This window comes from Wyeomyia smithii, chromosome 3, assembly GCF_029784165.1.
Source record: "Wyeomyia smithii strain HCP4-BCI-WySm-NY-G18 chromosome 3, ASM2978416v1, whole genome shotgun sequence".
Classification (NCBI taxonomy): domain Eukaryota; kingdom Metazoa; phylum Arthropoda; class Insecta; order Diptera; family Culicidae; genus Wyeomyia; species Wyeomyia smithii.
The window spans coordinates 179,650,079-179,794,257 of NC_073696.1; the positions used below are offsets into that span (position 1 = coordinate 179,650,079).

A 144,179-nucleotide genomic window follows, 5' to 3' on the forward strand; every position below is an offset into this window, starting at 1 on the left:
ATTGGAATGCACTTCTGACCCTCCTCTGTGTTGTAAACCAGTACTCGATTCTGGAAGTAGTTTTCCTTGTACAGCGACACCAGTACATGGTTGCTCCTGAGCGCGAGCGCTATGGAGTCCCAACTGGCGCTATTGAACGCATTCTTCACGTCAAGCGTGACGATTGCGCAATAGCGTATTCCCCTTCTCTTGCGCTGGAGTGCTATCTCCGCCGTCTTGGTGACGGAGGCGATGGCATCCAGCGTGAACCTGCCCTTCCGGAAGCCGAACTGGTTGCTTGCCAGACCGTTTACACCCTCTGTGTACCTCACCAGTCTGTTGAGGATAATCCTCTCAAGTACCTTGCCCGCCGTGTCTGGCAGGCAGATAGGCCTATATGCCGATGGGTCACCTGGTGGTTACCCAGCCTTCGGCAGTAGGACCAATTTCTGCCGCCTCCACCTATCCGGAAAGAGGTAGTCATCCAGGCACCTCTGCATGACTACTCTAAACAGCCTGGGGCCCGTTCTATCGCCAGCCTGATTGCCAGGATAGGGATACCATCCGGTCCCGGTGCCTTGCTCACCTTTAGAGAGTCGGCGATCACTGTGAGTTCCTCATTCGTAACCCTTGCCTCCTCCTGAACTTCGACACGGCTGTCGTCGCTCACGGATTAGATGCTCGGTAGGTTGGCCGACCATCCCTGGTCTGTGTCTGAGATACTGGAACGTCGGACGTGAGACTCAACCGCCGGAGGCCAAGGACTTGGCTCGTGGCGCGGAAAGAGTCCTTCAATGATTCGCTCCAGCATCGCTGGTGATCGCTCTGCAGGCACCAGCGCGCCTTTGGTCTTGGTCATTACGATCCTGTAGGCGTCACCCCACGGGTTCGTATTGGCACTCGCGCATAGCCTATCGAAACAGGCCCTCTTGCTGGCCTTAATCGCACTCTTCAGCGTCTATCTGGCAGAACTGAAAGCTGAGCGGCGCTCTGTCCTCTGTTCATCTGTTCGCGCACGCTGCATCCTCCGTCTCGCACGGAGGCACGCACTGCGAAGGTCCGCTATCTCGTCAGTCCACCAGTAGACCGGTGACTTCCCATTCCTAGGTTGGCGAGTCCTAGGCATGGTGGCGTCGCACGCCCGAGATAGCATAGCAACTAGTTGGTCAGGCGTCGGGCGAAGCCAACTACCCCCCTCGCGCTCTTGTTTCATTGCCTCTTCGAATACCTCGGCATCGAAATGCGATGTCTTCCACTCGCGGGCGAACGGAGTGTTGGCGCTACTCGTCGCTTGCCGCCTCTCGTTGTTGTCTACACTATAGCAGACCGGCTGGTGGTCGCTATTGGATACAATGGCGATGTCCGACAACGACTCAGTGGCTGCTTGGTATAGCAGCTGCTGAGCCGCGTAGCAGTGGTTCAGGTTAAGTTGCCCAACCCTTACTCCCGTGGTTTCGTAGCCGGCTTGCCGGCTGGGCACCTGGGCCTCTCATAAAGTGTTTGCCGTCCCGTTTCCCGGAATACACCATACACTTGGGAGGCTTCCCACAGTCCTTCGCTTTATGGCCTGCACCACCGCAACGTCTGTATAGTTGGCTCCTGTCGGGCCCCCCGCAAGTCCAGGACTTATGTCCTCCCTCAAAACACCGAAAGCAAACGTCCAGTGGCTGGAGTATACCCAGGGGGCATACTGACCAGCCGACCTTTAGCTTACCTTCCTTCAGTGCCAGGTTCGCGTCCACCGACGCTAACCGGAAGGTGACCACCTGGGTTCCCGCTGGACCCTTCCGGAGGCGGATTGACTCAGTGGCCACCTCCACCCCGCACTTCTCCTTGAGGGCTTGCGCAATGTCGCATCCCTCGGTGATTTCAGGTTTTTAAGCTGGAGAATCACCTCCGAAGTGAGTGCCGAACTTGTTTTTCGCATCCTTTCGGAGCTCAAGGATCATCTCGCCGGTTCGAGATCGGCGGATGCTCCGCACATCCGCCCCCAACTTCTTGAGCTGGGTTTCGCCCCTAAGCTGGGAAGCCCCTAAAGGACTGCAAATGTAAAAGCAGCGCAGCGGAATCTGTTATTATGTTCGTCAGGTGCAACTAATGTTATGATTGGTTCGACAAAGAGCGTTAGATGATGTCAAAACATTATGAGATATAAACAAAAACGAAGACACCCATCTTTTCCAGATCCATTTTTTCCGGGACAAAAAGCCCCGCCTTGTTGAGCTGGAGTGTGTTCTACAAAAAATTGAGCGCATCCTGCGTAGACCTTCTGCTGCGAGCTAAAATATGTCAAGATTGAAGTAAAAGGATGAAGGAATCTCGGCGAATGAACGTGAAGTGATCGATAGGTGGAAGTAGCACTACAATGAACACCTGAATGGTGCAGAGACAGAAGATTAGGACGTTAAGAGAAACGACTTAGTCAGCACAGCGGATGAGGGAGACATACCGCCTTCCGCGATAAGTAAAGTTAAGTATGCCTTCAAGCAGCTAAAGAACAAATCAGCCGGAAAAGATGGCATTGCAGCGAAATTTATTAAGCTGGGCCCTAACTATGGTTGACTTCCTGTCTGCACCAACTGATAGTCAGGATCTAACATACAGCATAGCTACAAAAGGAGGATGGGCTCCACAAAACCTTGTTTTCCGGTAAACTAGTCATCTACAGACACGAAACATGGAAAATGCTTTAGGAGGACTTGCAAGTACTAGAAAATTGTAATATTGGTAGGATAGAAAGAGCAGTAAGCTTAAAAAAAGGGTGAAAGATTACACACAACCACGGATCTAAATGTTAGGCATGACACTTACTTTATTAGTAATATTGCCAATAATATGAAGTGTAGACGATGACAAGGAGCTCCCATTTAGGACCCATTTCTAAGAATCAACGTTGCTTAAGTACAAGACTCAAAAAAAAACATAACGTTTTTGGCCTACAGATTTGACCAAAATTTGGCCTGATTTTCAGATGGTCGACTTTCTTTGAATTGAAGGAGCATCTTATAGCCCAATGCGTTCCGCAATAGAGACAAGGAGCCTAGATAACTATATCATTGAATGGATAATGATGATGCTTAAGGAGCGAGATATTTCTGACCTTGAAAACACGCAGCTAACTAAGTTAATCAGTTCGAGAAACAGCTGTCCTTTCACCCAATTTTAAAATGTCTGTAGTAGAACCAAACTGGAATGACACGGAAACAACAAGGTAAACAAAAAAAATTAAATCAGCAGTAAATATCCTTACCTCACTGAACTCTTTTGGTGATACGGATTGGCTGTCCGGTCACTGCCCGAGTAGGTATCATCCAAATAAAATTTAAGAACTCAATCTTCAGCCGATGTATTACGTGTTTTGGCCATAGCATCATTACATTAGGGGCCATCCACATACCACGTGGACAGGTCGGGGGGAGGGGGGTTGTGAAATGTCCACGATCCATACAATTTTTTTAGAATTTATATGGGCAGTTGTCCACGGAGGGGGAGGGGGGGATCAAAATCGTTGAAAATCTGTCCACGTGGTATGAGGATGGCCCCTTACGGCAATAAACACAAACGTTCCTGAACCACCATTCGACCCCATTTGTACCCAATACACACAGCCCAACGAATCTACCTTAACGTGGTCCAATCAAAGATTTCTTTGGAATCTTAAGTTCTTTGGTGTCCACAAATAACTGGAGAGCCCCGGACGGTAAACAGTAGATTGGTAAAATCAAGAGATACATTCGAACGGTCGACGTGGCGTCATACAATGCTTTAGTTGCGGTATCATGAAAAAGTTTCGTCGGAAGGCCGGTGACCTTTCTCAAATGCTCATTATTTTTTTTTTCGTTGATAATGAATGTTTCTTCATGAGAAATAAATCTTTAGGTACATTTACGTTTTTAATGGTGCCAACCATTAAAAAATTTTAAAACTTTAGTTGTCTCCCGTTTTTGGTTTACAATGTTTCGCATACCTTAATTGTGATTAAGAGTATCAGTAGAGACGAATTTGACTGACCCGAGTGAATTAGGTGAAAATTATCTGCCAATCCGTCATTATACTCGAGGCTGGTGATATCACGACGCCACGCTAGTATGTAAGTTATAAATTGTAATCGTAATTACTAGTGTAACATCGAGACAAGGGTCATTGTTCGTGATCCGGTAGAGTCCGGGAAAAGTCCGGTCCGAAGTCAGATCGAATTAGAACTTTCAAAGTTCGATTTTTTTTTCGGAGCGGACCGAAACGGAGACATCCGGACTGGATACCATGGAACGGGGTGTAGTTGATCAATTTTTATAACAATTTCCAATTAACTAGCTTCATGTACATTTTTCCCGAAATAGTATAATTTTAAAACAAGTACTGGTATATGGCTCCAGTAAACCTCTATGGCTATTGGTGAAATTTCTATCGTCTACTTTATGAAATAAATTCGATAATTCTAAAAGGTACTATGAGGTAAATTGGGGTGAAATTGATCACCATTGATATTCAGACATTCTTTTGGCAATGTGCTTTTTTTCGATATGCTAAAGATAAATGATGATTTCTGTACTGAAAAATATCATTCACAGCTAGTTTGAAAACGAAAATAACGATGTTTCAGATTAAAATTTGTTTATTTTGGTTCACGAGCTGCTTGTTGCTAAATTTGCTCTTATTTGATCGTCGTTAGACCGATTACGATTCGGTTTGTTGCAAAAGCTCAAAAACTACCTCTGAAATTTAAATCTTTGTAATTTCCTGCGAATTCATCAGTATTTCTTCAATTGTATGGAATGATCATTGTTGAAAATTACAGTTATTGAGCTTTTATCGAACTTTACTCACTTCTCCAAATTTAACGTAATTAACCCTCAACTAAGATTACTTTAAGTAAATACAATACTTTTTTTTGTAATTTGGTCAAATTTGATTGAGTTTTGACTGAGTTAGAAGAATTTTTCGAAAATATGAAAAATTGCACCGGGCATGCGAGGGTTAACTTTGACAGGTATGTGAATCATGCAAAAGTTGCGTTTAAGGACACGTTAACATTGCGTAGTGTTGTAAGAGCAATATCTCTTGATTGGTATTTTTTATCACGAATTTTCAGGTGATCAATTTCACCCCACTGATCAATTTCACCCCATTCCACGGTAATGCTTTCGAGTTTCGGAAAAATTTGATAAAAAATTCAACGCGATTTAAAAGATTAACACTAAATCACTATTTTATTTGCATTAATGTAAAAGCGCCTGTAGCTTTTTGGATTTTTTCTTATTAGTTCAGTCAGATATTGATGGTTTTCTGATCATGGAGTAATGAGTAAAAAGTTAATATTTTCCCTTTAATAAAACAGCCACGCCGGCTTGTTTGATTAGTATGATGTTACAATAAAAAAAAAAACATTTAAATTCATTGTCTCAAAAATTCCGCAAAAAACTGATTTTTCTGCTACGAAATTTCCCCAAAAATATTTTTATTTTATTATTTTCACTTGGTGTGTTTTTTTTTTTTTTTTTTTTTTGGGTGGACAAAATTATTGTCTCAAATATTGTCGAAGAAAACATATCGATCAAATAAACCGTTCTGGCTCTACAATATTTTTACTGTTATTGAACACTCGACTCAGTAAATATGATTTATATGTCAGCACAAAGTTCTGCTTAACAATCATTTTTTTTGTTGTTTCACTTGTATGATGCAGTAGCGTAGCCATGAATTATATCTGTGGAAAGAAGGTGTAACGTTTTGAGGAGCGAAAAAATTTGAACAGGAAGGGAACAAAATGAAATAAAATATGGCGCAATGGATAGTAATGGTAAAACTTCAAAATAAAGATTGAATACAAAGCATAGCAAAGCAAAATAACTTGTTTAATGATAGGCCAGTTTTTAGAGCCATTCACGGTCCCAAGCATGAATTACTTTTTGAATTATTGGTACATAATTTTCAAACAGTTATTTTATTAGTAAAACCCCAGTCTCTATTCTATTCCAGGAAGACCATTTGAGAGCATATCAGCAAAAACCTATTTTATGAACCGAGTTTCCGAGAATGAAAAAAAAAACTTTGAATGTAGATAAGTTGCGGAATTTTTTAGTCTGACTTGAACCGTATAGAATCCGTTGGAAATTTTAATACAAAAAAAAACCTAAATTAATCCACCTAGCGGTCAGACCCAGCCTTTCTCATTCAATTTTTTATTTGTAAAAACAGATTTACATGAACGCTTCAATCCAATAAATGTATATTCACTCTTTAGGTTCTAAAATATTGATGTTGTAATCTATACATATAAAAATTCAGTCCGTTCTGTCTGTCTGTCTGATCCATATAGGCTCGTAAACTACCGAACCGATCGACGTGAAAATTTGTATGTAGGGGTTTTTGGTGCCGATAAAGGTTGCTATGATAGTTTGAGACCCCTTCCTTTTCTGGAAGGGAGGGGTCCCACACAAATGAAACATAAATTTCTGCACAACTCAAGAACAAACCAAGCAAATGAAACTGAATTTGGCATGTGAATGTTTTAAGGGGTAACTAATATGTCCATAATAGTTAGATGAAACACAAATTTGTGCACATCTCGAGAACTAATCAACCAAATGGAACAAAATTTGGCAGGTAAATGTTTTTAGTGGTAACAAATATCTACATAATGGTTTAACACCCGAATCCCTCTTCTATAAGGGAGGGATCCCATGAAAATGAAACACAAATTTTGCACAGCTCAAGAATTAATCAAGAAAATACAACCAAATTTGGTTATGTGAATGTTTTTAGAGGTAACAAATTTGTCCATAATGGTTCGACGCCCCTCCCTCTTCTGGAAGCACATGTTTCTTCACAAATTTCTGCACATCTCGCGAACTAATCAACTAAATGGAACCATATTGGCAGGTGAATGTTTTTAGTGGTAACAAATATGTTCCATAATCGACCTCAGACAACATTTTGGATTGTGAGATGGCAACTTCCGGTTTCTGGAAAACAGCCAAAAATGGCCGGTTTCCACCCAATATAATAATATCCGGATCTAGAATAATACATAGGAGCTAAAATCGACCACAGATAGCATTTTAAATTCTTAGATGGCGACTTCCGGTTTCTGAAAACAGCTGAAAATGACCGAATACCACCCAATATGAGTTTTTCTTTATCCAGTATGCCGTTCAAAATCCAGGAATTGTCTCCAAATGCCATTATGAAATCCAAAATGGCGACTTCCGGTGTCGGAAAACAGCGCAAACGACCAAATACCACCCAATATGGGTATTTCCGGAACCGTAATGATGCACTGGAGCCACAAATCGACTTCAGACAACATTTTGAATTGTAAGATGGCAACTTCCGGTTTCTGGAAAACAGCCTGAAATGGACGATTCCCATTGAATATGAGTATTTCTGGAACCAGAAAAATGCACAGAAGCTAAAAATTGATCACAGACACAGTCTTGAATTTCAAGATGGTGACTTCCGGTGTCTGGCAAACAGCCGGAAATGACCAAATACCATTCAATATGAATGTTTTCGAAACTATAATTACGCCCAGATGACAGAAATTGATTTCACGGGCAATTTTATAGTCCAAAATGACGACTTTCGGCTTCTGAAAAACCGTCCAAAGTGACCAAATATCACCCAATATGAGTTTCTCTTTAACCAGTATCCTAAATACCATTTTGAAATACAAGATGACGACTACCGGTTTGTGGAAAACAGCCTAAAATACTATCCAATATGAATATCTCTGGAACCAGAATGATGCAAGGAGCTAACAATTGTCCTTAGGCACCATTTTGAATTGCTAAATGGCAACTTCTAGGCAACAGTGGGAAATGACCGAATAATACTCAATATGGATATTTCCGTAAACGTGATAATGCATAGAAACCAAACATTGACCCTGGACACCATTTTAAATTTAAAGACGACCACTTTAATTTTAGGAAAACAACCTAAATAACTAAATACCTCCCAATATGGGTATTTCCGGTGTCAGATTGATGCCAGAAAATCTGCTGAAAATGACCAAATACCACTCAATATATATATATATTTAGAGTTAAAGCGATGTACACAAGCCAACAGTTAAGAATGTTGTCACTTCGATTAAAACCAATCATTTCAAACGAGTTGTTATTTGAGTTTGATCATATCCTATGGCCGATTGGTTAAGCATTTGCAGACTTTAAACACATCGCAAGAAATCAATGAATTTGAAACGTTCAAATAGTACGATACCACACTTAAATTATGTTAAGGCCACATATACCGATCAAAGCAGGTATAGTTTTAAATAGCCTTTGAATTTCTTTTCTTTCCATGACTTTTGAGCCACATATCAAATTGTTATGAAGTTTGTTATTTGTGAGTTTGAGAGATGACTCGTTCGTATGACACTAGTAATGTTCAAATAAGTCATGTACTCTTTGAGATAATAGACTTTCGTTGTATTGTTAACAATTTAATACATAACAGTTGCTTAAGTTCGATTATAATCAAATGAAATGGGAACGTACGGCAGCCAAACTTTGAAACCACGTGTTCAATCATAATTCATCAGTTAACCCTTAACTAGCCCGCTCATCTGATAATAATATTGATCAAATCGGTTGTGTAGTTTCTGAGATAATGAAGTTTCGTGATTTTCACAAGTCGGTACATTACAGATGAAGTTACAGTTCGATTACAGTAAAATTCAATAGGGTCTTCTGAGGCAGCTAGACCATTCATTTGACACTAATTTTGTGGAAATCGGGTTGGCTATCTCTGAGAAAAGTGAGTGAGTCCAAGTAGTCATCGGAATATGTTTCTTTGCATAGCTGGATTTCACATTTTTAAACATAACAGGCAAACTAATAGTCCGATTGCAAAACAAATCAATGGGGTCTTATGGGGCAACTGGACCTTCCATTTGACACTAATGTTATGAAAATCGGTTCAGCCATCTCTGAGAAACATGAGTGAGATTAAACAGTCTCCAGAACACGTTTCTTTTCATAACTTTTGAACAACATGTTCAATCTTTATAAAATTCAAAACTTGAGGGTTTTCCAGGTAGCCCGTTCTTTTGAGACCAATTTTGTTCAAATCGGTTGTGTAATTTTTGAGATAATGATGTTTTATGAATTTTACTATTTGATACATAACCTCTAAACTAAAAATCCGATTACAATGAAATTGAATAGAGTCTTATGGGACAACAAGACCTTTCATTTGCAATTAATTTCATGAAAATCGGTCCAGCCATCTCTGAGAAAAGTGAGTGAGAATAAAAATCTGCACATACACACACACACATACACACACACACACACACACACACACACACACACACACACACACACACACACACACACACATACAGAAAATGCTCAGCTCGTCGAGCTGAGTCGAGTGATATATGCCATTCGGCCCTTTGGAGCACTTTTATACTTTCGGTTTTGCAAGTGATTGCTATACCTTTCTAGGAGAAAGGCAAAAAATAAAATTTGATGTGCCACACATTTGAGAAAAAAAAACAATTTTAAGCCCTGTTTTTTAAATCCCCCTCGTGCACCTTCTGAACAGCATTTTGCACAGTTGACACAGATTTTTCCCAACACACTAAGCTTTTATTCGAAGGGTGAATCCACAGCTTTCCAGACATAATGTTGCATTCCAGACATAATTACACCAAGTTAAAAGTATCAACTTTTATTTTAACATGGTTGTATTAATATTGATTTCAGATATTACAATTTCAAGAAAAATGGAGGCGTTTTGATTGCGGTCTCTAATCGCTTCAGCAGCTACTTCGACCCTACTCCAGTTTGTGATACACTAGAACAGTTGTGGGTATTAATTACAATGCCGGCTCATAAAATCAGTATCGGTGTCATCTATTTGCCCCCTGATCGCAGTGCCGATGGTGTTGCTGTCGCAAACCACGTCCAATCCATGGGATCTGTTTTGTCGTCTTTGAACTGTGGAGATATTTCGTTGCTGTTTGGCGATTACAACCAACCTGGATTGATTTGGGGCCGCGAAAATAATAATAAAGCAGTCGTTACTTTCTCCAGTCGCAGATCTCAGCTGCCAGTTCCGCCTTGTTAGATGGATTCAGCCTACATCATCTGTCTCAAATGAATTACGTCGATAACAGTAATAACCGTCTTCTTGATTTGGTTCTTACTAATTCCGATATCTTGTGTGAGCTTTCCGAGGCAGATGAGCCGTTAGTACCTCTCGACTCCAATCACCCAGCGCTAGGTATAACGGTACATCAAATGGCACTTGTTCAATTCGAAAAAATGTAAAGCTGAATTTACACACCCGCTAAGATTATTGTTTAACTTGTCGCTTAGACGATGTGTTTTCCCCACCAGTTGGAAGTTGTCAGTGATGTTCCCCGTGCACAAAAAAGGTGACAAACGCGATGTACAAAACTACAGAGGTAGGTATAACTTCTCTTTGCGCTTGTTCGAAAGTGTTTGAGATAATCATTTATGATACTCTTTTCGTTAGCTGCAAACTGTACATCTCGATAGATCAATACGGTTTCTATCCAAAACGCTCTACTGCTACCAATCTTGTTCAATTTACCGCTAGATGCCCACAAAATATGTCCGAAGGTGCACAAATCGATGCGGTTTATACGGACTTGAAAGCAGCATTTGGTCACGTTGACCACAAAATCCTGCTTGCTAAGATGGAAAAATTAGGAGCAGCTTCAACTATCGTACAATGGTTAAGGTCCTATTTAGCAGATAGAACGTTATGTGTTAGGATTGGATCACAGCAATCTACATGATTTTCGAATTTATCGGGTGTCCCGCAAGGCAGTAATTTGGGACCACTGCTTTTTTCGTTGTATATAAATAACGCATGGTTAGTACTACCAGAAAATTGCCGCATGTTTTTCGCGGATGATGTTAAACTGTTAAAGATTATACGTGAAGAGCTCCAGCGACTAGTCGAAATTTTTCACGACTGGTGTTCTAACACCTTACTAACAGTTAGTATCCAGAAATGTTGTGTGATCTCATTCAATAGAAAAATGACCCGATACTGTACAGCTATAGCATGTATGTTCAAACTTTGACTAGAGTTTATCAGGCTCGAGATTTGGGTGTTACACTGGATGCAGCGCAATCGTTTAAGCCGAACTAAAATGAAATTATATTGAAGGCAAATCGGCACTTGGATCAGTTCTTGTAACTAATTGTGTAGTGTGGTGTCCTGCTAACTTCTAGGTATGGAAACACTGCAGCAAAGACGGTTCGAAGCACAGGCTGTATTTATTTTGAACATTTTAACTGGTGGAACTGATGTCCCGAGAATTTTGCAGCAGCTAAATGTGTATGCTCCGGAAAGGCCACTAAGACAAAGGAACTTTCTCTCTCTGCCACATCGCAATGCATTATATGGGCAACACGACCCCATACGCTCTATGTCAGCCAGCTTCAACGACGAAGCATCACTATTTGACTTCGATATGCCGATAACAAAGTTCAGGCGACTCCTCCGTCGACGACAATCCTAAGTGCTTTGTTTGTTAGTATTTGTATTGGCCTTAAGATATTATATCATTAAGACCACCAATGTGTCAGGTGATTTTAACAATAAAAATAACAAAATAAAATAAAATAACAAAATAAAAATAACAAGAAAGGTGTTTCATATATCATCAAACATGAACGGAAATGACGAGGGTCGAAATACGTCGAATGCAATTTGTATTTTTTCCCTTCATAGCCACTGACGGATATCCCTCCCTCGTAGCATGCCATTTTGTGGCTTCGTAATTCAACAGCGCGCGGTGCGAAACTTATCACGTTGCTTCACGGATAATCTCTGGCTCGCACTGGGGCTTTTACATTCACTTTAGGCATTACTCGCTTCTCTTTGTTTTGGTATCGATACAGGCATTGTTTTTACTGTCTGTCGATGTAGTATGAAACTAAACTTTACTCGATAATATTTAGTAGAATTACGGAATGTCACAACACTAATATTGATGAAATATCCGTTCGGGAGGCAACAACACTTGTTGCTTTTGCTAAACATGTATAGCAACATCCATTAACTACGTTACGCTAATTTTGATCAATTTTAATTCCCCCTCATCTCACTGGCCCATTTGTTGACGAATTCCCTAGAAGAAGCACGGCACGTCACGGCAACCCCAACCCATCGAAAAAAATCAGCCATTTTTATCCAGGATTATTTGAGACGTGTCCTAATGCTTCAAAATTACTAGAGAAAGAAAAGAACATCCAGCTCATCGATGATAATATCGACGGATTCGGCAGATGATCTCCGATTACTATAATCGGATATGACTCTTGTATGTCAAGTGGTGCTTCTTCCGTATCCACGTCATTTTCATCCATCCACTTCATTTGAAGAATCAGAAGTTCTTGATGATGTTTTGCAGCAATCTGTTTAAGAGGAACTTTTTTTGCTGTTTCTGTTTATGTCTTGAGTTTCAGTTTGATTAACAACAAAAGGTTGTGAATAAAATGAAGGTAAAATAAATAGTTTTCCAAATCATTTTTTTTAACTATTCTTCATGTTATCTACTCTCCGCAAAGTTACGAATTTCTACCCCCACTCCCCTCACACATGTACCTAATGGAAGTGCTCTGTTTATAGAAAGCGAAAATAGTTGTAGTCTCATGCAGATTTCGTGTTCCGTAAATTTTCCGACCCGGATGTCACTTGGTCACGCGTTTAGTTTGTTTAGGCGTGCAGATGTAACCCTAGTAAAAAGTTTTAACATATGTAATGTAAAAACGTAGAATTGAATCTGAAGGAATGGTGTGAAGAGCCAGAGAAAACCCATACTTAAATCAATTGACAAAGGATGGCTTAATTCTACTAACATTCTACTACATTCTCATTCACAGATGATAACGGAACTTGATTTCCACGTAGATGTTATAACTCATTTTACCCAAAACTAGCTACAAATGAAATCTATCACTGCCCAACCCATAGGTTGTGGATTACTAAAGGGGTATGTTTTCGTTTGAAAGTTGAAGGCGAGAAACGTGATCTGGAAACTGTTGAAAAACGTAGGTTTTATGACACGGGAATTTTTTAGGTGGCAATACCATTGAATTAAATATCATAAGAAATGTACTAAAATTCCCTATGCAATAAAAATTGTGGAACTTGAATAACCAAAATTGAAAACTATGTGTATTTCAACAAAAGATAAAGTTGGATTTTTTTTTCAGGTTTTAGATTACGAGTCAAGAAAGCGCGAAATGGTTGTTGTTCTCTAGTGCTGCGACTTCTAAATTTTAAAATCGGTTTATGACTGGTTGCTTCTTGAAGAATCCAAAATTCATTCATTTGAACTATTAGCCTTGTAAGTCGTGAACTTCAACGCACACCCCTGAATTTATAGCAACTGAATATCACAACAAACCTTCCACTGTCACAAATGACACTATTTTCTACTTGTCAGTCAACTGTTTTCCAATTTCAACCAGTGGCGAATGAGTATGCGCATTGTCACCTTCCCGGTGGTTTGCTGTTCCGGCCACCAGGGAACGTTGCCGGCGTGCCATGCCCATCATCTGGTACCGTGCAGCAGCAGGAATGGCAGGGCCGCTGTCAGTCTGCAGTGGAGAGCGAATCGTTACTGATCGGAACGTGACGTGTGCGCGACAGGCAATTTTCCGCGACCTGCCCTACTGGCTACAAAGAGTTTTTAGATGTCGTGGAAAGTGGGTGGCAAAAAACTGCATGCCCTATGGCGACGTACGTTAGGCATACTTTGCGGTGAACAGTGCGACAGTGATACGTGTAGGTGTAAAAAGCTCCCCGCCCTGCTGAGGCCTTCTGGTACTATGCTGTGAACGGAAGCATAAGGTTCGGAATCAGAATAAAAGCAAAAAAAAAACAGGTCGACAAGTGGGATGAGGGGATTTGGCTGTGCTTAAGCGCTGTTTGCTGTAGTGAATTATGTCAAATTATTGTCGTTATACCAGCAGCAGGTTTCGGTTCAAGTGTATACAAAGCGCCAGGAAGGAAGGCGCAGAATTGCAATGGATCTAATAAGGATTACCACGCGAGGATACGGATAGCAAACGATAGCAATAACCAATGTGAAACGGCAGTGATTTTGTGCTGCTAGGCGACTGAGGTTCTACAGTTTGCGAATATTGATTTATGGATGTCCCCGTGGCAAGAGGACCAAGGATATATACCCAGGATAAAAGTGCGAAGAATGCGAGTATTGTGTGTTCGCTATTAGTGTGCCATGTGAAACAATGCCAAGGGGAAAAAATCTTTGCGAGCACAAGGCAGAAAAGGTTTAAGTGTTATTGGGCATGTTAGAGTGAAGTTTGGAGTGCCAGAATGCGACATACAATGTATCGGAAGGCCAATGCCGTGGATGATGGATTAATAGCTTGATGAGAAGCTATTAAAAGAAAATCCATCGCTTGTTGTGAGAAGTGTATCACTTCCATTTATTCTACTTTTCGTAGAACGTGCCGAGCCCGTAACAAAGAAAATACCACTCTTCGTGTGTTTCCTTCACAAAATCATCAATAGCTGTGGTAGCGAAAGAAGAAATTGAAATTCATGTGAAATTAAAGCGATAGGCCTTAGAGTGTTATGGTTAAAATCGAAAGCCTGGAAGAAAATAGAAACAAGTACATATATTAACCAAATGAGTGGGAAAAAAGCTGTCAAGAACCCAGTATCGTGCTCAGCATAACCATGTTGATTCCACTAGTGATAATCATTCCTCTATTCGCCCCAAGTGTCTCTGGTGGTGGCAATAGCGATGAGAATGATTCCGTGAAGAAGACGACTACTCGTGTTGTGCATACGAAATATGGTTCAGTATCCGGAACCATCGAGCATCTGGAAGGGCGGCATTTGGATCCGGTGGAAGCATTCCGTGGCATACCGTACGCTTCGCCACCAATCGGCACGTTACGCTTCATGCCCCCGGTCACCGGCGCTCTCTGGTCCGGGGTCAAGAAAGCAGATAGGTAGGAAATTGCTTTTTCTCCAAATATGTCAAACCCAGTAATAGATGGCTTCAGTATGAGCTTATCGTCGTCCCATTCTCCCCCAGGTTTAGCCCGGTATGCCCGCAACGTCTTCCAGACATCGCCAACGAAACGGCAGCTCTGGAACGGATGCCGCGGGGTAGATTAGAATATTTAAAACGTCTCCTACCATACCTTAGAAATCAATCGGAAGATTGCCTATACTTGAACATCTATGTTCCAACCCAAGGTAAGAATACCCGGAAGCACAATTGAATTATCATTTCAAGTTGCCTCTTGATAAAAACGCTACTTTCAATGTTATAGTTAGTTCATTCCGGCGGCAAACTCTGCGGATCTGGACCTAAATCTAATAAGGATCTGCTAAGTGTCACTCGAGAAACATAACCAGTAAAAATTTACGACATGACTATAGATTCGAAATAGGTCCAACGCAAACGTGAGATTATGTTTCGATTGTGTGTGGGAGCACTCACTTTTTCTACATCGACTATATTGAAATGTAATAAAATAGAACCTTTTTCTCCCACCCCAAATCGGTTTTGTTCATCGAAAAAAGCTTAGTGTTGGCGAGGGTGGAATCCCATTTTCTCCGGTGGGTTTCTTTCATTTCGTTCTCTACCTAGATTTATAAATTTTACATGTTCACTGGAAATCAATATACTTGGTTGTGATTTTGCACGCCTTCTTAACCCCTTCACTGAAACTACAAATAGGGAATGAATTAAAAAGGGCGAAAGCTTATTTGACAAAGGTTAGATTTTGTATTTGGAACACAACTTGTCAGAAAGGTAAAGCAGTCTAGGTAAGTCAGAAATCTACCTTTCAAATTAAAGCAATTTCAATTTAATGGGCACAAAATTGAAAGTTTGTTTTCTTTCCCATTACAAGTTTCGTGAGGCAATTCTTGTTGGAAGAAAATGTTAACTTGAGTACATTGTTCATTCATCTCCCAGCTGGTCTCGAGGTACGATGCTGGCCTAACAAGCCAGTCGTAGGTTCGAGTCTCGGCTCGGGAGAGACTGTTAGTGTCAGTAGGATCGTAGTGCTAGCCCCGCAATTGTCCTGTACACTTAACAGTTGGCTGCGAAGTCTGTGTATGATAAATAGAAGGTCGAGTTCCGATACGGAATGTAGTACCAAGGCTTTGCTTCACAATGTTCATAATTTGAATAGTTTTTTGTCCAAGCCGACCGCAATTTTGAAAAGAAAAACGAACGAACGTCATTTATTTCAGTCAACGTATGTGTACGATAACAGCACTAATAAGTGTTTCGTAAACAGCGTAACATAGATGGAGATATATACAATGAAACAATAAATGTCGTTTTTCACCTTGTTTATGTGAAACCAGAACAGTAATCCGTTTAATATTAAGACGGGTCTATACGCGTTCGTGTCCACCGCCCACAAATATAATAACGCAGTGCGTGTCCCCTGGTTATTCATGCAGACCAACATCGTTAATAACGTTCCGAGTTTGTCTGTTTCGGGTTGTGTACATAACAATGGACAAGGTTTGCGCCTACAAGTATAGCAACGATAACGGTGAAATATAATATAATTATAATAGCTCTTTGGCACATGTTTTCATGACGCGTAGATTCTACGAAGGACTACTTTCCATAATAATAAACTTATGTAAATGTGGTAAAATTTGTATTCGTCATAAGCTTATCAATCCGTGTTCCATCTAGGTATTATATTATTTCACCACTATTCGTGTTTGGTACAATCCAAAGGGTTAAGATATTTTGAGGTGAATAAATATACGATCTCTTTCCACGAATAGGAATAGGGAATCATTCTTTCTCTACACTTTACACTAAAATTACAAAACTTTGAAAATAACATTTTCACTTGTCATGATGTTTGTTGATGTAGCTGTGTCATTGCATTGTTTTTTCTTTACATTTTTTTATTTCCTATTATAAACTAATCTCGCAGTCTTGAGCAAAAAGTTATCGTACAACATCTTGTTTTACTTTTTTCTTCAAGCATCTCTGTCTCCGATCTACATGACATGGTACACAAATTTTAGACTTTCTTCCCCTAATTTAACAATAAACAACACCCCCTTCAACCCTCGTTTGAAATTACGTAACGATAAATGTTTTGAATTTTAAAAGTTTATTTTCAAGCGTTTTCGTTCTGAAATATTTTTGAGGTGAGGTAAAACCATAATTGAAGATCTGTTAAACTTTTTTGTTACAACGCTTATTTTTAAATTCATAAATTAATTGCCTCGCTTTCCCAAGTCTCTGTGAAAGCGCGATTTTTTTTTTTTTTTCAATAGAAAATAATTTTATTACAACTTTAAAAATAAACATTTATTTTCTAATTTACGGTTCGAATTTGGCCGGACACTAAAAACCGAATAGGAACGAAAAGTTTACAACGTATTACAAACATTAATAGAATTTGATCTGGGATCAGTTTTCCGAACAGTCTAAAAGTACAAGTGATACTGCTTAGATTTCTACCAACATAAATCAAGCCAAGTTTCTTCCCCTCCATTTCAACTTGACGCACGGTAACTCATACGAGGGTAGTCGCACAAGTACTTTGCCAGGCTAAAATATGGCTTTGGTTGTTGGAAAACAGTTTTGCCGGAAGTACCCATCTTGAAAAGCATAAGTTTTAAGACGCTCCGGAGTAGTAAGTATTTTACAGCCATTAGTAGTAAACGCTGACAGTGTATTTGTAAACATGGTAAAATTATTTTATTTGAATGATTTTACTTCTACTAATAATAAGGCTAGTAGCTGATTCTACTTCGTGCTAGCCGGACCATTCATCCCAAACTGTAAAATTTATATTTTATTGACTATATTATCTTAGTTAAATGCTACTTCTCAAGTATAACATCTCTAGATTATGTTTTCGGATCGGATTTTCATCGCAGCTAAATTATTATTTATATTAAAAAAAAACCTAAAAACCATGCTCAAAAGATTTAATTAAATGATATGTGCTACCAAAACTAAATATTATGATCAAAGATTGAAATGATCGCTATTTTAAAAACAGAGTAAAAAACCTCGTCAAGTCGCCACTTTCATCACACGCTTTATTTTCTACAAATGAATCAATAACGATTACCAGATTTCACATACACTTTGCAAGCAGCATGAATAATGGTGTGTATATTATAATATCATAGATAATTAGCTGACGTGATTTAATACTCAGATCCTTACTTTTGTGTAGCAAAAAAACTGTTCGCAAGCGAACACAACGGCGGAATGCACAATAAAGCTTACTTTTCATCATAACATTTTTAATCCCGACGCTTACCTTAAATACAAGGGTGTCAAAACGCCCTAACGATGGTCCCGAACAGTATATCCAGATTCAGCCGGTAAATCTGTGAATCAGAATGAAAATCAACGATTACGCTGAGTTGTGACAAAAGTGGGATTAAATAGGACCCTATCATAACGAAACAAGTGAACAGCGCTCATATAATAATATGCACTTTTTGATTTAATTGATTGGTAATTTTATTACGGATAATTTATGTTCATGCTTGTTTAATTGGCCTACTGCAACGCTCTGATTTCGGAGAATTCTGGAAAGTACATTTGAAGCCTATCTGTTCTCAAGAGACGCATTGATGTAACATTATTATTTTTTTGATCAATAATTACCTGGAGCACAATGATAATTAAGTTTGACTGAGAATGAGTTTGCTCGAATTACGGATACAAATACAGTACTGGACAAAAAAAAGTACGCACCTGTGATATGTTCAAACTTTCTGATTTAGGTAGAATCTAAGGCAGATGGATAATCAAAGTGTTCTAACAAAAGACAGTACTGGAGGTGTACTTTCGAAAAATGTTAGATAAAGCGACATGAGAACGACATATAAACATAAAAAGAGCTTATATTTGGAAATTGTCATTTTTCTTGTGGACAAAATAAAGTACGCATTATAGTGATTCAACGTTCAAACTGATATTTCTTTATTTTAGTATTTAGTTTGGCCACCTTTAGCTTAAATCACGGATTGCAGGCGTCGAGGCATACTTTCAACGAGGTTTTTAATATGTTGGGAGTCGATATTTGTCCAAGCTTTTTCTAAAGCTTCAAACAGTTTGTCGCGGTTGGTGACATCTCCCTTGTCGACATTTTGATCCAAAATCGACCACAAATTTTCTATCGGATTTAAGTCCGGGCTTTGTGATGATTCCAATGATTCCAATAGCTTGATACGTGCAGCACGGAAATACGCAGTGGTTTTGTGGGTGGTATGCTTAGGATCATTGTCTTGTTGAAAAGTGAACTTCTTCTCTAAGCCAACCTTTCGCGCCGACTCTGTAAGATTTCTCTTTAAAATGCCGATGTAGTAGTCTGCCGTCATTAGGCCATCAATTTTCTCAATATTACCAACACCCGACCAAGCAAAGCACCCCCACACCATGATACTGCCACCTCCGTGCTTGACCGTTGTCTGAATATTTTTAAGGGCAAGTTTCTCACCTGGTTTCGCCAAAACTCGTGCTCGTTGTTTGTGGCCAAAGAGCTCAAATTTACTTTCATCGCTCCAGATAACTTGTTTCCAGAACTCTATCGGCTTGTCAATGTATTTTTGAGCGAATTTGAGGCGTTTGATCCTGCAGAAATAAACCTCAGCCAAAAATGTATGCTGAATACGAAGTAAACAAACCTGTTAACCTTTCGAATCAAAGGTCGTCGTTGGGCAAATCCACTCTTATAACCCATTTCCTGTAGTCTTCTGCGCACAGTTCGTTCAGAGATATTTAAATCAGCATTTTCACGAATCACTCGGCTGGTAGCGCAAGGATTTTTTGCCACTTCTCGAGAAATTCGGCGATCATCGCTAGTTGTAGTTTTCCGCTTCCTTCCTCTACCGGCCCGATCGGCTACGCTTCCCAGTTCTCCATGCTTTTTGCATATTTTTCGTGCTCCTGCTTCACTTAAATCGTATTTTCGAGCAATTTCTCTATAAGAAAGACCTTCCTGACGGTTGTTAACTATAAGTTTACGAATATCTACGGAAATTTGCTTTTTCCCCATCTTATCCGATTGTACCGCGCACTAATAATGATAAACAAATAATCAAACACATTGTTTCAACGTTTCTCTGCAGCAATAGGAATCTTATTGGACTTGCGAGGAGTAGGACACAATAAAAAATAAATTATCTGAGCTGAGAAAAAGTAAACTTATGATGATATAAAGAATGCGTACTTTATTTTGACCAAGCGAAAAAAGAGCTTAATCACAATTATGCTGAAGTGTGAATTTAATATGCAATTTTTTGACAAAATTATTATACCAAACGTTAGTATATTAGAAATACTACAACTTATCCGAATTCATCGAGTTCATATACCTTATATTAAAAAAGATACAGGGAGTTCAACATTAGGATAGTGGTTGCGTACTTCTTTTTGTCCAGTACTGTATATTATGTGACACATTCGACGGTGACGCTACATCGTTTTGTCTATTTTTTGGTCTAAGTTTTACTCCAACTTAAAAATTTTCCAAGAACCCTTTCAGTATTAATAACGATTAGGAAAGTATAGAAATTTATTCTTAAGAACGCACATAGGAGTACGTAGAACAAAAACCTGTCCAATATTATTTTAATGAGTGTTCAGATAGCAAATGTGTCTTGACGTGGTTTTTTCTCCGTTAAGCTTTATATTTAGACATAAAAACTTATTATTAACAAAATTTCATCAAGATCTAATCGCCTAGCAGTAATATATCAACTTCTCTCTGCTATTACTCTGTAATTCTAAAAAGTACAAATATAGTAAGAGCTTGTTCTGGTGAATACTTTTTTGTCAATAATATCTATTATCTGCTACTTTTAAAGCGTCTTTTAAATCACTCACTTTCAAAGGATCGTCTGATATGGTCTTAATAATGTTGGAAACCGCAGTGCTCCCAGTAGATCATTGAGTCATGGGAGCTGCGTAACTCAACTCATCCAATGGTACAATTTCTCGTATCCGTTTTGCGTCTCTTGCTTCGATCACTGCCATCAATCCTTTGCTTGGACGACATAAATGCGAAGCTTCCGACCAACTTTACAATATTATGGTTGAGCTATACAAATTATGTCATATTTCGAAGTTGTCAATTTTATATAAACTAACCTTTGAAGCGACTCTGTTGACATTTTAAGATCGTGTGCTTCTTGGAGGACATTTGGGGGTTTTTTGTGAGACTTTTACCACTCGATCATTGTTTTGATCTTATGTGGGGACATTTGAAGGTTTCTTTAAGTTTTTCCTCCAGAATCAGGAACTTTTTAATTATCGAATGTTCATAGCATTGGGCAATCAACCCGAATAGGGTATTTCTTGGCAAGTTAACACAAAATCTGAAGAAACTAATCAAAATTTCACAATCGATGTATGACAAAGGCATGATAAATGCACTCATTCAATAAAAACAAAAATTCAGCAAATCTGAATGTTCCATCTTCGCATTGGTCGCAATTACGAATGGGTGAGCATGGGGCAGATTTTCTTTCTGGTACTTATCGAGAAACACATAACCTTTCCAATGGTGGGTGAGTTTTTGCTGGGACTTGCTGGGAACCCAAAGAAAAATCTTTTTTTGTAAAAAAATTGTCGATCAAAAGAAACTAAAAAACACGTGTATGGCAATGCCTTGTTTTTAACAAGTTTTTTCAACCTACACAACACATTCCCGACACAAATTTACTTAACATACTCTAGTTGTTACCGCCCATATTAAATTTACGCTCAAGAATCACTTTAAAGTTATAACAACATGAGTGGAAATTTATAATTTTCGTACAACAATTTGTGACTCATTCATGGGCTCTAATTAATAACAAGGTTATAATAGTTACTGTAGTTTGTAAACAACTCAGATAATTTCAAGATGGCCTGCATACAAAGTAATAAGTATCAGAGAATCCAAAAAGGATCAACAGCACGAGGAACACTCGAATTATTTTTTTCGTATTTTGGCGAGGTTTTTGACTGAAATACTCCTATGTGGAACGATAAGAAAATAAGAAAATTGTTTGCTTCTCTTATATTATATCTCATATTATAATTTAAATATGATATAATATAATTTATAAAGTATGGTCAATCGACACTCGCGCATCAAATAGATGCACACTGTCATTCGTTTAGCGAAGTTATTTTGGCCTATTTTTGTTTGCTTCGTTCTATCTATTGTCGAATTCGTTTTTGTTACACCGTTTCCGGAAAACAATTTTGAGCTTACACCGTTCCCGGACTACACTTTTTAGCTTAAAAAAACACTAAAACGACACTATATTCAGCTGTCATTTTTCCGTACGGCGTAAGACAGCATTCGTTTTTGTTGTTGGTGTTTTAAAACTACACCCTGTCTCTTTCGAGTGTAGTCCGGGATAGAAAAAGAGGCAGAAAAGGTGTAGTCCGGAAAGTGAAATGAAACAGTTACAGGGTAAAAAGTGTAATCCGAGCTACACCGCAAAAATGTATTTGACATATGTTGAGAAATACTATTACAGGATCAATGATATAAGGAAACATTCATAAATGACGTAGCATCCGAGGGCGTGGGGGTTTGCAGTGTTGTGACGAAATGTGACGATGGGGAGGGTGGGGGTGGTTCTTTTCGATGCCAAACTGCGCCCCCCTGGGACCAAAAAACCATACCGATTGACAAAAGCCTGTAGCATGAAACCAAGCGAACATCCAATAGCATGGTAATCCAGAAACTATTCTCAAAGCTGAAGGCAACACGTTACAGGTATCATCAGACGCTATATACAGACGGATCAAGGAAAGACGGTAAAAGTGTTGTTGGAGAGAATGTAACTATAAGACGGCGAATTGATGACACGAGTAGCATTTACAAAGCAGAAAGCGAAGCTGTCAAAGAAGCTACGGTATGGGCTACTAACCAGGATGGAGCTGGGCACTACCTAATATGCACAGACTCACTCAGCGTGATTTCAGAATTAAAAAAAAGGAAAATTACAAGTAAGTGAAAAGACGAGATGGCGATGCTTCAATCGCTGCAAAAATGTATTTGACATACACTAAGGTCGCTTTTTACGCGGGGGATGCGTTCCAAATTTGTATGGGCCCGCGTAAAAAATGACTTTTTTGAGTTGCAAATATAACAAAGAGAACCGTCCTAAAACGTTCAAATCTCGTTTGAATATGATAGTGACCAATCTAGAGACCAAAATGCAATATTTTAACTTTTGAGTATTTACACCAAAAATTGTGAATTTTTTTGAAAACTGATATATGATCACTCGTGGCCTAAAACGGCGACCTTACTGTACGTTGAGAAATATTATTACAGGATCAATGATATAAGGAAACATTCATAAATGACGTAGCATCCGAGGGCGTGGGAGTTTGCAGTGTTGTGACGAAATGTGACGATGGGGAGGGTGGGGGTGAAAATTTTATATTAGAAAAGTAAATGTAATTGTTCTAATTGTTCTTTTTTATTACTATTATAATCTGTTAAGGGTCATTTTTTTTTTCTTGTATGGATTTCCTAACTGCGACCAGAATCGTTGATCTATTGTGAGATATGCCCGGGTGTCGTTTTTAATACTTTGTTGTCCTCTCTCGTTCATTATTGATACAATGTATGTTCTTGAGAATAAAATTTGTAAAAAAAAGTTGAAAAGGTTGTTTATAAGACACGACCGCAGAGGTAACGTAGAATACGACAGCCTGTCTTATGTCAATGTCTTTCTTGGAATAGGTTTAGGAATACACTCAATTGGGGTTAAATAATTTAATAGTCTCTTTGCTCCAGATGACGTTTACCTCTGTAGCCGGCACCGCGGCTTCACTTGCTGCCGTATCCAAAACAAGAATGAAATTGAATTGTTTTGTAGCTGTCTTTTGTATCAAGTTGCATTAAGTTATCTTAATTTAGGCAGTGGCTACGTAGAGGCTATAGACAAGGGCAAATAGTTCATTCTCCATCTATGATATAACAGTTCATATAACAATTTTCTGCTTTTTACGATAGCGTAAATAATTTTACAACTGATTGCTGCAATTAGTAAAACTTGCGCAAAAAATTATGTGATTCGGGTTCACTAGCTCAGAAATTCTTCAGATAAACTTTGAGGTTAATTATGTTTGTCAATGCCATTTATTGACAAGTGAATATTTTTTCAACATGGCAAATTTTTTATTTAGTTTTGGATGATTTAGACATGCACATACACGCTATAAACAAACACATACGCTATACAGCTAGCCACGTACGCCATATAGCAAGCCACGCACTCTAGCCACACGCTCTATAGAAAGCCACACACGCTAAATAGCAAGCCACGCGCGCTAAATAGCAAGCCACACAAGCTATAGACATGCACAGACACGCTAGACATGCACACGCTATATAACAAACCACGCATGCTATATAGCAAGCCACACGCGCTATAAACATGCACACACGCGCTACAGACATGCATACACGTCATAAACCTACACACACGCTATATAGCAAGCCACACACCTTATATAATAGGGATACACGCTACAAACATTCACACACGTTATGTGCACACACCCTACATACGTTGGATGATGGTGACTTCTCAAACCACCTGGCGGTGCGAGTCTCTTTCAGTTTCGGGTTGTATTCACCCAACGATATCTGAATCGGATTACCGCTGGTGGGGTCCAACCACTACCACCGCCGCTGTTGCCCGTTGCTAATCCACTTCGCCTACTGCCATCAGTGTTGATGTTCGCTGCTGTTGCCTGCTGCTAGTAAACTGATTTGCTTGAGGAGAAACAGTCTCTTATATAGCCCGAGGAGTGTATTCCCGGCTAACTAGGTACTCCATTCTGTCGTCCTTTTTAGGGAAAGGCAGCAAGCGACCGATAAAAAGTCGACATTTGCGTTTCGACAATGTTCAACAATTTTCAATATTACAATAGTTTGAACAATCAGATTACAATTTTCTGCATTTTGACGGGTGCTCAAATGATTTTCCAATCGATTGCTGCAAAAATGACAGAAATCGGTTGGAAACTGACTGGGTGTAAAACGTTTGAAATTGGACAATTTTTGTGACGCGCTCGATGTTTTCGGTTTTGAAATTGGATCCCTGTATTGAAATCGGGTCCCTGTAATTGTTGCCGTATCTCCCAGATGGTCTCGAGGACCCAGACTGGCCTAGCAAGCCGGCTCGGGAGAGATCCTTATTTTCTTTTTAATTTTGTCCATACGGAAGTACCTAATCCATACCAAAATACCTCCGTATGTCCAAATTAAAAAAATAAATAAGGGTATCTGTTTCTGAGCTGACACTTCCTTTTCAGAATTCAAGCATTGGAAAAACGACAAAGAATGTTGCTAATTTTGTTAAAAAAAAACTTGGCATTTGCATACACTAGTGACATAACAATTATTTTCGGAAAAAATCAATTTTTTTCATTATGTTTTTCAAATAATGCACGGAGCCGTAAATATGAATCGTACTTTTCAATGAAAATCAAAAATCGTTTCGATTTTGTACATCTTTTAAGAAAAAAACATGAAAAAACGCCGAAAAACAAAAGTCTTTAAGAGACTGCAAGAACCTAGTGAAACCACCTGGGGAAGTTAGTACTAATCTCCGTCTTCCAAGTGAAGACTGTTGTTTTTGCAGCTTTTTGCAGCTTTTCGAGAAATTTTATTTTGAAAAAGTGCATTTTTTTATCTAATATGTCCTAAACCCTATGAAAAAGTCGAAACTTTTCCCAAGGTTTTTCGGCCGAATGATGTATCATTTAAATATGAAAAAATGTCTAGAACATAGCAGGCCTCTAAAACCACTTCAGAAAAAGTTATTTGGTATTTTTCGATTTTTAGAAACTTTAAGGATGTCTGTGTATAAAACTACCTGTATGTGGTCGATTTTTAAGAGATAGAACCAAAGTGTCTTCAGCAAAGTTTTTCTACATAAGATTGTCTACAACTTTGCTGGAGACTTCGTTTTGATTTGATAAGTAAATAAAAAAATAAAATTTTTATCTCACTTTTAGGTGAATTAATCGAAAATTCATTTACATCAAAAGATGTCCCTTAACATCTACAAAAACTTTGTCGAATACACTGTAGCATTTAAATGGCATTTTTATACTCAAAAGGCTGACGATCACGTTTTTCGCGTTTTAAACCACTGTGTGCTTGGCCATCATGTACGACAATATATAAATGTTCAGGGGATTAGCCCATTCCCAGCGGGTGACGCCGTATGGCATCACCTGACATCTAAACTTTGATTGTAGCTTACCAATTGTACTTGCAATTCTGAACAACGAAACTACAATATGGATTTGGAATGTTTAATATTATTAAATTGAACACAAAAAAGGGCGAGACGAAGTTTGCCGGGTCAGTTTCGATCTACAATATGCAATAGAGTTTGTGTCAATTTTGCATGCAGTTACTGAGTAATACCACTTTGAAGGTGAAGGTATTGAAAGTAAAATCTGATTTATTTACGCCAGAAATGGGTTAGGGTCCGGAGAGCTGGAAGGTCACAAAGTATTATTGAGAAAATCAGTCTGATTCTCCCGACACCGCGCATGCACGATATACGCCGTGTGAACTGGTGCACCCTTCTATTGAAGGATGCAATGATCCTTCACGAAGAGGTCCCGAAGTTCCAGAGCCACAAACTTCTTCAGAACAGTGGCTTAAAATAAACACCTATGGGAACCTGGACACCATCACCGACGCGGCGCTCTGGAACCGCAGAATTTTTTATGTAGGACGGAGGAATGCTTGTCAACGTTAGCGCCCAAAGCTGTGCGACTGTTACAAGACAAAGAGTTTCTCATCAGAAAACACGAACTCCTGACGTGCTGACAACAAATGTTAGCAAGTCGGCACCAAGCGCGTCGGTTAGTTTGCAGAGAGAATATAATAAAATCAACCAAAACTATTTTTTGGCTTGAAACGATTGGGTTGTCCGTAAACTAAAGAACCAAATTCATTTAGGCGTTTTCTTCGTAGTCTCAATTTCAGTTATACAGACGCCGTGTAGACATTGACCAGGTTTTCCACCCCCCACCCTAATCATTTTATTCAATGTCCTTTCCATCGCTGGAAACCCGCACATTTCCGTAAGGGAACCCTCATTACATTTTATGCAATGAAGGAGCCGACCCTTTTGGTCACTTTCATCCATTCTTTCTCCAACTCCAATTCTTAAACTTGCACACCTTGGACGATTTTGGAACTTTGGATCATTATGGCCCAAAATTTTTCCACCGGACAATTATCTGGTGTACTTGGGGGGTTGGTGGTTTTTGGTACAAAAACAATTTTATTGTTTCTGTACCAATCCATCGTTTATCGCGCGTAATTGCATGATTCCAGGTCAGACCAAAATAATGTCTCGCCTTCGTTGGACCACAGGAAGAACAACAGACGCTTCTGTATAGACTGTTCCGAAAATTATAAATACATTTTCTTTCTTGAATAAAACAATAAATACAGGATTTTTCGGGTCATTTTATTCTGAAATATAGATAACAAGTGTTTTCTTTCCAGTTTCAATTCAAGTTGGGATTATTTTTCGTAGGATACGCGAGTTCTCTAACTTTGCTCTTTACACTACTCATAAGCTTTTGCACAGTGTGTTCTCCGACCATTTTTACCACTTTAAGCCAATCTTTTTTAAATTTTTCAACATTGTCCGCTGGTTTGACATATTTCCTCAGCTTTGCCTTGGTCAAAGCCCAAAAAGTTTCAATAGGGCGAATTTCAGGGCAGTTTGGAGGATTCATCTCCTTTGGGACACATGTGACATTATTTGTTTTATACCACCCTAGTGCATCCTTAGAGTAATGGCAGGAAGCAAGATCGGGCCAAAAGATTGGAGGATTGTTATGCTGCTTAACCATGGGTAACAACCTTTTCTGCAAACACTCTTTCACGTAAATTTTACCATTCATTTTGTCATTCGTAATGAATGGACGAGATATTTTCCAACATTCACTAATAGCCTGCCAAACCATTACCTTCTTGCCGAATTTTTCGGTGTAAATGGCTTTCACTGGTCCAGGGACATCCTTTCCTTTCGGTGATGTATAAAATTGCGGTCCTGGCAGAGTCTTATAGTCCACCCTATTTTTTTGGTCAGAAGTTTGTCATAAGGCTTCCGAGCTCTCGGTTTCACAGATTCAGCTTGTTTTGGATTTCGTTTTGGCTGATTCTGCTTCCGACGGGTCTGCAGACCCATTCTTCCCTTGGCACGCATAACGTTACTCGCCGAGGTTCCAAGCTTTCTCGCCGCATCTCGTACTGATACTGAAGGCTGCCGCTTGTAGTATTCCTTAACCTTTTTATCCATTGTGGGATCAACAGGCCCGGGTTTTCTACCACGTCTTGGGGCATCAATAAATGTGCACTCTTCACAATACTTCCGCAATGCGGTTTGAACTGCTCCGACACTTATACCTTCTTCTCTGGCTAATTTTCTTATAGAAAGACCACTCACGGTGCCCCATTTGTGCACAATTCGCTTTCTTTGCTCGGGAGAAAGGTCACGCAGTTTTAAAAATTCGCACTAAATGTTAGAAAAAATGACAGCATCTGTTTCTTTTGGATGTAAACAACAGGACGCAGCCAACGTTTGGTTGAATACTGCACGTTATTTGAAATGACGGTTGATCGTAAGTGTATTCATAATTATCGGAACGGTCTATAGACACTCGGTGCTGTAAATGATGATGGTATCCGTTGTGATGCACGGTTTACTCAGTTTACCGTATTGATAAATGGCCTGTCAGAGCAAGTATTTTTTGGCGAATTCGTCCACTTTTCTCTTTTATGTCTTACGGAACATCAAACCTTGATTTTGCAATGTAGTACTTCAGCCCCGGTATCTGCTTTGCGTCTGCCTTGATATAGGTTTCGTCATCCATAACCACACACATCGGTTTCGTTAAACACCCTCGATACAATTTCCTTACGCGGGATTTGGCCGACGGTGTTTGGTTGATCACGCCAGTTCTGTGCCTCCCGGACCTTGAATACACGAAACTCAGCTCGATTCAGGATTTGTTTAACAAACCAGGCGAAACACTTTGCCTTCAGAGTCTCGTTGTGAATCGAAAGGTACGGATTTCGCTTGAAATAATCCAACACTTTCCGGGCCTTCACAGGGTCAGCTGTCTACGATTTTCTTCCACTTTCTGCCTGCCGCTTGGTGGTGTGGAAATCCTTAAACGATGTTACCACCCGAGACACAGTTGTATGAGTGATTCCCAGTAGTCCTCCGATCCATCTCTTGGTCGCAGTCGGATTTTTTGACTTGCAAAATTCTCTGGCGATTTTCTTCTTGTTTCCTTGACATCTCAATAACCACTGAACCGATTTTTATAAAATTTTGCACCTGTAAATAATACACTTCAAACTAGTTATACCCAGCTTTTCATTAATTATTACGCACGGAAAAAAAGTTACCGATGGACACAAATGGTACATTTTTTTCGAGTACAGGCCCTATGTGACGTATGTGTTTCAAATAATCACAAGTGTATCTCATACGACATTATGTGAAAAACACACAAAATTTATTTTCGTTCGATTTTTTTAAGCTGGTTAAACACTTTGGCAATTTTTCCAACACTTGAATTGGAAATGAGTTCAATAATGTATCCCAAATTCCAATATATTCAATAATTCGTGAAAATAATTTGAACTTAAAATACTGTTGTCAATTTTTTTCATACTCATGAATATCAAGATGTTAAAATACCGCTGAATGACAAAAATATTTTTGTTGCAATGTGATGTTTCTAAAACTACATTAGAATTCGTGAATATCAATACGCATTTTTTACTCAGGAGTTACATACATCGGGAGAAAACCTCGTAGAAAATGAGGTTATTGGAAAATCCACGTTAAAAACTACAGCCATTCAATAATCCACGTTCATTGAAGAACCACTCGAACATATCTGCGTAAAAAACGCGCAGAATAAGACCTGAATTCAATATTCAATATATCTTTCAAACCAACTTTTATTTCATTTCGAAGAATGTCACATAGCAGATGTTGTTGGAGAGTACGGTAATACCCTTGCAACAAGGCGCTACCATCCACAGCCATATTCACCATATTTGATCCCAAACGAAAAATTGATTCCGAACCACATTTGATCCCGAATAAAATCGATCGAATAGATCGTCTTCCACTTCATCATCGTCGAGCAGTCGTCTCCAACTTTGCAACAGGAATACACTTCCGAAGTAACAAACGTGGTTTTATCAAAGTTTTATAGCGCAGGTTTGGCTGTATTAGGCGCTATAAAACTTCAATAAAATCAATATTGTTACTAGGGTTGTGTTTTTATAAATTAAGAAACTACACGTTTTTCGTCAAACAAATCCTGTTTTCATTTAGCTCTAGATCAACATATTTGAAAATTTACACCAAAACCATCCAGGCCTTGAATAAAGCATAAGGAAACTGCTCCATCATTCATCTCAGCCCAATAATTCATCTCATACAACATGAAAAAACGCATATTTTCTAACTAAACCAATCTGCTAATCCATGGAATGGATTCTTCTAAGTTCACTTTAGATTTCGCATAGAGTATAATCCTCAAAAACTCACTTAAAAGCTTTGAATTTGATATTTGAGTCGGGCATCATCTGCACTTGAAAACTGATTTAATTCAATCACCTGCCTCAGAAAACAAAATCCCCGCATACGGCTACAACGGGACTCGTTCAGCAAACCAAAGTCGACAGCACTGCAGTGGTTACCTAGGTTACCAATTTTGCACGTAAACAACTACAGCGGATATCTAGGTAACCTACTACGACGGCCTGTGCCTATACGTTCATTCATGATAATGTGATTCATTCATGAATAACAGAGTGATGAGTATGGGGGCGTCGCGAGATGAATAATTGAGCAGTGATTCAAGTTTTGAGATGAATATGGAAGCGTTGTGAAAATGGTTTGTTTTACAAAATTCAGAATAAATCTAGCTAAGTTTATTAAATGTACAATGCTGAGCGATTCCATAAAAGCACGTAAGCATACTTTGTTCATTTGTTCAATGATTTCGTGAAAATTTGGTGTTTATTCCGTGCATTTTTCGTGAATAGGGGCTTAATGAGATGAATGATGGAGCAGTTCCCCTACAATGATCATCTGGAATAATTTAAAAAAAATGTATCAAAAAATGTTACATTTTTATAGTTCCTTAAACACTAGAAATTCTACTGTTACGTTTCATGTTTTTACGAGAATTTTATTTGAGAGTTTTTTACGCGGATTTCTGTATTAACGCTGTTTGTTCACGCGGATTTTTTTCTCAACGCAGTTTTTTATGCGATACCGTGCTAATTCAAAGATTTTTTCGCAGATTTTTGAATTAACGTGAGTTGGAAACCCAAAACGTCCAAGTGTTTATTAAGTATAAGGCTTAGTCAAAAAAAAAACTTTACTTTACGCGGATTTTCTAGTTAACCCTGAAAATATAATCATATTTTGATATGCGTAAAAGGATAATCATGCATCAAATTTACTCTCGGCTTTCAAATTACTAAAAATGCTCATTTTTTTCATAAATTATCGATTAATGATCATTACGGTGTTAACACATCGATAAAAAACAAAAACTACAATTTAGGTGTTATTATTTCTTCGTTGATTAAGATAAAACGAGAAAAAACTGACGCACTATTAGAAGAAACGCAGACTATCTTTCTAGGGTTAACGCGGATTTTGAATTAACGCGGTTTTATTTACGCGGATTTTCTTATTAACGCGGTTTTTACGAGCTATGCATCCCTCGCGTAAAAAACCTGACCGGACTATATAATTTAGAAAAAATATTCAAATTACTAGCTCAATATCAATTGCAGGTTGTGATGTATTTTTTTTTTGGAATTTTGTTATAGCTTTATTTGAACATACTCGCATTGAAAAGTATACGTTTTCACGTGCATAAAAACAAAATACGGAGGCATATTTATAATAACTAACAAAATATAGTCGTTGCCACAACAAAACACATCTCTTATTTGTATTGTTTGTGGTATACACGATAACACAAGAGCCGTTTTATCAATTAAGCCCTATTTAGAGTTCCAAGCGAAGTGAAAATCTTATACAAAATGTTCATTTTTTCACGCTCGTGAAAATGCAACCTGCAAGAATTTCACTTCGCTTGGAACTGTAAACAAATTAGATCCAGCGAAATTGAAGGTTGTGGATCTCATCTTTTTCACTTGGGTTTACTTTTTTCACGCATGCAAACGCCAGTGAAAAAAGCAACAGCAAGCGGAAACTTGCGTGCGTTTATATTCTGCCAGTTGCAGCCAATTTTCACTTCGCTCGGAGTGTAAACTCGTGAGTTTCACTTCACTTAAACTGTAAACGGCAGGCTGGTGAAATACCTGCGTGTTCCACAAAGGGGTTTCACGATAGATTACGCAAGCGAAAATTTACGCTTTTTTACTTGTCAAACTTTTCACTTCGCTTGGAACTGTAAACTACGCTTTACACTAAAATTACGACCATTAGGTAGTTCTTAGACGTAGAATTCTACAATGGTTTCCTTGAAAAAAAAATAATAATAAAATTTAAGCCTAATCAATAAAATGGTTCTTTAGTTCACCATAAAGACATTTTTCAAAAAATAAGTTTTTGCGATAATCCAATCTAAAATTCGTTTTTTAAAGAGTAGCACATAACAAATTTTCATAATTTCGGTTCCAGTCTATGCTCTTTAAAAAATTGTTTGAAACATATTTGAAACATATAGCGATTCTTACCCTCAAGATTTACCATAAAAAAAATCTTGAAAAATCACTGATATACCGCCAAAACCATTGTCCGCTTCTATTTCTTCCAAACATTAAGTTTTTCAAACAATTTAGCTAATTCGATTAGTAACACTAAATTATGTTCTCGCGTGTATCTACTTTGCGGTTCGAAATCGAATTACTCCACCCAACTCTCTTTGATTTTTCCGTTTCCAATTTCCTTGTTCTCTCCCTACACTCCGGATGTTATCCGGTTTTGCTTGCCAAAATTTTCCTTCTCTAGTACATAGTTCGACGTTGTTTCAGGGTTGAATTTAGTTAACGAATGTTACCGGTTTACATTTTTTTATTTTTGGTAAATTTTCGCGGCCCAACTGTCACGTAGTTTCATTGTTTTAATATAAGTAAGAGATTATTTCTACGGTCAACGAATATTGCAAATAATTTAGAAACACCATACAGGATCCAATCACAATTAGATAGACTGTTTATAAAGTTGAGTACTTCAAACTTTAAACAGAAAATTTTTCATTCTGATGAATAAATTTAAAAAGATTGGTGGCAGCCTTGAGCTTATGTAATACTTCGTTCTAACCAGGATCGATTGGAATTGTACGTTGAATTTATTATTTGTTGCTTGGGATTAGCTATTCACTGTACATCCATAATGATCCCGGCATGCTGATGAGTACGGAAGCCTGCTCGCCCAGAATGTTAGTAGCTCGCCCAGGATGTTAGTTCGATACTTGTTGCTATTAGAGGCCGGATATACTCGAAATAGTGAAGCCTTGCAAAATTGCGATACTCGCAAAATATTAAAAGTTTGCGAAGCCAATTTCATTAGTTTTACTATGATGCATAACAAACCTGGTCTTGGGGGAACAATTCGTGTACCCTAAAATAATGTAAATCTTTCTGCGCATCCCCAATTCTACTTACTATTAAACACAATTTCTAAGTCCCGCCCGCGTTCATAGTCGTTTTTCTTCCAGCAACAACAGTGCTCTCTGGACCGATATGAAACTAAAAATGTCAATCCCTTCAAAATGGAACAAAAACAATCATGCATTGACAAGAATAACGAAGGCATCCGAAAATAAACGAACATTTCTAAAGAAAATCTTTTTTTTTAAAAAAAAAGCTCCCGAAATCTTCGCTATGACCATAAAATCAAATGCAATTCTCATTTTGTTGTTAAAGGCCAAATTAGTTCCACTTCTAAGTAGTTGAAACTCAAATATAGTTATTAAAGCACTGCTTGTAGGAAAAATCTTTCCCCAAAAAGTTAAATCAACCATAAGATAACAATAACAATAATATGTGCGAATCGTAACGTTTATTTCACTTTTAATTCAAAAGAAATTTCGAGAAATTGCCACTGCGTTCGAACATAAAATAAACATATCAATAAATGTTATTGTCGACATAAACAACCAAAGCAACTTTATAAGAATCGCACTGATTTGTTAGATCGAATAACAAAAAAAAAATATATAAATATAAATAGAAGCCTCTATTCCTTCCGTAATCACGAACGCGAATAGACATATTCTTCACTTTAGCCATTCTCTGTTACTCTGTTACTTGCGATACCTGCATCCACATTTAGGGCTACAGACAACTTTTCTGACGTCCGCCATGTTTGCCGTGATTCGCGTCTCTTTAATATTATACATATTCACACATACACAAACGGCGAAGCAGTTGCTCTCATAGAAATGATAGAGCGACAGCCGCAGAAGCAGCACATTTTTCTTTCAAAAAAAATACAGTCTTCAAAAAAAAATTACACTTTCCACGAACAACCTCATATATAAAACAATACACAACCATTACTCAGTAAATCATACAACATTCTTTGATTTTCGGGTACACAGAACATTTTTTTTGAGAGAGATAAAGTATGAAATCACTTCTAAACATCGCGCAAGTGCTGTCAGATTATCATTTATCATTTCACCTTTGATGCTATACTTCAAATTCAGGTTTAGGAGATTGAAGGCCTATTAAGGAGTATCTCGAATCGTAAATTATTATTTCAGGTGTTCTACCGTTTTTTCGATAGTTGTTCCACGCTTACAGCAAACTCCAAAAAAACTGGAACAACTCTGCATAGAATAACAATAAAGTGCCTTGCACTCTTCCACACAAAAGTAGAGCATGAAATATTAATCCGATTTATTCTATACGTAAATAAAATAAACAACATGATACATTTTGTGATTTACTGGTTTTTACAAATAAGTTCCTAATTAATAATTATTCTGCGAACGCTTTGAGTACTTACTCAAACGTGCAAAAATAAAAAATATGTATCTAACAAAGCTAGCATTCAAATTTTCTATCCAACATGCTTCCTAGTAATTTCCCCGGCTTCCACCGTCAATGTTTCTATTCGTCACGAACCAGAAAGCACGAAATTCGTATTAAATCCTAGTGGGGGTTAAAGTATACACATTCAACACACACCAAACCCACCGCACTTTGATCATGTTTGACGTTCCCTCTTGCTTGTCGTCTGCTGAAATTCTAATTCCTTTTAGCATTCTATCAAACAACTCAAAGAAACTCTATTGATTTGACAGCATCAGATTTCCGTTCAGTTGAAAAAAAAATTAATTTTGTGTCACATTTTAAATTATTTTTAATCTGACTCAGGTATTTCAAGAAAAACGAATATTTTTTTTCTAAATATAGTTTCTTTAAATTATCCAAAATAATATCTGCTGTCAAGAAACAATCCAAACAACTCACCTCGAATGACATCTTATTTGGCAAGCAATTCATCATCACATCCGTACGTGGCACATGTTCACATATAGACACCAGAAACTCATAACTTAACACAACCCGTCGTAAAATGTGGTAACCCGGATGCCATTCAATTTGGATACCACCGTACGAGTGAAGAAATCTCATTTGCTTGAAAGCTTTTCTGTGCCCTTCTGATTTTAAAAACATTTTCCACTTGGTGTCGAAAACTGAAAACACCAACGCATCTTTCCGGGCAACGCTGGTCAAAGCGGATGGAACAAGGGAGGGAAAAACTGGCACAAATCCGTTCGAAATAAACTAAAGAGAAGCTATTTACAAAACTGGAACTTTTTTATCGACAGAGGTGTAGATAAACCGAACGTTTTCTATAGCAGTTTAGTGCGTAGTCGGTTGTTATTAATAATTCTATTTTTTTTTTTTGAGTGCACAAAGCAACTGCAATGTGATATCACTTTGGGAGCGATAAAAAAGTAAAACATTTTTTTATTGCTCCCTGATATATCTCCATCGGGGTCCACAACAGCAGCGACGCTTATTTCATACATAGTAAATATGTACAACGAAGCCGTATGTGTGTGGTTTTATCCTTTTATGCCCGCTGTTGCAGCAGCACTTTGTAGTTGAAATTTGTTGTTCAAAATAGAACTGAAGTGACGATATTAAGTAATGCGGAGGATATATGGCGTTGAAAAACAAGTTTACGATAAAATAAGCGCTAAGCGTCTGAGCTTTACACCCAACCGCAGAAGGTTCCATCCTCGCTGGAAATAGCCATTAAAGTTTATCACCCATTCTAAAATGAAGCCAAGGCTGATCAACTCAGAGTTTTTTGCAGTTTGGACTAATTAGGCGTTCTCAATTCTAAAATAAAAACGATTCGTTTTCCCACCAAAAAATTTACATTATAATTCGTCCAATCAATAAATTATGTACACCAAAATACAATAAATATGGATACCCACACCCCAAAGTTACCAAGCATATCATGCTATCACTCTAATATACTTACCTGCTAGGTAAATTACGTTAGGCAAGGCCTACATTTTCGGCGAGACGGTTCGCTTTTTTCTCAAAGCCATTCCCTCAGATTTACCCGCGCAGACATTAAGAAGTTATTTTATCTGAAATAGCTCATTTGGTGAGGTTTTACTGGCGTTGAAATTTGTCTTGCCAACATTTTCATTCCTTTTTCAACTGCCTGTAGAAATATATTGCTTCCTTTGCTGCCACTTCTGGTGAAATGGCAATAGCAATAGGATATCTTAGCGGTATTTTTTGCAACAAACCCATATAAGTCAGCATGTTTTAACAGTGTTCGCTGTTTATGTGTTTCATGTTTAAAATTAGACCGTTGGCGAAGAAATTGTGCTTTGACTAAGGATGAAATAAACAGAGGTTTGTTTGTTTTTTTACGCTCATGTACCATGCTATACGAATATGAGCAGGGTTGAGGCGAAAAGCTACAAGATCAAAGGACTTTTCCCCGCCCAAGGCATTATTTAATTGTATGTTTCTGTGCTTGATCGGTGTGCTCTAATTTGGGTTGATAGATTATCTTGGCAAACGGCAAAGCATGGAAAAAAGTAAAACCACTGAACAAAAAATCGACATACCACTGAGATTAAAGTCTATATTGTTAATAATCTGGGAAATGCTAACCCAGCAATACCACCGCTGCTGCTGACTCGGCATGCGGAAAATGTTTTGATGGAGCAAACGATACAAACAATGCAATGAAAAAATGTTACCAGGCTTTATGTGAAGCTTCCGGCAAGGTAATACTAGCTAATTATTTTTCCGCCACAAAAATAAATGATTCAGGTTGCTACTAATGAACGGTTCCGATTCTGGATAGCGTTTGATCAATGTAGCTGTTTTTCGAAGGGTTTAATGAAAATTGAATTACGTATATAATCCTGAATGTACACTTTTTTGTGTCACATACAATTATATACCTTGCTGACCACTGTTTGAATTTGGCTTACCATTGGTGTCGTATCACTATCTATATTTAATAAGGTGTAATGAATTTTCAATGATTGACACCAAATAGTCTCACAATGAATTATAATGATTTTAAATAAGTTGATTCTATTCGAAATCTCGGCAGTCTAATGCAGTTGTTATGCTTCAAATTGTCATCCTCTTGTAGTATAAAATCGAAGTACGTCTATTTATTATTTTTGACGTTTTGAACGTTTCAATGTATTAGATAAGCACCCAAGTTTTCGTTATATTTTGAATTACTGTATTAAATAAATAAATTTTTCAAAACAAAAACATTTTATTTTAAATTCATTTCATTCCACTTGAAAATATGTAACTTTTTAAACCTTCACTGGCCAAGTTCCACAGGGTTCTGATCGGGTGCCGTCGTTTTATCACTAACACTGAGTGGTAGTACACGTCGTGCAATCAGGGTTACAATATTTCACTGTAAGTGATCAACTCACAGCTGAAACTGAAAACTACGAATATCGAGCTGAAAATGAAAATTACTTTCATTCAGTTGACAGTGATTATGTTGACAGGCAGCGTTACTGTGATTTCGAGAACGCAGTGTTACTTCAGCGATGTAACACATACATCAACTGACAGTAATAATAATTGTTAAGGTGTCATTGCGCCGTGTGTGTATTTGGGCCTTTAAGGGTGCAGTCCCACCTTCAGGCGAAGCTCAAATACTGGTACGATAAAATTGTTCCTCTGTTGAGGCTATCAACTAATCAAGCAGTTTCGCGATGTCTTCATATGAGCAGGTCAGCCAAACCATGTTCTATCGAACGTAACACGTAACAATCAGACGATGCAATATCTGATGAATATGGCGGGTAAAGTAAGTCTATGTAATTTTCAACGACTTTGGTAGTATGATGCCAAGTGTTGTCATGCAGTAAATTCACTTTTTCGTACCTCTGCTCATATTGTGGCCATTATTTGGGAAACGCTCGGCTTTTTCGCTTCAATTTAAAACGATACCGACCCCAGTGGTGGTTACGATCGGTTTCAACAGCTCATAATAGATATTACAAACATGACAGGGCAATCCCTGCGAGTTTCTTTTCTTTGGGTTGCCAATAAATCCATTTTTTATTACCCGTTATGATGCGATAAATAAAACCCTGCCATTTTAGGGTTGTAGCGGTTGTTCGCAGGCAAAAACTGACACTCAACGTCTCTTGGTTTCAAATCATAAGGAATCCGATTCGTTTGCTTTTAATCATTCCCAAAGCATATCGTTTGCATTGAACAAATGGACTTTTTCCGGATGGTGATAAAGAAATAACTAGGACAGATAATTGAGTTTGATAAATTCCTCATGAGTGGTAAGAATATTAGTTTACTTGCAAAAAAATTCTACGCCCTTGCAAGTGGCTTCCCGCAGTTAATCGGGACGTTCGCCATGGCGGACGAAAACATGCGTGAAGACATGTTTTAGAGTTCTCTCTTCGTTTTATTTATCAATTCCTCCTCAGACAAAATTGTTGGAGTGGATCTTTCGCTGCAGGTTTCCCCAGAAGTTCTCGATGAGGCGCAGCTGTGGGTCGTTGGGAGGGTTCACCGACGTGGGTACCACATCGATATTCAGCCAACCCATCTCATCCAACGATCGGTCTGAGTAGTAGGTTCACGCCAGATCCGGCCAAAACACCACGTCTTCCCCTTAAAATGTTTAATATATTTCTTGATGAACGACGCAACTTTCGAAAGGCACTTCGTACTCTATAGTATTTCCTCTTTCACGACCAGTCCGGAGCGAAAGAAGAGTCGCTTTGACATCTCATTTTCGCTGATTGTCAGCCACAGCAACACCTTCTTGGGGAACTTGGTATGTGATGAACTTTCTCGGTAAAATACGAAACGCCCTGCCAGTCGTTGCCATCCAGGATGAGAGAGGTCTTGTCGACCATTATCACCGCCACGTGGCTATCTTATTCAGCCGCTACCGCTGCGTCATTACCTGCAGCTCCGAGACCAGTGAACGGGACTGCCACTTCCTGACACGTATGTACATGTTTGCCAGGTACTTTTTCCCTATTTGGCCAGTTGTACCGACCTCCCGACCAAGAGCACGCTGCGATCCTTTGGAGCTTCTTTTTGCTCAGGGTCATCGGCTGCCCGGAACCGGGCTTTCTTTCGATGCTCTGATTGTCGCTCAATAGTGACAAAATGTTAAAGGACGTATCCGGCGCCCAAAAAGTGCCACCCGATGTCCGTTTCCAACGTGGCGGGATACCTTTCCTTGAACGCGCACATTTCGAAGTAGATCCACTATTTTCGCTATAACGGTTTGCGTTCGACTGACAGAACTGTAAATTTTTTTCTGCTGACTCATAGGTTACTATAAAGTGTACCTGCGAAGGTAAACCCATGAAGAATCGGCAATTTTTGTCCATTTGTTTTAGTGCAAACGTTACAAATATCTGATAACAAAACAAGCTGTTCCTGTGTTTGGCATGGATTCTCATCGAACAATTCCTCTGAAAAAGCGTTTTCAAAACTTGTTGGCCGTCCTTCAAGCGGACAGTGGTCAACATCAAAATTACCGTCTTCAGAGATGATCCAATCACAACACGTTGTGTCACTCAGGACAATATACCTGTGAACTTTTTTAACTTTCGATGCGCTTCAACTGCCGTTTTCTTAAAATGAAATGAGAAAAGTAACACACCTGCAAATAACGTTCATTGGGCACAAAATCTGATATTTTCACACAGCTAAAAGTGTATGACGTAACACTAAAGTCACTAACGTATCGAAGAAATTTGTTTACCATGTGTCTCAGCTCGGTTCATCACGTTTTAGGGACGTTAAAATCGGTCAGTATCTAATGCTACCGCTATTCGTTGACAGATAGCGAGAGCTTTGTTGCGCATCTAATATTCCAAGCTGAACAATTGTAAATGTTTAGAGAGAATAATAATTAAATATGGCAAGCTTCGAAAATATTTTTCGTGGAAGTTTTCTTTGGCGTAGTCAAAATGAAGGGTAAAGCGTTTACCACAAAACGAGATGACCAAACATTCGGATACGTTTAACGACAACCGGTTGAGTTGACTATTGCAGGAAAAATGTGTCGGTTGGTTGTTTTATCGTGTAGCACACCTTCAGGTCATCAGTTAAAATAAAGTTTACATTGTTCATGTACAGCAGAAACATAAATGGCCCAAAATGACTTCCCTGGAACGCCGGACCTAACGAGAAAGGATGAGGATAGTTACGTACGATTCGAGCCAGACAATCAAATTATCTTACATGTTCCTTTTGTCAAATTTGGCTACTACAATCTGATGATTCATTTATCCAAAGGCTACGGATAAATAAGGGTTAAGTTTAGTATGAAGGTAAAACTGTGTTGAAGACACAAATGACCGACTTCGAGCCATCACTTCGAATTTTCAAAGGTACAAGACTCGATAATTGTTAATGCATCACGTGTGAAAACGCTATTTTAGAAGACGAGCCGAGCAACATCGCCTTCAGAGTCAAAACGACGATACCATCCTTATCTGGTAATTCTAAATTAAATTAGCATTCATGTACTTGGCCAGAATCCCCCTCCAACTTTTTCATATTGACAACTAATGAGTGACTGGAGACGTTTGCACAAAATAACAACTTATCACGCCAACTTGAGTAACATATATTGTATGTTATTAAATTTCGGCGATTTCCTGTGTTATTAATATTCTGCGTTATTAATATTTGGAACGATCCACAGTTTGAAAATTCATAGTGCAACGTGTTGCTACATTTATTCTTCTGTTGCGAAAAGTCGCACGTCAAACCTGCACTCCTACTCAGATGGTAGATAAAGTTCGCGTACACATCCAACAAATTGTCCCAGTGCTGTATTGACGGCGGAACCCAATAAGCAAATTTCACAGCACAGGTTAATTATAAACTTTTCCGTACAACCATCGGCAAAGCTCCTACAAACGTACACACAAGTTATTAATGAATAATATTTTTGCTTCGAGCGAAAACAAAACACATCACGTTAACTAAAAAAGTTGTGTTTCCAACAATACTGTTTAAGCAGCCAAAAGCGCTTGAGTCGGTCTAACTATAGAGATTAATATGCAGTATATGTCATACACATGAAGCCTTTCTTCATCGTGACAAATAAAACATTTCACGGAGCACAAACAAACCATCCTTTTCGAATATTTCGTGCATATGAGCCGATAAAAGCTTGTTGCTGAATTAGATTATAAAATTATACAAGATGTGGTAAACATCAAATCTTTAGTGTAGACAACCAAGCAAAGTGTCTTGTATGAGCGTTTACTATATCTGATGATATTATCTACGTACGAAAAATAGCGCATCACTCAGCAACGCTCAGCCCAAATGAACTCTTCTGATTACTATTAATCGATCCGTTTCCATAACGTTACGGTTGATAAATTCGCTTAACGTTCCAACGAAAATTTCCACCCACTCGTGTAATGAAAATTCGCACGCAGGAATGCCAATCTTTTTTATACCGTATATGTCTGTGTACAAGTATGTATGTAGTAGGTGGGCTTCTCAAAGCTGCTCAAATCGATGCCATCGGCATCCGGTGCTTTGTGTTGCCCCGAAAAAAAAATCGGCTGCAGACGCGTATAATACAGACGCGTGACTATAACATAAAGAGGAGGCAAACACCGATCCGAATGCCGATACATAACTTTGGGCGTGAACCGTTGAGTCGTACCGGATAGCCATAAACTGGTAAAGCTATTGAGTGACGGTTGTGGAAAACTTTTCCCGAACAGTCGTTAGCACTAGCAAGCCTCTAGCAATTATTGATGCGCTAGTCTTAGCGTTCTTCAAAGCATGTATTCATCCTACACAGTTCTCATAAATTTCAATGTCTTTCCAGTTCACTTGCTATTCACAAGGCATAAGAAGAAATCCTCCGTGCTACAGGCGAAAGTAATACTTTTCACTTCTGATAAAACAATCACTGTCAAAAGCGAAAAGTTCGCTCATAGCAAAAAGTTGCAATAAATTGATTTTCAGATAAATCACTATAAATTCGCGTGGATATATATTTAGTGGAACAAAACAACATACGTCGCGTGCCATTAAATAACAATTTTTAAAATGTGTATACCACACGAAGCAATGCGAGACAAACAGCACTAATGTTGATCTAGCCCTATATTTCACAGTTTATTTGATAACCATAACAGATTCTCTCGATGTTTTGTTTATGTCAGTGAGCGTTTTATTGATTTCTTTTGAAATAGATTTAGTGTTCATGAGAATTAGTGAAGCGCACCGCTAATTTTAAATTATATTTTGTAGCAATCGAAGAGTTATGTTGCCGCTCAATGCAAAAGCTAACAATGAAAGACGCCGAAAAATACAATTATAAAATGATCTTATCTTTGTTAAATCTTATAAATAATAACACTATGGAAGGGAAGAAACTTATTCACTCTTAGTAGTTAACCTAAATTAGAAGCTTTTACCGTACGCACACGTTCGAGTATCGCTACCTAGGCTACGAAAAAGGTCGTTAAAGCAACGAAATGATGATTGCATTTTAATATTAAAGGACTCACGAAAGTGATTTACGACTGAGTCGGCTTTTTCCCAGGAAATGCTGCAACCATTAATTAACGTACAAACAAAATGACAAGCAAAGGCACCGATTTTATTACTATTTTGTTACGGCTGCCTGGAACGATAAGCTAGTTACCACCGAAAGTATATAAAATGCCCTCATACTGCTGAAAACAAGGGAAAAATTCTATGTAATTTTACCATTCGTGGAGAAATTGCTAGCAAAAATTGTATATAAATTGAATACCTTTTATATAGGGAGAAGTTCAAAATTCTTTGTAACAAAATTTTCAAACTTTTGCCGCTTTTACGCTTCAAATACAATTATTTTACTTAGTCAACTGAAACAGTTACAATATTAGTTACCACATTTTCATTTAAAATAAACAACATTGTTTATGAATACAGCAAAATAGTCCTAAATATTGTCACGATTTAGTCTAATGCCAAATTAGAATTATATCGGCCGATCCCAGTAGAGCAGTATAATTGAGAATGCCTTTAAGAAGCTCGTTGCCGCAAGATAATAGAATTCGCTTCGACAAGTGGGTGGTCGTTGGTTTTAATTTTAGTTCGTATTCTGTTCCACACGCAAAAGTTGAACTCTTGTACAATCATTGTGTCTTCCCGATTCGCACAAATGTTGCACAGAAATCGCACAATAAATGTATGAAACGCATAACGCAACAGTTGTACTGCGAATACATTGACATAGAATGAAATCAGAATATGTATCATATACCGACACTTCATTTCTCACGTCGAATGTATTAGTGACTACTACTCATAAAGCAGTGCAAGCAGCAAACAACAACCTGTGAACTCACTTATTTTAAATAGCTATAATACTCGATCGTTTAATCTCGATGGATTTGGTCATTAAAAATGCATGATTTACAAAAAAAAGAAACAAAACTCTGTTCACAACATTTTGTAATCAACGCTAGTTTCACCACAAAACTAGCAAAACCCTCCATTCCACAAAGCCACAAAAGCGTTGCCGATTTTTTATGGCAACACTTGTAAATTGTGAATAATTATTATTTGACATCCTGTGCACGCGCTTTTTTGTTTCAAGCGACGGAGAAATTTCTCTCTCGCTCGTGTGATTGACATGTACGTGCGACGAGACTAGATACATCACATACAATTTGCAGATTGCTCTTTCGCTTCTCGTTCGGTTCGGATTGCGACGCGCAAGGCGATGTCACGTCGCTTCACGAAATGAGCGAGACACCAGTGCAGTGCATACTTGATACCAGTGTTGTTAGTCTCACTCATGCTGTCGGTGCGTGCTTGCTGCTACTCAGGGTAATGCATGAAGAAGAAAGAGTATCTTGAAAGCGTGTGTGCAGGAGACTGGAGAAATATAGCATATGTCTCGTTATCAAGAAGAAAGAAGGAGGAAGGTTTTGCTTTTCGCTCGCTTTGCAATGCTGCTTGATACCAGTTGAAATTGTTTAAGTGTAGTAGTTTGGGGCTGCCAAATACATTGAAAAAACGCTAGAGCATTAATTGCGTTATGCCCAACAACCAATCATTGTACTGGTTTCAAATCAAATCAACAATTGCGCTAAAAACGAACAATTTTGTACTGGTTTTACACCATTCAACTTTTGCGTGCAGCAACTAAGGCCGTTGCAGGAAGTCTTTGTTGGAGAAAACCAATGCGGTTTTCGAATGGGACGATCTACAACGGACCAGATGTTTACCTTGAGACAGATCCTCGACAAGTTTCGAGAATACAACGTGCAGACACTTCATCTGTTTATTGACTTCAAAGCGGCGTACGATACAGCACAACGCAACGATCTCTGGCAAATAATGGTTTCCCAACAAAACTAATTAAACTGTTGTTGCGACGGTCGACGGTTTCACATCATGCGTCAGCACAGCGGGTGAATTTTCGGATGCGTTTGTGACGTTAGATGATTTGAAGAAAGTTGACGGGCTCTCGAACTTGCTGTTCAACAAAGTTTTAAAAGGTGTAATACGAAGGGCAGGTGTGCAGAGGAGCGGCATCATCATCACGAAGACCCACATGCTTCTTGGCTGATATAATTGGTGTTAGCCGTAGAGCAGTTGAGGAGGCCTTTACGGCTCTCAAGAGGGAAGCTGCGAAATTAGACTAACCATAAACACTGCCAAAACGAAGTACATGGTGACTGGCAGAGAGCGTGGTAGTTCTGCGAGTGTTGGTGCTGCGGTGGTCGACGAATTTGTTTATCTTGGTACTCTCGTGACATGTGACAACGAGGTAAAAAGAGGATTGTTGCAGTGAATAGGGCTAATTATGGATTGCGTAACCAGCTTAGGTCCCATAACCTACTGATCCGTATGAAATTTGCACTCTACAGGAGTCTGATCCTTCCGGTGTTGCTCTATGGACATGAATCGTAGACGTGGAAGGATCGACGAGCGCTTGGGGCCTTCGAGCGTAGAATCCTGCGATCAATACTCGGAGGACAATTAGAGAATGGGGTGGAGCAGGCGCATGAATCATGAGCTGTACGAAGTATCCAAACCAGAGCCTGACAAAGTCATTTTCAATCGACAATTATCAGGTTATAGGGACGCTTCGACCCGTCGCTTTGAATTGAAAAGCTTTTGTATCATTTTCGAGCACTTTGTGAGTCACATGAACCCAGTCGAAAGCTCTTGCTTTGATTTTGACAACTGAAGGGCTTGAAATTGATACAAATGCTTTTCAATTGAAAGCGGAGATTATCACCATCACTCTCACATGACGATTCTCAATTGAAAATGACAATGAGCGCTGACGGAGACTACTTCACGCATATATAGGAAATAGGGAGGAAATATCGATCGAAACTTGCGTGACGTATTTATTGGATGCCATTGCCGTTCAAACTACAGCTTGCGGTATAAGAAAGGAAGAGTCTCTGTCTCCGTCACTCTCTCCGTCAATTGAAATAGTCATCAGTTTCATTTGAAATGATCCGATAACCAACAGACGGGAAAGAGAGAAAGAAGTGATTTAATGACAGTAGCTGAAAGGAATCTAGTGAAAATGAAGCTGTTCGAATCGAAATGACAGCGCGAGATATTCACTTTCATTGTTTTGTTTCGAAAATGTAGAGCCCTGATCCAAACACGCTGATATTGTCAAGCTGATGAAACACGGCAGGTTACAGTGAGCTGGCCACGTAGCGCGGATAGCGGATGAGCAACCGGTAGAGATAATTTTTAGCAGAGGTAGAGGCTGACGACTTAGAGGCAGACCTCTCTCGCGCTGGTTGTGTGCTGTCGACGAAGATGCCAGAGCATCGGGTATAAAGAGAGACTGAAGAGGAGCAGCCCAAGACCTAGTTCTTTGGAGACGTATTCTGCATTCGGCTGGGATCTCAATGACCTGTCTCCAGAAAAGTAAAATAGAATGCAAGTTCTTCGATATCAACGGACGTAAGCATGGGTTTATTCTTATGTTTTCAACTGACACTTCTTTATGTTGAACCCCTATTGACAAAAGTAAGTCCCACTTACAATAAAACTGACCAGAGGGACATTTAATTAATTTCTCTCCAGGTAATTAGTATTGGCAGTGAGAACAAGGCTTAAAATAGTAGGCGTTAAAAGGAAAGGAGAAATCCACCCACAAATACTGATATATAATATCCATGTTAGTCATATATATTAAGGGTAAATAATGATACTGCTAATAATAAAGTTGGATCATTCCATACGAAGTGTACATGCCACTTGGACGAGACCATCACAGATTTTGCACAAAATTGGGAGATTGATTTTGTCACCCCCCGTTCTGTAATATGAGCCAATCGCGAGATGTAACATTTTGACGAAAAATAAATTGCGAATTTAAAAACTATTCTCTGTTATCAATCTTTTTAGATGTGAAGGGTTTACTAAACGCGCACTATAAAAAAACTAGCAGAAGATTTTTCATTTTCAGTAATTTTCACGTTTTTTTTTCACGTATCATGGACGTGCGGTGATGACAAGACTTTCTGGAATTTCGAATAAATTGAATTTAAGATCTACACTGTTTTTTAATGCAAGAAGTGATTTAAAAACGGTCATCATCAAGGTTTTTCAAAGTAAGTTTTTTAAGTATTAGATCTAGATATAAAAATTATCTATCCAGTGCCGAAACCAAAATGCGTCGCCATATCAATTGGTCTTGGGCTGCAATCCTCCAGTCGACTCTAACACCTCACCGACATATTCAGGCATCTTTGTCGACAGCACACATCCAACGAATGACAAACATCATTTTCCAGTTTCAGTTAAGGCATAGTTCCAGTTAAGGATTGACCGGAAAAATTTTGAGCTCAAAAACCTCATCGCAGCACTAAAATCTGACGGACTATCACTCTCTCTACCAGCCAGCATGTACTTCATTTTGGCAGAGTTTATGACAAGCCCAATTCTCGTAGCTTCCCTCTTGAGAGGTAGAAAGGCCTCTTCCACCGCTCTGCGGTTAATACCAATGATGTCGACATCGTCCGCAAAACCTAGAAGCATATGAGATTCGTTGCTTCAAACCATCTAACATCACGAAAGCGTCCGATATCTCACCGGCTACCCTGACGCTTGATGTGGAACCATCAGGGATGGCACGAAGCAGTCCAATTAGATTTGTTAGAAAACCAGGCTCGCGAGAGCCGTACGCTGTCCTGGAGTTTATGAGCACATGGCGAGTCTGCAAATTGAATTCTTGGAATCTATCGAGGATTTGTCGCAGGGTAAGCATTTGGTCTATGATGGAGCGTCCCCCTCGAAAACTACATTGGTACTCGCCAAACAAAGGTTTCCTGCAACAACCCCAAACCATGGGACAAGATGCGGGAGAGTTTTGTACACGGTATCGAAGAGAATTATGCCTCCGTAAGTGACTGTAGTCCAGGCGGTGGCCTTTTTTGTAGATCGGGCATTTAAGACCTTCCAATCCGTCCGAAGACAATTCTTTATCAGTTCACACTTTCAGCCTGATCCGATGAATAACACGCTACAGCTGTTCGCTCCCGACTCTGAAAAGCTCGGTAGGAATACCGTCCTTTCCAGTTGTTAAGCTCTTTAGCTGATTTCTTCATCTCGTTCATGATTGGTGGATCAACAGGTTGTCCATTATTCTTAATGGTAATCCTACTCCTTTCGACGCCTCTGTCTTCCTCGCCGCTCAGCAGTACACTGAAATGTTGTTTTCAACACCTGGTCACCTCTGATTTATCAGTATTCAGGATCCACTTTCTATCGTTGCACATGATTCCGGTAATATTTTGTAGAAGCTCCTCGCATTGTGCCTAGAGAAGCAGCTTTCCACCTCCGCAAGAACACGTTACCAATGCTGACGTTTCTTCCGGCGAAGGAGTCTCTTTTCAGCGGCTCCAGCTGCTCGATATCTTCTTACGCTCTGATGCATCACAGCCGTAGGTAACAAGTCAGCTCTGACGCGGTTCTTCTCATCCGTCACTCGCTGGCACTCAGCGTCAAACCACTCGTTGGGTGTCGTGGTCACAGCTGTATCCAACACTCCTCGCGCTATGGTGTTGATTGTACTGTGGATATGTCTCCTTCAGGTTCCCTCCAATGTGCGATCGATCCGCTTAGCAACTTTCTGCGAGTTCTCTGCAGCCACTCCTACAGTTGATAACCATTGGATGTTAAACCGTATCTTCCTCGTTGACCTAGTTTTTTAGAACATTATAAAACGGAGAATTTTTGTTACTACGCGATAGTGATCCAAGTCAACATTTGGTACTCTGAACGACCTTACGTCTGTAACGTCTGAAAAGTGCGGATCAGAAAATGGTCGATCTTAAAGCAGGTCATCCCATCCGGGTGCACCCAGGTGTGCTTACGAATATTCCGACGTGCAGAAAGAGTGCTACAGATAGTCAAGCCCCTGGCTGCAGCAAAATAAATAACTTGCGACAAGAACCGCCAGTTTTGATAATTTTAGTTTCATTTGGTGGATAGTATACTGTTACTTATTAAATATTTTAAATATCTCGAAAAACCAGATTTTCAATTGGTTGATAACGCCGTAACTGTCGACCCACAAGTTTAATCTTTATGGATTTCATCTGTTGAGGGTTTTAGATGCAGCCCGTGATTTGGACACTTATTTTGTTCAAATCAATTACGTAATCTATGAAATAATCTATGAAAATGCTCAGTTCGACGAACTGAGCCCAGTGATTTATGCTATTCGTCCCATTGGATAACATTTAGACCTTCGTCACCTTACTAACACGCAGAGAATCCTGAGTAAGAATCCCCAGGATACCTTTAACTCGGTGACGGAATCGTTGAAGGAATCGCAAACACGATCCGGAGGATTCCCACTCAGGATTCTTATTCAAGAATCCTACCCAGTCCGCACAAATGACATGTTGGTGACCTTTAAGAGAAGAATTATATTCGTATTAGGAATATGTTCTGTAAATGGTCAGGAATGCTAAAAAAGCGTCGAAAAGGCAGGGCTTAGAGCATTATACAAACTTTTAGTAATTGTCACAAAGTGGTTTGTTAGAAATTGTCTACGTGTACATATTTTTAACTTGGTGATATTTATAGGAGAAACCAGAAACGTTTCTGTTTTTGTTTTAAATTGTCACCGCGAGACATAGTTTTATCGACACATAATGAATATTTTTCGTGACGAAGTTCTAAATCAAAATATACTATTCGTGACCAACTCCCGAACATTGATGTTTTAGTTTTTTTTTATTTCGCCGATGAAATTTTAGAAATGCTTAAATGTGTACATATGAGTAATAACATAGAACAAGTTGAAATTGCGAGAAATGAAATGCCAAGCGCTATTTTCAAATGCAATCCCATTTTCATGGTGAAAGTATAGCGTCTACCCCTTACAATTTTCATGCGCCTTCAAAAAAATTAAGTTTTAGATAGTATATGTAAATTTCCTAATATTTTGAAAACACGAAAAATTGAATTTGTTGATCATTTAAGGCAAATGTCTGTTTATAAGTAACTCCTGTTGTAATCTTGTTACAAAATAATGAAAATTTTCAAGGAAAACGTCTAAATCATATTATGGTTTAATTTTATAATCGACTGCTTTCGCCGCTTTTAGCAAGCATTTCCCCCATTTTAGTGAGCCAACAAACTTTAGGTGTTCGTCACCAATTATTCTTGGTGACTCTCGTAAACAAGATGCATTTCTCCGGTTTTAGATCATTTCTTGATTTTTCAATAAAGATCAATTGACTCAATGACTTTTCTGAGACAATATAAATCGAACGTTAGTTTCAGAGAATATTTAACATGATTAAATTGAACTAATTTTTCTTTTGTTATATGTTTAAAAAAGTTTAAAAAATTCCGCGGAACTATTGAAAAGATCACATATTCTGTTATAACAACATTTAACATATATTTTCGTACAAAAGTCACGGTGACTAAATAGTAACATTTGTTGTTCAAAGCCCGATGTTTACTTTTTCTGATATTTATTTAAACCAAAAATAAAAATTATTACAAAAATCACTGTGACAATGTTAATAACTTATAAGTTTTTTCAAAAGGTCACAAATTCTATTAAACAAAACTATTGACAAATATTTTCTTACAAAAGTCACAGTGACTAACTGGGGAAACTATTTCTATGAAAAGTCACTATGCATTTATAACAAAAATTTAAATGTGCCTCTTAATTTCTTGGTGACTATTCTAAGACAAAAGGCCATTTGTACTTTTAATTACCACCGTGACTACTTAATGATAAAATTCTTTCGTTCCACAAGTAAAATGATTTCGTCTGTGACCCTTCTGGGAAAAATAAATAAATTGTAGTTCAATTATCACAGAGACAAAATGAAATTCTCTAATCATAGCCTTAGTGTCTTTTATAAGAAAATAAACACAAGTTTTTCTATGAAATATAATGGTTACTCGATTACGAAAACTATTTCCATATCATTTTTTAAAAGGTTCGGGAGACGATTGTAAGAAAAAAGTCCTATTTTAATTGTGACTCTCGTGCGGATTGGGATAGAGCCATACACAGGGCACTCCTGAGGATTCTTTTTTCAGGAATCCTTTTCAAGGACGCTCACGAATCCAATATGAGGAATCCAAGAGAATTTATGCGAATCGTATGTGTTCGTCCGGGGATTGCTATACCTTTCTAGGAGAAAGGCAAAAACATGTTAACTATTAATCATGGAAAATTTCACGTCATAAAAACAATATTCAAAAAAGTTTTTGGTAGCAAATTTGTTTACCTGAAAATTATGATTTGAAATAAATATGAGATGACCGTTTTTTACATCACTCTTTGTTTTTGAAATCAATTTTCTTTTTCAGAGTGAAATCTTAAATTTATTTTTATCATAATTTTTCAATGAAAACTCAGATAATTTCCTTAACAACTTTTCCTAATCGCTTACCATTTTCCAGATATATCAATTTATTACAAAACATCAGCCCTTTTAAAATGTTGGTCTAGATAAATATTTGAAAAATTGAATATAAAAGTTTGAAAAATTAAATATGCAAAGTTGCAGAATTTATTTGGATTTTGATAAGGTGCTACCAACATCTGGTCGAGTTGAAGTCGGGGCGCGAATTCGCAAATGTCCATAAATCTTCGACTAAAAACTAGAAAAATACTGCAGTTGCATATGAAGCCACAAAGTGTAGTTATATATGAAATCACAAAAGCATAGTCCAAAAATGATTGAGAAACAACCAAACTTATCAGAATAAAATGAGTGTATCAGGAAATTGTGCAACAAGTTTTGTTTGCATACTAGGAAAAATATTAAAAAAACCATATGAAGATATTATGAAAAAGATTTAATTATATAAATGAAGTAAAGATTGAAAAATATTATAAAAAAAATATTTCCATATCATTACAATTCAATGAAATTTGAATGTAAATTCGATACCAATTTTCAAATGCCTTTTTTAGTTAAACAGAACGTTTACGTAGAGCATTCGTGTACAAAATCTTTATAGGAATGGATAAATTAGTTTTCGTCATTTCCGTTCAAAAGATAATAATTCCAATAAAAAGTCACGGACCATGGATCGATATCGTTCGCCGTTGACGGTAACATTTCGTCCAAGGTATTCTATAAAGAAAAACATCCCAATATTTCCATAATCCCACGAGCCCATAAACCTCACTCAAATTGTTGCGAGTCGATGGTTTACTATCTAACAACGAGAATTTGGTGCGAAATTTGATTATAATGCCTCTAATTTTGGTTTCACTAGGTCGATTAAGGCGATAAAATACTCGTAGCAGGCAAAACACATTTCACACAGAGCAAGATCTTTGCCATTAAATTTGCTACGATTTGCAATCATTTCTCACTTGTGAGTCTACACATGATTAAATAACATAGTTTACCGAACAATTTCGACTTTTTTTTAATTTCCAACATCTCTGTAATTCTACCCTTAATCCAAATTATTCGACCTCAGGTGATAACTGAAATTAATTTAATACATAACTAAAACAAATTGATTTTCTCGTTATCGTTTCTTTCGTTTCAGAAGAAAATGAAAGAAAACTTAGTCAACTTCCAAAAAATGTGTAATGGAACAGAAAACTTTGGTTGTCGTGTGCCAATTTTTTTCGAACAGTAGATGTTTTTGAGTTAATATTTAATATATTATCCAGGCTTTATTTTTACGCTCGTTATTATATGCGATTCCCTCCAAGTTGCTCTGGAAGTACGATACTAATAGAACCAGCTGACATATATCTAAATGCCGGCTCGAAAAGAACTCAGTGTCAGCGTCATAGCGCTAGCTCCGCAATTGTCCGTAAATCAACAGTTGGCCGCAAAGTTTGTGTTCAACAAACATTGGGTGGTCTAGTTTCGATAACGGAATTTAGCTGCTAGGTTTTGCTTTGCTATTATATGAAATTACAATTGAAAAAAAAAACAAATCAATCAGAGAATTTATTCTTCCGAAGTAATATTGTTAAATAAGGATAAATGTAGTCAGACCTACATGAAAATAACTTTTCCGACAAGCTATTCGTTTCAGTCAGTTCTTAAATTTTGCAGCGATTTACAATTTAACAACTAACTAATTCCAAACAAAGAAAAATATGAATGTGAAAAGCTACTCCCCGATTGACAACAGTATAATTAACCGCACAGTCAGCCACGTTAAAGCGATCCAATAAAACTTCTCCGAGCAACTGTCCAAAACAATTGTCACAAAGTTGTTTGTTACATTGTCACATTTCCAATCCCACAAGCATCAGCCTTTCACTTGTCCTACTTCTGCTGTTTGAAAACTTTTGTTATCCTTTTTACGAACTCAAATGGCAATTCCTCTGTTAATGCAATAAACATACAGTACAACGAGAAACGCGATTATTCTCTCTTCCTGGACGGGATGTCTACATGGTCTTGCAGAAAAATAACTGGTCGAAAGGGGACAAGGGGTTCCTTGCGAAACTTTAAATTAAATTGTTATTGATCAAATGTTTTTCAACTTTTCAAATTGCTACTTGCTTATTACGTAGGTTGGCGCAATGCAGCAAACAAAAATGCACGCTTATAACTCGGAAAACGTGCCCGAACCGAAACCAAATGCTGGCCACATTTTTTGAATACATTCAAAGAATCGATTTAGAACTTCTTGAATACATTTCAGTTAAACGACCGGTGGTTAGTTGACTAGATTGACTATGTATGTGTTTCTCGATCTGATTGTATAAAGCATGGGCCATGATTTTAGCTTACTGGTAGCATCCTTCTGTGCGTTTTCCGGTGGTGTTTCGCTTCGGTTCGTTGAGATTGGTTCACGTGCAAAGGATTTTATGGTGTTGCTATCTGTGTGAAGAATCAACTTCCTCTTAGTATGCCAGTCGAATTTTCTTCAAGGGGATTTTATATGCCAAACCTGCCTATACTGACAAAGAATAGTTTACTGACTTGGCTTACCACCTCAAATGCAATATTTGTCTTTCTTCGCTATCCGGTAATATTAAACTGGCAGATGCTGCCAAGGTTATCTTCCGGACCATTTTTTTTCCTTGAAGCCTGTTGACCAAAGAGTCAACATGACACTTTTTTATCACGTTGCCATAACAGTGTGCTACATTATCGGTATAGTTTATGTCTAGCCATGCTTTGGATGCTTTTTCTCGGATACGCAACGACAAAGAAAATAAAAGAGAAGCAAACCATAGAAAAGCTCGAGTACTGGATGCCAGCATAGTTGTGCCAGTTTGCGTTAATCTGAATTTACCATAATTTATTACGCTGGTATTTAATATCTCTGTCATTACGAATATTAAAACTCTGCACTTCTCCTGACAATATGTACAATCAGAGCACTTCACCTGAATTCGCTCCTACAGCGTATATTGAATTGCCATCGAACAACTTAAAAAAATGTAGAGACCAGCTTTTCTTTTTGCAATGGCATTTTGTGCAATGCTCAAATCAAAGACTTTGACATTTTTGCAAATTTTCATTTTTATGTCCAAAGTGTCATGTTATTTTCTAATCACACTTTTTGCATATACCGTCCCAAAAGAAGTGCCGAATTCGTGGTTATAGAATATAATTTGTGAGATGGCTGGTCTGCCTCTGAATTCGTCGTATTCACTTCCGCAGCACTATTTGTGTCCTTAAGTTCAGCTGATTCGGACGTTGCAAACGAATAATATATCAAAAATTGATTTGCAGCTGAAAAAAAAATGGTGTTTATTTCACTAACGCTAGCACCTGAGCAACATTGCGGTGTTCGCTAGAATTATATTCCGTAGAATCGTGTCGTTTATAGTTTTGATTGGGAAAAAGCAAATGAGAAAGTAGCGTTATTTATGGGTAACACTGAAACAAGAAAGTGAATTATATGCACCTATTGAACTATATTTATTTCTTTTCCTCTTTTCCCGCAGCTGGTTCACGAGAAAACTCTGGGCCACAGAAATATCCAGTTATGGTGTTCGTACATGGTGAATCGTATGAGTGGAACAGCGGCAATCCATACGATGGATCCGTGCTTGCCAGTTTCGGACAAATTTTAGTAGTTACAATCAATTACCGACTAGGAATATTAGGTTCGCAAACAGCTGACGCATTACAAATGGATCCCGATATTAACTGTTCCTATTTATTTGAAACAACAGGATTTTTAAATGCCAATATCGACCGGTTTTCGAAAGCGCCGGCCAATTATGGACTGATGGATATCATTGCAGCTCTCCATTGGATCCAGGAAAACATCGAAGCCTTCGGTGGTGACCCGAGAAGTGTCACGTTGGCAGGACACGGGACTGGAGCTGCGTGTGTTCACTTTCTCATCGCTTCTGCAGCTGTGCCAGAAGGTAGGTGAATAAATTTGTATCAATAAATATTTTATTGGATTATTTATGCTGTCCTGAGGAAGCGAAAATTGTACATGGAAGCAGGATGGTGTGAAAAACTGTAATCAATTCATTCAGTTTCCTCGCTCGACAAAATTGACCACCAAACACGTTTTGGTTTCTATAGACCCTTTGTTCGCTTTCAAAATTCCTTGCTGTTGAGGAACATATAAATCAAGCCGAATCGTGATTCGGGCGTATTCACAAACATAAAGAAACAGTCCACACAATAGCCATTTTAAAATCAGTTTTATGTATCCTGTTACCAGTATAAACATTTTTTTAAGAGGATTGATTCCCTGGCTATTGAACTCAATTGTATCAAACAACTCTTTTCTCGATGCAATTTGGAAGAATTGATTCCGGTTACGTAAAACTACCATGCGCTTGCATAGCATGCGAATAAATGGAGTCGCGTGGTTATTGATATTGATAAAAAGGGTTTAGCATATTTTCATTATAATACTTGACAGGTTTGAGTGGCTTATTTTGGATCGAGTATATTGTGGCGTTTATTAGAACTGTGTGGTTTTTGAGACTTATAATTTTATTGTATCTGATTACAATATTTGATATGAAATTTTGAAAATAATTTTCTTGCTTTCTTCCTTCACTTACCTTACGGCTTTCTCACGTGATGGCATTTTGCTAAATATAAACCACCGATGGTGCAATATTGTCTAACAAAACCACCTTGGAAACCGTTTTTTTTTTCAAAGCAGCTTGCCAGCTCCGTTGATAGCTTTTCGTCCTAGGAATGAATTAATTGATGCTAACCCACAACTAACAGCACAATAAAAGAATGTCAAGACGCTTGCCTTTCCATACAGCAACGCTTTTTACCACTTTGGACCAAGTTTAAGCATAAATCTCTCTGACAGATAATGCCGCAAAAACAGTTAGTAGCTTAATTCAAATGAAATTACGTTCCCATGCGTCACCGGAGCGAGCACGCATAGTAAAAGCAGCACTTAAATTATTTTATCAAATTAGGAAACTTTACGGTGTTATTTATTCGCAACTAAAAGTCGACGCAAACAAAAAAGTTAGTAGCTGCTTGCGAAAAGGAGAAATCGAAGCGAACGGAGAAAACTTCAACTTTGGCTAATAATCGAGCAAAGAACTCATTATCCTGCAGAATATTTTCGAAAAAGTTATGCAACTGAAAGTTACTCCCTGTGGGTCTCTACGATGAGTTTTTTCTTCCATCTTCATATCCAAACTCGTGCATCTTATGCACAGCTATCTTCCAACGTGCTGCTAGGCGAAGCATCTTCCCTCCCACTCTTGCATATTTAGATTCGCTGGTATGGCTCCATGCTATGTGAAAAGCTTGCATAGCGAACGTTAAAAACTTTAATGGCACCGCCGAGCGCCACCAGTACATTTGCATTAATCATACCAGTGTCCCGGGAGCTTTCCAACAGAAATCCGCACGACGAACGATGTACAAGGTTGCTTCGAACAGTTCGATGTCAAGTTGTGTTGCGATACCCGCGAGATTTGTAGCAAAACATATCAAGCACAGGCCCTACTATCCGTGGAGTGGAATACATTAGGCAAACAAAATTTAGAACCATTGAATCGATTCAATGTGTAACCTATTTGTATACCAAACACAAAAAAGAGAGACTCCCAGGGAATGATTTGAATAATCGTATTCGTTACTATCAGATTAAATAAAGGAAAGAAAAAACAATACAAGTGTTAAAAGGTTGATTTAAACCTGTCGCTCACTTCCTTGAAATAAACTTGTATGTCGAACTAATTTACATTCATTATATTTCATATACATTCAGAATATAAGTGCTACTTGAAGCATTCTATATTTTGTATACTTTAAATTAATTCAATGGATCGTCAGTGAATTCAAAACAGTGCTTCGAAAATCTTATAACATTTTCGGAACGAGAATAGAATATAACAAGAAGAATCCATTATATTGAGCTATTCTTTCATTCATATTTTTCTGGTACTATCCACGCATAGTAAGATTATTTTGATGCCAATTGACACGTGCACAGTTGATGTTTTCGATGGAAACGAAAAAATATTTCTACAAGGCTTTATAATTTTCATGGAAGCCAATCCTCAATATAATCCATGTTATATTAAGATACACCATGATTGAACATACTTTCTGAAACTTCAACGCTCACGGAATTAATCAACAATAGATGGAAATGAAAAGATTTTTGAAAAAAAACTACCTAGTTATGTGGAATCTAAAACATACACCGTTTCATGCTCAAATATGGTTCTATTCGCAGCCTCGTCGCCTTGCTTCGTAGTCGCATATCATCAGCGGAGCAAGATTAACAAATACGTTGTTTACTTCGAAAGCATCTCCATAAATTAATACTGTTGTGTTAACAACACGGGCAACCTTACTCACTGTCAGTCACTATGTTTTTAGTTTCGGCATAGATTAAGTTGATAAGCCCGATTCTCGAACTGTCATCTCGAGAGATCCTAAAGGACTAGGTACTACTGTTTTACGGTTGGCGGCAATGTGCGACTATGAATTAAGAGTATCGCCTCACAGGGGCAGCGTAAAATTCACTTTGAAATTATTGGAAATCACACATAAAGTAGATTTTTGGTGCTAAATTCATTTTGATTGTTAAAATAGAAATAAATTGATAGATGGGCCTGTTATACTTATGGGAATCCTACATTTTGTTTCCAGAACTAAACACAAAATTTTCCAAACGATTACATAATGTATAAAAAATTGTTTATTGAGTTGTCGATGAATATTATGCCTTGCGAATTCCAACAAATTCTGGCCAAAACTTTACTGGTTGATGGTTGCGTTTGTTAGCGCTTCGGATGACTCGCATCTGGCAAAATCACTCTACCGAGTGCCGACTATCAATTGGACTCAAGAGTGTAGTGGTGGATCCATGTTTCATCCCCCTATGGTCATGCTTGACATCGCTAACTCATTATGTCCTTGTGTGTCGCCTCTAACTAGCAATGGGTGAGATCAATCCGTTTTTTTCCAGAATCGATTCTTTCAAGTCAATGAATCAATCTTTCCTGTACGATCTTCTGCTGAATCGATACTTCTGCAATGTTTAAAATAAGCGATGTCGCTCCAGTTTTCGGCGGAATCGATATTTGTTGGTTTAACAACCGTTTTTCGAATGAATCTTCCAGATTCTAATTAAACGATTCAGATGAATCGATTTTTTTCAGAAAATTACCCATTGCTACCTGTCACACTTCAACTATGCGAAAGAGCAGACACTTCGAATAAACAAAACTATGTACTTGTTTCGTGTTGACCGCATATGCCTGCAAGAGTAGTAGTATGAGCGTGCGCTATGCAGAGTTTGTTATTTTCTGTTTTACGCATGTAATTTTTGACACGCACGTTCACGTGGCAAGGGAAATCGATTAATGACGTAGCTTTTTTTAGGTTTTTTGACACCCCTCTCCCATCGTAGCTTTTCGTCACAAAAATCAGACACTCCTCTAGATTATTACGTAGCTTTATTCCACCCCACCTCCCCCTTGGTAATTTTTTGCAAACTTTATTATCAAGATCATACCTTGTATCATAAATGAACAAGAAAATTCAAGCCACAGAAATAAGAATGACCCTAAACAGACAGAACAGTGATAAAAAAAAATTAGAAAAAAATATAATTTATCTAATTTAATATTTGCTGCGTGGCTCGGCTTTACCCCCTACCCACCCTCTCGTCACATTTCGTCACAGACCGCCACACCTCAATCCTCGAATACTACGTCATTTTTGGATGTTCCCTAAGTAAAGAGAGTACTCTATATTACACAAAAGCAATCCGGCGTCCATTAACTTGGAAGAATTAATGCACTGTTTATTCTAGTAAAAAAATTGACAGGGAAACCACATACATACATCAATCGGCTCTTATTCTTCTATGAATTTGTGTTTTTAGGAATTTACTCTCTCGATATTATGCTGGTTACGATTATTTAGCGTATATCGAAGAAAAAAGTGTGAAGATTCAATTCTGCCATAGCCATAGTATATAACACACGCACACACACACAATTTTTTTTTTTTTTTTGTAAAATGATTTTATTTGTCAGGTCGTTTATGTACATTAAAATTTTCATTTAGCTTGGGTTCACTAGATTCAGATGAAACTCTAATTCTGTAGTAATAATTCTACCATTACATTGATTAATAAAACAGATGTATTCATTGAAGAGCTTTAGTATTTTCAGTCTTCGTTGTTCATTTATGCCTGTTAATGCAGGTTTGACTAGGTCCAGAAAACTTAGATGTCTCCATCCACCTAGAATGGCTGTTATTCTTTGCTGTAGGATTGTCCAAGCCGGTCCTACGCGATCGCATTCACAGAATTTATGAATTACAGTTTCTGCACTTCGGTTGCCACAGTGTGTGCAGTTCTCGTCGTTCGCCCGTTGAATGACAAATAACAGTTTCCGATGTTCGATTTTTTCGTTCACCAGTAGGTAAAGTTGTGTTCGCTGTTCTGATATAAGTCGTCTCGTTGCTATGTTCCTCCAGGCGCGCGGCCAGCCACTTCCTGGATGTTTTTGTTCTACCCTCGGTAAATCTGTTTGGTTGATGAAGTGCTGATGAATTTGGTCAGTGGAGGGACTCTGTTGGATTTGGCGGGGAATATGCCTAAGGTTTGTCAGTATTTGTTTAAGATCAGGGAGATCCATTGAAATGGTTGGGTGAGGATTTACGTGGAAGAGGAGGGATCTGTAGAAGGGAAGTGATTCAATTTCTTGCAGATGTCGGTTGATAGCGAGTGATTTGCATTTCAATGCCGGTAGTTGCAGTTTTAACCCGCCATTCTCTATGCTAGCTGCATCATTGGGACGCGGGCGACCATCCCTTTCCATAGGAATTTGCCCATTGCTGCTGTTAATTTTGCAGTATGTACGCACAACGGTGGTAAGATGGAAGCCAGGTACCATATCTTTGAAGTTCCGAAAGTGTTCAGCATGGTGACTCGCTGATGCAGTGTCAGTGTGCGTAAAGAATGCAACCACATAAGTTGTGAAAACCTCCCTACCAGCGCATCCCAATTTAATGTAGTCATCAAACGTATCGAGTTTGTGAATTGCACACCTAGTATTTTGACAACATTGGTTGTCTGCAGCCACTGGGTGTTTATAGCGTTGCCTTCGCTGGACCCAACATCTACAGCAACAGTTTTGCGCAAATTAAATTTTGCGCCGGCAGCTATCTCGAAGCGGGTGAACAGGTCGTTGATTTCTTCGAGTTGCCTTGTCGATGAGATGATCACGCTAATGTCGTCTGCATATGCCACTAGTAGATCGTTGCCGCATACACGTTCGAGCCTACACACAAGTGGGTGAAGGTACAGTACGAAGAGGTGCATGGACAGTGGATTCCCCTGTCGCACAGAACGTTGAATCTCGAAGGGACGGGAGAGATGTCCGTTGATTAACAGCCGAGATGTGGATCGGCTGGCGATGCGTGAGAGCAGAGTAATAAAATCATCGTTGAAGCCGAGCGCCCGCATGGTTCCGAAGAGGAATGAATGCCTAACCCGATCGAATGCATGATCGAGATCGAAGCTAATCAGTTTGCCTGCCCGCCGGTGGTGACGAAGATTTGCGATCCGGTCTTTCAGAGCGAGAGTTGCTTGAAAGATGTTGCGCTCTGAATTCGAGCACTTCTGTCCGTCGCTCAGAACGCGATGCTCCTGCATCACCCTCTCTAATCTGGTTTTGAGGATGCGTGAGAAGAGCTTGTAGTCGCTATTTAGCAGAGATATCGGGCGATACGATCGGGCTGTATCATCCCCGCCTCGCTTTTTCACCAGCACGATAATGCCTTCCACAAACGACGGAGGGAGATTACCGTTTATTGCCTCGTTCATAATAAGGTTCATCTCTCGGTGGATGACGTCAAACATGCGGTGGTAGAATTCTCTCGGAATACCGTCGTATCCGGGCGATTTTCGGGGTGCGCTCGATAATATTGCTGACCAGATCTCTGCGGTCGTAATGTCATTCGTGCAGGCTTCGTTCAGCGGGTCGTTGGGTGGGATTACTCTCGTGCAGTTGAAGCTGTTATCAAACTCTTCTCCTGCCTCTTCCGAGTATAGTGACGAGAAATAGTGAACCATGTGCGTCTCGATCTCCCCTGGCTCTGTTATCGTTTCATCCTGCTCTGTTTGCAACTGTGCTATGAAGGTTTTTTTCCTTCGTCTTTCTCCCAACTGAAACGTTGACATGGGTTCACCTGCCACGTGCGTCTCATTGATTCGCATGAAAGTGTTAGAGAATCTCCGTTGGAAAAAAATTCGGGAAAAGCGGTGAAGCGGTGAACGAGTTAAGAGAAGGAGCGGTGGACTTGGCACCCATTGTTTTAATGTTTGTTGTTCTCATACTAGCTGAGTTTTTAGACTGGTGCCCGGCCGTTTGCCTGTTGGTTTGTCCAGTTTGTTTCGCTACATTCGCGTAGCTTTTCTGGTACAACAGTTTTTTGTTCTGGACGCATGATATTCCAGTGTGTTCTTGCTCTTTGCAGTGGCGGCAGGATTGCAGCTGCCCCTTGTAGACAACAAGCGCTTGCTCTCCGTCGATGGTTACCCATGAATCAATGTTCCGCTTCACCAACATACGTAAGGACTGTTCATTTTATCAAACGGACACTTTGTTTTGGTGATATCTTTATTATTTTTCAAGCAATTTCTAGACGGTTTTTTGCAAAATGAAGGTTTAGTTTTCAACAAAAAGTACAAAATGTAAAACCTAACTAAGTTCATCTAACTATAAAACTGGTGAACTTTTCCTCGAACTCCACTCACAAGCCTCTTCACAGTTTCTGGCTTAACTTTTCGGCTTGCAGATGACCACATTTTCTTGAACTCATCAATTGACTGTGTTTCTCTACCATCCTTTCGAAGATACCGCTTGATAATTACCCAATAGCGTTCAACCGGACGTAGCTCTGGACAATTTGGTGGATTATTCGCCTTTTCGACGAATTTAATCGTATATTTCTTCAGCATTTCAAGAGTGGCAGCAGCGTAGTGGGCGGATGCAAGGTCTGGCCAGAACATTGGTGGGGTCTTGTGTTGACGATACACAGCAACAAGACGTTTTTGAATGCACTCCTTCCGGTAATTCTCAGCGCTTATGGTTCCTATTGTGAAATATGGCAAACTTTTTTTCCACAAGAACAAAAAGCTTGCCATACAAGCACTTTCTTACCAAACTTGTCCATTCTAATCGATCGTTTTACATCTGGTACTTCCCTACCTACAATAGAATTGAAAAATTGTGGCCCCGGAAGTGTTGTTGCGTCCAGTTTTCAGTAAGTCTCGTCATCCGTTAAAATGCAACAGTTTCATTGCTTTTTCAGTATCCTATCCAACCTCTGACATCGTTCCTTTGCCCGTTCATGCTGTTCCTCGGTCCGTTTCGGTGTCTTCTGTTTTTTGTAGGTTCTGATGTTATTCCTTCGTTTGATATTTTGAACCGTTCCTATACTAACTCTGAGTTTTTAAGCAATTTTTCGCACAGAGTCACATTCATTGGACAGTAAAAGCTTCACACACTTCTGCTCGATTTGTGGAATAGCCGCACCTTTTCTGGTTTTGGATCTTGGCAAATCTTCAAGATAATCGTATTCTCCAAACTTTCTGATGATCTGGTACACAGTAGACTTAGACCTTTTCACAAGTTTTGCAATATTTCTACAGGATAGTCCCTCGGAACAGTACTTTTGAACAATCCAAAAACGAGTATCTTGATCGATTCGTGCCATTTTCCGAAACTTAACCGTTCCGACACCAAAACCAAAACACCGGCACAATGTCAACAAACTCAACTACACGATAAAGGAAGATTCATCAAATTTGGAGTTAATGTTTAGTTTTTATCGTCTATTCAAAATGTCCGTTTTATAAAATGAACATTCCTTACAGACCATATGCCGAGCGGTATACCTTCGGATTCATTACTCTCGCTGGGCGAGCGCCAGGTCACTGACCTTTATAAACGCACATGATCCACCTCTGTGGCACTGTAATCTTTTAATTTCTTCTCTCTTCAAGCCGAGAACCGTGCGACAAAAACCGTAAAGCTTTTCAACTGACGGCTTGATGGAAAATTGCGAATAATCGATTTTGAAGGTATTTTCGCGCCTCATCGCGGAAAACTGCTACACGCGACGCGGCACGGTATAGATCAAGAATTAGAATTTTCAAAGGCTTATGCTTCACTTGTGATAGGCGCAATCAAAAAACACGTCTGCACGTCTCAAAAGTTGAGCGGGTTATGAATACTCACACACACACATTACTCACACGCACACAATACTCACACACACACGCTACTCACACACACACACGCTACTCACACACACACACACGCTACTTACACACACACACACACACACACACACACACACACACATACACACACACGCTACTTACACACACACACACACACACGCTACTTACACACACACACGCAACTTACACACACACACACGCTACTTACACACACACACACACGCTACTTACACACACATACACACGCTACTTACACACACATACACACGCTACTTACACACACATACACACGCTACTTACACACACACACACTTACACACGCTACTCACACACACACTTACACACGCCACTCACACACACACTTACACACGCTACTCACACACACATACACACGCTACTCACACACACACACACACATACACACGCTACTCACACACACACACATACACAAGCTACTCATACACACATACACACGCTTAGTATACGACACACTATACCTACACAATTTACTATCGGCAGCATCCAAACGGCTTCCAGGTCTTCCAACGGCTTCCAATGGTCCCCAGTGCCGATCACGTCCAGTTTCGGGCTGTATTCCAACAACGATATCTGAATTAGATTACCACTGGTGGGGTCCAACTCAGATCGAAGGGAAGCCGAACTGTTCGCTTTGACGGTCGACCAGGGAATGAGCTTCTCTCAACACGGAATGTCCTTTTATAGCGTCACTCAGTGTGGGGAACTTGGGTGATTGGGGGAAGAACCAATCACGTGGAAGCATTTCCGCTTTCTTTCTTCGTCGCTTACGTTGAATGATGAATGCGATGCCAATTGGCTGGCATTGCTAGCCAATGACTGAATGCGTGAAATCATTTCGTCTATGTTTTTTAAGTCTGCGTTAGGGAAATTTACCAATCGTATAAAAAATGTATGTGGATTAGGGTGGGGAATCGTTATATGGAAAAAACGAAACTTGATAGCAGAAAGCCAAAACCAAGTTTTTTTTTATCTATTTGGAGCCTCAAACAATTCTAAATTTATCGGGAGTCGATTGGTTTAGTCTCCGCTTGAGCATTGCATTTCAAATTTATATGGAGATTTGTATGGAAAAACCAACGATTTGCATTTTCCAATCTAAAGAGCTCAAAGCGGCTCATACCATAGGTTGCATGACTTCAAATGGTAGGTTTTTTGATGCCCAACAACTTGACTGAAGACATCAAAGAGCTAGGGTGTCCCAAAAAATACTGGAGCTGTTCAAAGTTGAGTATGTCGAAATTTATGTTGCAAATCTTTTATTCTGCCAACACTGTCACCGTACCGGCGTCAGTAAGATTTCCATCAGAAGTAACCTCTGAACCACGTTGTAGATTCTACCTACGCCTAGAATATTGACCTGAATTTGTTTGTTTGATCCAGCTGAGTGTATAAACTCATTAGAACAGGTTATTTCTGATGGGAATCCTACTGGCGCCGGTACATTGGTAATGTTGGCAGAAAACAAGATTTTCTGCATTTAAATCAACATACTCAACTTTAAACAGCTATAGCTCTTCTTAGGGACATCCTAGCTCTTTAGTGCCTTTTGCAAAGTTGTTAGGCATCTAAAATACTATACTTTTACATAATGTAGTGCATTATTAGATCATTATTGAGCTCTCTAGAAACGTAAATACAAAAAAAATAGGTTTTCCCATATAAATTTTCATACAAATTTGAATAGCAATGCGCCTAGCGGAGACAAAGCCAATCGACTTCCGGTAAGTTTAGGATTGTTTGGGGCCCCAAAAGGAACCAAAAAAACTTGGTTCTGGAAAATCGATCATTTTTCCCCACCCTAATGTGGATATTCACATATAGTTGAAGTTGACTCTTTATCAGAGATGCCTAAATTTTTAATATTGCTCCATAATTGCTTGGACGGTAAACTAACATTAAGTCTTTCCTTATCGAAGTTCATTTTAGCTTTTGATGTTGTAGAATTAACTTTGTTCCTCAATCGCCTGTACATAGTGAGATTTTCTGGTGTTTTCCTTTGTTTCCAGTTTCTATAAGCAAGGTCTCTCTCAATGATAACCTTTTCGATATCCTGGTTAAACCACGGATTTTTCTTACGCCTTCTGAACTGTAAAGGAAAGTGTTGTTCATGAAGCATAACGAAGTTTTCATTAAGAATTCCAGTCAACATATCTGGACTGTCAATGCAATAATACTCAGCCCAATTTATATTATTGAAAGCTTCAATTAGTGAGGCTCTCTCAAAGTTCTAATAATCACGGTACCAATATCCCAGCTCTTTTTCCTGGTAAAAGAAGTTCAACGAAGCAAAGATTAGGTCATGGTTCGATATTCCTGGCATAGATATTTGACTAAACCTCAAAATAGACTCAGGAGAGTCAGTGAGAAAGAGGTCCAGCAGTGAACATCCTGTGCTGTAGAAGTAGGTGGGTTCAGAATTTACGATATTATAAGACATGCTTGTAATTACATCGTTAAATGCAAAATACTTTCGAGATTGGTTTGTAGGATCAGTGTTAAAATCACCGATGAAAAAGGTGGAATTATAACGTAGAGAATACTCTTCAAAATGGGTACGTAGTAGGTCAGAGCAGTCGACACTTGGCGGATTATAGTAAACGGCTAATAGTAAACGATCACTTCCAATGATTACTTCGACAATCAAATATTCTGTTTTGGAAATAGCGTTTACTTCCAAATTTGCGTCCGTATATAACGATTTGCCGTGAACACGACAGGATATTTCATTTCTGAAATATATACATATTCCACCACCATGCCTATTGCGATCATTTCTAATTAACTTGAATCCATCTATCTTTATCATTGAGTTAGTGATGGTATTGTTCAACCATGTTTCAGAGAAGCATGCAATGTCTATTTTGCTGTTTTCAATAGTCTGTTTAAGCTCTTCAAATTTACCAAAACTACGCGCGCATAAGCTTTGTACGTTCATATGACAGACATTTAGCTTACCATTTATCAGTACCGAATTTATCACAGCCCTTGGAATTGAAACTTCCGCAGAAACATTGCTACTTGAACAATCACCGTTATCCATAATCAGTAAGAAAGAGTACCGGCCCCAAGAAAAACCTGCGCATTGAACAAACAATAGGCGAATAAATAATAACTAAAGAGAACGTAACCTTAGATCTATATATATACCACATGTTGAATTGCACTAGAACTATTTAGGTGAACTTTCGCAGCCAAAACTGCATAACAAGCTTATCAGTTTAAATGTTAAACAACTACATTGATTTACAACATCAATATTTCAGAACCCAAAGAGTTAATAAACCTCTTTTGGATTTGAGCATTCATGTAAATCTATTTTTTACAAATAATAAGTTTGAATGAGAAAGGCTGAGTCTGACCGTTAGGTGGATTAATTTAGGTTTCTAGCTACACATAACAATGTTGAAAATTTATCACTAAGAGCATGATACGAATCCAACGTGCTTTTTTGTACCATAATCGAACATTGTTATGCTGGCCCTGTTGAAATTGAATATGCATAACTCACCGGCGATCCCTGTTATGAGAAGGTTGTAAAAATAAGACAATAACACAAAGTAACCAATTTATCCAGTACGTGTTTAAATCAAGTAAATTTTGAATAGGCCCTTTTGAAGCAGCAGTCGCGAGTCAACATGAACAGCGGATTTCATAAAATGACCATATTATCAAAAAGGAACAATTGTGAAAAGATTCAGCAAAATCGGAAATGCTATGCCGAAAAAAAATTTTTTACCTTTTTCCATGGAATGCCTCTACATTGGGCTAAATGAGTACTGATTACCTATGGGTCATTTCAAACAACTGATAAAAAAAATTGGCTTCGACCATCACAGATTTTACTAAAACTTGAGGGAATTATTCATCTAGGGTCACTTTGGAAAAACTTTCGTATCATCCCGCTTTGTGGGGATGATATTTTCCTCGAAAATTTTCAAATAAGAAGACCTATCACCCTGAGGTAATGTGAGTCAATCTCGAGATATAACATTTTAAGGAAAACAGTTTGTAATTTCCTAATTTTCATCAATCATTTTTATTTCAAAATATCAATTAAAGTAACCCAAAGAATTGATTTTTGGCAATTTTCTGGTTATTAAAGGAATCCGAAAAAATCTTTCCCTTTTTTGTACCAGTGTTGCCAGTTTTTTATTTTTTCTCGCGTTCAATCCAGACTTTCAATCAATTAGCATATCGAAAATATTGAAAAACTGTTGTTTGCATTGGCTGCTCTAGGGGGGTCACGCGTCTTTCCAAACATGGCTGGCCGAAATATTTCTTATAGTAAAAAGAACAAAAAGCTACGCCACAGTGGTTTAATTTAAAACGTTTTCAGAAAAATCTCTTTGGATGAGCTTACCGAGCAAACTAATAGTACACTGTGATTTTTTTACCTTTGAAATTTAATTAACTATTAAACGTATGCCGAGGAGAACAGAAGCGCTGTGCGTGTGCAAGAAAACATCGTTCTGTGTAGGATAAAAAAAGCAGAATAAGAGATGACTAACGATTTGTCATGTCGTGAGCGAAGAAATGCTGAAAAACGTTACTGCTGTGGCTACGGAGTGAAGCGAGGGAAAAAGTAATAAAAAGCCATTTCAACATAGCTGATTCGATTATTTGAATTCAATCCATGCATATTTCAATTCCTTTTAGTATCTATTCCATCCTTAAAAACAACTTCAAGCTCAACAACAGGTTTCACATTAAATCATATTTATTTCTTTTTGATATTTGTTCATTAGATTATAGCGAAAAAAAAATCAAAATAGGAGCGAAAGTGGAAAAGTAGAAAAACGTTAAATTTTAAGAAATTAATTGAGGGAAAAATATTTGACGAAAAGAAAAAAGATTTTATTTGGATTCCATAATAACAAAAAAAAATTCAAAAAAAACAAATTTTTTGGGTTTTTTTTGCGATAAAACGTTAATAGACGTTTTCAAATTTATATAATTATTCAAAAAAAATGGAAAATTTTAAATTGTTATCGAAAAAATCTTATATCTCGAGGTGTTTCTTACGTGGAGTTTTCCACGGAGTACGATGAAAATATCAAATTTAAAACAAATTTGGTTGCATTTGCCGAAAAATGCTTATTTAGTTTTAAAGTGCAAAAGCAATGTATCTGGCAACACTTCCAGTCGAAAAGGATATTTTTTCTGAATCCCTTGGTTTGAATTAATTAACCTCTAAAAAGTGATAGAATTAAATAGTGAAAGTGTATAAAAAGTGTAATGTGTAGTCCTTGGTTTGATCCATTCCAAAATTACCTATCATTATTTTGCATAGGGAACATCCATAAATGACGTAGATTTTTTTTAGGTTTTTTTGACTCCCCCCTCCCCCATCGTAGCATTTCGTCACAAAGTCAAGACCCCCTCTAGATAATTACGTAGCTTCATAGCAGCACCCACCCCCCTCCCTTTCATGATATTTTTTTGCCTGCTTTTATTATCAAAAACACATGAATGAACAAGAAAAAACTAGAAAATAATAAAAATATCCCTTAACAGACAAGCAATGATAAAATAGAACAATTAGAAAAAAAACACGTTTTTTCTTAGTTTCATATTTGCTACGTAGCTTGGTTTGACCCCCTACCCTCCCCCTCGTCACATTTCGTCACAAAACTGCAAACCCCCTCCTCCCCCCTAAAATGCTACGTCATTTATGAATGTTCCCATACATAAATTATCCCACAAAGCATGGGTATTCCTATCGACACCAACATTGGGATTTTTCAAGAGTGCTCATAGATGCTCAACTCTCCTAACTTTGAGCCAAATCCGTGAAGGTCTTGTCCAAATGGTATTGAGACTTCTCATGGAATGACTCATATGCTCTTTTTATTCGTTTTCGAATCTTAAAATAAGCAATTATTTATGTACTAGAAATCGTTAAAAACACTAATTGCAGCTCTTCATATAACAAACGTACTCCAATAAATAAGCAGCATCCATACTTACCTTTTTTAATGACAAGACAATAATATTTAATAAGCAATAAAAATTTCTTATAAAATGTATACTATGAAAGCTTTTCTACATATTTCGTTAAGTATTATAGTACACATTTGTAGTTTTCTAAGCTAGACAATTTGATAAAATATTTCAAAAAGGTCGCAAGGTATAGGATACATTCTACAGGAAATGTTCTCTGTTCTTGAAATATTTAGGTCTAAATATCTAAATACAGAAGTTCAAAAATTTCTCAGAATTCGATCTATCGTCATTACTGAATATGTTCTAGTAAGCTGTATATCCTATTTGCTGTATATCCAATGAGAAGAGAAAGTTATTAGTTAGTTTAATAAAGTCTTAATGTATGATTTAAAATTAGAACGATCAATTTAAACTCTCTGATTCTTCGTTGACCGTTTACAGAAATTTATTCCCTGGAAATTGCTACGAGAAGTGCAATTAAAAATTACAAACACCCAAACATGACATGTCCTTTTTAAAACTAATATTTACTGCATTTTATGTAACGAATTGGTTCTTTCCTGTTGTAATAGGGTACTGCTAATTTGGGTTATCCCACAGCAGTGATAAGCAATGAGTAACACCATCGTTGAACTATCAGCCACCCTACTGTCAGGCTGTACAAAAATCGCTTCTCTTGTGCCAAACTGAGGAGTGAAGTGATAATGCAAAACTTTTTCTATTAAAATTTTATGTGCTCAGAAGCGAGAGCGAAAAGTCACATCTTCGTTAGTGTGTATAATGGAATTTTATGCACTAAATTCAATTAAAAATTTCACCGCCACTCTGGATATTTGTCGAGTGCCCTTCGCAGCTCTTCCCACAACCACTCACAGTCGAAGCACAATATACATATCGTCAGCCAGGGCTCAGTCTGAAAGCATACTATCATCGAGAATTAATTTTTCAGGTCTCCTATTTCACCGAGCGATCTTGATGTCGGGCTCTGGCCTAGCCCCGTGGTCCCTCGTGAGAGAGCCAGCCAAGTTTGCTGCGTATGTTTCGCATCACGTGAACTGCTCACCTGACCTACCTCATCAGATGCTGCTCAAGTGTTTGCGGGACAAACCACTCAGCGACGTTCTGTCGACGGCGGTACGAGCACCGGATTTCGGTAATGCCTTCGGGCCAAGTGTCGACGGAGTTGTAATCGGTGAGTTCTGACACTATGACACACGTCTCTCCCAGTTTTAATTATCGGTCAGCGTAATCATTTTTTATTTGCGTGTTTCCCGACAAGCGAAATTATTATAATTAACACACCTCTCGTTCCACAGATACAGGCGAAATACAGCAGTTGGATGGATCGCATTACAGCGACTATGGCGCCCCGTCTGCTCCCAAACCGTCGGTGCATTTTCACAACACGCTCAACACGATTAATGCAATCCTCTTACGGAAGCTGGCAGCCAACAAAATATCGAAGTAATTAAGTCTTTTATCTCTAACCAATCAAGCTTAAGCCCACTTATAACACTTTTCTTCTATTATGCCGACAACAGATACGACTTACTGGTGGGTGTGACTCGGGCCGAAGCCTATTTCGTCTTCAACTCAGAGGACGTTCAGTACGGCATCGAAGCCGACCGGAGGTCAAAGATTCTGAAGAATTATGTCAAGTGTACCTACAGCTACCATCTGAACGAAATCTTAGCTACAATTGTTAACGAATACACAGACTGGGAGCGACCAATTCAACATCCCATCAACATCAGGTATGTTTACTAATAATCATAATGGCGTTCTGAACCACATATGTTAGAACATGAGAAAGCTAAGCTGATAAGTATGTTCAATGCTATACAATCTGATACATTGTGATAATTTCTCGAGTTAAAACTTAAATTTTGTTTGAAACCAAAGGGTAAAGAAATATAAGGAGAAAGTCTTGAAGATTAGGCTTTAGAGTTTTTTTTTAATTTCAGCTTTTCTAATAAAAATTTAGTTTAATCATCTCCTGCGTGGTCATTTAAAATTATACAGCTCACAGTGAGCAACATCCTGAATCCATCCGTTTTCAAAATATTTCAAATGAGAGTTTTAAATTGCTATTTGCCCAAGGTATTCATTTTTCTCCAGCAACAACCATGAGTTCATCGAATTGTGTCATCAATTCAATCTGTGACAGTGAAAAGATTGGATGAATAATTCATAAGTTGTATCTACCTTTCGTCGCCTGACTGGCAGGTATAAAATAACGAATGGGGATCAGTGTATCAGCGATTCGTGTGTAAAACGCTGGCACTTCTTAGAAATTGTTCTAGAATAATCGAAAACGATATACGACAAGCCTAGGCCTTGTTGAAGGCATGGACCAAACTTTCACTAATATAATCGGCAAAGCTCATTCAGGAAAAAAATTATAGAAACAAATAATTGAACATTAGTGATCCAGAACATGGCCTGGATTCATTGAAGTATGGGGTGAAAGATGGACGTAGAATATGGCCTGGATTGATTGGAGCATGTTACGAATGATTTTGATGAGATTATTTTATAATAAAAACCTAAATTAATCCACCTAGCGGTCAGACCCAGCCTTTCTCATTCAATTTTTTATTTGTAAAAATAGATTTACATGAACGCTTCAATCCAATAAATGTATATTCACTCTTTAGGTTCTAAAATATTGATGTTATAAAAATGCAGTCAAGTCTGTCTGTCTGTCTGATCCATATAGACCCGAAAACTACCGAACCGATCGACGTGAAAATTTGTATGTAGGGGTTTTTGGTGCCGATAAAGGTTCCAATGATAGTTTGAGACCCCTCCCTCTTCTGTAAGGGAGGGGTCCCATACAAATGAAACATAAATTTCTGCACAACTCAAGAACAAACCACGCAAATGAAACCGAATTTGGCATATGGATGTTTTAAGGGGTAACTAATATGTCTATAATAGTTGGATGAAACACAAACTTGTGCACATCTCGAGAACTAATCAACCAAATGGAACAATATTTGGCAGGTAAATGTTTTTAGTGGTAACAAATATCTACATAATGGTTTGAAACCCGACTCCCTCTTCTATAAGGGAGGGATCCCATGAAAATGAAACACAAATTTCGCACAGCTCAAGAACCAGTCAAGAAAATACAACCAAATTTGGTATGTGAATGTTTTTAGAGGTAACAAATATGTCCATAATGGTTTGACGCCCCTCCTCTCTAACTCTTCTGGAAGTACATGTTTCTTCACAAATTTTTGCACATCTCGTGAACTAATCAACTAAATGGAACCATATTGGTGAATGTTTTTAGTGGTAACAAATATGTTCCATAATCGACCTCAGACAACATTTTGGATTGTAAGATGGCAACTTCTGGTTTCTGAAAACCAGCCGAAAATGGCCGATTTCCACCCAATATAATAATATCCGGATCTAGAATAATACACAGGAGCTAAAATCGACTTCAGACAACATTTTGAATTGTAAGATGGCAACTTCCGGTTTCTGGAAAACAGCCTGAAATGGACGATTCCCATTAAATATTAGTATTTCTGGAACCAGAAAGATGCACAGAAGCTAAAAATTGATCACAGACACAATCTTGAATTTTAAGATGGTGACTTCCGTTGTCTGGCAAATAGCCGAAAATGACCAAATACCATTCAATATGAATGTTTTCGGAACCAGAATTACGCCCAGATGACAGAAATTGATTTCACAGGCAATTTTAAAGTCCAAAATGACGACTTTCGGTTTCTGAAAAACAGTCCAAAGTGACCAAATATCACCCAATATGAGTTTCTCTTTAACCAGTATCCTAAATACCATTTTGAAATCCAAGATGGCGACTTCCGGTTTGTGAAAAACAGCCTAAAATAAACAAATACTATCCAATATGAGTATCTCTGGAACCAGAATGATGCAAGGAGCTAACAATTGACCTCAGGTACATTTTGAATTGCTAAATGGCAACTTATAGGCAACAGTCGGAAATGACCGAATAATACTCAATATGGATATTTCCGTAAACGTGATGCTGCATAGAAACCAAACATTGACCCTGGACTCTATTTTAAATTTGAAGACGACCACTTTTAGTTTCTGGAAAACAACCGAAAATACCTCCCAAAATGGGTATTTTCGGTGTCAGATTGATGCCAGAAAGTCTGCTGATAATGACAGAATACCACCCAATATGAATATATTCAGAATTAAGGTGATGTACAGAAGCCAAAAGACGAGGATGTTGTCATTCCGATAAAACCAATCATTTCAAACGATTTGTTATTTGACTTTGATTATATCCTATGGCCGATTCGTCGTGCATTTGCAGACTTCAAACAAACCGCAAGGAATCAATGAACTTGGAACGTTCAAATAGTACGACACCACATTTAAATTACGTTGAGGCCACATATATCGATCAAAGCAGGTATAGTTTTAAATAGTCTTTGAATTTCTCTTCTTTCCATAACTTCTGAGCCACATATCAAATTGTTATGAAGTTTGTTATTTGTAAGTTTGAGAGATGACTCGTTCGTATGACACTAGTTATGTTCAAATAAGTCATGTAATCTTTGAGATAATAGACTTTCGTTGTTTTATTAACAATTTAATACATAACGGTTGCTTAAGTTCGATTATAATCAAATGAAATGGGAACGTGTAGGGCAGCCAAACTTTGAAACCACGTGTTCAATCATAATTCATCAGTTACCCCTTCACTAGCCCGCTCATCTGATAATAATAATCAAATCGGTTGTGTAGTTTCTGAGATAATGAAGTTTCGTGATTTTCACAAGTCGGCACATTACAAATGAAGTTACAGTTCGATTACAGTAAATAGGGTCTTCTGAGGCAGCTAGACCATTCATTTGACACTAATTTTGTGGAAATCGTGTCGGCCATATCTGAGAAAAGTGAGTGAGTCCAAGTAGTCTTCGTAATATGTTCCTTTGCATAGCTGGAGTTCACATATTTAAACATAACAAGCAAAGTAATAGTCCGACTGCAAAACAAATCGATAGGGTCTTATGGGGCAATTAGACCTTCCATTTGACACTGATTTTATGAAAATCGGTACAGCCATCTCTGAGAAACATGAGTGAGATTAAACAGTCGTCAGAACACGTTTCTTTTCATAACTTTTGAACCACAAGTTCAATCTTTATTAAATTTAAAACTTAAGGGTTTTCTAGGTATCCCGTTCTTTTGAGACCAATTTTGTTCAAATCGGTTGTGTAGTTTCTGAGATATTGATGTTTCATGATTTTCACATTTTTAAACATAACCTCTAAACTAAAAATCCGATTACAATGAAATTCAATAGGGTCTTATGGGGCAACAGGACCTTTCATTTGCAATTAATTTCATGAAAATCGGTCCAGCCATCTCTGAGAAAAGTGAGTGAGAATAAAAATCTGCACATTGGACAGACACCATTTATTTTTGGAAAAAGATGAATTTTTAAATTGTTTTTGAAGACCGGAGCATCCAAATGAACACTATGATACATAAAAGTTTTTTCATAAATTCGCAATTTGAATTTTATTTTGTTAAAAAGTAAACTTTATAGGTATTGACAGAAAAAAAGAGCTTTTCTTGAGTTTTCTACGGTATTCCGATAAAGGATGGGGAAACCAAGATTTTTTATTTTTGATCCAACGTCAACGACGGGAAAGGTTAATATAAGTATCATTGTGTAAAATGTAACTAATTTTTAATTTGATAACAATGAGTTTTCCGTAAACCAGCTTTTGTGAAAAATAGTTGGTACAACAAAGTTTGATTAAATGGTACAAAAGTTCATGAGTTCATCCTGAAATGGAAAAGTTATTACCGGTCAAAACTTTTTCACCTTTCTTGACGTGTAATTTCTTGAGTTTTCTCCGAAATACCACTGAAAACCCCTGCTAATAAATAAATTTTAATGACAGTAGTTTTTTGATTATGAATGCTCTAGCATGGTATAACGGATTATTGGAAGCGTAAAAGCCAATATTTCGTTCAATTACGTATTATTATCATTGGTTTATGCAACTTCCTCGCACCAGGCAACCAATAATATATTTAATCTATTCCCATAAATGGCCAGTAAAAAACCGAGCCACCAGCAATTCAAGTATTCAAATAAAATCAATTAGTGACTATAAAAGATCTCGAATTTCACAGCAATGTACGCTTTCTATCACCAACAGGGACGAAACACTGGAAGCACTGAGTGACGCCCGCGTGGTGGCTCCGGCAGTACAAACGGCCGATCTGCATTCCGCTGACCATCGAAACTCGTTCCTGTATGTTTTCGATTACCAAACAAAATATGGTGATTTTCCGCAGGTAGGTGTAATTGTTCGGTTTCACAGTTGTGCTAAAGCTTCGATGACAGAATGCAAATCGGAATTTGTTATCACTAACATGCAAATAAAACGTACCAAAAAAAAGCTTTCCGAATAGAATTCACTGCAAACGTACAATGATTGTAGCTTATACGGTGCCTATCAGTCTTGATTACGGGGCCTGAAATTTTTAGTTTGCCTCGCAGGCTGAAATCAAATCAATGCTTGTCCAGAATGTGAATAGTGCATACGTGCATTCTATGCTCAGTTAGGTAATGGCCATAGAACTGCTAGCTGACTGGTTTCATTTTGAACTCATCATAAATGATAAAATGGTAACATGTCATAGCACGGTGATACTTAGAAAAGGGACTTACCCGCATTTCTCGTTGCAATCGGATTGATTTTTTCCCACTCGAATAAATCAAATGGCACATCCGATTTTTCTATTGAGAAACAGCCACAGCAGAAAACAGTGCGCAGTCGCATGTATCTGTGCTCAGGCATATCATACCTTCACTTACCGGCTGGGCTGCTGTACAGTGAGTCTGGGGTTGTCAATACCTCCGCTTGCGTCCTACGATGTATGTTTTTATTCTCAAATCATAGAGTATTAAAAGTTAAATAATAAACCTGTACTCTCAGTTGGTCGTGATTGCTGTGCTTTGCTTTACGTTGGTTACGTTTTTTACGATGATTACATTTATGTTGTTAGTATAACCATGCACCTATTTTTTGCGGTGTTATATTTTCGTTTCTTGCGCTAGTTTTTGAAGAAAAATATCTCTTCGTCAAATCTAGTTTCAATAAGAGAAACCAGCACATGTAAATTTTGGGAATGAAAAACTCGATTTGAACTCTCATGTAAAAAATGAACAACTTTTGTTATGTTTATGCCCAAATATATATAATCTATGCCAATGTTTTGTAGATTCTATTACAATAAACAGATATTCAAATGTCTGCAAAGTAGAAATATTTGTAGATATTTTAATTTTTCAAACTATTTGGTAAACTATAAATATCTTTACTCTTTATGTGCCATCTTTGATAATATCTTCAATGGAATGCAATTGTACTGCTTCTATTCTTCTGGTAATACTGCAATTTCATGTTGTGTGAAATATTGAACGCGGTCATTCAAAAAATGCGCTGAGATTCGAAAAAAAAATCTACAGGCTCAGCAAAAGAAAAACAATATTTGCAAATCGATGAAAATCTGCACGCATGAATCTTAATTTTTCAAACAAATCTGTGCATCTGGCATCCCTGACTTTTACCGTCTTCAGTTGTTCTACCGCCTCCAGCTTTGTTTTTCTTCCTGAGTTTTCGTTTCGTGATACAATTTTATGGTTATCGCTACACTCACGCAGTGATTCAATCCAAAGATTCTCGTTGTACCGCTCAATCGGACTGGAAAACGATAATGAATCACCGATCGTAACCGATGAGTTAATCAAAACAGTGTATAAAACAAGCAGCGATAAACTCGTATACAGTTAATAGGCTATGAAATTTACGGTGTACTTTTTCTCGCTTTATTTTCTCGTGCAACGATACGAGAAAAATCACGCCAAATATCCTATCGTCGAATATGATCATTTTCGATTTGAAAGAAACTTTGCTCACGTATTCAGTTCAGTGAACTAATAGCGAATTTCTTTATGCCCACTGCCCATCTAGTTTTGACCTGGAGTCAACCTAACTACTGTCAAAACCCATCTTTATACGCTTGATTTTGACCCAGTTTTGACCTGGCAGCACCTCCGAGACGCACTGCAAAATTTATCAGTTTTTGCCTAACAACTAGTGCTGGGACTATCCGGATTAAAATATCCGAATGTCCGACCCCGGATATCCGACCCCAGATATCCGACAAATATCCAAAATCAGGATCAATCCAATATCGGGATATTATCCGACAGGATATCCGGACTTTCGGATAGTCGGATATCCGGATTATGTATCCAAACATAGTTAAATGGGAATTATGTAAATAATTACTTTCGAGGGGATGGGGGATTGTGAAAGAAGCCATTTTTTGTGTTACGTTTCAGTTGAACAGGCTTCAAAAGACAGAAAAAAAAATTGCGGATATCCGGATAGTAAATATCTGGATATCCGAATATCCGACTATTCGATTATCCGTATCCGAATATCCGGTCATCCGAATAGTATTTGTTCACCCATCCGTGATCCGAGCTTCTGATAACCGGATCACGAATACATCCGGTCAAAAATCCCAGCACTACTAACAACTATCTGGCATCTCTAACTTACCTGCGTCATAAATCGCAATGTCGTTTTGTTATTATTCGATTGATTTGCACTGACTTAGTGGAATGAAGAAATTCGATATAAGTATTTTCTGCCGTTGGAAACATTTTTTAGACTCAAGAGTAATTTTTTCTAAGGACGTGTGCATTCTGGTACTGCTTTCGTTAAAATAATTGTTGTTCAGAAATATTTGATTGTACAGAAAAACTGTGTAAGAATAAGTTGTGGAGACCGAATGCTGCCGTGTAAAAAATGTTCGATGTAAAAAAATTGTTTTATACTACAAGCAATTCTAAATTCATACCTTATTTCTATTTACAAAAAAAGAGTTGAACTTTTCCTTTTTTAAAAAAAACTTGAAACTATAAAAAACTTCCAGAAAAAAGTTTATTTGGAGGTTGAGTTTCACATGATTTTTTTTTAATGCCTATAATTTGAGCAATAATGTTATATCAAAAAGCTTTTAGTGATGGACTTTGTAAATGCATCCGTTTTCAAGTTATTGTGAATTTAAGTTAAAAAAATATTTGTGCTGTGTCAAATAAATGACATGTGAAAAAAAGTTAAAAAATTATAAAAAAAAACACTAAACTTTATATTAAATAAAAAAAAACAATCTCTTGAAATATATTTCTATTAAAACTTTACATTTTTCTAGAACATTCAATAAAAAGTCCTGAATGGATAAATGAAGGAAAATTTTTTACTTGAAAGTCAAATTCTCCACCATTTTTCATATCTGAACTTTTTTTAAAGTTATCAAAGAAAATAAAAAGCCCTGATTATAGCCTACACGCCATGACTTATAAATAATAACGGCCATCGGTGCGTGAACTTTGCATGGTAGTCTGAAGTACCTTCTTAATCCGCAAAGATATCCACAAAACTTGGAAATCACCCAGTCAACAGGCTGCCTACAGGCTGTTCTTGCTTGAAACTGATCAAACAACAACTGGCGATCATAACAAAGCAAGTAACTCAACAAGTCTCTTCCGATTTAATACATAGGTTCTACATCGAGCAAACAGAGATACCCAAGATAGAGAGAGAAAATCCAAACACAGACTGGAGACGAGTTTGGATGAACCTTCATGGGGCACGAGGGTTATCGTCACACCAAAAAACCCTGCTTTTCCTATTCGTGAACCAAAAAGTAGAACACCGTCGGCTTATGTATGTTTTGCGTCGTTCGGACGGTGAAGATTGTACGCATTGCGCTTTACGAAACGCTCAAACACAAATTTTCTGAGTGCCCTAGAGTGAGACCGGCATGGACACTACTGCTTCGTATGATTGCACGGCAACTTCCTGGATGGCGCAGACTTGAATTCGACGACGCAGTCACACCAACGTTAAACGGAATACCACGAAGAATAAAAACGAAACTATTACAGTTGATAGCAAATTACGTGAAATTCATCAATGAAAGTAGCGATAATAATGTAGATATTATTGCTTTGGAGTTTTCACTAGAAAATAACATATAAGTACTATTATTTATAAGTGTACATAACATAACAAAATTTACAAAAAAAAAAAAAAACAGACAGAGAATTGAATTGATCACGTTCAGCGATATTCTCGGATGTCTGCGTCTGTGCGAATATAGTTTCGGGGCACTACCTCGTAGCTCGCATTCGCTCAAAACTCTCGACGGTATATAATACCACTCACAAAATTCTAAACAGCTCTCTCTCTAGCGGAGTCTTCCCTCGCGCATGGAAGCATGCCTCAATAACACCAATTAACAAATGCGGCAATTCGAATAACGTTGAAAACTACCTGGGTTTATCGGTTTTGAACAGTCTATCAAAGGTCTTTGAGAAAATTGTTCACCGCTTGTTATACTCAGCTGTCCGTCACGTTATAACTGACTATCAATACGGTTTCGTGAAAAAACGATCAACAGTTTCCAACCTCATGTGCTATGCGACTAAGGTTTTGAAACGTATAGAGAAACGCCAACAAGTAGATGCAATATACATAGACTTTTCCAAAGCTTTCGACAAGGTTCCCCATATGCTAGCTGTTGAGAAAATGAAACGATTAGGTCTACCCGAATGGATAACCAATTGGCTGTTTTCATATCTGACAGGTCGAACGGCTTCCGTCAATGTTCTAGAAAGCCTATCCTATTGCTTTCCCATATCTTCTGGAGTACCTCAAGGAAGTATATTAGGACCCCTAATCTTCGTACTCTTTGTGAATGATATTTGTGACTGCATTGCCTAGTAAACGGTATGGAAGTTAACGAGATCAAAAGCAACATTATTACATTCAGCCGGCTTCGCAACCCACACTTTTCTACGTACAGAATTAACGAAAGCAACTTGAAGCGATGCGATTCTATAAAGGATCTGGGAGTCTCAATCGCCAGCAAGTTTCGATTCAACGAGCATGTTAACACTATCACATCCAAAGCATACGCCATACTTGGTTTTCTTAAACGAAATGCCTCTGACTTCGAAGATATCTACGCCTTAAAAACACTGTACTGTTCTTTGATTTGCAGCCTCTTGGAGTATGCTGCACCAGTGTGGGCACCATACCACACAGGACATAAACATAATAGAAAGCATTCAACGTTCTTTCGTTCGATTTGCTTTGCGTCGTCTTCCATGGCAAGATCCTTTACACCTCCCAGCTTATGGGAACCGGTGTCAGCTGATACAACTAAACACACTAGTCAAACGGAGAGTGTTGTCCCAAAGATTGTTTGTTTACGACCTCCTAACTGACGTTATAGACTGCAGTTATCTGCTAGAACAGTTAAATATCCATGTGCCGCGTCGTTATCTTTGAAATCGGACATTCCTTTGGACTTCAGCCCACCGAACTTCTTATGGTCAGAAAAATCCGTTGTATTACAGCATCAGGCTTTTTAATGAAGTTAGCCACGAGTTTGATTTTAATATAAGTAAAACTAGGTTTAAGAGAGCTATAATTTAATCAGTTATAGATAATATTTGTCTGTCCTGTATCACTATACTGAAGACTAAACAATAAACATACCCACCGAAGTCGAACGCCGCGACCAATTATTGAGCAACTGCGGGACGCCAGGGTTGCACAGGAATACGCACAGCTGGAGGCAGCGCTACCCACGGAAGAGTAGCTTGGCGCAGCTTAAAGATGGCTGGAGGAGCATTCGATCGGTCATAGGTAGTTCTGCTGTAGCGCTGCTAGGTACAAGGGATTCGGATAATTCTTTTGTGTGCTTGAAGGGCCTGTTGCAGAAGTGCCACTGCGACAGGAATGATTGTCGTTTGTAGCTGGCATCGATTGCTTTACACAAAAATACAAGATGCTCGAACTCGTTGATGGAGTTGAGCTAGTAGGTTGTAAGCCTGTGCCCCAATTCGGAACAACATGGTTGATGAAATCAGTGATCGTTTTGGGATTAGTGCTCCATACTTGGATCAGCGTTGCAAAAGCGGCAATTGTCGATTGGGACTTTGCCGATTTTCTTTAAATGATAGAGAGCGGGACACTGTCCGGTGAGGAGTCCCGTGATGATAAGTAGTTCACTTCGAGTTAAACTAAGTAGCCTTTTGGTAACCGCAAGGTTGGGGTAGATAAACTTTTTATCTTGTCTACAACCCTGCGCACGTCGCCTATGAGATGCTATTTCTAGCTTTTCTCATGTACTTAGTTCGCCTATAATGGTGGATATGGAGGTACTTAGAAACGGTTTCGGTCCAATGAATTGCTGAGCAGATCCTTGTCTTGCTAGGCTGTCGGCATGTTCATTTCCCTCGATTCCGCAATGTTTGGGTACCCTAAGTAGCATAACTTTGTTGCGGCGGGAAAATTCCCTGAGTGTTGCAATGCACTCCTAGACTAGTCTGGAAACACACAGACTTTAATGCCGTCAGTGCGGCCTGGCTGTCTAAAATGATTCCAATTTTCGTATGTCTATAGTTGAGCTGCAGATATATCGTAACACAGACATATATTGCGTACACCTCTACTTGAATGACGGTTGGCCACTTTCCCTAAACCAGGTATTAGACGAAGCGAATATTTGCTATTTTTGGTACGATTTTTATTTGCACAAAATAAAATCCGTACCAAAAATAGCAAATATTTGCTTCGTGTAATATCCGCTTAAGTGATACTGGACTTTATACCTGGTCCATTCCTGATCCAGTCTGGGACCCGATTTTAGAGCCAACGGTGTAGAATCGGATGATGCCCGATGGAAGACTCGGCCCTCCATTGTTCCACACCGAATGATCTGTGTCAATCACCCTATATGAATCGTTCGTTTGAGTTTTGCTTCCATCCAGTCTGAGTGAGACTGTTGTTACTAAAGGTTAGCTTGAACTCCTTCAGGATGCTTAAGAGACCCGTTAAGTTACCTCCGAGCATCGTTGTGTTTCTTAATAGCCTCAGTGCACCAAGCTCTGCTTCCTTCTTAACATGCAGATGTAGGGGCAGTAAGCAGAGCATGGTGGTAGTCGGTGCAGAGCTCTAATAACTGAAAGACAGGCCAGTGGGCGAACTTTGTTAAGTTTTGCCTGAGCTGTCGTTTCATTTGCCTGAGCTGTCGTTTCATTTACCTTGGGCCACCATACTAAGGCTGCGTAGGTTATACGCAGCCGAGCAATAGTGATGTAAGACCAGAGTGCTAATTTAACCCACAGGTCCTGCCGAACAGTGTACTGCAACCTTAGACCGCTGAAGTTGCTTGACCGCTGAAGTTGCCTTAGACCGCAACCTTCTTGTGGACAAGTATTACGTGATCGAAAGGCGGAAACAGCACTTCGATGAGCTTTTTAACGACGTCGCAATAGAGTGTGAGAAGGGTATGGCAATTGATCTTATTGCACGAGTAGGAGACAACAGAATTTCAGCCCCTGATCTCTTGAAAGTGGAAAAATTAAGCTGCTGGAGTGGACTTACCAGCGAGTTGTTAAAATACAGTGGAGAAACACTGGCTTATTTTTGTTAAGAGGAAGTCACGCAAATGTATTGTAGATTTCAGCGTAAAGGAAGGGTAGCTGGTGGGGAGCCTGAGAAGAAACCCATGCTTAAAAGTCCTTTTTGACATCTGTAAACTTGCGGCTACGCAGCTCCAGTCTTACGAGGATGCTCCCATTTATGCAGTATTCACCGCCGACTAAGTTGACCATCTACATGGCACTGATCAGACCGGTAGTCCTCTACGGCTATGAAACCTTAATTATGCTTGTGGAGGACCAAAACGCTTTTGCAGTATTCGTGCGAAAGGCGTTGCGTAGCAAATGAACGTGGAAAAGGCGATGTTCAGCAGAGTGATTGCCCGGTAATTGCAGCACTCCAGCTTGTCGCCCGTTTTGTTGATGGGACACACTATACCTTCCATCCACTCCTTCGGTACTCGTTTTTCCTCCCAAATCTTGACAATAATCCAGTGCACGGCTCTAGCCACCTTATTTCAGCAGCTCGCCTGGAAATTGGTCCACTCCAGCAGCCTTATTGTTTTTCAGCCGGCTATTTCCCCCCTTCACCTCCCGAAGATCCGGGGCTAGAATCCTGTTGTCTTCTGCTCATTCACCAAGATCAGTTGTCATACGATCCGCGTGCTCTACTGCATCGCTGTTCAATGCTCATCGAAGTGCTGCTTCTATTTTTCGATTACCACACACTCGTGCGTAAAGAGGTTGCCGTCCAAGCTCTTGCACTTATCAATTTGTGGCACGTAGCCTTTACGGGAGCTATTCAGCTTCTCATAGAACTTCCGAATATCGTTAGCTTGGTACAGCTCTTCCATCGCAACGCAATCTCGGTCTTCTTGCTGGCACTTCTACCTTCGGAGGACTGAGTTTTGGCTATTCCGTGCCTGTCGGTATCGTTCCACGTTCACTCTCGTACCGGTTTGCAGCGTTCTATTCCTCGACTAACTGTTTGCATTCTTTGTCAAACTAGTCATTTCTATGATTCCGAGCTCCACAGCAGTGCTACCTATGGCAGATCGGATGCTCCTCCAGCCATCTTCAAGAGTAGCTGCCCCAAGCTGCTTTCCGCATATTCCTGTGTAACCCCGGCGTCCCGTAGTTGCTCGATATTTGGTCGCGGCGTTCGACTATGGCGGGTATTATACACCGTCGAGAGTTTTGGGCGCATGCACCCAGCTACTAGGTAGTATTCAGAATCTATATTTGCACTGCGGTAGGTGCGAACATTGATGATGTCGGTCAAGAACCTCCCGTCAATTAGATTATCTGTCTGTTAGTCGGAGGGACCACGGGAGGCTGCAAAGTTCGAAATTGAAATTATTGGACTTAGAAATTTTTGACACAAGGAAGTTTTCCGGCTCAAAGTCACAGGAAGTCGATTTTTTCCGAAAAAATATATTTTTGAGTTAACGGCAGACATTTCGAAATTATTTGATATCGACAATTTGATAAACTCCTGTGCTTTTCTTAATTTTTTTCTATTTTACCGGTATGTCAGTGATTTGATTTTGACCTTTCGCTGCTACACCTCGAACAATGTCGCATTTGAAAACTCTTATCATACATCCATCTCAATTAAAATTCAAAATTGAAACATTTTATTGCCTTCTGTGTAGCTTTGAAATCTTTCAAATCTATCGAAATCGAATTGTCAATCCGACATTGGCATTGATTTTTCTTTTTTAGCATAGAATTATTACTTTAAAAAATCCATAAGCCATCTCTCAGACATTATGATCGTGATGCAAGAGCATAAATAAGTAAGCCTCTTGGCATGTGGCCATCCTGAGACAGTCGCGAAAATTTTCAGTCAAAAGGAATGTTCTTGAGAACACCCGATCGAGTGATGTGTGAGATGAAAATAGTCGACTTATTTCCATATATTTCGAGATATGAAATCGGTCGATTTATTTCCATAGACCAATATGTATTGCAACCTATATTACGATAAGTAAATAAAAGCAAAGCTGCTTTTATTGTAGATACAGACTTCACAAGCAACTGATAGTGTTCGAGAAAGTTGTAGGGCAAGCGCTATTATCCTACTACCGCTAACTGTCGCTGCTAAATCAAATTTCAATGATGCAACGATCGATTTGTTATCCCGGGAAGAATTCAGTTCATGCGAATTTTCAACCATCAACACATCCAAATAAATATAAAATTCAGCAAAAAAGCAAAAGCAAAATAAAATCTAAGATAATTATGATATGAAGATAACTGAAAAGATTTCTCACTACTGATATAATCACTTCAATCATCATAATCATGTTAAAATCAGAATTTGATTTCTAGACCAATAGCAAAACCTTGGAATACTTAATTATAAATCACTAACAAAGCCCAGGCTTCAATACCTTTTGAAAGGCACACCAGACACCATGTTGTTGACTGTGAATCATAAAACTGAGGTTCGTCATGATCAAAAGTCCACCTCTCTAACACACCAACTTTTCGTAACACACCAACTTTTCGTATACCGAAGTAAGTGTTTGAAGAATGTTTAGCTTTTCCAAAGTTTTCTTTAGAGCAGACAACAACGATTTAACTTGAAAATCTTCCTGTTTGTTTTGTTAAAACTCTCCTCTATCGCAATCAAAACACAGTAGTGCTAGTATGTACTCACATGTGTCTTAAACTCAAATTTCCACTAATACAAACATCGGAAACTGTCTGCATCAACTGCATCCAAAAATCGTAAAACAAACCCAAGACGAAAAAATATTTCAGCTTAGCAATCATTTCCAAGCATGAATAGGAATAGGTACTCATGACTGTTACGAATTACATTCAAAAACGTCTAGAATGTTGTAGCTTGTACTTGAATATCATCATCGTACGATGGTCACTTGAAAGTCTGCCAAAGTCTGCGAAGTTTCGCACATCATATGGTTACTTCCTCGATATGGCATTTCTGCTGACAATCTGAATTATTTTCATGAAATCGGTTCCCTTTTCTCCGAACCACCATTGCCATTTCAGTATTATCCTTACGTCGAGTTGTCTGCACAAATAATTCTCCGTTCCGTTATAAGCGGCCGGTTACCAACTCTAGACATCACCGCTGAATAAGAATGCTGACTATTTTCCTTTTTTACTTCTTGCGCTAGTAGACAGTAAATGTCGATATGACGAATTGAAAATTTGTTGGAAGACATTTGGAGGTTTCGGCAATGAATATCATTGAGGAAAAAATAAATATTCTAGTCCTAAATTTTTCACTTATTTATCCAAACTATAGAAGAGGGAATTGAATTTTTGTCCGATATTCAACCCAGCTCTCCCACTGTGCCTTGATGCGATGAATGTTGATGCTGTCGCTTGGATGCCTGCTCGCAATATCGAACTGATGTGATGCTCGCCAACCTAGGTTATATCTGCCGATGGGTTGAGAGTAGAGCATTTCGTATGCAAGGTGAAGGGCCACTACACAGGTGATGTACACAAGGACACAAGAGCACTTACGGTGAAACTCTGCAATATTTGATGATTTATGGTTCGGGGTGGAGAGCAAACCCATTTTAGATATATGCAATGAGTAATCTCTGCTTTATTCTTTCTACATTTTTGAAAATTACACCTCACTTCTTACTCCTGCGTCGACTCTGATATCCTCCACCGACGCGTATTTTTATCCGCTTTTGTCGAATCAACGTTGACACATGAGGAGCAGGTATGCATTCATTTTTTACAAATGAAGATTGATGATTTAGCCCTTGAGGCATGTCATCGGAGCTGGCACAGCTATGACAAAGTGTTTTGTAATAGTTGTGACAGGTTATGCTTAGTGAGAATGTCTACAGCTAGGAATTGATACTTTTTTTTTTGTTTTGATTATTTCAAACATCGACAGTCATGTTTGATGTTCATGAAAGGTGAAAAAAATTTTATGGTTCGCATAACAAAACATTAATGTCTTCAAAAGAAGCATTACACTCCGTGGATAATTTGAATAACGGCGCGATTGTTTAAAACAGTGTTTCGCAACCGGGGGTCCGCGGCCAATAAAGGGGCCGCGAGGTTCATCTAGGGGGACCGCGAAGCTCTTGGTAAACTTGATGAGTAACTAAAATTTGTTTCCAGATATCTCTGTGAAAGCAGATTTTTAATTCTTCTGCGTCCAAGACAAGAAACAAATTAGACTTGTAGGACGATATGAGACTAAAAACGCAGCCTTATATTGCAAACCCTGTATTTAAAATTCTTTTAGAGGGCCGCGAAGCTCTCTGTGCTCCGCAAAGGCGGCCACGGAGCTCTTTGTGTTTAGCAAAAGGGGCCGCAGAGCCAAAATGTTGGGAACAACTTGCACTGGTTTCAAACAACATCGATATTTCGTATATACAGTAGTTGTGCAATTGAACCGTCAATGGGAAATTATTCTTCTCAAACAAGGAAACATGTCATGTTTTTTGACTATATTGTTTGGTAATTCTCTTGCATGGTTAAATTAACTGATTTAAATGGTTTTAAGCAGACGGAAAACTTATACTAGGTAGCGAAGATTAATATACAAAGCCCAAACACCAGAAATTTAGAACTCCGGCTCGGGAGAGAGGCTGTAAGTTTCAATCCGTTAGAAGCACTAACCCTGCAATTGTCCTGTATACTAACAGTAAACTCCAAAGTCTGTGTCCATAAACAAAAATGTAAAGTTTAAACAGTGCAATGTTAATGCCTGAACTTCGCTCCGCTTCATGAGTATTTCCAAAATCAAAATGATGAACAGAAGGGAAAAATCAACTCCAGATTTCATTTTAAAATCCAAGATTGCAACTTCCGGTTTCTGGGAAAAAGCCAAAAATAGCCGTAAACTTGATGGAAATTAAGTCGTTTACCCATCAATTACCGCTAACGTACAAGCGGTGCTGATGGACGTCCACCACTTTGAAACGTCAGCGAGTAGGAGTATTTGGTGGTATGCGTTGAAGTGCCTAACGTATGTCGACATGGAACCACTACTAGAGCAAATCTTGACGGTACAGCAAATCTTGAAGAGCTATTGGCCCGGACGACTCTATTGATATTGGTTTGGTTTTTACCTAAGTATGATGACAGTTCTACAAGGTATGCTACATTTTTGTCTATCCACGCACACAAACAAATCTCGTTATGAAAAATTTCGCGTTTTATATGGAATTCAGAACATTTTTGGAAATTTCTCGTTTTATGTTGTTTTATATCTGATTTTTTTGGTTGGAGAGTGAATCTCCAGTTGAAACACACTAGAAATTGATATTAATTTAGATTTAGTGTGAAAAATTGCGACAATATGTCGAAATTAAATATATAAAAATGCTATATTTCTAATATTTGGAGCATAATCTTAGTCATTGTCATAGGTCATGACTTTTGTTACTGTATGAAACATAAGCGACTCTATTTAAAAGCGCTATTAGAGTACAAGAAAATAACGAAAAGTGCAAAAAGGTTACCGGCAAATTGATGAAAAACATCATAATTTACCTAAACCGCAGCATGTTTATGTATTCCCCACAAATAAAACATGTTTCAACATCATTTCTATAACTTTTCAGGTAAGTATGTTTCATAAGTTTAGTTTAAAATGCAAAATCATTTCAAATTTCATACAAAATTGGAAAAAGTTCAAAACGATCACTAATACTAATGCATCGACGTGAATAGCATACCTTGTAGAACTGTCATCATACTTGGGGTTTTTACTTGCGAAAGTGTAGGAGGGAAATATTTTTGCTTTTGTTTTCACACATAAATAGACAATTGCATATGAGAACTCGCGTAGGTGCGAACAGCCTTAAAAATCTCTTTTACTTGTGTCAGGGCCAATTAGAAAGGAGAAGTTTGCTTAGAACCTAGCGATTGTTCTCGAATGCAATAAAGCATCACTTGCTTTTGTTACAAACTAAACCCTCTAGTGCCCGAATTATTGATCAGACGGACGGCAGTAAAATCATTATTGATCTTTATTAACATTTTGAAGTATTTATTAAAGCTTTTCAAAGGTTTTACTGAAGCGCGTCTAAAGTCGGCAATGGGCACTAGAGGGTTAACTTTGCGCTTGGGGCTTTGCACACAACCCTTCTGATTTTTCATGCTAGTCTAACAACCCAAGGAACCCAATTTCTGAGTTTTAACGTGAAACGGGACGGAATCCAAACATGAGAGGACCAATGGCTTCTTCCTGAAATGCCTCATAGAATATCATTAATTTTTCAACTAACCTGCAATCATTTATTGTAAAACTGCTAAACCAGCATCAGTGCACCTAATTCAATCAGTTTGCGCATTTGGTTTCACCGTGAAACTTTTAAAACGGTTCAATCTTGCTGTTTTGCACATCACTATTTTTTCTCTCTCGGCGTTGTTTATATTTTGGCGCCGGTAGCGACTAGAACTTTTCCCACAAATACCGGCACGTAAGAGTCGCGTAACCACTCAAACTAAGTATACTTTTCTCTTCACACTATTGAACATCGTAACAAATTTACGAAAAATCGGTCGAAATGGACTAAAACTTGCCTCTAATGTGTAGCGCATCGCAACGTTCCAGTTTTTGTTTTTTCTAGTTTCAAGTCAACTGCGTGTGTTAAATTTTGCGCCAGTGTTGTTAATGGCTGGAAAGTACGCTTTTATATTTTAGTTTCTAGGAAATATTTGTGAAAACTGTAATTTATGTAATAAAAATTTTAATTTTCTAAATAAAAAAAAAATAAAAAAAAACACTGCCAGCAGCAGGCTGCGCTTACATATCGAAATGTTCAAATTGCTATGATTCTGTTGAATTTTATTGTATCAAAAAAATAAAAAAATTGGTAACCATTTACTGTTAACAATGATAACATAATGCTTGGATTCCGTCCCATTTCCCAAATACTGTACTGGGTGTTCAATGAGTTTGAATACAACTCTTCATCGTTGTGTAAGTGCACACCATGTGCATTTTGTGTAGTGGGATTGATGTCAGCTCTAGCCTCGTATATAGACTAACCGACGCGTATGGTGTCGACTGCCGCGCATGATGAAGGTGTGCCGCGACGTCGTAGTAAAGCTGTTAGTTAGGAGGTGAGCGACCCGGTGACACATTTCGGTGTTTGGAATTACGCGAGGTGAAGCGAATTTTTACCTATACTACCATCCGTCGGTACCGGGAGACGAGTTCATTCAAGGACCGAGCGATATCCGAGCGACTGCATCCGGCGAGAACGCAAGTAGCCATCTAGGTGGTGAGGTAGCAGGATCTTCGGAAAATGAACCGCTGTTGACATGGATATGTCGATCGGGACTGCCCACACCATTATGACGAAAATAATCGGTCAGAGTCGGATACTGAACCATCATCTTAAAGCGATCTTTGGAGCTCTTGGAGGTTGTGATCGACGGCAAGCTCACGTTTGGGAGTCACGTCACGCCTGTACAAGAGCCTCAACGGTATGATGTCCAATAGCTCAGTGGTGCATGGCAGTAAACGAAAACTTCTTGCCAGCGTGGTTTCGTCCATGCTAAGGTATAGTGGGCCAGAGCGGTCCAGAGTTCTAGGTACTGACAATTACTGTGGTAAACTGGAAAGTACTTACAGGCTCATGTGCGAGTGTGTATCGTACAGGGTCATAAGATTCGTGTCTTGCACCGCATGATGCCTATCAGCATCGGCATTCAGGAGGACAGAGAATGCTTCGACCAACCTGACACAAGGGGCATACGAGGAACCAGAAGGTCATACTCGATGTCCCGATGGTAACGGGAACCAAGTCCACAAGGGTAATTGGACGCACCGACTTATTCGGGCGGGAACTACTCCGAACAACCTAATACGGAGGATGTGCGACGATCTGGACATTGCGGTTTGTGCAGCCGCCTCTCAGACTGTTCTGGAGCCGCCTCTCAGACTGTTCTGGAGCTACAACGTGTGTAGCGGGTCAACCACCAACACGCCAGTGCTAATTAAGTGCAATTTTTCAGATAGTTAATGTTTTCTGATTAGAAACTCTTCGTCTTGTAACAACCGCACATTATACAAAAGAATCGGCTGCAGACGCCGATGTTGGCCAACATTTTTCTATCCCATATAAACATCTGGCGGTTCCAGAGTGCCGCGCCAGTCATGTTTAGGATCCATATCCAGGCGTTGGAAGCTCCTATTTGTATTTATTGAGAAAAACGTAGAAATCAACGCTACGTACTGTAGAACCGAGGTTCTGGAGAAGGTTGTGGCTCCGGCATTTCGGGATCTCTATGGGGATCTCTCTAGGATTGTACGTCTTTTATTAAGACGTACGGCGCACCAGCCAACACGGCGAATATCGTCCAAACGTGGTGTCGGGAAAATATGACTGATTCTTTCGATAAGAATTTGTAGCCTCCCAGCTCCCCGGACCATAATCCTCTGGACTTTTATGTATGGTTGCTTAATCCTTTGGACTTTTATGTATGCTGGCCAAGCAGGGCGAAGTGAGTATTGGACAATTTAAGACGCTGATTTCCGAGATCTGGGACGAGATGCCGATGCGTGCCACGTGTGATTCTTTCGGAAACGTCTCAAGCTCGTCATACAGAACAAAGGGGATGAGGAGCTGCTACCAAAAAAGTGTAACAGTTGACGGTCTTTTTGTAGGAAGTACGGTTATTCAAAAGATGTGCAGTATACTTTAAGTTACGTCATAATCCATCTATTGAAACCATCGGTCTAATTGGGTGTTTTGTTTGACATTATGTCATCGACTCCCAATAGTTTCGTTTGCCCATAAAACGGCTGATGGAATTATTCGGCTTTGGACGTCTCCATCAGCGGTAACGGTTTTGATTGAAATTTACGCCCAAATCGGAAGATCTGAATTCAACATGACGATACCATACAACATCTCTCGTTTTGGCCCTGTAAGTTGGCGACCAATATCATGCGATTTGATGTCACTAGACAATTTTTTTTTTTTGGGGCACCGTAGAATCATTGGTGTATAGGGACAAGCCCAACACTATTGAGCCCTTACAAGACAACATAACATGAAAGAAAGGGGCCTAGCGTAATTTGTAACAACAAACCTCGCCGGTGTCGATGGTTGTGGGGAGGCGTAATCAACCAATATCCAACCCAACTCATTTAGATCCTACACGCAAAAGTTCAAGCTTTAATCATCTAATGTGTTCTCCAATTCGCACAGAATTTGCTCGGACTTCGCACAACAAATGCGTGAAACGCATAACGCAAAAGTTGTACAAGGAATACATTGACAGAGATCAAAATTAGAATATGTATCTTATGCACAAAAATAGTATTGTTTCGGTAAACTTCGGTTTCGGGCGAACGATCAGTTTCGAGGCGCTCAAAAAATCGCTATACGTTCTTGATGTTATTGAAATAATAAGCTAGAATATAACATAACTTTGTAAGGAAAAGTCGTGGAGATGTATTACTCACTTTTACGGCGACAGACCGATTATCGATCCAATGCCGAATCCAGAATACGTCGCAATGTCACTCGGTCCTGGGCTGCTATCCTCCAATCTCCCCTAACACCTATTTCGCGTGCATCCTCGTCGACAGCAAACATCAACGGGTGCGAGGCCTACCTCGAAGTCGATGGCCTCTATCGGGATTTCTTCCAACCTCCGGTGGAAGCTGACTGGGAAGGGGAATAAAAAGGTAGTTTTTTTCATTTTTAGTTTCGTAAACTTTTCATAATTTTTGACAATTTCTTATTATGCGATTATTATTATAAACGATTGTTCTGAAGACACTATCAAGCTAAGGTGACGGTGAAACGTGCTATGGACTTAAGTTCCACATTTTGCCTTACTGGACCACTGTGCATTGGGTTTGTACTGTACATGAAGCCCATTATGCGACAGAATAATTGGGATAGTTTTGAATCAACAAGATTAATCGCAAATTTATCTGTGGATATAAATATGGTTTAAGACAGCGGCTCTCAACCTTTTTTTGTCCACGTACACCTTGGCGATATTTTCCAAATCAATTGTAATTGTATCAATTGAAGTTTTCTCGCAGAGTGCAAGGGAGTAGTGGTGGATCATGCCGTGGTAGTCTTGTTCAGGTTTCAAACTAAGCTATGGTTTGTTTGATTGCTACAGTTAAGAGCAAGCTTGAACAACAAATGAAGTATTATAAAGAAAAAATGCTTTGTCCGCCATAACTGATTTTTCTTTCGCGTACCCCCTAAAGGCCATTGCCCTGGAGTACGCCTACCCCAGCTATCGATTGTTGATTACCACTGGGTTACTTGAAAAATAGCAACCTTCCGTGATTACTGAGATACCACGATTGCAATCAAAACCAATCGACAACTTGGTCTAATATTCAAAATCCAGAAGAAGTTCAATGATTTCATCCAGGAAACGGCTTGTTCAGACAACACGGATCAAAAGTTCTTCACTCTCGGCTTGCACAGTTTATTTTCAAGTGGAGTTGAAGCATGTTTAAAACAAGTTCAATCTTCATACATGGATAGGTGTTCATTTTGCGGTGAAACTATAAAATAGGCAACCTTGAGGTAAAATGCTCATATCAAAAAGAACCTGGAACTAAATCGACTTTTGTCTATAAAAACACCATTTGACAGATATTGTTTATTGGTCGCGTAACGTCAGACAAAAAGACTTGCAAAAATAGTAAGAAATAGGCCTCGAAATATATTTTTTTCCTTTTCGTACGATTTATAAAATAGATTAGGCTTCCACACGTTAAAGTGAAACGGTGTTGAAGCCATATATGATCAATTTCGAACCACCAGTCCGAATTTTCAAAGGTACAAGACTCGGTAATAGTTAATGCTTCACCTGTGAAAACGCTGTTTCATGTTTTCTTTGGTGAAGCTTACATAAAATAGCGTTTTCACAGGATACGCATTAACTAATTCCGAGTCTTGTGATTTTTAAAATTCGAAGTGGTGACTCGAAGTCAGCCATTTATGGCTTCAACACCGTTTCACCCTAAAAATGTAAGATAGAAGCGGTTGGTACCTTAATTGTGCATTGCAATGGCGCATTTTACCCCGACTGGACATTTTATCCCCAGTTCCCTTATTTGCTTATTTAGAGAAATTTCATCGCTTGAACAGTGCCACAAGGACATAATGGCTAGAACGTCACATAAACTTCTCTCTGGTGGCTACGATTGCTCTATCATCCTGTTTATGTTTTGGCCGCATTGCACTTCTCGTCATTCACAATGAGACAAAAGTTATTTACGGCTGAACGCGCATCGCACGAGCTCAGGTCTACCAAAACCTGTTCGATAGAGATGGTTTAGGTATACAGGTACCTAATCATAATTTAAGTTTTAAGTGCTATTGCTTACTGTTAATTCGGGCTAATGTGGGTATAATGAGAATATGATGGATTTTTATGCTGGCATGAATTTCATCGTGTTTGTCATTCGACGAGGCTTATGTACATCATTTGGAACAACTAGTGACATAATTTTATTGAATAAATGGTAATAATGAATACGGATGATAATGTTAAATCGAAAGTTTTTGCCGCAGTGCTGAGCATTTTCAGAATGAAACATCAATATTTGAAAGCTTGCAGTTAGTGTTACATTAAAGAACAATCGGTAATATTTAACTAACACATAAAGATGCGAAAAATTTATTTGTTTTTATACGTTTTTGAATTAGTTCAAATAGATATTACCAGAGTTTGTATTAAATGGTTTTATAATAAAAAAAACTGCGATTATAAACCCTACTTTCTCTTAAAATTCAATGGAGAGTGCTCACCGGAAAAAGTGTTGGTAATGATGTGGTTCAGTAAAAAATACTTTCTACATAATCATTACTAAGTCTATAGAGTTCCGGATCGTTCTGTTCACCAACTTGCCTTTAAAACGCTATCAACGTTTTGAACTAGGAATCTGTATTTTCAATACAAAATCATTGGATGAAAACAGTTCTCTATATAGGGTACACATTTGAGTTTTCCTGTATGGGGGATTTCATTTGGGACAACACAAAATGGAAAATTTCTATGCATACGATTCCGTCGTTCCACCGACCTTCCACTCAAAAATTGAATACAATTATTTGTTCAGTAAACTGTGAACTTCCATGTTGTTGGAAAGAAATTGAAAGAATACATTTCATTGACTTAACATGTTTCTTGAACCCAACAGTATCAGAACTATGTAGTTGAAGTCCTGCCTTTACACGAGCTAACCGTGGTGCAAATAATTTGTCATCTCTTGTAGAAAATTGCCATTTCCTGTTGAATAAATATCAACTATGGTGCCATCAGCTGGAATGCAAAAGAAAAGAGTCAAATAGAACACACTATACTGAAGCTCAATTTGCGGGGCGCTTGTTTTCCATCACAGTTGTCATGTAAACAATCGTCGCAGCAACTGCTCTCTTCTAACGAAATCATGCCCAGTTTTTCGCAACACCTGAGTACGGCAAGGTAAAACATTTCCGCCCGCCACCTGTTGTGAAATGTGATTTATCCTTTGCTTCCTAGCTCCGAGAACAAGATTGTCGTCCCTCACCTAACGATAGTAAAAAGACAATTCTCTGTTAGCTGGTTCAAAGCTTACGGAGCCAGGCTGCCGTGAGTTCAGCTTTACGGAAACGATTCCGGTGGGAAATCGACGAAGAGAGAATGCTTCCAATTGGCCACACCGACCTAACTGGCCAGGGTCTTCTGCATGTGGTTTGCACCAGATTTCCCACACCAAGCAGATCTGCATGATTGCATCTTGAGCTTCTGAACCCCTTTGGAATAGAAATGCACATTAGTCGGTTACGTAGGAAAATGAAAAATGTGAAACACTCTCTATGGTGCCGTTTGCTTGTCTGCCAACTGGTTGATTTTAGACGTTTTTCCTTGATGAACATTATTCAAAAGAAACCTTTCATGCAAAGCGGATTGCAAAAGAAAGTAATGATGTCGGAGATTTGATAGTAGTTCATGGGAGACTATCATGGGGACAATAGAAGAAAAGCAGAGCCATTTATACTAATTAAAATTGTATGTAGTGCGTAATATGTAATGTTTCAATGCAACCAAACTATGCAATCTCATTGATAATGTCCTTAAGGTTTACTGACGCTCAAAATCAGACTCAAACCTTTCAAGTCATCATTTTAGATGCATTGATTCAACTGGCATAGAGTAGAATTCTTCAAAAAGCATAATTTTTTTTAGAGATACCTTCAACGTTCTACGAAACCTTATGCTAGATTACCCGAGGTAGCTTTCATGGAATTCCAGTTGTAGATAAAAGAGCAATTTTTTGGATGAAATTATGTAATTTAGAGAGAATTAAGTCATTTTTGTATTCGGTTTGCCAAAAATAGTCTAAAATCAGACCTAGAATCATCTACCTATATTTCAATCAATAGCAAACTTTTTAAAAATTTGGTCTAACCATTCGAGCTCAAATTAATCACAGAAATATAAATAATCGGTGTTTTGAATTGATAATTGAAATGATCGGCAGGATAGTACAATAAAAGTTGAGAACCACTAAAATCCATTAATTTTATTTTATTTATGTCAATTTTATGGAACGTAAAATTCACAACAGGTAACAGGCGCATTTGTCCCACACTAAAACAGATTATGGTTTCGACAAGAGCATACAACCGAATCGTTTCGTATGTTTGTCAAACAAGTACTGAGGTCAATTCGGCCGCAGCAATGCATTGGTATTAGCACACTTATCGGATTTAATTCGCCTCCAAAACTATACCAAAATCGTAAAGGATGCACTCAGCCTGTTATTTCGATTTTATTTTTCCTATCTGACAACACAATACGACTACGTGATGGTGAGCTTTTCACTGCAACACACACTGCACCATTATAAATTGTGGCATATATACTTGTCGAAGCCAGCCGTTTCCTCCTAACAGATGCAGTTGACGCAAACGACAAAGCAGCGAATCTTCATACTTCAAATTATTATTCGTTTACGAGTATGCCTTTTTTTTAGTCTGTAAACAGTACTCTCTCATTCCGCGTCGAACACTCGACAGAAACGGACGTGCAAAGTGGTCGTTCTATTACAATCCGGTCCGTGTGTACGAATAGCCAAACAAAAGAGTGTATTATTCAAGGCCATCAGTTGACAGTCGAGTCCGTGTCGCTGTGCTGAGTGATCTCACACCCGGCTCACTGCTGGTGGCTGTATTGGTGCTGCTGTACTGGTGCTGCTGGCTGCTTTGGGTGCAGCTTCGAACGATCGGACAACCACTGCTGGAAGGAAGAAGAAAAGAGGTACGTGTTCTTGTCGGCGCTAGTTCGCTAGTGCGCTACATTTAGCGCGATGGATATAGATCCCTCGCCTCCCTTGCCACCATCCCCGAACCCCCCTGACCCTGACCCTTCTGTTACCCCCTCCCCTGTTCATTCTCCAGTCCCCCCTCGCCCCAGGCTTTACCCGGACGGATCTCAACAGGGCAGCTATACTGTTTATTTTCGTCCAAAGGCAGGAGTGAATTCAAAGCGATTAAACATACTGCAAATTTCAAAAGACCTGACGAAGGGGTACAAGGCCGTGACCGAAATTTCCAAGGTCCGACCTAACAAGCTCCGTGTCGTGGTCAGTGATCTGGCACAGGCCAATGCTATCGCTTGCTCTGAGCTCTTCACACGCGAGTATCGCGTTTACATACCCGCACGAGACGTGGAGATCGACGGTGTCATAACCGATTCGAGTCTGTCTGTCGAGTGTATCCTAAAAAGCGCAACCGGTTGCTTCAAAAATACCGAAACACAGGCGAAGATTTTGGATTGTAAGCAATTGCGGTCCATGTCTCTCGTCGGCGGTAAAAAAGTTTACACTCCGTCAGACTCGTTTCGCGTTACGTTTGCCGGATCTGCACTCCCTAGCCACGTCTCGATCGACCGGGTTCGTCTGCCTGTGCGATTGTATGTACCCCGTGTTATGAATTGCACCAATTGCAAGCAGTTAGGCCACACAGCCGCCTACTGCTGCAATAAGGCACGATGTAGCAAGTGTGGGGAGACTCATGCGGAAGATTCTTGCAGTGTTAATGCTGAAAAATGTATTCACTGTGGGGAAAACAAGCATGAGCTCTCCACATGCCCGGTGTACATGCAGCGCAGAGATAAAATCAAGCGGTCACTTAAGGAGCGTTCAAAGCGTTCTTACGCTGAAATGCTGAAAAAGACCGTGACCACTTCTACCATAACATCGAACCCCTTTGATCTGTTGCCCTCCGATGAAACCGATTCTGACGATTCATCAGCGGGAACATCTTATGCCAATCCTGGGGAGTCTAGGAAGAGGAAAAATGTTTCTTCTCCTAAACTTCCCCGTAAAGGTCCTAGAATTTCCCAAAGTGTAATGAAAAGTACGAACAAACCAAACAGTGCTGCGGAAAAACCGAAGCAAACTCCTCCTGGGCTTGCAAATTTAAAGTCCCAGAAGGAGTTCCCAGCAGGAACATCTAAAACCCCAGTTGTTCCTTTTGCACATCCAGTTGATGAAACAAACTCTGGATTAGTGAAATTTTCTGACATTGTGGACTGGATTTATGAAAATTTCAATGTACCCGATCCAATTAAAATTTTTCTTACAGCATTCCTCCCAACAGTTAGATCATTTTTGAAGCAGTTGACTGCCCAATGGCCCCTCCTTGCAGCGATTGTATCCTTCGATGCCTAATTCAACTGCGTATATGAAGGATTCTATCTCTGTCTAACAGTGGAATTGTAGAAGTATTTTACCAAAAATTGATTCGTTTAAAGTTTTGATAAATAAAAACAAATGCGATGCATTTTCCCTTTGTGAAACTTGGCTTACTTCAAATATTGATCTCAACTTCCATGATTTTAATATTATTCGCCTTGATCGAGACACCCCATATGGAGGAGTACTTTTAGGGATTAAAAAGTGCTATTCTTTCTATCGTATTAACCTCCCCTCGATTCCAGGCATCGAAGTTGTCGCATGTCAAATGACAATACAAGGTAAAGAGCCTTGTATTGCCTCAATATATATTCCTCCCAGAGCACAGGTTGGGCAACGGCTGCTCTTTGATTTAATAGAACTTCTTCCCTCGCCACGTTTGATTTTGGGAGACTTCAACTCTCATGGCGTGGCTTGGGGTTCCCCATACAATGATAACCGCTCCTCTTTAATCTATAACCTTTGCGATGACTTCGACATGACTATTTTAAACAACGGTGAAATGACACGTATCCCGAAACCTCCAGCGCGCCCAAGCGCTTTGGATCTATCCTTATGTTCGACGTCGTTACGGTTGGATTGCACATGGAAGGTAATCCTTGATCCTCACGGTAGCGACCATTTGCCTATTCTTATTTCAATTAATAACGGGTCGACTCGCATGCGACCAATTGACATTCCGTATGACCTCACACGGAATGTCGATTGGAAGTTATACGAGGAAATGATTTCAAAAGCGGTCGAGTCGATACAACATCATCCACCACTTGAAGAATACAACCTCCTCGCGGGCTTGATTCTCGACGCCGCGTTGCAAGCCCAAACGAAGAAATATCCCGGCGTAACGATCTAAGAACGGCCTCCCACTCCGTGGTGGGACCAAGAGTGCTCCGATATCTACACGCAAAGATCCGACGCGTTTAAGGCCTACCAGAAGGGAGGTATACCTGGCGACTATTTACGGTATTCGGAGCTTAATACCAAGCTTAAAAGTTTGGCTAAAGCAAAGAAACGCGGATATTGGCGTCGGTTCGTGAACGAGACGTCGAGGGAGACATCGATGAGCACTCTTTGGAACACAGCCCGAAGAATGCGGAATCGCGTAACGGTCAACGAAAGCGAGGAGTCTTCAAGTCGGTGGATATTTGATTTTGCCAGGAAAGTATGTCCGGACTCTGTTCCTGAGCAAAACATTGTTCGCGATGCGTCTCCGGGCCACGACGCGATAGAATCACCTTTTACGATGGCAGAATTTTCAGTTGCCCTCCTGTCCTGTAACAATAACGCGCCTGGGTTAGATAGAATCAAATTCAACTTGTTGAAGAATCTACCCGGCAATGCCAAGAGGCGCTTGTTGAACTTGTTCAATAAGTTCCTGGAGCAAAACATTGTACCGCAGGATTGGAGGCAAGTGAAGGTGATCGCCATCCAAAAACCAACGAAACCAGCTTCTGATCACAACTCTTATAGGCCGATTGCAATGCTATCCTGTATCCGGAAATTGATGGAAAAAATGATACTCCGTCGTTTAGACTATTGGGTCGAATCAAATGGTCTACTATCAGATACTCAATTTGGCTTCCGCCGTGCCAAAGGGACGAATGATTGTCTTGCGTTGCTTTCAACAGATATTCAGCTGGCGTATGCTCGCAAAGAACAAATGGCGTCTGCGTTCTTGGACATTAAGGGGGCTTTTGATTCCGTTTCTATTGACATTCTTTCGGGTAAACTTCACCGACAAGGATTTTCTCCAATTTTGAACAATTTTTTGAACAATTTGTTGTCCGAAAAGCACATGCATTTTACGCACGGCGATTTGGCAACTTTTCGCATTAGCTACATGGGTCTTCCCCAGCGCTCATGTTTAAGCCCCTTTCTTTACAACTTTTATGTAAATGACATCGACGAATGTCTGGCAAATTCATGCACGATAAGACAACTTGCAGACGACAGTGTAATCTCTGTTACAGGAGCCAAAGCTGCCGATTTGCAAGGACCATTGCAAGATACCTTGGACAATTTGTCTGCTTGGGCTTTACAGCTAGGTATCGAATTCTCTCCGGAGAAGACTGAGATAGTAGTTTTTTCTAGGAAGCATGAACCTGCTCAGCTTCAAACACAATTAATGGGTAAAACGATTTCTCAGGTCTTGGTACACAAATATCTTGGTGTCTGGTTCGACTCTAAAAGCACCTGGGGTTGTCACGTGAGGTATCTGATGAAAAAATGTCAACAAAGAGTGAATTTTCTTCGTACAATAACCGGACAATGGTGGGGAGCCCACCCAGGAGACCTTATAAGGCTTTACCAAACAACGATATTGTCTGTTATTGAATACGGGTGTTTCTGCTTCCGCTCCGCAGCAAACACACATTTGATCAAACTAGAGCGAATACAATATCGTTGTTTGCGTATCGCCTTGGGTTGCATGCAATCGACCCATACGATGAGCTTGGAGATCTTAGCTGGAGTACTACCATTGAAAAACCGCTTCTGGAGCCTGTCTTCTCGTATTCTTATCAAATGTGAGGTCTTGAACCGTCCCGTGATTGAAAATTTTGAAAGGTTAATCGAACTTAATTCTCAAACCCGTTTTATGACATTGTATTTCAATCACATGTCCCAAAATATTAACCCTTCTTCGAATATTCCAAATCGTGTCGACTTATCAAATACTTCTGATTCTACTGTGTTTTTCGATACATCCATGATAGAAGAAACTCGTGGAATCCCGGATCATTTACGCGTGCAGCAGATCCCTAAAATTTTTTCCAATAAATATCGAAACATCAACTGCGACAATATGTACTACACTGACGGATCACTTCTTGATGGGTCCACTGGCTTCGGTATCTTCAATAACAATTTAACCGTCTCCCATAAGCTCGATAATCCTGCTTCTGTTTACGTCGCAGAATTAGCTGCAATTCAGTACACCCTAGGGATTATCGAAAATTTTTTTTTCTTTACGGACAGTCTCAGTTCCATTGAGGCTCTCCGATCGATGAAAGATGTTAAGCACTCTCCGTATTTCCTGGGGAAAATACGGGAACATCTGAGTGCTTTATCCGAAAAATCTACTCAGATTACCTTAGCGTGGGTCCCTTCTCACTGCTCGATACCGGGTAATGAGAAAGCGGACTCTTTGACTAAGGTGGGCGCAACAAACGGTGATATTTATGTAAGACCAATTGCCTTTAATGGATTTTTCGCATTTGTACGTCAGAATACGATCATCAGTTGGCAAAATTCTTGGACCAAGGGGGAACTGGGAAGGTGGTTACATTCCATAATCCCCAAGGTATCGACGAACCCGTGGTTCAAGGGGTTGGATGTAGGTCGGGATTTCATTTGCGTGATGTCCCGGCTTATGTCCAATCACTATAGATTTGACGCGCATCTCCGTCGTGTTGGTCTCGGGGAGAGTGGTATCTGTGCCTGTGGTGACGCCAGGTCTAGATTAATAGCTTCCCTGCAGGCCGAAGGTAGGCAGCCGGCTGTTCCTGTTCGTGATGTCTTGGCGAGCCGTGACCTATCCTACATGTCCCTTATATACGTTTTCCTGAAATCCATCCACGCCCCAGTTTAGTCCTATCCCCTTCCGCCTACATCCAACCAAACGACAAGAACACGTTAAGACCCCGGATCCGGAAACAGCAATCAGACCCGCACGATACTCTCAAGGCCCGATGGAAACAACCCAATATGCCAGTCCGTAATATCTTGGCCCAGCAGCGGAACAAATTTAATATGCTGCTTACCTATGGCAATGAAAACCATCAAACAGCAAACCTGTGCTTTTAATGCAAAATATTCTAGCTTTAAGTTAGATTTAGTTTCAGCTCGTAGTCGGCAGCGAGGATAAAAAATTTGCTTTTAGTTATTAAGATACTTCAGAAAGTAAGCTACCAGATATTATTGGCGCCGTTAAACATTGAATTGTATTTGTGCCATGTCAAATAAACTATAGATGAAGAAAAAAAAACAGTACTCTCATTTTTTCACTGGCAGTAATACACTAGTTGAAAATTGTGTTTGTAATATATTTAAAAATGTTTATCAAGAGCCCAACTTTAAGCAGCTGAATTAGCCTTTTTTTCTTTTCTTATATTGAAGAATATAGTAGTAATGCAAAAAAAAAATACTGTTTTTATTTATGCCAGAAGTATCCTCTCGAATCAGTTAGAGAGATAGATAGAATAACGAGAGAAAAAAAAACAATAATATGAAACCGATTGTTACTCTATTTTTGCGGCCAGATCGTGTAAAAGTGCTCGATTTCTAAAGATATGCAACGGGTTTCGGATATGACATTTTTGCGTCAAAAACCACACCTTAACACTAGCTAGCAGTACCTCTAGGTCTGACTTCCTGATGGTGGTGTTGTACCGTGACAACCATTGAAAATCTGTGAATGTTGGAAACAAACAAGAAAAAAAATGAAACTGCATCTCGCTCGAAAGAGCAACCAACGCAGACAATCTAAAAATTTAGAATGAGGGCAAATAGTTTGAAGCAAGGCGAGAAAAACACACACAAAAAACTAGCCCCTATCCACCTAGCGGCAAAAGAATACTTTCTATGGGAAAACTAAATCATGTTTAATCGACTTTAACGTGACCGTTAGCATGTAGAAGTGAAAAAGAACGGGGTTCCGTATAATCACACATATGATCAAACTAATGTTTCTATTTAGAAATATTGTTTTCAAAATTTGTTTCAAATGAAAACTTATGACCTTTCCCCAGTGAGGAAAGCAAAATTGTCTGTTTGCTATTGAAATTTTTGCGGTGAATTTTATGTGTACACTTTTTCATGTCATCTGGCGCATTTTTATCTCGTTCACAGCGACAAGGCTGCATCCACGGCGAAGACCTGCCGTATCTATTCGGGGCACCGCTGGTTGGAGGATTCAGCCACTTCAGCAGGAACTACACGAAGTCCGAAATTGCGCTGTCGGAAGCGGTCATGATCTACTGGTCCAACTTCATCCGAACCGGGTACGTATTCCGCTGAGGGAAAACCCGTTACCGTGGTGTGAGGTGACAATGTAAAAATGTTCGAGTTTTAAGGGTTTTCGGTGCATCACATAAATGTGACATCAATTTTCGATTCATTTTTCACGGTGTTCCATAATACTTCAATGCTGTATTGTTCCCACTATCGTGTGTAAACTACCTAAGTTCAGAGATACAAAAGCTACCAGTTGCATTCGTAATGCTTCCGATTTGAAAAAAAAAAATTTAATACAGAGATGCATGAAGAATGAAACTGCACACACGCTCTAATTTATTTGCACTACACGAAACAGTATAGACAATATTCAGAGCATTCAATCAACGTGAGTGATATCCTGTCGAAACATTCAAGTAGTTGAAAATCATCACATAAATTGCAACAGAACTTTAAACCGACGCTACATACACCTTTTAAAATTATAAAACCTGTTATGGTGGATTAAAATTTTATAAGTTTAGCTTATTCCTCTGTACTCTCAACCACACTGGGCGACAAGAGCAAAAAAAAATCACTACAAAAATTATAGCTTTTTAAACAAAAATCCCTAAAAAAAATCATAGCTTTTTAACCAGCTTCTATGTTTGCTTACGGGAAAACTCATTTGAGTCTCTGAGAAAGTAATCTTTTCTATGGGCAATAACACTAGTAAGGACAGTAGGCACCGTAAAGTTATTTCAGGAACTGTTCACACGTAAAAGAAGTCGAAGTTTCCAATGAACAATACTATTAAGCATTTGTTTTCGAAACACACCTAAATTTTGAAAATGGCTTTTGTAAAAATATAAACTGGTATTGATGATTACAAATGTTTTTCGAGCCACAACGGTTTATTTTATCGGTGTTACGTCTCCAGTAAAGAAAAAAAGGGTTTGTAAAGAAGAATAGATCAAATGTCTTAAAAAGCTTACATTATTCAAATCGTATATTTCATGAAAACTGCAAGCCAAACATTTATGGTCCCAGACATGATCAAATGCCTGAAAGTCATCGAACTTATTCTAAAGGTTCTTATAATACATGCAAAATCATAACTTTTTTATTAGTTATGACTCTCTCCTTCTTGAAAGGTTGCCACTCTCCCTTCTCAATGTTTGTACGACCACCTCTTTTGTACAAAAAAACGCGTATGTCAAGTTTGCTGGCAGTCAGTTCAGGCAGCCTTCACTCTACTCTACTGCGAACGACAACGGCCTGAGGCTTGTCAATTTCGCTGCAGCCAGAGGTATGCCTATCTGTAGCACTTATTTTGCACGCCAGAATATACGTAAGCACACCTTTAGGCATCCTAATGGAGAGGCCAGCTCTCAAATCGACCATGTTCTGATTTATAATCGACACTTTTCAGACGTTACATACGTGAGGTGATATAAAGGATCAAACGTTGACTCGGATCATTATTTCGTTGTATCCAAGTTTATTTCCCGGTTGTACAACGTGTTCAAATCCAGGACGACAAGGAGGATACAGTTGAACATCCAGCGGCTATCAACTGGAGAAGTGGCTACAGACTACCTGCGGAAGGTTGATGAGCGGATCGAGGATCAAGTTCAAGGTAGCCTGAATGAACAGTGGGAGCATATCCACAGTGCAATCAGCACCACAGCGGGAGAAATGTTGGGTAGATCTGCAACAGCCACGTCCAATGAGTGGTTTGACGCTGAGTGCCAGCGAGCGACGGATGAAAAGAACCGCGCCGGAGTTTACATGTTAGCCACGGCTGTGACTCTTCAGAGCGTAGGAAGATACCGGGAAGCTAGAGCTGCTACAAAAAAACTTCATCGCCGGAAGAAACGACAGCACTGGGAGCGGATTCTTGCGAAGGCGGAAAGTTGCTTCTCTAGGCACGATGCGATAAGCTTCTACAAGAAGATAAATGGAATCAGGAACCGGAACGTGTCAGCTCCAGTCATGTGTAACGATAGGGAGGGGAACATGATTACAGATAGAACGAAGGTGGCCAGGCGTTGGAAGGAACACTTTAGCGTGCTGTTGAAAGGTGAAGAAAACAGCGTAGTCGAAAGGAGCAGGATGGTGATTGAGGATGATGGCAAAGCTGTGGACTCACCATCCATGGACGAGGTGAAGAAAGCAATGAACAAGCTGAGGAACTGCAAGGCAGCTGGTATGGACGGCATTCCTGCCGAACTTCTTAAAGTCGGGAGCGAATATCGTGCTTTACACCGGATCTTACTGAGAGTGTGGTCCGATGAAGAATTGCTCTCTGGTTGGAGGGTCTCATATGTCCGATCTACAAGAAAGGCCACCGCCTGGACTGTAGTAATTATCGAGGCATAACCCTTCTCAACACCATTTACAAAATTCTCTCACGTATTCTGTTCTATAGACTAAGGCACTTATCGGAGACCTTTGTTGGCGATTACCAATTTGGTTTTCTATGGGGACGCTCCACTACGGATCAAGTGTTCACCCTGCGACAGATCCTCGATCGATAAATTCTGAGAATTCAACCTGCAGACGCACCATATGTGCAGTGACTTCAGGGCAGCGTACGATACAGTGAAGAGGAATGAGTTATGGCGTATAATACTCGAACATGGTTTCCCAACAAAACCAATTTGACTGATACGTGCCACCCTTGAAGGCTCTACATCATGCGTCAGGATAGCCAGTGAGATATCGGACTCCTTCGTGACGTTAGATGGTTTGAAGCAGGAAGAGTCTAACTTATTGTTCAACATCGCAACATTGCAACATTGCAATACGGAGGGCCGGCGTGCAAAGAAGTGGCACCATCATTGCGAAGTCTCACATGCTTCTAGATTTTGCGGACGATAACATCATTTGAAGCAACCATAGAACAGTGACCTTCGGACCTCTCAGGAAGGAAGCTGCTAAAATAGGGCTCATCATTAACTCTGCCAAAACGAAATACATGGTGGCTGGTAGAAAGCGTCCTAGTCCGACGGGAGTAGTCGACGAATTTATTTACCTGGGTACATTAATGACATGTGACAACGAGGTTAGCCGTGAGATAAAAAGGCGGCTAGCAGCTGCAAACAGGGCCTTCTACGGATTGCGTAACCATCTGAGGTCCCGTAGTCTGCACTTGCACTCTACAAAACACTAATTCTTCCCGTAGCCCGCTACGGCCATGAAGCATGGACGTTGAAAGAGGCCGATCGGCGAGCTGTTGGTGTTTTTGAGCGTAGGGTTTTGCGTTCAATCCTTGGTGGCAAACTAGAAAAGGGTGTTTGACGCAGGCGCCATGAAGTGTAGTGAAGTGTAAAATTCGTCTCCATTCCACTCGGTCCATGGCCGCAGTTCACCTGCTCTGCAGTCTGCGTAGGGTCCGCAGTTCGTCTTCTATTTGATCGATTCACCTTGCCCTCTGTGCACTTCTCCGTCTCGTCCCAAACGGATTAGTTTCTATAACTATCCTTACCAGGCTGTCTTCCGACATCCTTACGACATGCCGAACTCACCGCAGCTTGCCAATTTTAACGGTATGGACGATAGATGGCTCCCCAAGTAGCTCCAGCAGTTCGTGGTTCATTCACCTTCTTCACATTCCGTTCTTTATCTGCAATCCACCGAAGATGATACACAACACCTTCCACTCGAAGACCAGAAGGCCGCATTGCTGGTTCTCCACAAGTATAGTCCATATCTCATGCCCGTAGAGGACTACCGGTCTGATCAGTGTCTTGTAGATGGTTAACTCCCTTCATGTACTATGTCTTCGATGCATTGATGGCCAGTTCAATCCGTCTGGCTTCGGCCTTTAGTCCGATGTAAGTGTCCGCAATCTTCACAAAGGTCCGAGCCACAATGCTGATTTCGTCGGCGAAGCCAAGCAGTTGAACCGACTTTCTGAATATCGTGCCACTCGTGTTAATTCACACTCTTCTAATGACACCTCCCAGGGCAATGTTACAGAAAAGGCACGAGAGACCATCACCTTGCCCTCAACCTCTTCGAGTTTCTAAGGGGCTCGAAAGTGCCCCCAATACTCGAACTAATCACATCACTCGTTCCAACGTCACTTTGATCAACCGCGTTAGTTTTTCCGGAGATCCGTAGTCGTGCATAATCTGCCATAGCTGGTCTCGATCAATTGTGGCCGATTTGAAATCGAAGAATAAGTGGTGTGGGCACGGGCATTTCTGCATAACCTGCCGAACCGCGAATATCTGATCCGTGGTGGCGCGGGCACCCATGAATCCCGCCTGGTAGTGAACCCACGAACTACTTCGCAAATGGTGATAGTCGAAGGCAGAGTATTTGGGAGAGTACCTTGTAGGCGGCATTCAGCAAACTGATTGCCCGGTAACTGCAGCATCTAGCTTGTCGCCATTTCTGTAGATGGGATACACAATACCTTCACACCACTCCTCCGGTACTCGTTCTTCCTGACAAGGCTTAACAGTTTTTGGCCAACATTGCACATTAACGTTGTTAGCGGTAAGATATTTATACAGGGACTCATCTCTTGTGTTTACATCCGAACTACCCCAGACAGTGTGGTGTGCGTCGGCACCTTAACCGATGATGAGTCGTTTATTGATGCTCCTTCAGCAACAGGCTCACGTTGTAGCAGACGACAGGCGACAAAAGTGCAACTTTCACGTATTGGCGAATTGTGACCGCCTTTGCAACAGAGCCTTTTGCGCCTGCGCTACTCTCTGCCAACCTACCGAGTGGGGAGCTACATAGCCGCATGGTGATGGTGACTTCCTCTCAACAAAAAAAGTGTCTCTAATAAATAAAGCTGGCCAGAAGGCCACCCAACGAAACTTATCCAAGGAATTATAATTGGCAATATTTGACAAAAAGGAACGAGGCAAAACTAAGTCACTCTTATAATAAAACTGGCCAGAAGGACGCCCAACGAAACTTCTCTAGGGAATTATAAGCGACGATATTCGTCAGGAGGAACGAAGCTTAGTATAGGATAGCAGTTACACGCTTACTGCTAGGAAGGAAATGTAAAATCATATTACACACTAGCATGGATAAATACGAAGCTTGCCATTTCTCAATAGTGGTATTGCTAATAATAGAAGTGTAGAATACAGCAGACTCCCGTGCATATCTCACAATGCATCAACGATTCTGGTCGTACAGGAAAAAAAAATTTGCCGCATGCGAGCGGTTAGTCTGGTCGACTGGTTGATGAATTAGGCCTGTGGCGTCCTTGCGTTAATGTCCTAGGCTTAGCAGTGTCTTCAGGCGCCACCGTTGCGATTGGGAGAGCCGTTTGACAAAAGCACGAGGTGACTTAGGTTTCCCCCTGTCATTTGATTGCGTCTTCGGTTTGGGAAGACAGACCGTCGGCCAGCGCAAAGCGGCCAATGATTAGTAATAATTCCGAAGGTCCTCCATCCAGCGATTCGCTGTCGAGGTTGAAGTCGTTCCATCTCCTCGATCACAGAATGTGTTGGCTTCATTTGTTACGACAGAGTAAGGTTGCCGAGGCCAGATTTCAGGTTTTTTGTTTTTGATTAGAATTTAGTTTTCATCCCACGCTCTGCCACGAAAGAACTTCAGTGCGTGACACGAACACCTTTACGCAGTGAGAAGTAGGTATTAAACAGGCTTCATTAACGGTTGGCAAATTTTTTAAAACCGGTGGACCCTCTGCTCCAGTTCTCAATAACTCAAGTCTATTCGTACAGGCTAAACTTAAACTAAAGAGAACCGTCACAGTTGGCCAGTGGTAAACAGATGTTCGTAGTCTTGTCATCTTACAAATTCCAGCTGAACTAGAACTTTCAATGGCCATCAAGCCAAAATCCGGATTTTCGATCATCAAGTCCAACGCTGAGCACCGCAAAGACAGAATAAAATCCAATTTGAACTACTGAATAATGTTGATTGATTTTTCCCTGTCACTACCAAGGAGACATTTGAAGCTCTTATAAACACTTACTTTATCGATTCGACTGTGACAACTGGGCAGAATTCGACTGTGACAACTGGGCTGAATAACAATGCGCAACAGAATCACGGATGGGCATCTGGTTTTCAATTTCTCCCCGATCCAGACATTTTGGCTGTCGACAAATGTTTCCCAATAACTTTTATTTCACTAATGACAATTGATTTGGTCACTTCTGATGATGCCGCAAACTTTTGCTTTGGATTTTTGCGATCTACAAGTAGAATTTTGAGGCGGCAATCTGAAAAGTAAATATCAAAATCAAAATGGAAGCAATATAAGAGAAATAGGAAGCAATCTACATAATAAGGGGAAGGAAGCAATGTACTCAATAAGGGGTGCACTACTATAAAAATCGGATCAAATGCAAGTCAACTAACTTTCGTAAACAAGACCTGACAATTCTTGTTAGGTGATCCTGTGCCTTGTAACAACGTTAATCGATGTCTGGTTGAAAAACTGTGGTTGGGTTAACTTAGACATTATTTTTGAGAAGAGCTCCCCTCAAAATTTTAATTAAACTAAATTCAATTTTGGTTGCGATTATTTATGCTAATTCATTTCTGGAAACAAATATTATAAAAGCGGGAAACTTTTTATTTTTGATTACTTCGGTTCTCCTTTCCCCTTGCTGCGGGGAGCATAGAATAATAATAAAAAATTCATGCTGATTGTAAAAAAAAGAGCTTCCGCGGAACGCTAAAATGTTACTATCGATACTTTTTTGTTCCTTTTATCTTAACCGCAAAACACTGAACCACGTTCACGAACAACATCTCCGATACCAAATGCCGCTTAAAGTGTTAGAGGCAGTTTGAAATAATTTTATGATGATAAATACCAGGTTACCAGTAGCAACTCTGAGCTTTAATTGATTTCTTCTTTTACTCGTCCTTTTTGTTTTCAACTGTTTATATACACATTATTCTTTCTCTTTAAAATTTTTCCCATGTTTCTTAAAACCAAATCGAAATTAATTCGGAGTTATAAACTATCTAACAAGCATAAACAATCTGAAAGAGGCATAAGTTTGCAGTTACCTCATTTATTACATTGATACTATGTACACTGCTGAAATATTCAAAATAATTTTTGGACTACTTCAAACTGATTCATTCAAATTTCGTAGGTATAACGCAAACGATCTTTTTCCGTATAATCAGAAGCTAAATCCCGTTTGAGTAAAGATATCCTACCTAGCACACATCTCTCGGTTTCGATACACGTAAGGAAAAACACTCCGGCAGTATAGGTTGACTTTCCTTTTACCAGAATAAAATACTGCTAAAAGCCACAGACGGCTACTTCATCTCATGCTGCCAGCATAAAGCAATGAAACCATCGTTGGACCTAGATGGAAAAAGGACAGCCCTAGGGTCTAATTGAAATGATTGTGGATTATTCGAAGCGATGCGAAATGTAAACGGGAAAATCGTTTAGTTCGGTCAAATTTTCGTTTCGTCAGCTCCCGGAAAATCATTTAATGAAAATCCGTCCCTTCCTGAGCGAGCTACTGCCGAAAGGGATGCCCCGAATCTGAAACGATATTTATCACTTATATCTTGCTTAAATATTCTCACATTCTTTCCTTTTTCTTTCCTATCCACAGAAACCCAAACGAGCAGCTAGAGAATGATCATGTTCGGGATAGAACCCGATTCAAAAACATCGAATGGACACCTTACGAAAGTGTACACAAAAAATTCCTAAATCTAGGTGAGTATTATTCTAGTAACTGTTTTTTTTTTTTTTTTTGGAGATTCAATTTTCTGATTGACCCAAGGCTAGTTACACATCAGAGCCTAGAAAATACCCCACGAAGGTATCAACATTCATGACTTTTTTCTTCATGATTATTATTGTTTAGATACGAAACCGAAGCTGAAAAACCATTACCGTGCACATCGACTGTCATTTTGGCTCAATCTAGTGCCGGATTTGCATAAACCAGGTGGTGATGACGTGCCGAGTTCGCACCACGAGCTGGAGGATACCGAAGAGGAAAATATCCTGGTACCAACAGTAAAGCCACTTAATCCCCCATTGCGCGACCCTGCGTCCGCCAACTTTTCTATTTTCACCACACAAGTGTTTTCGCTGTTGAATTTTTCCACTTACGGGATTAACAATAGCAGTAGCCGCCAAAGCGTGCATAAGCCGATTCCCGTGACTGCGGAGTCATCCGAGGGTACAGAAGATGATGGCGTAGGCGGACAATCGCAGGAAGACGGCTTTGCTGCCTATAGCACGGCACTAAGCGTAACGATAGCAATCGGATGTAGTTTACTGATACTGAATGTGCTCATTTTTGCCGGCGTTTACTATCAACGTGACAAAACTAGATTAAACGATTCAAGAAACAGTAAGAAACGAAATGAGAATGGTCAAATGCCGAATAATATCTGTGGTGAGCTGGAAAGCCTCACCATTCATGCTAAAAGCGATCCGTCAACGATACTAGGACATCACCATGCCTTACAGCATCATCAAATGCCTCCGCCGGAGTTTGCTGATCTACCGCAGAGGGCACCTCCGCCGCCAAAACACATCAAATCAGTTCCGGACGGGACGATACTATCTCAGCATGCGCTGCAACTAATTGGCGGCAATTGTGGTACCCTGACGAAGAAGAGCTGCGTCAAGTCGAACCTTACCACTTCAAACCAGGCCCAGAACGCGATGGATGAACTGCGGGTGTGACGTTAAGTATCCTTTGCCATCGAGGAGAAATCTCGATGTGGGCAGCACCATCACCATCGTAGTCATTACCACCACCAGCACCATCAACACCATCATCACCATCAGTACCCGCACCAGCATCACGAACATCACACCCCGCCCCAGCAACAGCATCCGCAGTCTCAGATGCAATGTTCCGAGCAGCCACCAGAGCAGCATAAATAGCGGCTCCGGCAACAAGAAACCACATACAGTCGCAGAGTGTGCCGCCAAGCTACAAACGAAAGTGGTGGAAGCCCGGAAAACATTATCAATTAATTTATAATTGATGGGCGTATTTAGGTATAAATAAATAATAACTATACAAATGTGTACATACATTTCTACATAGGAAGTACTGCCGGAGCAGAAACGCCATCGAGTAACGTAAAAGATAGAGGAGATATTGTCATGGACTGGTTGTTCCGATTCGGAAAACAGAAACGTTTCATGAGCAATAATTGAACCACGTATTTTAGATCGCATGTTGAGCCACGTTTTTCAGATCGCATTTAGTGTGATTATGTGAATTTAAAACAAAACATGTTACTGTTTCGACGAGATATGCTTCTTTTTTTTTCATCATGGAGGTAAAATATATATATTCTAATGCTTCCGTTGTAGGAAAGAATTCAAGGCACTGATCGATAAAATTCGAGTGAAATGGAAAAGTAAGCATTGATGGACCATTAGAACTTGTTTTGTAAATTGAGAGATGTTAAAAACTTATATTTTCTCCAAAATGGTTGCACTTGATCAATCGTGGAACCCAGTTTAACCTGACAAAATACATTCGACGGTTTCATTATTACGATTCATGCAGTATGTTGTGAAAGACTAGAAAAAAATTAGATACATTTTTTCACCACTTCAGTTGTTATTATGCCAAATTGAAGCTAGATGTGAAATTAAATGTCCATGTCATTATGAGAAATTGTTGTAAGAAGATCACTCCAAAAGCGATCGATTCGGTTGCTTCGAGAATACTTTGCAGCTTGGCCAAACCATCAGTAATCCATCGTAATAAATGATATTGTGAAGAGGTAATGTCTGGTAATTACAGCGGGAGATAACATACCAATGGTGCACCTTGATAATTTTCTGAGCGAATTTTTGGAACTGTAATACCTGGACAAATTAAAATTGATAAGTCGTTATATCAAGTAAAATTCTGCACCACTATCAAGAATAAGAGAGAGAGGCTATCGATCCACTCTCCCCTTTTTGGCCTTGCCCTGGCACTCTTATGCTATCATAATTTGTAACCACAATTAAACGTCGCGTTCATTAAATTTCGTTTGCACATTGAAAATTGCCCAAGAGAACTAAAACTCACCTTAACATACGATTTCTCTTCAACAAGTAAACATAACTGAAAATGAGATGATTTAATTAATATTCAATCAATTATTCATCATCAGTCGTGCACGATGCAACAAACAATAATTTCCTAAACATCCAAAAGTCCCACTCCCTTTTTGTCTTAAATTTTACGATTTTGACAACATTTCAATCTGCAGATTTTTTTTTTGCCGTAGAACTATGTCTATCAGTAAGTACGGCTGCATAGAGGTGTACAATGAAAATCTGAAATCAGCAAAGCGGGAAAGTATGTCCAATTTAAAATACTTATAAATCGATTAATTTTCTATAGATTGCCTTCGTTCTTGCAGCAATCAATTGAAAATTGATCTATGCATCCGCTCAAATGCGGAAAATTGTAATTTCATTATTCGAACTATTATACGATCGCAAATTGTCAAACCTTGTTAAAACGCAAATTCCTACCCCTGATTGGTCCTAATTCTAGTGTTACACCTAGTTAACAGGGAATGCACTCTTCGGGCTTTATAAGGGCATACCTTTGCTCAAACAAATCATTTTATTAGTGGATGGTGCAAGCGGTGGACATGTTTCGGCAGCAGCGGCATAGTCGGCAGCAACACAAACTTTCTGGACTCTGGCAATTGTTATCTGCCAGCCATGTCCGTTTTTCATGTAGTTTCGGTAATGGCTTTGCCTACAACCCTTCTGGTTTTTTATTTTTAAAAAATTAACCAGCATTTTTTCCGTCTGTCGGATTGTGGATATACAGTAGGATTCCGTTTTTGGCACGTTCCGTTTTTGGCATGCTTCATTTTTGGCACTCTCCGATTTTAGCAACAAGAGGGTTCCGTTTTTGGCAACATTTTATAGTACATAGTATACAATAATTTATACAACAAACTGAGCTGATTTTGACTCTCATTCTGGGTTGAAACTGATTCAACTGAATCTGAAAACAATTTATGCTTGATGATTTCTAACGAGCTCAACTACCAACACTATTGATATGCCGTAGACATATGCTTAGTTACGTGGGGGGCTATTCTGTCAACGGTTATGTAACGATGGAATTCCCCCGCGAGGTCTTCTCGTCTTCTTTTTTCTGTTTGTTTACATGCAAAGTTTTTTTTTTCATAATGTATTTCAAATGAAGCAAGCGGAGCAGTTCCACAAAAAATGTCCCAGTTTCAATATATATTTGTGAAAAAACAATTTTTCACTTTTTCAATTTTTCAAAAACAAAAACTGATTTTTCCATGCCCGATTTCATTGTTTAGGTAATCTTTTGTAGTTTTTATTAAAAAAAATTGATGTTTTAAAAAATGATCTTTTTTAGATAATTAATTTTTTTAATTTTATTTTACCTTTTTTTTACAAAAATAAATATTTTTTCAGAGTGTGTAATTTTTTCGGAAAAACAAAATTGTTATCTACAATTTTGCCGAAGACGTCATACCGATCAAACAAACCGTTTTGGCCCTAAAAACATTTGTAATCATCAATAAGTTTCCAAAATATATGAAATATGTTCAATAGCTTCTCAAAAAATTGTCGTGTCCCAAAAAATATCTATGCAAAGTTTCAGTCAAATAAAAAATGGTCGTTGAAATTTGTTGCCCGTTTTTCGAGGAATTGCTCAGCGTGATTAAATGTAGTTCACCTAGAATGATATATCACAAAACGCAAAATTCAAATTATGAAAATCAAAATTTATCAAAAGACTAATGGGTAGCTGTTACTCGTCAAATGAGTAAAAATTTACTTAATAAAAAGTCGTGCAACTTTTTCAAAATAGGGTGAAATTTCTCTCACTAATGAGTAACTTAAATTTAACGTGTATTTGAATCCAACTGTAAACAACGCACTGTCGTGTAAAACAGATCTGGCAATCTTGAACCAGCCATCGTTTACACTCACTTGCTTTCAAATGGAACAAAGAGTTTGACGTCCCAGAAGCTGTTGTACAAGCGCTGCGAGAGAATGAAAGTGACGACAAATTTGAAATTTGTCATTACTGTACGTTATGTACGACGGATTTTGTTATAAACCTATTGAATCATATAAATCAATAAATTTTGATAATAATTTTGAAGTCTCAAGTTAAATATATTAATAACAAAAAAGGCTTCCTTTTTTGGCACGGTTCCAGTTTTGACAAGTGAAATTGAAAATTTTGTTGCCAAAAACGGAAACTAATTGTAACGGCTTTCACCACGATTTCCCGCGTAACTTATCATAAGAACCTAAGTAAAAATCAGAGATTCTCTCCTCTCTCACTTTGATTTGTTAATTACAACTTCATTATCAATGTTTTCAAAGACTTAATTCCGCAAATCGAAAGATTACAACATTGCCTATCTTATTTTGCGAAAAGTACTTCCCAGATGAGTGCTTCGAATGTGTCTCGCTCTAATTTCGCTGTATTTTATAAAGCGTATTCTGGGATTGTGATTTGCAGATGATATAAACAATAAATCTATTCATCATTTTGCACTTTAGATTCTTGAAATAATTTCACCACATTCTTTTATTCTAATTTCACTCAGAACGAGTATATTGCATTCCTGGGCCACTGTAAAAAACAATATCGCACGCTAACCTGGAGGGCTAATAGCGGTCTCGATCAAGTAGATTAGTTGAGAGAATTCGTTATAGATACTGTTTTTGGCATATTTTGCATGTTGTTGGATAAGAACAACGATATACCGTGCCCCAGCGCTGAGTCGAGAAATTTTCCAGCTCGAAAAAATCCTCGACCTGATCAGGAATCGAGCTTGATATCACGACTGTGTGGGATAGTTAGCCGACCGACATCGCTAACCACAGAACCACGGGGATCACTGTGCAATGTTGAACAACCGTGGAAAACGTCGAGGAGCTCGAATAAATACGATTGCCACACGTGAACAGAAAGTGTTGATTAATGAGAACCAGAAGGCAACCTAAACAGATGAAAACTTCGATGAAGATTATGAGCAAAATGTCCCAATTTAAATATTTCTCATCAATTTTCATTTTTGACTTAGCTGAAACTAGGCACAGATGAGCCAAAGCCAATATTCTAGGATTCGTAAAAAATAATTTTGTTCTCTGATCGTATGAACATCTAGTTTTGAATAAGACTAACAAGTTCCTTAATCAGGGCCGGATTTACGATTGTGGGGGCCCGGGGCCCAGTTATAGTGGGGGGCCCAATGTAAAACAAAACTGTTTTTTATCGTACGAGTTAAAAGCATTTATTTGCTATTGAAAAATTACCAAAAATTTGTTAGAATTTTTTCTTAAGCTCTATTTAGAGCTCCAAGCGAAGTGAAAATCTCATACAACATGTTCATTTTTTCACGCTCGTGAAAAATGCAACCTGCAAAAAAATTTCACTTCGCTTGGAACTGTAAGCAAATTCGATCCAGCGAAATCGATGGTTGTGGATCTCATCTTTTTCACTTGGGTTTATTTCTTTCACGCATGAAAGCGCTAGTGAAAAAAGGAGCAGCAAGCGAAAACTTGCGTGCGTTTCTATTCTGTCAGTTACAGCCAATTTTCACTTCGCTCGGAGTGTAAACTCGTGAGTTTCACTTCACTTAAACTGTAAACTGCAGGGTGGTGAAATACCTGCGTGTTCCACAAACGGGTTGTCACGACAGATTTCGCAAGCGAAAATTTACGCTTTTTCACTTGTCAAATTTTTCACTTCGCTTGGAACTGTAAACTATGCTTTACAAGTTTTTTTTGCAGAAAACATATTAATTAAATAATCAACATTCAACTTCTTTAGTATACTCGTACTCGAAACTTAATAATGCTAAGTTTGACTGCCTTTCATTCTTCACAGTCGCACGCAACCTATTTTTAATAAGTTTCATCTTCAAGTTTTTTCTTGATACCTGAAAAAAAAAACTACCGCAATTTGAAAAAAAATGCGATCCACAGGCAAAAATTTGCACACAATTTGAGAAAGACGGCGCAAATATAAGACGACTCTGACAATAATAGAAATTAGGAAAAAACTACACACATCTGCAGGTCAATAAAATCTGCACACGAGCTCAGAAAATCTGCATTTTGAAAAGCACATCTGGTATCCCTGATTCGGACAAGTAAGCAAAAGCAATGCATTAAAAAAACTTGTGGGTTATTTTCTTTCTTTGATTACCTCCCATGCGCGCTAAAGCTCTAGAGTTAAAGTTTGGCCGACTGTCACTGAAATGTTCCAATCAAACAGTCAACAGTTTTTTCATCATAGTTTTAACATTGCTGATGTTCGATTGGAACGAGTTTTGACAGTTCGATTGGCGCTTTTAGTGACAGTCGGCTAAACTTTAACTCTAGGCGTTTAATGCGCGCTGGTTCGATTAAAATGGTGTGTTAATGTGTGTCATTCCAAGAGAATCCAAGGTGAACTCTTATGGATGTAGTTGTGATATTGGCGCTCGCGAAAAATTAGCACTGAAGGAAAGTGTCAGATTGAAATGGTCTGTTCAAATTTTCTTACTGTAAATCGAACTTTTGATTAAATCTCATTTTTAAAGAGAAAAATCTTTTTGTCGATTTGTGGGGGCCCTAAAAATGTGGGGGCCCGGGGCCCGGGCCCCCTGGGCCCCCCCATAAATCCGGCTCTGTCCTTAATGAAGAAATGAACACGATAATACAAATTACTAAATGGACACTTTTTTGACGTGGGACATGTCTTACTTTAGTTGGGTGGCATGTTTTGAAAGTGTAACGAAAATGTGCCCTTTTAAAATGCGTATTATGTTATCATCCCTGAACGGATCAATGCCAACATCTTGATCGAAAGATGAAGGTTGCCCCAAACTTGTAGTAATAATTGGAATATCTTTTCAATAGTAAATTGATGAAAAGTTAAGTTGAAAACCAATCTTTTTGGTTTGGTTTCGCAGTTTTCAACGAAAACTTTTAAAGCTGAGAATAAGATGATAAAATGTAGAATTGTACTTGCCATGCGCCATGAACAATAATGTCTCAATCGATTGGCGAAGTTTCCCCTAAACTTTTGTTTTTTTTATCCAACCACGAGCTCGCTTTCCGTTTCTAATGTTTGTTTTAGAGTTATATCTTCTCACCAGCTCCACCTTTATTTCAAGTTCTCACCCTGTACTTGTTTTGCGATACGGATGTACGAAAAATAGATTTCATTTATGTTGGCTACCAGCGAAGCTGAACCGATGGAGTTTTTATAAACGCAACAATATAACACGTATCGTGCCGTGTTGCGGTTGCAAGGAAGACAATCAAATTGTTCTCATGTCGGAAAGAAGCAGGTACCAAGGATGCAATTTTTGCGTGTTGCATATTGCCGATGTGCGACTGGAGAAATTTTGTTCGAGCTGACGATAACTGGTAGCAGAAAGATCGAAATTCTGCTGTGATGTCAAACTGTAACCGTCTTTTTTTAAGACGTTACATCCTATTTAATAAATTGGTAGCTGCGTAGCCGCAAGGTTACAGAGTCCGCTTTGTCAAGCGGATGATCGTGGGTTCGAATCTTAGTAGAATCAGACCATTCGATGTCAAAAAGACTTTAGGCATGGGTTTATTCTCAGGCTCCCCACCACTTACCCTTCCTTAACGCTGAAATCTACAATACCTTTGCGTGACTTCCTCTTAACAAGAATAAGTCCCTCTTATCAACAAAACTGGTCAGAAGGACGCACGACGAAAGTTCTCCAGGGAATGATAATTGGTGATATTTGGTAGGAGGAACGAGGCTCGGTATAAAAGAACAGTAAGCGTGTAAGAAGAAGGGTAGCATATTAAACACAAGCACTGATAAAAAATAATAATAAGCATATCACTTCTCAATAGCGGCATTGCTAATAATAGAAGTGCGGGATACAGCAAACACCCGAGCATATCTCACAATAGATCAACGATTCTGGTTACAGTGAGGAAGTCCACACATAAAAAAAATAAATTGTCGTGAATTTTCTGAAAAATATTCAACATTGACAGCATAACAAGCCGAACTTTTCTGAAAACGGATTAGTTTCGTGAATACCACTCGTTATGTAAAGTATGCCCGAATTATCGTGAACACCACACTACCCACGCATCTGCAGCGGCTACTAATCACAGTTGCAGTTTGATAAAATACATCAAGTTCTTTCTTTTTAATTGCAATTTTCATTCTGTTATCGCATTAATACATCATGGTCAGACCGCGTACGAAATTCGCACTAACATAATTATAAAATCGAACAATTTGAAGAATAATAGTTTATGTAGTCCCACGTCTACCAAGCGCTCGTGTCTTGCATGCCACCCTCCTACTATTTTTTTTTCTCTATGTAGAAGGGGGCAGGACTTTTACAGCGTTATGTAAATTTCATGGGGGTATGTGATATCGTTAGGTTTGGTACATACGGAGGTGGGAGTCATGAAAAATGGCTTCATTGCGCTACTTAATTACTGGCACACCTTAACCAATTTTCAGATTTGAGTAAATATTACAATAATACAACAATACAATAATAATTATTACTTCACGAAACTGATAAAGACATTTTTTATTCAAGGACATATCAAAAATTAAAATCCAATCTATGGCAAGAAATCTAAAATCATTTACAATGTTCCATTTTCGTGACACGTGACGTTAATGTCAAATACTGTTAGTGTCAAATACTGTTAGTGTCAAATACTAGACAAATCTGGACAATACAAAAAATCAAATATCACGATGACAGTGTTACAGCACACTTTTGAAGGGATTTCAAACCCCAGCAGCATATCTACGGACCTAGGTCTCTTGAGTTATTTGTTCTTTTTTTCAATAACACCACTCCTGCTCGAGAATATAAAACAGGACTTTCATTGTTATGCAATATCATCCCTGTTGGAGATGTTTGTCGGATGTCAACTGTATAACGGTTGAGTGAGTAAATTTTTTACCAAGGCTTTTCGTTGGGACATATCTAGAAATATCAAAACGGAAACCCATCAAGATGCCGAGCACATCGAATCGATCGCCATCACAATGAATGGGCTGAAAATATACTCCCGAACGTAGAAAAAAAGCTTCATCATTCGCCCAGTCCTAGACACACGCACTTTATCATGCCCACTCCTTTTCTGTTTTTGCCATAACTTTCTCAATCGCGTTGCAATACTAAACGGGCGCGTTCAAGGCCGGAAGGATGTGAATAATGAATTGCTCTACTCTGGACTCTTGCTCAGCCAGAGCGTTGGGGTGACTCAAGCAGCAAAAAATATATGTTGTAATAGCAGCAGCATCAAACCGTAAAGGGTTTAATGTTATGCAGGCTGGGTGTTATTTTTCATTCTTCGTCTGTGTGCTTAGATATATAAGAGAACGCTGCAGTTGGACTGGCCTGGAAATTGTCAAATTAAATTGATTATTCTGGCAATTTCACACGACTGACAGAGATTTTATACAATGCTCACTGATCCAGCACAAACTGAACTAAGTCGTAATCAAATAAACTCGCTTCATTCCTACAAATTTCATTCCCACATGGTGGAACCTGACCTTTTTTTTAACGGATTCAGATTTTAAGAAGTAAAAGAGTTGCCAATCGATCGCGTATTCTCTAAACGCTTGTTTTGTTCTCCAATATGAGTGACATCGATCAACAAATGAAATCGATCAACAAATGAAATTAAATTGGATTCAAATTCAACAATCAGCTTCTTTTGGAAGATATCACTTTGACCACAACAAAAATTTTCAAAACTCTATTGGAATTATTGGAAATTTAAAAGCTTAATAGCGGCAGCTATATCTGTCTTTCACTTACAACGTCAAAGCGTTTCAAACCTCCTTCATGCAAAATGTTTAAGAATTTCAGTGCTGAACACGCATACACGCAACGGACTAGAAGTGAGAAATAAAGCCACTACCATCTGTAACTCAGGCTCCGAAGTTCTAACAGGAAATGACATAATTAATATTTAATATAACCCTGAGGTGGGCGACTGCTTATTTTGAATAGTAAAATTTTCTCATTCCTTCGGGGATTGTTGGGGTTACGACAGCTTCATTGCCTCAACATTCCTGCAATATATAACTTAGCATAGGCATGTTTAGAAAGTTACTTTAAAATGATGCTGTACTTATTATCATCGTAAGCAAGTTTACAAGGCAGTCGAGTTATGTTGAATGGTTGTTCATGAGTCATTTTCTTTCAACATGATAAAACTATTACCTTTGAACTGAATTCTGAGTTATTTATCTTCAATTGGAACCAAAAGCTTTGATTGGTGCCGCCCAATTAAAAGTTAACCAATCACTGAAAACACAATATATATGCTTTTTATTTTCACACTGGAGCAGTAACTCCTACACAAAACGCCATTCATTATTTTGTGATGAAAATGAAGCGATATTCTAACTGATGTAGAACAGTCTCAAACCAAATTTTGTTCGTTGAAATCATGTCCTAAAACTTCATCAAAAGAACGTTCATGTCGTGACAGTTTCATCCCGAAATAATGAACAAACTATTCTCATCACGAGTATACAACATAATACTGCACAGCATGCAGCTGAATTCGAGAGGAACTATATTTTCCTCTATTTTCTTTTTGTGCCAGCGATCGATTCTCCTGCGGGCTGACGTCGGCAACTGCGTAAAAGGGCCACCCACTGTAAACTAAATTGGCTATCCTGAAGGGTGGAGAAAAATAAACAAATTTTCAATTCGACCTGCTTACAAGTTTGCCATTATTCCTGTGCCCTTTTTTCCATTACCGAGAAAAAGGTATCCGCAAAAAGAGTCGTCATCACCGATTCGACTTCTTTCTCACTGCTTTCTAATGCACTATGAGACAATAGATGAAAAAGTGGCTGAAAAATTCCTTATATTACTAACAGTTGAGTATCCAGAAAGAAGAACTTTCTCTCCGTTTAAATTTGATTTTAATTGATTAAAGTTTCCAACCACAGATTATATACATTATCGAATGAAAAGTTACTGATCTATATCCACTGTATTAATCGCGTCTATATAAACTCAAACACATTCTGAAGTACAGTGTACAATAGTCAAGTCAAGATACCATACATATATTAGAAAGCAATTCGAGCCAGCTTCAGTTTAGTAACGTGATATCAAGTGTTGTAACACAACCGATATTGGCTGTTATTCTGATTAACCAGCGAATCGTTATAGATCGAAAAGGTTCAACTGATTATTCCGAAAAGCAACTGGAAAAGCTCAACCTTGCCGGGCAACATGAATCCACACATCGGAATGTGCTCATTTTTATTGCCTATAATATCGCACAGTGCCCTGCTTTCTCGTCGATCGGGTTGCTCATTGTTATCGGATGGAATGATTGATGATGGTATGTTTTCGGCAGAAGTATTATGTACCGTTATACTTTGAATATAGGACCAAGAGACGTCGTAAATATTAGGAAATAGTATTAATAAAAAGTATCTTCCTGTACATAATGAACTTCTTCTTACGATGTAAGCGAAAAAGGATAAGGAAAAATATTTTACTCGATGATGTGGTTTAAAAGCACACGTTTCAAACTGTTATGTGTTCGGCCGAAACGTGGAAGGGCTCGATGATTTTTAGTAAAATGTTTCTGTGATGACAATGACAAGAAGGTTATTTATAATCTTTTAGGCCAATCGTGTTGTTTTTTCTTTTCTCCTCTGTCGTATTTTAGGGAAAAGCTTTTTCATCTTTCCGGTAAACATGAATAATTAGATCCGGTGCGGTTTTCCAGGAACAAGGAAACCGTGACGGAAAAGTCGAATCGTACAAATTAGGCAACTCTGATTAGGGTTAAGGAAATGGCATGAAGTTCGATCAACGGTAGAAACCGCACAGTAACACAGAAGAAAAGTTTTAGCATATTGTGCACCATAAAACCTATCAATCATGAATCAGTTCCCTGGGGCGAAAGAAAAACACAAACTCCCAAGTGAATTCAGTAGAGTTATCGTATATATTTGTTGATTTATTGTTCCCAGTAAACTTTATAGCATTTCTTAAGACTGAAACATGAACGTGGAAAAAATATTTTAATTAAAATGAACAAAGTGTAATTTAATTCAATAAGAGGCGAAAAACCAAGAAAACTTCATTAGAATAATGAAAGGAAACGAACACTAAGAGAAATAAAGAGAGCCAAGTTTTTCCTCCGGGTGGAACCACTTTCTTCCCATTTAACTATAAGTAGCTAATAATAAAAGAAGAGCAAAAGCAAACTTTTCTTCAAACTTATTTTCCTCAATTTCCACTGAAATTAAATTCACGGAAAGGGAAACGGGAGAAACGCTTCGTGTAGCGGAAAAATCTTCCACGGCTAAATTGGATTGATACAATCTACTTGATGCAACCAGAAGCGAAAAAAAAGTACCGTGCAAAAACACAAACTGATTCCATAGAATTAAAACTGAATTAAATTAAATCAAACCCTTGTACTTGTATATAGCATGGACTCTAATGAGCTAGTTGCAGCTAAAGACAAACACAGACACACGCAGTGGAAAGGAAATTGAAAAAAAAAGTTTAACCAATTCTAGGATGTACTGAGGGATACACTGAAACACAAAAAGTTATTTAAATAATAAAACAAATTAAAGCAATTTATCACCGGTCTTCAATCAATCCGAAATATTCTGCCTCTCTATTCTAACGATATAATTAGTAGACGGACCCCAATCGTCCTGACGCTGCTCGTCTACTGAATGTTAAGCAGCAGTTTAGCGCAGAGAAGGGTAGGTATAATTATCATAACGAGCACTCTGCTCAATTGCTTCCACCTGGAATTACGGATTGTAGCATTTCAACAAGGGTACTGGATATACCCACTTCGCAGAGGAAAGAGACGATATTGTTAGCAGCAGTAGATCGACACTTTATTTTTTCACTCTCGGTAGTTCCATTCAGAAGACTTGGGGATGTGAAGCTCTTCAACCCTTACACTACACTGCAAGTTGTCGTAGCATTAATTTCGACAGCACTGAGGTTCTACCAATTCCCCCTCCATGATCCTTACATTTAAATTCGTGTTCATCATTTCTGTGTGACTTCTATGGTATACGTACTTAAATCAGAAGTAGAAATGTCTTATGTCAGTTTTTTATGTCCGAATGTGACATTATAAGTACAGTATTCTAGATTGTCCTTCAACCATTTAGTTACAAGCATGCTATCACACTATCAATTACCTGAAACACCCCTATTCATATTTTTTGAACCCTACCTTTGTCATCAATTCTCTACTGAACCACAACGCACAAAAGGACCAGAATTTCCGAAACAATTACTCTCCTATTACGCAAGACAGTAATGTGATATGGCACTTAGAAGCATCCCTTGCAATCCACCAAAAACGTTTAATAATTTTTAAGCGGTTCCAAACAAAAAATTGAGCAAATTAAGTGGAAACTAAAGACTTCGTCCCTATACCGATCGATAAAAATCGATTTGCTTGATATGATAATGGACTTTTATTTCATTTACAGTATGGGACACTAATCAACAACGCTAATATAGTTTAGACAGATCTGTAGTGACTCATAGATTTTGTCGCCGTGTAAATAGCGGCATCATCAATCGTTCAGCAATACCCACGAAAATGAAATGTTTTTAGTTGACATTATCACCGCTTATGTCACTGGCCTGAGACCGCATTCCAAGAAATAAAAATCGCATGATAAATTCAGGTCATGAAGAATTGCTTGTACACTGACCTTCTAGACAACTTTGCTGTAGACCGCAATTTTCTAGAAAGTCCAGATGATGCTCAACTTTTTGGGGTTGCTGTAATAGTCAAACTGAGTGTTGCAATACTCAGTGCAACGATTCCAAACTTATGACTGGTATTGTACATACACATTGGGGTGGCAATTACTCAATGGGAAAAAATTTCATCATCGAAATTCAAAAACCGACCATGTACATTTTGATCATTGGCCCAAAAAGTGATCTAGCCGTGAGCTTAGCCGTTTTCCGGGCAACCGAAGGTTTAACATGAAATATTCTAAAACTGGCTTCTGGTCATTTTCTCAACTCGTTCTCAACCAGATGTAAATTATTTTAAGGTTTATTAGGTTTCTTAAAATTGATTTTCCATAGAGTTGTGCATTTATTTTTTTACTAGCGTTACCAATAGGGTTTGCAATATTCTCGGAAATGGATTTCCCGGGAAACGGGAATGAAAAACCTCATTGCCCGGGAATTCCCGGGAACCGGGAATGGAAAAAAAATCTTAGCAAAAATGAGATTTCAATTGAATTTTATTATTAAAAGGTATCAAACAATTGTTTATAATTTCATTATCAATTCTCATGAAAAACGGATTGAAAAACAAAACTTATTCAACTTCACTCCAGAAATTTATGATCGATTTTTGTAGCAAACGTTAGCAGGAGAGTAGGTTTTTATGCCGTCGAACTCAGATCCACTGACAATTTTTCGTTGAGCCCAAATAATGTAATCCCTTCTGTAAAACTTTGCTTAAGATCGCTGAATCACCGCTGGTGTCTGATTTCTAGAATACTTCTAAATCACCGATTCCAGCTCTTGCTGCATTTCATTAGAAACTGAAGCGTCCAATACGTTTAATTTGTCGAAGATAAGGCTGAGTGTTTGGCAGGCAGGTTTTAGAGCATTTGAATAACCTCGAAGGTAATTATTGTGAAATCGCGGCCACGACGAATTCTTTTTATGTCCAAGGTTATCAAAGTTAGCAAAGGGGGTGGCAAAAAATAAATAACACCGAGACGAAAAAAAAAATATCTTTGATCAAAGTTTGTGTGCAAGTTATGACGTTTGTAACATGCACTCAAATAAATGTTGACACATTTAACACTTTATTATTATTATTATTTATTTCGCTTGCATTTTGACGACACTCTCGCTGTCAGTGGACTTGTTTGTTGCTAAATAAAGCATTTATGCTGTCGGAAAACCAAAAAATGTACAAAACGGTTTGAGCTTTTTTCCTTCCTCTTCCAATATTCAAGATTTTTGAAGGGGGGGGGGGTGACATAAAATGAAATAAAATTTGTAACGGCCTAATTGTTAAAAAAATCAAGCAACTATCCGCTAAGTAGTAAACTCACTAGCAAAAAAAGACATTAGACGAAGAAAATATTTCTTAATTTTTCGTTTACTGAATAAGACAGCATATATTTTTGACAAATAATTCAAGTAAATAATTTGATATAACACGGTAAACAAATAGTGATCGTCATTTCTTGCAAATATTTGCTTCGTATAATGCACACTTTGGAGCCGCTTTATACTTCTATGAAGTAAGTTACGTGTTTTGATACCATATTAAGTTTTATTGCAATATTGTATGGAAAATTTTTCGAGAAGGTCGGGAATCCCGGGATCCCGGGAATAAATATTTTTATTCCCGGGATCCGGGAATCCCGGGAAAAGAGAATTCCCGGGAAATCGTCCCCGGAATTACAAACCCTAGTTCTGGCTCTAAAAATATTTGTACCATTACAGGTCGGACTCGATTACAGTGAGGTTTTTTTACGCGGGGGATAAGGCATTCAAATGCTACCGTATTTTCCCCAGGAAATACGAAGAATGCTCAATATCTTTCATCGATCGGAGAGCCTCAATAGAACTTAGACTGTCCGTAAAGATGAAATGATAGTCCGTGGGCATTTTTTCGATAATCCCTAGGGTGTACTGAACTACAGCTAATTCTGTGACGTAAACAGAAGCAGGATTATCGAGCTTATAGGAGACGGTTAAATTTGTATTGAAGATACCTAGGCCAGTGGATCCATCGAGAAGTGATCCGTCAGTGAAGAACATGTTGTCGCAGTTAACGTTTCGAAATTTATAGGAAAAAAAATTTGGGGATCTGCTGCACGCGTAAATGATCCGGGATTCCACGAGTTTCTGCTATCAGGAAAGTGTCGGAAAACACAATGAGATCGGAAGTATTAGATAAGCTGACACGATTTGGAATATGCGAGGAAGGATTAATATCAACCACATGTCGCAGGTTGAAATTCAATGTATTAAAAGAGCAAGGTCGCGCCAAATCACCGATGGTCGAATATCGACCATTTTTGATTTGAATGAAACTTTGCACACGTATTTGGCTCAGCAAACTGAGCATTTTCCACAGATGGAGCGATTTTTTACACCCATGAGTTACATTCTGAAAGGGCGTATGCCTTTTGGCACAGGTTTTATTCGAAGCATTGCAGCCCAGAAACCGTTGGTTGTATAGAAAAACTGTCTGATAATTAGTTGCAGGGAATTAAAAATGCATCATAAAAAAAAATATACACTGTACAAAAAAATTTTTTTTTGACCAAAAAAAATTAAAAATAAACATTAAATTTCAATTTAAAATAAAAGAGTTTTATTTTTTAAGAAGAAATTTGACGTTAATACGCAACTTTTAAAAAAAAGTCCAGGATGGAGAAATGAAAAATAATTTTTTTATGGTAGATTAATTTTTTTATGAAAATTCTAATTCAAACATTTTTTAAAATATTTGTATTCTGATGATTTTAAAAGATGCAGAGAGTCATTTTAAAACAAAAAGTTCTTGGTAGTTAACCAAGAGCAGGTTTTAGAGCATTTGAATAACCTCGAAGGTAATTATTGTGAAATCGCGGCCACGACCCAAGTTACACTGACTGAGTTTCACTAATTTATTTATTTCTGGTCGCATTGATTTGCGGGTATACATTTTTTTATCAATTTACAGGTTTCAAAATTTTTTGTCAATAAGGCTGATACAAACTCCGAATTCTTTTTATGTCCAAGGTTATCAAAGTTAGCAAAGGGGGTGGCAAAAAATAAATAACACCGAGACGAAAAAAAAAAATATCTTTGATCAAAGTTTGTGTGCAAGTTATGACGTTTGTAACATGCACTCAAAGAAATGTTGACACATTTAACACTTTATTATTATTATTATTTATTTCGCTTGCATTTTGACGACACTCTCGCTGTCAGTGGACTTGTTTGTTGCTAAATAAAGCATTTATGCTGTCGGAAAACCAAAAAATGTACAAAACGGTTTGAGCTTTTTTTCTTCCTCTTCCAATATTCAAGATTTTTGAAGGGGGGGGGGGGGGTGACATAAAATGAAATAAAATTTGTAACGGCCTAATTGTTAAAAAAATCAAGCAACTATCCGCTAAGTAGTAAACTCACTAGCAAAAAAAGACATTAGACGAAGAAAATATTTCTTAATTTTTCGTTTACTGAATAAGACAGCATATATTTTTGACAAATAATTCAAGTAAATAATTTGATATAACACGGTAAACAAATAGTGATCGTCATTTCTTGCAAATATTTGCTTCGTATAATGCACACTTTGGAGCCGCTTTATACTTCTATGAAGTAAGTTACGTGTTTTGATACCATATTAAGTTTTATTGCAATATTGTATGGAAAATTTTCCGAGAAGGTCGGGAATCCCGGGATCCCGGGAATAAATATTTTTATTCCCGGGATCCGGGAATCCCGGGAAAAGAGAATTCCCGGGAAATCGTCCCCGGGATTACAAACCCTAGTTCTGGCTCTAAAAATATTTGTACCATTACAGGTCGATTACAGTGAGGTTTTTTTACGCGGGGGATGAAGCATTCAAATGCTCCCGTATTTTCCCCAGGAAATACGAAGAATGCTCAATATCTTTCATCGATCGGAGAGCCTCAATAGAACTTAGACTGTCCGTAAAGATGAAATGATAGTCCGTGGGCATTTTTTCGATAATCCCTAGGGTGTACTGAACTACAGCTAATTCTGTGACGTAAACAGAAGCAGGATTATCGAGCTTATAGGAGACGGTTAAATTTGTATTGAAGATAATTCTAGTCTGATAATTAGTTGCAGGGAATTAAAAATGCATCATAAAAAAAAATATACACTGTACAAAAAAAATTTTTTTTGACCAAAAAAAATTATAAATAAACATTAAATTTCAATTTAAAATAAAAGAGTTTTATTTTTTAAGAAGAAATTTGACGTTAATACGCAACTTTTAAAAACAAGTCCAGGATGGAGAAATGAAAAATAATTTTTTTATGGTAGATTAATTTTTTTATGAAAATTCTAATTCAAACATTTTTTAAAATATTTGTATTCTGATGATTTTAAAAGATGCAGAGAGTCATTTTAAAACAAAAAGTTCTTGGTAGTTAACCAAGAGCAGGTTTTAGAGCATTTGAATAACCTCGAAGGTAATTATTGTGAAATCGCGGCCACGACCCAAGTTACACTGACTGAGTTTCACTAATTTATTTATTTCTGGTCGCATTGATTTGCGGGTATACATTTTTTTATCAATTTACAGGTTTCAAAATTTTTTGTCAATAAGGCTGATACAAACTCCGAATTCTTTTTATGTCCAAGGTTATCAAAGTTAGCAAAGGGGGTGGCAAAAAATAAATAACACCGAGACGAAAAAAAAAAATATCTTTGATCAAAGTTTGTGTGCAAGTTATGACGTTTGTAACATGCACTCAAATAAATGTTGACACATTTAACACTTTATTATTATTATTATTTATTTCGCTTGCATTTTGACGACACTCTCGCTGTCAGTGGACTTGTTTGTTGCTAAATAAAGCATTTATGCTGTCGGAAAACCAAAAAATGTACAAAACGGTTTGAGCTTTTTTCTTCCTCTTCCAATATTCAAGATTTTTAAAGGGGGGGGGGTGGGGTGACATAAAATGAAATAAAATTTGTAACGGCCTAATTGTTAAAAAAATCAAGCAACTATCCGCTAAGTAGTAAACTCACTAGCAAAAAAAGACATTAGACGAAGAAAATATTTCTTAATTTTTCGTTTACTGAATAAGACAGCATATATTTTTGACAAATAATTCAAGTAAATAATTTGATATAACACGGTAAACAAATAGTGATCGTCATTTCTTGCAAATATTTGCTTCGTATAATGCACACTTTGGAGCCGCTTTATACTTCTATGAAGTAAGTTACGTGTTTTGATACCATATTAAGTTTTATTGCAATATTGTATGGAAAATTTTCCGAGAAGGTCGGGAGTCCCGGGATCCCGGGAATAAATATTTTTATTCCCGGGATCCGGGAATCCCGGGAAAAGAGAATTCCCGGGAAATCGTCCCCGGGATTACAAACCCTAGTTCTGGCTCTAAAAATATTTGTACCATTACAGGTCGGACTCGATTACAGTGAGGTTTTTTTACGCGGGGGATGAAGCATTCAAATGCTCCCGTATTTTCCCCAGGAAATACGAAGAATGCTCAATATCTTTCATCGATCGGAGAGCCTCAATAGAACTTAGACTGTCCGTAAAGATGAAATGATAGTCCGTGGGCATTTTTTCGATAATCCCTAGGGTGTACTGAACTACAGCTAATTCTGTGACGTAAACAGAAGCAGGATTATCGAGCTTATAGGAGACGGTTAAATTTGTATTGAAGATACCTAGGCCAGTGGATCCATCGAGAAGTGATCCGTCAGTGAAGAACATGTTGTCGCAGTTAACGTTTCGAAATTTATAGGAAAAAAAATTTGGGGATCTGCTGCACGCGTAAATGATCCGGGATTCCACGAGTTTCTGCTATCAGGAAAGTGTCGGAAAACACAATGAGATCGGAAGTATTAGATCAGCTGACACGATTTGGAATATGCGAGGAAGGATTAATATCAACCACATGTCGCAGGTTGAAATTCAATGTATTAAAAGAGCAAGATCGCGCCAAATCACCAATGGTCGAATATCGACCATTTTTGATTTGAATGAAACTTTGCACACGTATTTGGCTCAGCAAACTGAGCATTTTCCACAGATGGAGCGATTTTTTACACCCATGAGTTACATTATTATTATTATTATTATTATTTATTGAATAATTCATCCGACAGTAGTCTTCATGAATAAATATTAAACTATATGGCTGGGAAAAGCCACCTTGAAAGGCCGTGAATGCAACCATTCAAGCTGGCATAAAAACCCAACATCTTTTGCAAATAATACATGGCATCAGTACAAGTATAAAATAACATACATTATATACAATTCATAACATACAAGACATGACTAAAAATTAAAATTTGCGTAGTATCGATTGAAGAGCACGGCCATTCGGCGAACAGGTTCATTCTGGCCGTAGTTCGTGCGGTGCGGATTCGTTTGCAATAGGCTCTGGCTTCGACGAGGACGAATGGGACAATACAACTGCAGCAACGTCAAGATGGCTGGACAATCATACCGGCTAGTCAAAATATTGTGAGTCATTCTGGCAATTATCTCCTTGCGGCGCTGCTCGAGAGGGGATATTCCAATCAACAAGCAGAGGCTTTCGTAAGGTGGCAAATGATCTGGATCTCTCCATGGCAAAGTACGGCAGATCCTTCTAACAAAATGTTTTTGTATGCGCTCAATTCGCTGACTCCAAAATTCATAATGCGGGTCCCAAACAACGCAAGCAGTTTCCAGAATAGAGCGTACTAATGAACAATAGAGAGCTCGCATGGTGCCATAATCAACAAACTCATTTCCAATTCTGAATATCAAACCAAGTTGACGATTAGCTTTGGAGATAATCATCGACAAATGCTGCCTGAATGTTAGTTGAGTGTCTAACAAAACACCCAAATCGGTGACGACATTGGTACGTTGTATACATGTACCGGCAATGTGGTAATTGAACAAGAGAGGCTGTTTCTTGCGCTGGAAACTGATCACGGTACACTTCGGAATGCTTAGCATCATATAGTTACGATGGCACCAGTCATTAAAAAGTTCAATCAGCGATTGAAGCCTACAGCAATCTTCAGCAGTCTCGATAAGTTTAAAAATTTTCGTATCATCTGCGTATAATAAACGTGTGCCAGGTGGTAAAACTTTTGTAACGTCATTAATGAACAGCGAAAAAAGTAGCGGTCCCAGGATGCTACCCTGTGGAACCCCTGAACTGTTACTAAACCAGGTAGATCGCGACGTGCCCAACTTAACGGCAATCTTACGATTCCGCAAGTACGAGTCTAGCCATGCCACCATTCCAGTTGCAGTTCCGAGTTTGTCGCACTTGGCACAAAGTAGGCCGTGATCAACACGATCGAAGGCAGCTTTGAGGTCCGTATAGACAGCGTCGATCTGAAGGCCCCGATCCATGCCGCGAAGGCAAAATGATGTGAACTCTAATAAATTTGTTGAAACAGATCTACCAGGAAAAAATCCGTGCTGCGCAGTAGAAATGTAGTTTTTCACGCTAAACATAAGATGATGATGAATAATGGCTTCAAACACTTTGGAGCAGGCACACAGACATGAAATTCCACGATAATTTTCCACATTACGTTTATCACCTTTCTTGAATACTGGAAACATGAGCGATTCTTTCCAGCTGCAGGGAAATTGATGTCGTTGCAAAGAAAGATTGAAAATAGCGGTAAGCGGTGATACCAGACTATCAGTACATTTTTTCAGAAGAACGGCAGGAATTCCATCGGGACCAGGAGAGTAAGATTGTTTTAAGTTACAGACGGCTTTAGCTACTTCTCCGATTGTAACCGTGAAGATTTCGGCATCGAACACATCTCTCGGAACATGAGCCAAAGCTGCGGCAATGTCGTTAGATGAAGCACACTCCGTGTTAAAAACGCTGGCGAAGTGTTCGGCGAACAAATCACATTTTCTGTTGTTCGATGAAGCTTCACTGTCCAGCAAAAACATACTGGATGGTAATCCTTCCTCCTTACGCTTCGAGTTAATGAACTTCCAGAAGCTTTTTGGATTTAAACGTAAGTTGTGTTCCGTTTTGCGCACGAACCTTGTGTACAGAATTCTAATCAATGCTTTATAGGAACGACTGGCAGAAATAAACCGGATCCGATTGATAGGGTTTCTATTCTTTTGATATGCGCGCAAAGCTGACTTTCGAGTGCGGTTAAGCTTAGTAAGATGCCTGTTTCCCCAAACAGGCTTACAACGAGGACGAACTTTTGGAATATGCTGATTTATAAGTTCCTGAACTATTTGAGTGAATTCTGACACGGCATCATCCAAGTTTTGACATTGATTGAGAAATGACCAATCAATATCACTCAAAGCAGAATTGATTGCATCAAAATTCCCACGCCGAAAATCAAAACTGGAAGGATCAAACTCGTCTATGAACTGAGTTTTGATAGCTCTGTTGAAAGTAACCATCAAAGGAGGATGATGAACGTCAATGTTACATAAGTGATCAGGTGCAATAGTGACTGAGCATGCTGGCAAAGCATGCGAGTTTGCGAAAACTAGATCGAGAAATCGGCCATTCTGGTTGCAAACAGAATTAATTTGTTGCAGGCAGTGAAATGCCATACCGTCTAATAAATGGGTGCTACCGGCATTAACAGAAGAGCGCGAAGCGTCAACAACGAGATGATTAGCCTCCGTCTGCATCGACCAGGAAAGACCAGCACGGTTAAAATCTCCGAAGATAAGAAGATCGTCGTTAATACTAGTCGAGTTGACAGCTTTTTCGACTGATGAAATATGCCGATCAATTATCTCAACTTCATTTCGCAAGTTAGGAGGAATGTAAATAGCGCCGATCACAATGTTCAATTCACCGTTATTAATTGTTACCCACAGCTGCTCAAGCGAGTCATCCATAGCTTCAATCAATAATGCCGACGCCAACGATCGTCGCACAGCAACTATTACTCCTCCACCCCTTGCCTTGGCGCTATTAGTCGAGCAACGATCGGTCCGGTACACGGTATAATCAATGCCGAACAGTTGGGAAGATGGAATTAGAGAATCTAGCCAGGATTCGGTGATAAGGGCGTATGCCTTTTGGCACAGGTTTTATTCGAAGCATTGCAGCCCAGAAACCGTTGGTTGTATAGAAAAACTGTCTGATAATTAGTTGCAGGGAATTAAAAATGCATCATAAAAAAAATATACACTGTACAAAAAAAATTTTTTTTGACCAAAAAAATTAAAAATAAACATTAAATTTCAATTTAAAATAAAAGAGTTGAATTTTTTTTTAAAGAAATTTGACGTTAATACGCAACTTTTAAAAAAAAGTCCAGGATGGAGAAATGAAAAATAATTTTTTATGGTAGATTAATTTTTTTATGAAAATTCTAATTCAAACATTTTTTAAAATATTTGTATTCTGATGATTTTAAAAGATGCAGAGAGTCATTTTAAAACAAAAAGTTCTTGGTAGTTAACCAAGAGCTTTTTGTTTTAAAATGACTCTCTGCATCTTTTAAAATCATCAAAAAACAAATATTTTGAAAAATGTTTGAATTAGAATTTTCATAAAAAAATTAATCTACCATAAAAAAATTATTTTACATTTATCCATCCTGAACTTTTTTTTAAAAGTTGCGTATTAACGTCAAGTTTCTTTAAAAAAAAAATTAAAAAAAATTCAACTCTTTTTTTTTAATTTAAAATTTAATGTTTATTTTTAATTTTTTTGATCAAAAAAAAATTTTTTTGTACAGTGTATATTTTTTTTATGATGCATTTTTAATTTCCTGCAACTCATTCTCAGACAGTTTTTCTATACAACCAACGGTTTCTGGGCTACAATGCTTCGAATACAACCTATGCCAAAGGCATACGCCCTTTTAGAATGTAACTCATGGGTGTAAAAAATCACTCCATCTGTGGAAAATGCTCAGTTTGCTGAGCCAAATACGTGTGCAAAGTTTCATTCAAATCAAAAATGGTCGATTAAATTTTCGCGTATTTCCAGGCGATTTGAAATGATTTTGCTCAAAACGGATTTCAAAATTAAGCTCGACTAGTCTATACAATTGTCACTCACGGACAAGGCTCAACATTTTCGAAATTTTTGAGCCGTTCCGTGAGCAGAGCCTGACAAAGTCATTTTCAATTGACAATTATCAGGTTATAATGACGCTTTGACCCGTTCACTCAAGGGGATGGCAGCCCTATCTAAACTCTACACGTTTGACAGTACGTTTGACAGTTTTCTACCGCAAGCCGCAGTTAAAACGGCAATGCATCCAATAAATACGTCGCGCAAATTCCGATCAATACACTAAGGTCGCTTTTTACGCGGTTGGTTGTACCGCATTTAAAAGATTAGGTTAGATATACCTATACTAAACTTATTTGATACCGCGTACAAGCAATCTTCCGAATCGAGTAGAAATAATCCGCGTTATTGTAAAAGTATCCCGTCTAATAACACGCATAAGAACAACCCGCGTAAAAAGCGACCCCAGTGTATTTCGGAATTTTTTTGCTGTCACTGGCGCTGCGTAACCTTTTCGGATTGAGAAACTGGTTTTGGTGTTGTCCGTTTCATATCGTCACGGTTTTCTTTTCGCCCTCGTCCATATGTTTGCGCGAAGTACTGTATGGAAGCTCCCTGTCTCCATCAGCGCTCATTCTCATTTTCGATTGAGAATCGTCATGTGAGAGTGACGGTGATAATCTTTTCTTTCAATTGAAACGCTTTTGTATCAGTTTCTAGCCCTTCAGCTGTCAAAATTGAAGCAAGAGCTTCCGAGTAGTTTTCATGTGCCTCACGAAGAGCTTGAGAATGATACAAAAGCTTTTCAATTAAAAGCGACGGGTCAAAGCGTCACTATAACCTGATAATTGTCAATTGAAAATAACTTTGTCAGGCTCTGCTCACGGAACGGCTCAAAACCTCACATTTGATAAGAATACGAGAAGATAGACTCTAAAAGCGGTCTTCAAACGGAATAACTTTAGCCAAAACTTTCAAACTCATCGTGTGGGTGATAGTGGTCAGTCTAGAAGACCTTCTAGTTGGTCTCGCCTAACAAGCCAGTCGTCGCATGTTCGAATCTCGGCTGGGAGAGACCTCTAGAGTCAATAGGATCATGGCGCTAGCCTCGCAAATGTCCTTTTCACTATCGGTTGGCTGCGAAGTCTGTGTCGAATAAACAGAATGTCAAATTCCAGAAAGAATGTGGTACCTGGGTGTTTTTGATCAGTCTAAAGGTTATAGTGCAAAATTTTGAACTTACAGTATTTACTCCAAAAATTGTTAGTTTTTTGATAATAGGTATATAATATTTTTCGTCGTAACTGTGTTTGAGTTATTGGAAAAAGCATCCCCCTGACCAGGGTGGGAAAATGTACTGGTACACTACAGTATTCTCACGACAGTAGCAAGATTTTTGTAATTACCACGGTGGAATGAAACACTAAGCGACAGTAGCCGCTACCGAAGTTTCATACGATCTGCTTTATCTCTTGCTTTTTGTCACGAATTCAATATGAACAACAATTCTCTCGCTCACTTCTCTTTATATTGTTGTCACTGTATAGCAAAACTTTGGCTCGTGTGTTATTGACTGTAGCTGTCTGTCTATTTATTGCATTTATCACGAATTAAAGTGGAATCAATTAACTTAGCATCGATTTTTATTTGGGTCCGAGGACGGTAATTGAATTTAAACGATTCATGCTTTTATTGTCCTGGTTTTGCTTAAATATGCTAAATTTGGATGAGACATTCGCAGCTAACAGCTAACTATTTTCGAATGAAAAAGTTTAGAAGTTGGGATTACAATTTTCTGGTGTACACGATTGATGATATTTTTCGGCAGTACATATATAGAAATTATTTATTTTCCATCTGATTACTGTACTAAACTGTCGCATGATTGCTAATTATCTTCATTCGCACAATGCGACAGTCGAGATATCGAAGCGGCCGGAGATCGGCCAAAAGAGAATCGTTAACCATCCGCGTTGGCTCCTGGATTCTCTCAAATAAAGAAGCGTACAGTTGAACGCTGCTGTCGCAGTCTGCAACAAAGGCCACAGTACTTTTCGATACGGTGTCATGCAAAAATGTGAACTGTTTGACACTCTGACTTATTTAAAGCAATAATTTCGGAAGGGAACGTCCATAACCTGCGCAACTCCTGGTAGGGAGAAAGCGTTGCAACCTATATAATGAAAAAATCAGACAAATTCCTATCTAAACACGGCTTGTTTGATTGAAATGGTATCTACAGCAAAGTTGTAGGTAGTTGTAGTAATTGCGGTTCTAGGAAAAATATACACTCTGTAAAAAAAAAATTTTTTTCTGTGCCAAATTTTTCAAATTGTCACAAAATATTCTGTGTCAAATTTTCCAAACGTCTCAAAAAGTACATTTTTAGAAAAAAATAATTTTTAAACATTGAAGATGACAATATTTACTACTATCTGTCAAAATTTGGTGATGGTAAAATGAAAAACAAAAAAGTTATGAACGTTTGAGTTCTTTGACATGTTCACTCTGAACTTTTTTTTTTCTAGCTACACATTGCAATGTTCATATTTATCACTAAGAGCATGATACCAATCCAACGCGCTGTTTTTGTGCCATAATCGATCATTTTTTCACTGGCCCTGTTGGAGTAGAATATGCGCCTTTGGCAGTTAATGTTTTTTGAAAAAGGTCCTTTTTGTGATATTTAATATTTTGTGACAATTTGGAAAATTTGGCACAGAAAAAAAAATTTACAGTTAATCAAACAAGACTTTCTTGTGATATAGAAATGTTTATCCATCAGCCGCCATTTTGGTTAGGACCTTATGAGACAGCAGTCGCGAGTCTACATGAAGAACTGATATCATAGAATATCAAAATCAAAAAGGAACAACTGTAAAAAATTTCAGCGAAATCGGAAATGACATGCAAGAAAATATTGTTTATCTATTTTCCATGGAATACCTCATCTAGAACACTGCGAAGGATGCCGACTTGCTCTTTCGCTGAACCAACTATAGCTCAAACAGTGCCATCACAGGTACTCAACGTGCTTTCAACAGAGTGTCGCTAGTTTTCGACTTCCATTCATCATTTAGAGTTAAACGTTCTAAATGTTTGTCACTGTTCCAGAGATATTTGTATTAGTAGTCATTAGGACAATTTATTTTATATCTGTTGGTAATAGTCAATGAACAACAAACAAATTGAAAACTAAGTTTTTGTCTAATTTACTTTCCACTTATTGCAAATGACAAGGCTACAAAAAATATTGAATAAAGGGCACCGGCCCTATTTCCTGAAGCCGCCGTGAAATACAGTGGCGCTAGTCTCATTCGACACACGATGCTGTATGCATAGTATGAACATCGCTTTTTTCACCGCTGTCAAATTTCATGTAAAATTGATCCAGTGATCCAGCTAATGTTGGCTTCACTTGTTTTTCACGGAAACGTCAGTGAGTTTCAAATACAGGGCACAACAATAAAAAGTTTTTATTTAAGTTACATCAAAATAACTACAAGGTATAGAATTTTTGTTTTGTTTTTTGTATTTGTACGAAACGTGTTTTCCGACTTTAAGGGGGTTAGGCAAAAATCCAATGCAAAAACAAACAAAAAAACATTAATTCCCAAAAAATTTTCATTCGTTTATAGAAAGTAAAAACAAAAGATTGTATATAATCGAAATAGCCATTAAAAATTACTTCTTCAAGAATATAAGTTTTTGTTATTTTTCCTTGAAAAAAATCTTTCTTTGCTTTTTTGGGGAAAGAGAAAATTTAAAATTTAGATTTAAAAAATGCGTAATACTTGTAATCCAAAATATTTCGAGCTCTGCGAAAATTCTAATTACGCCGTCCGCGTATAACTTTACATAAAATAGTCGCTGGGAGCTGAATCTGACAAATACGAATGTAACGTTAGCCAGTGCGTAGCGTAAGCAAAATGAGCAGAAGCGTTGTCTTGGTGAAAGAGCATTTTTTCTTCGTTGTTGGTTTAAACGTCCAATCGATCCAGTCAAGTTCAAAGTAGGCGATGAGTATCGTGCCTTGTAAATCCTATAAAATACTAGTTAACATTTTACCTGTTGACTATTACGTTTTTGGACTCTTTGAACGACTCTGACTAGGCAAAAATCTCGACCGACTGCCGATTAGACTCACACACCTAATTTATCTCGGCAAACTTCCCAACATCTGATCGAACTCGGCGATTTTTTTGCGGATGTCATCAATATATTTTTTACTTGTCTTAGAATCGATGTATGTGTACACATATTCTACCATATCTCCGGAATGCCTTAATCGATATTCACCAAAAGTATGTCGACTGTATGTCGTCGAATCCCTTTACAACGACATCGCAAGGGACTGTCGTTATAGCGAAATGTCGCAATTATACGAAGAATTTTTTTATACGTAGAACAGAAAGTATCGTTGCGAATGTCGTTATAGATTTAGCAATGTCGTAGAGAGATTCGACCGTACTATTGTCGCAATAAAGAATGACAAGTATGAGTTTTGGCATGCCGTTATAGAGGAAGGTCGTAATAGCGAAACGTCGCAATGAAATGAAGAATTTTAGTATAAACTTAAGGGGCCTTCGAGAATGTCGCTATAGCAAGATTGGTCGTTATGAAAAATGTCTTTTTAGAGGGATTCAACTGTTCATGGTCCTTACACATTAAAGGTAATCAAAAGTGTATGAGACATGAAAGGACAGCTACTGAAAGGGAAGGGCTGGATTACGAACAAGTCCATGTATAATGTTTTTTTTTTTTTTTCATAAAAAACCACGCCTCTATCAAAATTTGAACGCAGTACATTCACATATGATCTTAAGCTACTTGTTTTGATCATAAACGTAGATAAAATACCAAAAGTGTTGAAAACATGATGAAAATAACTTCACTTTTAATTCATCATGCAGAACAGTAACTGTTAATCATCCTAAATATCAATATCAACAGTGATAACCCGATTTTATCTCGACAAATAAAAAATAACAACGATTAAAAGAAATATGCACTTTGAAATGGCTGATAACTTTGTAGAAGCTTTAAAAATTCGGAAAAAATGGGAGGAAATTTAGAATGAAAATTGTGATTTTTTGGAAAAGTTTCTTGTTTAGAGATTATCAAAAACTTTGCTAGAGACACTACGCGCTTATCTCAATCTATTAACAAGTTAATTTTCAATCTGACCCTTAGGTGAATTGTTAATCTATCGTTCTTTATTGAAAAATACGTTTTTGAATGTCGTGAAACTTTTCCGAACATAAGTTATAATTAACATTTGAATAATTATTATACACTAAGATTGCTTTTTACGCAGTTTTTTGCGTGGTTTTTTTTTCGCGGATTCCGGAGTTAACGCGGTTTTTTTTACGCGGCACGTATTCCACGCGTAAAAAGCGACTTTAGTGTACAATTAACATTAGAATCCATGTTTAATTAGAATGCTGTTATTCTACACGAAGACGTGAAAATGGTGTTATTCTAACCGGAGATGTGAAAAAGTACTTCAAAACTGAATCTAAAAAATGAAATGTTTCATGATGATGAAATCAGGTATCAGGTATTATCGGGTGATTACTGTAAATGACATATGTGGTCATAAAATGACTTAATTTTAGTTAACAAAAAGCTACCATGACATAACCTGATATGCTATAACGTAACATGATACACCGTCTCAAAACAAAACATTACATGACATTATATGACAATAGTCATTATACAAACATTGATTGTAAATTCATATAGAACAAAATCATTACAAAATAAAGTTTTATTTTGTGCCATTGCCTTGAGCCACAGTAAAACCAGTTTCACAGAAACATGCCCTGTACTCGCAAATCAGTACACACAATTGTACACATCTATAGCGATACAATTTTACTCACAAACGATCTAGCGTGAAATATATTTTGAATTGGACATTACATTTTTCTGTTTCACTTTAGTCTAAGCACCTCGTAACATTGTTTCTGTCGCTATGATTACCTGGGTTGACATTTTAGGTTTTCTCAATCTTTCTAATAATAATATACGACAATGTGTATATTTGAGTTGCCCGACGTTTCGGCTCTTTTCTGGTGGCAATTTTCAAGGAAGCTTTTTCCACCTTTTCCTTTTTTTGGCGACGATAAATATTTAGAACTAATCACCATGAAAAAGCAGCTAATTTTGGTTAATGGTCAATGGTCAATTTGCATGTTTTTTTACGCGGATTCTGGAAATTATGCTTTTTTTATGCGGCAAGTATCCCCCGCGTAAAAAGTGACTTTAGTGTATACTGTATTCATTCAGTTCAAAAACCAAAGCTATAATCGAATCTGCTTCAGTAGCCTCAGGTGTGCAAGTGATGCTTTCTTATCCACGTCATTTTCAATCATCCTACACAAGTTCGACAGATCCATTTAGGAAAATCAGAACGTCCCGCTGATGTTTTGCAGTGGCCCGTTTCGGGAGAATTTTCCTTGCTTTTTTAGTCAGATTGTGTACCTTTTTGTATTCAGTCAACATATCCTGTGATGCGAAATATAATCCGCATATAGCCCAAACTCAGTTCTGTAAAGTATTTTTGAGTGAGGAGCAATAGAGATAATATTGAATAAACTTGATGCTGGTCATCAACTTCGGTATAATTTTATGTGCGCTTCTGGAGTTTAACTCGATTATAAACCAGAAATTAACGAATAAAAGAGTAAGTTATTTTAACATAACAATTTTCTAAATCATTTTTTTACTGTTAAACGATCTCTATGCGATGTAACACTTCTATTAAAATTAATTTACACCATAAAATCAACTTGATCGAATATTTGATTACACTATTGATTAAAGATGAACAGAAAAACTAATTAGTTTCCATTAATAAATCAAAATGATCTGAGGAACAATCTTTTTTTTTCCTGACAGGTGATTTTAAAAGATATGTTCAGTTTTGCCGAATTGCAAAATTTGCTATCAGAATACCCGAGCGGAATAGCTTGACAAAAACAGTTTCAACTAGATTGAATCGGCAAACGATAGATGTTTTACATTTGTTCAACTCGGAATTGAAAATGATCAAAGGATTCCTTCACCACACGACGACGTCATAAAAATCAAACAGTCTGACAAAAGATTGGTTTTCAACCTCTAGAATGTATTCTCCTCACAGCGTTTCCAATCAATAAGTGACTCTCGAGCACATATAGCGAATCTCACAAGTGCCTGCCAAACCTCAGTCGATCCGATGTTATTATTGCTAACTTACACAAGTCCACGTACACCATTGCCGATAACTGTTGATATGTTGAATTGTGAACAACATAACGCTTAAAAGCAGCAAACGAAAATCCAATTACATCACCTTTATTTTATTATCCTTCCTTCATAATTCTGTTTTTTTTTTTTTTTTTGCTACCTCGGGTATACAAACCAAACATCGTGTACATACCTACCGTCTAGCTGTCTTGCGGCTCACAGGGACGAATGGGCTTCCTTACTATCTCATCACCACTCTGAAAATGAACCCAGCATGAGATACGATGGTTAACATCTCAGGATTGCCTTTTTTTTTTTGCTATCCGCGTACCCCACGGGGACAAACCTGGATCAATCTCATAATTTTAACATTTTAATATCGTCTGAATTGTATGCGAACAGTATTCCTTGGTCGGCTGTCTCTGACCCGATTCCTTTAGTGGCGTGTTCCTTAGCAATTGAATGAAGCTAGCTCGCAAACATCGTACTTGGGTATTGGATTTCACTTTTTCCCGTTGCTAAATCGCAGCCTTTGTGAATAGTTACACTTGGGTGGGTCTACGAAAAAATTGAATGAACGCAAAAGATTAACTCAACCTTCTGAAAATTAGTTTGGTTGATGATGGTTAATGATTAAGACGGTTTGTCCCACCAAGCAAGAGTTAATTAACAACACAATAGTTTTGTAAGCTGAAGACCACTCTAGCCATGGGTTTTGCCATGAGTAGAGCCGTGACCTCCTCAACTCGTACGTAGAATCGCTCGAATCTACGGTCGAGCTCTAACACAGCAATCAATATTTAATTTTCATTTGCCTAGCTGTAAGAAAGTGTTTTTGTTCGGTCACGAACCAAAAAACAGCGTATGGATCGATGCCAAACAGTACGGTGTGAACTTAAAAAGATTTTTTATTGCAGCAACGGTTTCAAAGGTAGAGTAAAATCGTATATTTTTCGGCATAGCGGTGACCATTCCTCATAATATAATAGGTCATTTTGTTCAGCGGTCTGCTACATGCAATATATGTTAATTTGGAAATAACAATTTATTCATATCAAAACATTTAGTAACAACTAGTTTTCCAGTTTGCTGCGCTGCTTCTAGATGGCAAAAATGTGCCACCAACCCTTTATGGCAATATGAAATGTAGCCTTTAAGATTTTGTTTTTATTGTCGCTTGCTTAATAGATACATAAGGTTTTTCAACGACATTTTAGGTGTACCAAACTGCTGACGTTACCCGTCATGGCACAAAACAATTTACAAACAACTAACCCGAACATAAGTTGTAATATTTACTGAACAAATTTATTACTAACCAAGTGAGCACA

At 38.6% G+C, this 144,179-nt stretch overlaps 1 protein-coding gene across 1 annotated transcript; it reads left to right on the forward strand.

The window, feature by feature from the left end:
- The first annotated feature begins 13,584 nt into the window (after positions 1–13,584).
- Positions 13,585–117,207, forward strand: LOC129726442 (neuroligin-4, Y-linked). Its single transcript, XM_055683137.1, has 11 exons — positions 13,585–14,960; positions 15,047–15,210; positions 54,985–55,146; positions 55,216–55,413; positions 70,687–70,929; positions 71,054–71,201; positions 71,279–71,491; positions 75,923–76,061; positions 103,775–103,926; positions 111,454–111,560; positions 111,712–117,207. Exons 1-11 carry the CDS (start codon positions 14,683–14,685, stop codon positions 112,542–112,544), a joined length of 2,637 nt encoding a protein of 878 aa, XP_055539112.1. The 5' UTR covers positions 13,585–14,682; the 3' UTR covers positions 112,545–117,207.
- Positions 117,208–144,179: the final 26,972 nt, after the last annotated feature.

Coding starts and splice junctions, on each gene's coding strand:
- LOC129726442 (XM_055683137.1), top strand. CDS start 14,683: ATGTTGATTCCACTAGTGATAATCATTCCTCTATTCGCCCCAAGTGTC. Junction 14,961..15,046: donor GGGGTCAAGAAAGCAGATAG/GTAGGAAATTGC, acceptor ATTCTCCCCCAG/GTTTAGCCCGGTATGCCCGC. Junction 111,561..111,711: donor CAAAAAATTCCTAAATCTAG/GTGAGTATTATT, acceptor ATTATTGTTTAG/ATACGAAACCGAAGCTGAAA.